Raw genomic sequence first — 144,179 nt, 5'->3', positions numbered from 1 at the left:
TCGCAAGAATCACGCCCAGGAAGAGAGAGGCTCTCTTAAGTAACCGTGCACGAGCATAAGTTGGAAGTTGGAAGTCAGTCCGAGCCTTGCTAGGCAATTCCTGCAGAACGTTCGTCGTGTCTTAAAATCGTTGAGTGGGACAGAAACAGCGGCCGGTAGATACAGCGTTTCAGTACAAATAGAACAGTGATTAGAACTATCGTGAATGGACAGAGACCGCCTACGTAGATATTTCAACTGAGTACTGTCAGTTTGGAACTGTTCTTAGAACAGTACATCAAGACAGAAGATTAGTTTTCTTCCGACTTTAGTTCAGAGAACATTATTTAGTTTGTATTCGTGGAACTGTAGTCAACGCAGGTCAGATAGGCTAAACATGCATTCTACAGTTGCCGCAACCAGCGCTACCAAAGTTTAGTAATATATTTTACTATTCACTATCTGTGTTACTTTCATTTTGTGTGAGCTGAACTAGAAACAACGCATCCGTCCCACCGGGCTACCTTTATTAATCTAGTTCAACGGCAGCTAGATGTTCATCAAAATGGACGCCACCAAACCACAACAATTGTAATTCTGTCACAGACAGTAGAGGTCTTGGAAGAGCAGTGTCTTTAAAGGAGGATGTAGGATGAACATCAACAAAAGCAAAACTAGGATAATGGAATGCACGCGAATTCAATCGGGTGACGCTGATGGAATTAGATTACGAAATGTACCATTAAAAGTAGTAATGAGTGTTTGTATTTGTGCAACAAACTAACAGCTGAGGGCAGAAGTAGAGATGATATTATGTGCAGACTGCGTACATAAAGGAAAGCACTTCTGAAAAAGAGGAATTTGTTAACATCGGATAAAAATTTAAGTGTTAGGAGCTCTTTTGTGAAGGTATTTTTCTGGAGTAGTGTCGACTTGTACAGAAGCAAAACGTGAAAGACAGGCAGTTCATACAAGAAGAGAGTGGAAGATTTCGAAACGTAGTCCTACATTAGACGGGTAGATCGAATAAGTAATTGAGTGGTGTTGAACAGATTGGGGGAGAACAGAAATTTATGGTAGAGTTTGGCTAAAAGAAGGGATCGGTTGATAAGATATGTCTTGAGATATCGGCAGTTTCGTAATGGAGGTAATGGAGGGAGGAGTGGAGTAGGGGTAGGGTGCAAAAATTGTAGACCTAGGCATGAATACAGCAAGAAGTTACAATGACTCCTTAGCCACAAATAATCCTGATCTAATAGAGAGCGTCATGGCGGAGACAGGGATTAGTGAACACAAGGTCATTGTAGCGAGGCTCAAAACCATATCAACCAAAACCATTAAAAATAAACGCAAAATATATCTATTTAAAACAGCAGATAAAAATTCGCTTGATGCCTTCCTAAGAGAGAGTCTCCATTCCTTCCAAGCTAAATACGTATGTAAGTGTAGACCAGATATGGCTCAAATTCAGAGATTCAGAATCGACAGCAATAGATAGATTGATACTGCATAAGTTAATAAGAGACGGGACTGATCCACCATGGTACACAAAACACGTCGGAACACTGTTGCAGAAGCAACGAAAGAAGCATGCCAAATCCAGATGAACACAAAACCCCCAAGACTGGTTACGTTTCACGGAAGCTCGAAATTTCCACAATGAAATATTGTCTCAAAATATGGTAGAAAACCCAAAGAGATTCTGGTCGTATGTAAATAAAGTACACCAGTGACAACAAACAGTCAATACCGTCACTGCACGATAGCGATGGAAATGTTACCGACGATGGTGCCACTAAAGTGGAGTTACTAAATACAGGTTTCCGTAATTCCTTCACGAAAGAAGACAAAGTAAATATTCCAGAATTCGAAAACAGAACAGCTGTTAGCATGAGTGACATAAAAGTAGATATCTTAGGTGTTGCGATACAACTCAAATCCCTTAAGAAAGGCAAGTCTTCCGGTCCAGATGGTATACCAATCAGGTTCCTTTCAGAGTATGCAGGCACAATAGAGCCTTTCTTAGCAATTATATACAACCGCTCACTTGACGAAAGGTCTGTTCCTAAAGACTGGAAAGTAGCACAGGTCACTCCAGTATTCAAGAAAGGTAACAGTAGTAACCCATCAAATTACAAACACATATCACTGAACACAATTTGTAGTAGGATTTTGGAGCATATACTGTACTCAAACATTATGAATCACCTTGAAGAAACTGACTTATTGATACATAACCAACACGGATCCAAAAAACGTTGTTCTTATGCAACACAGCTAGCTCTTTATTCCCATGAAGTAATGAGTGCTGTTGACAAGGGATCTCAGAACGATTCCATATTCCTAGATTTCCAGAAGGCTTTTGATGCCGTTACTCCAAGCGACTATTAATCAAGTTGCATGCATATGGAGTATCGTCTCAGTTGTGGACTGGATTCGTGATTTCCTCTCAGAGAGGTCACAGTTCGTAGTGATGGATGGTAAATCATCGAGTAGAACAGAAGTGTTATCCGGTGTTCCGCAAGGTAGTGTCATAGGCCCTCTGCTGTTCCTGATTTACATAAATGATCTAGGTGATAATCTGGGCAGCCCCCTTAGATTGTTTGCAGATGACACTGTAATTTACGGTCTAGTAAAATCATCGGCTGATCAGTTCCAATTACAAAATGATCTAGAGAGAATTTCTGTATGGTGCGAAAAGTGGCAATTGGCACTAAACAAAGAAAAGTGCAAGGTCATCCACATGGGTACTAAAACAAATCCGATAAATTTTGGGTATAAGATAAATCGCACAAATCTAACGGCTGCCAATTCGACTAAATACCTAGGAATTACAATTACGAGCAACTTATCTTGGAAAGACCACATAGATAATATTGTGGGGAAGGCGAAACAAAGACTGCGCTTTGTTGGCAGAACACTTAGAAGATGCGACAAACCCGCTAAAGAGCCAGCCTACATTACACTTGTCCGTCCTCTGCTGGAATACTGCTGCGCGGTGTGGGATCCTTACCCGGTAGGATTGACGGAGGACATCGAAAAAGTGCGAAGGGCAGCTCGTTTCGTGTTATCGCGCAATAGGGGTGAGAGTGTCTCTGATACGATACGCGAGTTGGGGTGGCAGCCACTGAAACAAAGGCGGTTTTCTTTGCGGCGAGATCTATTTACGAAATTTCAATCACCAACTTTCTCTTCCGAATGCGTATGTATTTTGTTGACACCCACCTACGTGGGGAGCAATGATCATCATAATAAAATAAGAGAAATCAGAGCTCGAACGGAAAGATTTAGGTGTTCCTTTTTCCCACGCGCCATTCGAGAGTGGAGTGGTAGGGAAGTAGTAGGAACATGGTTCGATGAACCCTCTGCCAGGCACTTGAGTGTGAATTGCAGAGTAACCATGTAGATGTAGATGAAGATCTCGGTTGCTGTAGTTACACAGAGATGAAACACGTTGCACAAAATGGACTAGCATGGAGAGCTGCATCAAGCCAGAGATGTAACATCACATGGAGGTCTAAAGGAATCCTTACCTGGTAGGAGTGACAGAAGAGAGAGAAAGAGAGAGAGAGAGAGAGAGAGAGAGAGAGAGAGAAGATCCAACAAAGAGCGGCGCGTTTCGTCCTGGATCGGTTAGTCGGCGCGAGAGCATTACGGAGATGCTCAACAAACTCCACTGGCAGACGTTACACGAGAGGCGTTGTGCATCACGGAGACGTCTGCTATTGAAATTTCGAGAGAGTACTTTGCGGGAAGAGTCGGAAAAATATATTACCTCCTCTCATAGACGACTCGCGAAATCACAACAACGAAGAAACTCGAGAAATTAGAACTGATGGAGAAAGCTACCGACAATCATTCTTCCCACACGAGCCTCGCGGAGTGGCCGCGCGGTTTGAAACGTCATGTCACGGACTACGCGGCCTCTCCTGCCGGCGGTTCGAGTCCTCCCTCGGGCATGGGTGTGTGTATTGTTCTTTGCATGAGTTAGCTTAAGTTAGTTCAAACAGTGTGTAAGTCCAGGGACCGATGACCTAAACAGTTTGGTCCCCTAGGAATTCCCACACATTTGAACATTTTTTTCCCACACGGTGTTCGTGAAGGGAAGAGAAAAGGGAGGATCGATCAGTTGTACCAGAAATACCCTCCGCCACACGCTGTCAGGTGGCTCACAGAGTATTCATGTAAATGTACAATCTATGACATTGGAGGAATTTGTGTTTGTATGTGCCATTACTGAAAACGAACATACGAATAGGCACTCTCACGAAATACTCGAGAACTCGTTACCTCCGCGCATCGCTTCTGCTACGGTACTGATCCTCTGTCCGGAACACACAACATACACGTACAACCGACACTACCTGAAGTAAGCGAAGGTTGTTCCCTTCGCGCCGCTTCTCTCCTTGCATCCTTGCAGCAGTCACTGTGCTCCCCGGGTCCCCCATCAGCCCATCAGCAAACGGCCAGGAAAAGTTCGGCATACAGTAGCAGTAAGTGACTGTCACCAGTGGCATCGGTAAACACTTCTGACAAATCAGGCTTCTCCTGATCGCTGCACTCCCCAGATGTGAACCGGTGTAAGCTGATAGTGGTCGGAAGCTTTCGGGACGCTAGTGTTTTGTGCCAATATAACAAACAGATCTGACAGTAACGGAAGTGTATGTACCATCGGAACGTTATGACAGTCATTACAGTAGGTAGTTGCCGGCCGAAGTGGCCGTGCGGTTAAAGGCGCTGCAGTCTGGAACCGCAAGGCCGCTGCGGTCGCAGGTTCGAATCCTGCCTCGGGCATGGATGTTTGTGATGTCCTTAGGTTAGTTAGGTTTAACTAGTTCTAAGTTCTAGGGGACTAATGACCTCAGCAGTTGAGTCCCATAGTGCTCAGAGCCAAGCAGTAGGTAGTTCTCTGAATTCAGTCACAGCACTCTTGCGAAACGGAATATGTTGACTTTGGAGTTGCACATTACACTCTTTGCCGGCCGGCGTGGCCGAGCGGTTCTAGGCGCTACAGTCTGGAACCGCGCGACCACTACGGTCGCAGGTTCGAATCCTGCGTCGGGCATGGATGTGTGTGATGTCCTTAGGTTAGTTAGGTTTAAGTAGTTCTAAGTTCTAGGGGACTGATGACCTCGGAAGTTAAGTCCCATAGTGCTCACAGCCATTTGAACCATTACACTCTACACAGCGAGGTGTAGCAAAACTATCGGTTTTCCGTGTTATTCAATTCGTGTATTCATCACCATCATCATCTTCTCATGTCTAGGCGTTGTCGCTGCAACCAGCTTTGCCTCTTCTCTGCGCAGCGGTTCAACTCAGTGTGCCCTTTGAATTTAAGTCCATCCATCGCTGAATCCGGGGGCTCTCCCGTGTTCTTCTTCTTCCCCTCTCTCCTAAAAGCTTGCGTTGCGATATAGTGGTCGAGAAATGTCGTTTCGTGAGTGAATTTTGTTTTCCTCTTTTGTATGCTAGTGGTCAATTCCTTTGTTTCATCTGTCTCCTTGAGGACCCACTCGTTCGACATTTTTTCTCTCCCTCGGCTCATTTTCAGCACTTTCCTCCACATCCATATCTCCATTGCTTTCAAAAATTGTATATCCTGTTTCATTACGACACATGTTCTACAGCAATATAACAAAACACTCCAAACAAATATTCTGATAAATTCGTTCCTAGTTTTAATACCTATGTGACTGCTTATCAGAAGCTGTTTTTTGTTACTGAAGGCCCGTTTACCGTGGGAATTCTCTTTCTGATTTCAGCGATGCCCTCATTGTTTTGTGTGGAATAGTGATTGCTAAATGCCATGCAAAACTGATTGAATTGCTGAATACTTCATCATCTGCCTCAGTGTTTCTTTTGTCTCTCCACTGGCCTTTTCGAGGATTATTGCTTTGGTTTTCTGTAATGTTTAGTGTCAATTTTACCTCCTTTAGCGTTGAGGACAAAACTCGCAGCATTTTACGTAGTTCCTTTTCATAATCTGCAGTTAACGTAATGTCATCTGCAAACATTACACAGTAGACTTCTTTTCCGTTGCCTTGTTCATTTGCTGAAATATGGATATGGCCTTGTCAACGAACATATCGAACAAGAACGCAGATACAGCGTAACTTTGTCTCATTCCCCTTGTGATGTGTGCAGCCTTTACATTTCCAGTCACGTCTAGCTCGTGTGTTCAGCGAGAGAAAAGTGATTGTTTGTATATCTGTGTACATGATATAATCTCTCTTATATTATTCTCGTGATCCCATTGCAGTAGAACGACCGTGCAATCATCTTCGTATACAAATTCTCTAAATCCACCCAAGAAGGTTTCTCGAGCACAAATGTAGCGTTTCTTTCAAAGATACCACTTAAGTTTCTCTAGTATATCTGTGTTACACTTTCATATCGGCTGTAACGAGCTGTTACAATCACAGCATTCTATCTGATTCGTCAGATGTTTTTGTGTGTTGCCTGCTCGAGAAGGACGTTTAACACTGGAACATTACTCGGAAATCGATAGCACTAGGGAGTCGATACGGTTTTCTTTACAGATTGTAAAGGGACATCCTCCTCTAGTATTATCTTCCCTCAACAGTAGTTGTCGACACCAGTATTATTTTTCGAATTTTGGACAGCTGAGTATAATCTCAGCTGTTTTTCTGAAAACTTTCATATAATTTTATACACTTTATGTTATATTTCATGCTGAGATTTATCAAAACGAATTACTTTATTTTGAATGTTATAATCGATAAGTACTGGTTCCGAATGAACAGTTAAAATTATTTTTTTTAGAAACATTTGAATTTACGATTTATCTGGCACACTTAAATTTTCTGTTATTAACTACGCAATCTAGTAATGTTTATTTCTGGACTCATTTGTGAAATAATATTCGAAACTAACAGAAATTCATTTTTTCAAGAAAAATTGCAAACCCTTTGGAATATTGTTATTTCCTCTGAGTGAGACAGCAGTATGCATGCCTCTGATGTGATCTGACGTATTTTTGTATTTTGTGCGAACAACGTCATTTCAGCTTTCTTAATGTGAAAAACCAAAAGACTGTATGATATACTAAAATGTGAGAAAATATATTAATGTGACACCAAAAATTCTGCAACAACAATCTTCAAATTCATTTAGATCAGTTCAACCGTGAGGACCTAAAATGTGAGAATTTCAGCTTCAAGAATCGGACCCCTAGACAAGAAGAACTGGAGCCAACTCTGCGTGAAAAGATAAGTAAAATAGAAAGTTTATTGTAATCTTTGCTCCTCTAAAATCTTCATAAAAGACTAATGTGGTCGATAGCTGCAAATAGGAAGGAGCGGACGGATTACAAGATGCACTACAACTTTGCAGAACCCTTCAGTCAAATGTATTATTCACGCAAACAAAGTTGACACTCAGCGCGGTGGCTGATGGGAGCGACTATTAATGGGGAATGCCTTTACTGTCGCTCCCATCAGGCACCGCGCCGAGTGTCAACTTTGTTTGCGCGTGTACTAAGTCTTCCTTCCTCTTATTCCTGATACTCATTTTACGTGTTCACGCTGTTGCATATTGCTTCTTAGTATAACTCTTGGTGTGGGCAGAATAACGCTTGTATTATTGTTGTTGTTGTCACAGTTGTTGTGGCTACAGCTGCTTTCACGGTACCCCTTTCTGGTGAGGGTTCGGTGAACGGGGGCACGTACTAGTGTATAGCGTACATGTGACCTGATGTTGTAGCCGGTCCCCCTGGCGGTAAACAGCCACCGCTCACCAAGAGGCCCTTCACATGACAGGGGGAATGGTCGGCACACACACACACACACACACACACACACACACACACACACACACACACACATACACTTTCAATACTGCCGACGTTACTGTTTACAGAAATAATACCGTCTGTTACCTAGGGCGCGTTCTGTACACAGTATTGCCGGCGACCAACTGAGACTCGTATATATACAAATATGGTCACCGCTTTCTGTTTTCAGTGCTGATATTGAACTTGTGTTTCTATGTTCAACAGTTTTCAGAGGAAATGAAATACAGCCGCTACGTTTGTAACAGTCCTTGTCGACATCATAAAGTTGCCGACAACATTAAGCGATATACCACAATGTCATCACAATACATTTTCTTCTTCTTCTTCGCGGATGGATCACTTAGGACCATGCGTAATCAACATTTGTTGTCCTTCCTTTTCGCCCAGTATTCCTTCATAACCAACTAATGGGCTAGCTTTCCTTGCGTAGACCACGTATGACGGTTAGTTTTTCTCTCTTCTTACTCAAAACCCCGTGTGTTTGTGATTTTTCTGATTTCATTTCTCTCATGTAGATTTGGAGACCTTAATTCTCTCAGGTCTTTTCCCGTCTGTTTGTACCAGTTCGTTCTTGTAATTTTGTTCTTTAAAAATGTATGGACTTTGTGCGTTAACCTGTTTGAGTCTATTCTTTCTAGATGCCCCATGAATTGGATTCTTCTCATGCGCATTATGTCTGTGTATTTCTGCGTTGGGTTTTGGATAATGCACACCATCTTTAGTTCTTGATCCTACAGAGTAGATTTCTAGTCTGCAGAAAAGTCATTATTCTCGAGCATAATACGTGTTCCAAAATTCTACAACTGATCGACGTTAGGGATATAGGTCTGTAGTTCTGCACATCTGTTCGACGTCCTTTCTTGAAAACGGGGGTGACCTGTACCCTTTTCCAATCTTTTGGCACGCTACGCTCTTCTAGAGACCTAGACCTATTGCTGGACTGAAATGATGTTAACAGCAAAGTCCTGTACCAAGTGTGCTTAAAACAAAATATTGAATTCTGTGCGCTGACTCACAAAACCTCTTGGTTCCAAGTGAATCACTACATTGGACTCGCATTCGGTAGGACGACCGCTCAAACCCGCGTCCGGCCATCCTGATTTAGGTTTTCCATGATTTCCCTAAATCGCTTCACCAAATGCCGGGATGGTTCCTTTGAAAGGACACGGCAGACTTCCTTCCCCATCCTTCCCTAATGCGACGGGACCAATGACCACACTGTTTGGTCCCCTCCCCCAAATCAACCAACCAACCAAACAACCAACCAAGTAAACCACTGTCTCGCAATCGAAGAATAAATGCAAGTCCGGACTCCCCACTGCATGACAAAAATAAATGTAAGTCCTAGCAGAAACTAACACAAATAATTAAAAGTACATCTACATCTACATCATACTCCGCAAGCTACTTAATGGTGTCAGACGGTGGTTACTTTCGGTACCGCTATCTGTTCCATTCGCGAATAGTGGGTCGAAAGAATGATTGTCGGTAAGCCTCTGTATTCGCTATAATATCTCGAATTTTCTCCTCGTGGTCAACACGCGAGATGTATAAAATGTGGGGGGAAGTAATATGTTGTCAGACTCCTCTTGAAAAGTGCTGTCCCGAAATTTCAATAGTAACTCTCTCCGTGATGCACAATGCCTCTCTTGTAACGTCTGCCAGTGGAGTTTCTTTAGCATCTCCGTAACGCTCTCTCACCAGCTAAGCGATCTCGTGACAAAACGCGCCGCTCTTCGGCGGATCTTCTCTATCTCCTCTATTAGTTCTAAGCGACAGGGATCCCAGACAGATGAACAATACTCAAGAATTGGGCGAACAAGCGCCTTATGAGCCATTTCTTTCGTGGATGAGTTACATTTCCTAGAGATCCTTTCGATGAATCTGAGTCTGGTATCTGCTTGTGCCAGTATCTGTTATATGTGGTGATTCCACTTAAGGTTACGCCTATATATATTACGGCAGACGCTGTCTCCAGCTGTTTGTCAACAATGTTGTAGCTATACAGTATTGGATTTCTTTTCCTATGTATGCGGAATATGTTAAATTTATTTACACTCAGGGTCAACTGCCAGAGTCTGCACCAGTCATCAATTCTCTGCAGGTCGTTTTGCAAATTCTTACTATCTTCTGGCGTTATTTTTTTTTTTTGGTGTAGACAACTGCATCATCTGCGAATAGCTTTAAAGATCATCCGACGCTTTCTGCTAGATCATTTATACAGGGTGTTTCAAAAATGACCGGTAAATGTGAAACGGCAATAAAAACTAAACGAGCAGCGATAGAAATACACCGTTTGTTGCAATATGCTTGGGACAACAGTACATTTTCAGGCAGACAAACTTTCGAAATTACAGTAGTTACAATTTTCAACAACAGATGGCGCTGCGGTCTGGGAAACTCTATAGTACGATATTTTCCACATATCCACCGTGCGTAGCAATAATATGGCGTAGTCTCTGAATGAAATTACCCGAAACCTTTGACAACGTGTCTGGCGGAATGGCTTCACATGCAGATGAGATGTACTGCTTCAGCCGTTCAATTGTTTCTGGATTCTGGCGGTACACCTGGTCTTTCAAGTGTCCCCACAGAAAGAGGTCACAGGGGTTCATGTCTGGCGAATAGGGAGGCCAATCCACGCCGCCTCCTGTATGTTTCGGATAGCCCAAAGCAATCACACGATCATCGAAACATTCATTCAGGAAATTAAAGACGTCGGCCGTGCGATGTGGCCGGGCAGCATCTTGCATAAACCACGAGGTGTTCGCAGTGTCGTCTAAGGCAGTTTGTACCGCCACAAATTCACGAAGAATGTCCAGATAGCGTGATGCAGTAATCGTTTCGGATCTGAAAAATGGGCCAATGATTCCTTTGGAAGAAATGGCGGCCCAGACCAGTACTTTTTGAGGATGCAGGGACTGCAACATGGGGCTTTTCGGTTCCCCATATGCGCCAGTTCTGTTTATTGACGAAGCCGTCCAGGTAAAAATAAGCTTCGTCAGTAAACCAAATGCTGCCCACATGCATATCGCCGTCATCAATCCTGTGCACTATATCGTTAGCGAATGTCTCTCGTGCAGCAATGGTAGCGGCGCTGAGGGGTTGCCGCGTTTGAATTTTGTATGGATAGAGGTGTAAACTCTGGCGCATGAGACGATACGTGGACGTGGGCGTCATTTGGACCGCAGCTGCAACACGGCGAACGGAAACCCGAGGCCGCTGTTGGATCACCTGCTGCACTAGCTGCGCGTTGCCCTCTGTGGTTGCCGTACGCGGTCGCCCTACCTTTCCAGCACGTTCATCCGTCACGTTCCCAGACCGTTGAAATTTTTCAAACAGATCCTTTATTGTATCGCTTTTCGGTCCTTTGGTTACATTAAACCTCCGTTGAAAACTTCGTCTTGTTGCAACAACACTGTGTTCTAGGCGGTGGAATTCCAACACCAGAAATATCCTCTGTTCTAAGGAATAAACCATGTTGTCTACAGCACACTTGCACGTTGTGAACAGCACACGCTTACAGCAGAAAGACGACGTACAGAATGGCGCACCCACAGACTGCGTTGTCTTCTATATCTTTCACATCACTTGCAGCGCCATCTGTTGTTGAAAATTGTAACTACTGTAATTTCGAAAGTTTGTCCGCCTGAAAATGTACTGTTGTCCCAAGCATATTGCAACAAACGGTGTATTTCTATCGCTGCTCGTTTAGTTTTTATTGCCGTTTCAAATATACCGGTCATTTTTGAAACACCCTGTATGTATTGTGAACAGCAGCGGTCCTATCACACTTCCCCGTGGTACTCCGGCTGTTACCTTTACAGCTGCCGATTTTGTTTCGTGAAGAGCGACGTATTGAGTTCTGTCTGCGAGAAAGTCTTGAATCCAATCGCAGGTCTGCTCCGATACTCCGTAAGCTCGTATTTTTTTTTCATTAAACGGCAATGCGGGACGGCGTCAAACGCCTCACTGAAATCGAGGAACACGGCATCAGCCTGAGCGCCGCTGTCCACTGCGCTGCGGATCTCGTGGAGGAACAGAGCCAGCCGAGTTTCGCAGGATCTCTGTTCGCGAAATTCATGTTGATTCCTATAAAGGAGACGTTCATTTTCCAAAAACGTCATCCGGCCCGAGTGGCCGAGCGGTTCTAGGGGTTTCAGTCCGGAACCGCGCTGTTGCTACTGTCGCAGGTTCGAATCCTGCCTCGGGCATAGACGTATGTGATGTCCTTAGGTAAGTTAGGTTTAAGTTGTTCTAAGTTCTAGGGGACTGATGACCTCAGATGTTAAGTCCCATAGTGCTCAGAGCCATTTGAAACATAAACGTCATAATTCTTCAGCATAAAACATGTTCTATAATTCTACAACAAATTGACGTCAACGATGTAGGTCTATAACTGTGTGGATCTGTGTTACGGCCTATCTTATAAACGGGAATCACCTGCGCCTTTTTCCAGTCGTCAGGTACCTTTCGTTGCTCAAGCGATCTACGATAAATTACTGCCAGAAGGGGAGCAAGTTCTTTCGCGCAGTCTTTATAGAATCTTATAGGTATCTCATCTGGTCCTGACGCCTTTCCACTACTAAGCGATTGTAGCTGTTTTTCAATTCCGCGATCGGTTATCTCAATAACCGACTGACCCACCAGCCGAAAGTAGATTAAAGTTCCGACTGTGGCGAACTTGAAAAATTCAAACACTCGACCAGCATCCACAACTGAAAATATACTAGTTTTCAGGTATGCGCTCGAGAAATTCCCGAAGTCTGTGATGCCTTCAAGTAAAGTCGGTCGGAACGGTGACTTAACAGCGAAATTTTCTCATGTTCTGACAGCACACAAGAAAACAGGTAGTTTTGTGTACACATTGGGATGGGAAGCCGATTCGCCTGTCACAGTGATCCAACTCCTGCTCCTGGTGAGTCCGCACTCCAGAGGCAATATTGGCCCTTAAACAACCTCGGGCAGGACTTTCAGAAATTACCTATCATTAGGTAGACACTGATAATAATTTAGCGAAATTGTGCAAAAGAAGTGACCCATTGTTCTAATGGGAAATTACCTTCCCTGTCTTCTAGTCCTATCAGTTTTATGGTAAGTTCAGTACAATTTGACTTAGGGCGATTTTAGTTGCTAAACGTTTGATTTTGCTGAAAACAACTTAATAAAGCAGATAAATGATACATTATACAAATATAGTGTATATGATAATATCCTAGCAAATGACGCTTTGCTATTACGTTTAGCTGTGTTCTTGGATTTACTAAATAGCTTTTGATTAAAATTGTATGAAACGTATTTTTCAGTGACATACGATTTTTCTGACAAAAGTACGTGCATCAGCATGTGACATGAAGGACTGTTTGGTTGCGAGCGCCGTTTGAATGTCACGCACACCTTGTAGAGGCTGGCCGCGGTGCGTTCTGGGCTCGTGTGTGTGTGTGTGTGTGTGTTGTCTGCGACGGTGGAGCTGGGTCCGTGCGCTAACTTGTGTTGGCCCCGTTTCTGCGCTGACACTATCAGTCGGCTGAGCCAAGTTGAAATTTACGGACGTGACGTCATCGTATAAAAAGCTACAGTATAGAGAAGTTTTCCTGAAATCGCCAATCAGCAAAAATATCATAATTTCTTTTCTAATTAATGTACAATGAAGATCGGCCAGTCATATTGTAACTCTCGGCGAGCCTCTTCGACTGGTACATACACACGATTGATGGCATAACTTAATTCAACTGTGAGACACATTTTAATTGGAATTAATTGAAAACTGATACAAAATCTACCTTAGAGCAAGTACCCATATAGAAAGGCAGTATTGCATTGGTAGAGGTCATAACACACAATTTACTCGTCAGTATTTAAGATTTATAACTTTTATTGATGTTTCTTTTGTTTATTTATAACTTTATCTAGTTTCATCCATAACTAACAAATCATTAAAAATATGTAGTGCAACGAAAAGAGCAGTAAAAATCCGCTTATAAAATGGTGCCAAATTAGTAGTTGTAATAACATTTAACAGCACAAAGAGGGAGAACTCTTTCTGAACATTGCAACAAAGTTTGCAATTATTCAACTAATTATTGGGCGAACTATTACACGTACAGCTTAATTTACCATAATTATAGACTGAAATTTCAGCTCACAGCTAATGACGCTGTCAAATTATTCATAAACACTCTCTATCAAAAGATGTGATGGTGAAATTGCGAATCTCAGTAAGTCACATAAACGGGAATTTCGCTGAGGGAGTGGACCGAAGCCATATAAGGGCGACAGCCATCATTATGTGGGGATAGTTTGGTACGATCTGATTTGGGGCAGGAGTGATGATGGTCGGAGAGTGTTGTGTGAGAGCTAGTTGAAGCAGCATCTGGGTCAGGCTGGGCAGTGATTCCAGCTGCGGACAGTTTAGGAAGAGAAAAAAAGTTTACGGGTAGTGCAGTAGCTAGATTTACAAAAACACAGGGCCTGGTCAGGTGCCTGATTATTTTCTGGCAGGCGACTGTATGGACCTGTGATTTTCGTGTGATATGGTTTTCAGATTGTTTCTGAACACTAAAGTTGGACTCTGTATCAGTTTTACCCACCGAGGGACTCTGATGATTTTTAGCATAAATTGCCACATAGAATTAGCGTCGTGTGTCGGTTTGAGTCTAACTAGATGCGAGTTAGTCTATTGTGTATTCTCGTTTAATGATTGGGAGTGAACATAGTTAATGTTTTCCAGCAGTTTTAAGTTTGTTAAATTTTATATAGCGAGCTTACCTCCCTCTGTATCGGGAGAGTTCGAGTCGTTCTTGCTGAAATAGTTGGTTTCACCAGTCTCCGAGTTTGTGTGAACATTTTAAAGGCAATAAACTTTTACTAGTGAAAATTTAAACATTGAAGTTGCGGGTCGCTATTTGACGTAGTCTTTGCCTGGATAATGCCTGCTCATTGGATTACTGGTTAATAGCACCACGAGTAATTTTATTTCATTATTTCAATTACTAATGCGCGCGGGAAACGGAAGCTGAATTTATCATCCCCAGCGAAGATAACGAGAGCAGTCGTATTTTATTTTACAGCCAAGCAACAAATTTTTCCCCGTTCCTCTCGTTAACCAGTTAATAATTGCCAAGTTTTGTCTGTTGTCGTTTTCTTTACACCAGTGGGTATGGATTAATTTGACATTATGCCGATACAAAAGTGCCACTGAAATGTCCATCGCGTCTTGGTATTGAAAAGGGCGTGTTGTGCTTCTATCTGCTTCATGAGATTGCTCCAACATCTACGAGTACCTACTTGCTCTGCAAACAGCTGTGAAGTGCATGGCAGAGGGTACGTCCCATTGCACCCGTTATTAGGACTTTTTTTTTCTCGTTCTGTTCACAAATGGAGTGTGACAAAAATGACTGTTTATACGCCTCTTTGCCCTCTGTAATGAGTCTATTCTTGTCTACGCGATCCCTGTGGGAGCGATACATCATTTCATCTACATCTACATGTATTTCTATATGGATACTCTGCAAATCATGTTTAAGTGCCTGGCGGAAGGTTCATCGAACCATCTTCACAATAATTCTCTGTTATTTCAATCTCGAACAGAATACAGAAACAAAGAACACCTATACCTTTCCGTACGAGCTCTGATTTCCCTTTTTATCTTGTGATGATCTTTTCTCTATGTGTAGGTCGGCGCCACCAAAATATTTTCGCATTCGGAAGAGAATGTTGGTGATTGAAATTTCGTTAAAAGATTCCGCCGCAACGAAAAGGGCCGTTGTTTTAATGATGTCCACCCCAAATCCTGTATCATTTCAGTGACACTCCCCTATTTCGCGATAATACGAAACGTGCTGCCCTTCTCTGAACTTCCTCGATGTACTCGGTCAATCGTATCTGGTAAGGATAAAAGAGGACGGACAAGTGAAGTGTAGGCTGTCTCTTTAGTAGGTCTGTTACATTTTCTAAGTGTCCTGCCATTAAAATGCAGTCTTTGGTTAGCTTTCCCCACAACATTTTCTGTGTGTTCCTTCCAATTAAAGTTGTTCGTAAACGAATTCCTAGGTGTTTATTTGAACTTCAGATTTGACTGATTTATCGAGGAAACGAAGTTTAACGGATTCCTTTTAGCACTCAATTGGATGACCTCACACTTTTTGTTATTTAGTGTCAATACCAAATTTTTGCTTCATACAGATATCTTTTCTAAATCGTTCTGCAATTTGTTTTGATTTCTGATAACTTTACTAGTCGATAAACGACAGCGTCATCAGCAAACAACCTAAGACGGCTGCTCAGATTGTGTCCAAAATCGTTTATATAGATATGGAACAGCAGAGGGCCTTGAGCAACACCGCAAATCAGTTCTGTTTGACTCGGTGACTTTCCGTCAGTTACTACGAACTGTGACCTCTCTGACAGGAAATCACAGATCCAGTCACATAACTGAGATGATACTCCATAAGCACGCAATTTCACTACGAGCCGCTTGTGTGGTACAGTGTCAAAAGCCTTCCGGAAATCCAGAAATAGGGAATCGATCAGAAATCCCTTGTCAATAGCACTCAGCACTTCATGTGAATAAAGAGCTAGTTGTGTTTCACAAGAAGGACATTTTCTAAATCCGTGTTGACTGCGTGTCAGTAGATCGTTCTCTTCGAGGTAATTCATAATGTTCGAACACAAAACACAATATATATTCCAAAATTATGCAGGATATCGACGTTAATGACATGGTCCTGTAATTTAGTGGGTTACTCCTGCTACCTTTAGTTGAATATTGATGTGACCTGTGCAACATTATAGTCTTTGGGTACGGATGTTTCGTCGAGCGAGCGGTTGTATATGATTAAGTATGGAGCTGTTGCATCAGTATACTCTGAAAGGAACTTAATGGGGATGCAGTCTGGACCGGAAGACTTGCTTTTATTAAATGATATAAACTGCTTCGCTACTCCGATGATATCTACTTTTAAGTTACTCATGTTGGAAGATGTTCTTGATTCAGATTCTGTGCTATTTACTTCGTCTTCTTTGGTGAAGGATTTTCGGAAGGTTGTGTTTCGTAACTTCGCTTTGGCAGCACTGTCGTCGATAGTATTTCCACTGCTATCACACAAAGAAGGCATTGATTGTGTCTTGCCGCTAGCATAGTTCACATACAACCAGAATCTCTTTGAATTTTCTGCCAGGTTTCGAGACAGGTTCGTCGTGAAAACTATTATAAGCGTCTCGCATTGAAGTCCGCGCTAAATTTCGGGCTTCTGTAAAAGATCGCGAATCTTGGAGATTATGCGTCTGTTTAAATTTGGCATGTTTTTTTCGTTGTGTCTGCAACTTAATGTTGATTCTAGAAAAATTACGCTTTCACGGAATAGTTGGCGTCTGTTTTGAAGCTTCTGCTAGTTCAGTTCTTTCAGCGTCTACGTGACACTCTCCCATGGGTCAAACATATTTGTGACCATACGCGCTGCCCCTCTTCATATTCGTTCAATATCCCCCGTTACTTGTACTTGGTACTGATCCCACGTACTTCAGCAACATTCTAACACGAGTCGCACGAGTGTAGTACCCACGACTGTTTTGTATGCAATCTGCTTTGTAAAGTGATTGCATTTGTCTGGTATTCTACCAATGAAGGGCTCTCTGCGAACTGTTTTACCTGCGACAGAGACTATGTGATCCTTCCATTTCATACCCCAACAAATTCTTAGCCCAAGTATTTGTATGCGCTGGCAGGTCGGAAGTGGGAGTCATTGATACTACAGTCAGAGGATGCTATGTTTTTCGTTTCGAGAAGTGCACAATTTTACATTTCTAAAAATTTCGTTTCCATCTTTTGCCTCACGTTGGAATCTTATCAAGATGTGACTGAACTGATAACTACCTAGCTTATGAAACGTCCCCTTAGAAAAATTAGTGAATTATTGTGCTGGTAAACCCCTTACGTTATTTGATTTTCAAACAGCTGAGCAAAACTGAACGTACTCAGACATTTCTCTCTCTACTTATTCTGATTATCACTAAACTGACACACAATATTTTTGGCGCAACGCAATCTGACTTTCAACAATCCATACAAAAGAATGGCCCTGACTAACAATAACCTATACCTTTCATGAATCACTTACCTCACAAAAATCTTCATTACTCTATCTACTGGAATACAGCGAGCGCCAATACTGCCATCTAAATAAAAGATTCTAACTACTGAAGTCACTAACTACTGATAGGCATAGTTAGCAAATGAAAGATTTTGATAAAGAACAAACAATGTATTTACCTTAATAGTGTTCAAAAGTCATTATATATATATATATATATATATATATATATATATATATATATATATATATATATATATATCGATTCATGGCATCAAGTCTTACAAATTTACTGTCTCTGATGGACACACGTCCAGATCATCCGCTCTCAAAACTCCGCCATCTCTCTCCCCACATCCACCACTGCTGGCGGCTCACCTCCAACTGCGCAACGCTACGCTCTGTTAAGAGGCTCCGGAACGCCCTATACTTGCAATGTTAAAATAACGCTTATAAATTACATCTTTCCTCACAAAGTATTTGAGGTAGGAAGTTGAACTTTTTACAGATTATTTATTGGAATATGGGCTACAACTTAACACAGGGATTTTACAAAATTTTAGTTCAGTTTTAAAGATGATTTTTTTTCAATTGTAATGAAAATTCACAAAATTTTTTTGCAATTTTTCATTTATATATTCAAAAATATACAGTTTTTTGGAAAAAGGCTGTGTTAAATTATGCAGAAGGTACTGTGTAACATTTACTGAAAGTTTGAAACAAATATGTTTGGAAGATCCTTAGAAAACATCTAACTAGTATGAGAAAATAAAAGTTTTGGGAATCGAGCGACAAAGATTGGATTAACTTTTTAGTGCATTCCAGGTCCATAGGATGGATTATCTTCATCCTCTGCAAACTCCTCCTCGACCTTCCTCTTGTTCCTCCTCCTGTTTACTCTTGCTTGTATTTCTAGACTCTTTACAGCCCTGTCTGCAGCCCGAAGGCGTTCCTTGTCTAAAGCAAGCATCGCTCGTACCATGTTAGAACCTATCTTCATTCCCATATTTCTAAATACCTTGCACCTTACAATGTTGCCATCATTGAAAGTCGCAACAGCATCATGCATACCAAAGTGAAGTGTTTCTATTCCAACAAATACAGTCTTGGGGATTCTCGAGCACATAACACTATTTACACTTTCATTGGGGTTTTGAGTTTTTCCGTGAATACACTTTTTCAACAGTTCAGGTGCTGCTAAGTCTCTGAAAATAGGTTTTATCACCTCCATTCTTGCATGAGGCAGACTATGCTTATGAGTGTACACTTCACCAGTTAGCAATCCTTTGTTATATTTACACCAACTGTCTTCTTCTTTGGGACACAAGCTATGTTGGGGATTTTCATCGTCTTTATTGTTTACAGTAGTAACACATACCTTTGGCTTTCCAACATTTCTCCTTTTCTTAAAAGCCTTCAGAGGATTTCTAATAACTTTACTTTTACTCATTATTATACTTCAACAAAACAGAGACTCAAGAAACAGAATTAATTACGAATATTTTCGAGATAACGACAGAGTAAATAAACATGAAACAATGGACAATCACACCAGCGATATATATTGAACCATCACAGGTTAGCCACAACACATACTTTATCTCACATCACTAAAATGTACGTGATGAACACGGACGTTAATAATAACACCATTTGACAGCAGTTTAACAGCGCCACAGTGGGTCACGCCCATGTAGAACACATTTCAAAAAAAAATTTAAAAATAGTTGTAGTCTTCGGAATTGAATAAATTATATATCTATTAAAAGGTAATAGTCTGCAGATTCAGAAAACGCAAAAAAGTAAAAATTGAACTTTTCATGATTTTGAGCCTTTCCGGAGCCCCTTAACAGCCAACTGCCCAACAATACAATAGCGACTATTCCACCCAGCCACAGACTGCGCACAGCACAGCCAGTGATTTTCATACAGAGCGCTACGTGGCGTTACCAATATAAGAACCTAAACAGCCTACTTACAAACTACCTAACTTCTGTTACTAGTAATATACGTGGTCAGATGACCAGATGACCAGGACGCCGGGAGTTGTGGTAAGCCAAAGATGACGTCAGCGCAGGGCCCCCTCTCTCCGGCGCTGCACTGACAGCTTCTTCAGGACGCCGAGCCACGCCCCCTACACTGAAGGGCACCCCGTGTCGCTTCTCGGAAGAGTTTGTCGCAAGTGCTGCCATCACTTCTGTTCCTGCACGAAGCGGGACAGGCGGCCCCTGATGCCGGCACACACTCAGGAAGTAACCGAGAATCTTTCGGTGTGCTATGTTAGTAACAGTTCGCGGAGTAGTTACAGATCCAGGAGAGTCACGTGAAACGTGCACGAGTGAGCCCACATCTTCTCCCTCTCCCCCTTTCCTCCCCCTCCCCCCTCACACACGGATACACACAGCATGTAATATACATTCAGCACACTAGAGAACAACAGAAAAGCACCTCATATACCACCATTCCTCTTTCCCCTCCTTCCACCCACCCAAGAAAAATAAAAGAAAATATAAGCACGTAATTTAGATTGTTATGTATTAAAGGATGCGGCAACGGCCTTGCCGCAGTGGAAACACCGGTTACCGGGAGATCACCAAAGTTAAGCGCTATCTAGCGTGGTCGGCACTTGGATGGGTGACCATCCAGGCCGCCATGCGCTGTTGCCATTTTTCGGGGTGCACTCAGCCTCGTGATGCCAATTGAGGAGCTACTCGACCGAATAGTAGCGGCTTCGGTCAAGAATACCATCATAACGACCGGGAGAGCGGTGTGCTGACCCCACGCCCCTCCTATCCGCATCCTCCACTGAGGATGACACGGCGGTCGGGTAGTCCCGGTAGGCTACTCATGGCCTGAAGTCCGAGTGCTTTCTTTTTATGTAATAAAGGATGTCTTCTGCACACAAAGAGCGGGACTTTCGCATCTCATGATGAATATAAGTAAACTCTATGTCTGCCTGCTTAGCTAGGTGGCAACGTGCTTGCCCCCCATGATGCGATTCCCGGCGGGGTTGGAGATTTTCTCCGCTCGTGGACTGGGTGTTGTGTTGTCCTCGTCATCATTTCATCCTCATCACCGGCGCGGAAGTCGCCCAGTGTGGCGTCGAGTGAAATAAGACTTGCACTCGGCGGCCGAACTTCCCCGGATGGGACCTCCCGGCCAACAATACCACACGATCATTTTTTTCCCCCATGAACTCTATAACCTCCCGGCCCCCGCCCCACCCTCCACACACACACCCACACACACACACACACACACACACACACACACACACACACACACACACACATGACACACCACGAAGGAACCATACAAACTGTACGGAAATTAGTAGATGTGATGTACAAGCACAGACAACGAAATGATTACAATTTCATTATAATTGTATAATTTATTCAGAACAAAGAGGTTCAGAAACTGAGGAAGTCAATAACGTGTTGGTCCACCTCTGACCCCTATTACAAGTAGTCATTCCGCTTGGCGTTGATTGACAGATTTTTTGGGTGTCGTCCTGAGGGATGTCGTACCAAATTCTATCCAATTGACGCTTTAGGTCATCAAAATCACGAGCTGGTTGGAAAGAGATTCAGGGACCTTAGTGGCCAAGGTATGGTTTGGTAAGCACGAAGACAAGCGGCAGAAAATCTGCCCGTGTGCGGGCGAGCGTTATCTTGTTGAATTGTAAGCCCAGAATGCCTTGCCATGAAGGGAAACAAAACGGGGCGTACAATATTGCTGGTCATCAGCGCTCAGATCGAAGTGGGACTCATCGCTGAAGGCAATTCTACTCCATTCGATGATATTCCCGACTGAAGACATTTCTGGAGACTCTGCAGACAGAGGTGGTATACCGATCTCTCTGTCGCCGCACTCCATATGGCCAGACAAATACTACAATGGCCGGGGGTGCAATTTCTTTTCGTAGCAGGAGCCCTTCGTTTGTTATCAGCGGCACCCTTACAGCACAGCCGTACGTCGGCGATAATCAACGCCCCACTTTGTTGCCCTTCAAGAAAAGCCACCCTGGACTTAAATTTCAGCAAGATAACGGCAACCCGCAGACGATGAGAGTTTATACTGCTTGTCATCGCCCTGCACAAATGCTACCTTTGCCGACCAAGATCGCTGGTTTTGTCCCCAGCTGAGATTGTTATGGGCAGGGTCCTCCGACCACCTGGGGATTTTGACGATCCAACCCGCCGGTTGGATAGAATTTGGTACGATATTCCTCAGCGGGACACCCAAAAAATCTGTCAAGCAACGCCAAGCTGAACTGCTTGAATAAGGGCCAGAGGTGGACCAACGCGTTACTCAATTCCTCGGTTTGTGAAGCTTTTTCTGTTGAATAAGTCGTTCAATTTTTCAGAAATTTTAAATTTTTCTTGTCTGTACATGTATATCTCATCTACCGATTTCCGTCCCATTCGGATAATTTCTTCATGAAGTGGCCTTATTTTTGTCTCAGGGAATACGATGTCACAAATAACTAAAGATAGCTGATGTAGACTCTTTGACCTGTCAGAGCCATATTTACGCTATATGATAAGTATGTCGGACGTAGTGAAAAATTGTCACTAACTACGGTTTGAATGCAGTAACATACACGACAACCTGTGTACTATGTGCTAGGAAAAGTTTCATATCCTGCCGTGTTAAATTTCTCGCTTGTCATTGCTGTACATTTACATAGTGTAAGTAGACTTATATTTCTGTTGTTATATATGCGAAGTGTGATCAGGAAGTAACGGGAATTTTTGCTTTTCTTAAAGTTTCTTTGTTTATTCATGAACATTAAATTTGTCCCGTTCAAAGTAATCGCCTCAGATATATTACACTTCCAGCCTTGGTAGCACTTCTGGAACTCACTTTTCGTTATAGTATTCAGCTCCTTCAGCGATTCTGTTTTTACCTCATCGGTGGTGGGAATGGTCGTCCTTTCATGGTTCTCCTCAGGCTCAGGAATGGAAAGAAGTCGCAGGGGGTCACGTCCGGCGAATTCGGTGGCTGAGGCAACGTAAGGGTTTTCTTTCTTGCTTAAAAATTACGAACACGCACTGAGGTGTGAGCGGGGGCATTATCGTGATGCTGCAATTTCGTCGAGTGGTTTTTCCACAATTCTGGTCGTTTCCTTCGGACTGCTTCCTGCAGACGGTGCATAACTCCCAGGTATTGACCGTACGACCAAAAGCGGGAACTCATGATGCAGTATCCCACTGTAATCGAAAAAAAGAGTGAAAAAAGTCTTCAAATGTGATCGAACTTGTGGGATTTGTTTCGGTCTTGGCTGTTCGGGCAGTTTCCATTCGGACGATTGGGCCTTGGATTCGACGTCACTCCCGTATACCCATGTTTCGACACCTGTTATAAACTTTTTTTCGAAGTTCTGGATCGTTGTCGACTTCGTTGAGCAATTACTGAGCAATGCCGTTTTTGGTCGAAATTCAAAATATTCTGAACAAAGTAGGCTGCTACACGTTTCACGCACAGAACAACCGAAAAAATTACTTGGCATGAACCAAACGATATGCCGACATATTCAACAACGCTTCTGACGGTGGTCTGGCGACTTTCCAGAACCATTTTGTTTACTTCTTCCACATTACCGTCAGCTACTTTGCTTAGGCGTCCAGGGCTGCCGTCGTCTTCAACGTCTTCTCGATCCCCTATGGAACGTTTTACCACTCGTAAACTCTTATCTTATTCGTAGCAGATTCGCCAAAAGCCACAGTCAACATTTCGAATGCGGTGTTGCATAGTATTCCATTTTTCAATCAAAATTTAATGCAAATTCTTTGAGACATCTTTTTAGTAACTAATGTGTGTCAGCACCTGAAAACACGTATAGCCTTTCCGGCTGTCAACAATAAACTTGGAAAATTACCGTTACTTTTTGATCGCACCTCGTACAGTTGTCCTGTTGTAGAAATTGATGTGTTGTTTGTTCCTCTGTGTCATATGCCACTGACTATGGGTTGTACACCCGATTACCGGTCTGCCAAATAACCATTTCAAGTGCAGCTCATGGTGTTAAGAAAATGTCCTTTAATAAATATCTTAAAGCTGCTTAGCACAAAGCATTTAAGTCTCTTGTGTGTTGACCGTAAGTAGGATGCCAGTGTAATAGGATCGCCAAAGGAACATGTAAGCTCGCGGGTGATCGATTTCCTCTGATACTCGTTATAATTCCTCATGTGACATCTAGAGGACAGGGTGTTCCCACTTTCGATGCCAGCTTCCCGAAACGGGCCGTGGCGCTGAGACTTTGCAGCTTATGAATTGGCTTCCTTGCTCAATATCATTCACTTGGTACTGGTAGGCGAGAGCAGTCGTTTGCAAGCCACACACCACAGTGCTTGGGACCAAGTGGGCCTGTTATCCTCTTAAGAACTAAGTGCTCAATCTGCTACGTCAACGTATACGTCGCAGCTACCATTTAGTATATTCAAACGAGTATACTACACTGGAGTGCCGCTACACCTGCCTAGTATCGTGTAGTGTCCCCGCGAACACTCAGAAGTACCGCAACACGACGTGCCATGAACTCGACTAATGTCTGAAATAGTGTTGGAGGGAAGTGATACCATGAATCCTGCAGGACTGTTCGTAAACTCGTAAGAGAACGAGTGGGTGGAGATCTCTTCTGAGCAGCACGTTGCAAGGCATCCCAGATATGCTCTGTAATGTTCATGTCTGGGGAGTTTGGCGTCCAGCGGAATTTTTAAACTCAGAGGAGTGTTCCTGGAGGCACTCTGTAGCAATTCTGGGCGTGTGAGGTGTCGCATTGTCATGCTGGAATCGCCCAAGTCTGTCGGAATGTACAATGGACATGAATGGATGCAGGTGATCTGACAGGATGCTTACGTACGTGTCACCTGTCAGAGTCGTATCTACACGTATCAGGGGTCCTAAACCACTCCAACTCCACACGCCTCACATCATTACAGGCCCTCCACCAGCTTGAACAGTCCCCTGATGACATGCATAGTCCATGGATTCATGAGATTTTCTCCACACCCGTTCACGTGCATCCCCTCGATACAATTCGAAACGAGACTCGTCCTACCAGGCAACATGTTTCCAGTCATCAACAGTCCAATGTCGGTGTTGACGGGCCCAGGCGAGGCGTAAAGCTTTGTGTCGTGCAGTCATCAAGGCTAGACGAGTGGACCTTCGGCTCCGAAAACCCATGTCGATGATGTTTCGTTGAATGGTTCCCACGCTGACACTTAGTGGTGGCCCAGGACTGAAATCTGCAGCAATATGCGGAAGGGCTGCACTTCTGTCACGCTGAACGATTCTCTTCAGGCGTCGTTGGTCCGTTCTTGTAGGAACTTTTTTCGGCCGCAGCGATTTCGGAGATTTGATGTTTTACCGGATTCCTAATATTCACGGTACTCTCGTGAAATGGTCGTACGGGAAAATCCCCACTTCATCGGTGAGCCGGAGATGTTGTGTCCCTTCGCTCGCGCGCCGACTATAGCACCATGTTCAAATTCACTTAAATCTTGATAACCTGCCATTGCAGCAGCAGTAACGAATCTACCATCTGCGCCAGACACTTGTTGTCTTACACAGGCGTTGCCGACCGCAGGGCCATACTCTGCCTTTTCACATCTCTCTGTATTTGAATACCGATGTCTATACCAGTTTCTTTGGCGCTTCAGTGTAGTTGTTAATAAAAAAACTGCGCTACTTGTACACATTATGTTTCTGACTGCACCTTGGTAAATCAAAACGTATAAGGAAGGCGCAGTGCGTGGATGGGCACTGAGACGTAATTCTGTCGAATCCACTTTCTTTAACAGTGAAGCATAGACGGAAACCATAGATCTTGACATCAGACTAATTTCTGCCTACTGAAAGCTCTTTGTTTGTTTTAGCCCGAACTTCGATGTATTAAAAGTGCTTCCAGTGTCACATAACCGATGGCTCCAACTAGAATATAAAACTACCACAGATTATCTGTGTTTTTTCACACTAATCGTTTGAGTTACATTTGGTCTGCTAGATCCCATCGTGTGACGCAACGTTTCGTTTTCTTCTGCAGATATGATGCCTAGCAGTACTGATAGCAGGGCGAGTCTTTTTTCCGCCACTGAGATGAGAGGTTTCGTACGAGAAAGTTTCCGTGTGATAATCACACCAAGCGTGATACAGGAGCACTGCTCCGTTTCTTTGTTGTTAGCCTATAAAAGCAACCTTTTGAGCTTTAATAATTTTTACATAATGCGGGGCCACAGTCATAATATATTTCTTTAAACTCAGTACCACCATTAGACTGTTGTTTATTTCCAGCACTACATTTACACTTACAAAATCATAATTTCGGCTTCAAAGTGCCATTATCAAATGTTTTAAGTGTTATAAACAGCCTAAGATGGCATACTGTTGTATTAAAACACACTATTAGACACATTGTCTAAGATTTATCAAAACTAGACATCACTGTCTTAATGGGATTTCATTAAATAAAAATATGGCATTTCAGTCTTTTGATCGCTATTTTTTATTTTCAGTGACCGGTTTCAGGCTAGCTGCCCATCTTCAGATCTGTTAGACAAAGTTAAAAATATAATTAACAAGAGAGATACAGTTAGTGATAGAAATATCTTAGTTTACAAAAAGAAATTTTGGAACGTATTAAATGCCAACATAGCATATATTGCAGTTACAGAGTAACTTGTCACTACAGAACTATCGGTTCTCTGTCGTAACTAAAGAAAATTTTAATCTGTTAAAACCTTATATCGCAGTTTTAGAGAAACCTGATTCGTAACAGTAAAAAGTGCCCTCTACCTTCAAGAATTGTGCATATGTTATTATTTCACCGTACATTTTGAAATTCGATACAGGGAACATTGCAGTCATAGCAATCGGACAGCATTTGGAGCACATGTAAAAGACAGTAAACGTGAAGTGAGTAATATAAATGAACAAATGGACGTGCTACATAAAGCTCCAAAAAGTCTCTATCTTAACGGGCTCGAAGAGATTGAAATATACGCTTATCAAAGAAAAACCGCAGGCCTACTACTTAATGAGCAAAACGATTTTATGAACAGGAGTTATTATGAGATTTTTAAAGACCTGTTTTAGGGTTACTCTTGCATGCAACAGCACGCTCCAGTAAGAACCATCTGCAGCGGAACGACCCTCAACGTACTGGCGGCGAGGTGAATTGGGCGCGGCGAAAGAGGACTTGGCGTGGCGTTGTGTACGTTCTGACGTAGGGAAACCCTCTCCACCACCAATCAATACAATGAAGAGGAAACGGACATTTTCGAAAGAATACCTACATCTTAATTATATTTTTAAGTTTCTTTATAAAGAAATTTTAAATTGGTGTAAATTATTTCGGTTCATGGTCCACTCAAAAAAAGATTATTCATATTTTATTACTTTAAAAATTGTTTTATTAAAAAGTATATTCGCCATTACTATGTACGGTGAAATAATAACATATGCACAATTCTTAAAGGTAGAGGGCACTTTTTACTGTTACTAATCAGGTTTCTCTAAAACTGCGATATAAGGTTTTAACAGATTAAAATTTACTTCAGTTATGACAGAGAACCGATAGTTCTGTAGTGACAAGTTACTCTGTAACTGATATATATGGTATGTTGACATTTAATACGTTCCAAAATTTCTTTTTGTAAACTAAGATATTTCTATCACTAACTGTATCTCTCTTGTTAATTATATTTTTAACTTTGTCTAACAGATCTGAAGATGGGCAGCTAGCCTGAAACAGGTCATTGAAAATGAAAAATAGCGATCAAAAGACTGAAATGCCATATTTTTATATTTATATTTTTACATTGTCTAAGAGTCGATATTTCTGGCAGAGCCTACTGGTTTGTTTCATTACTGACTACACCATCTTGACTCAATCTGCCAGAAATATCGGCTCTTAGACAATGTGTCTAATATTGTATTTTAATACGGCAGTATGCCTTCTTAGGCTATTTATAACACTTAAAACATTTGATAATGGCACTTTGAAGCCGAAATCATGCCAAGAACAGTCTAATGGCGGTACTGACTTCAAAGAAGTTTTGAGCATTAGACCGGGTCAGTGTGGAATTGCAAGCCAGCAGCTCCGGTAGTGCTAGGCTAAGCGGCACTCAGCAAGCGACCGTGACAGAAGTACCGCGCAGCACCGCCGACTTCCTGCGGTGACACCCTGCTCGCCGTCTGCTCGCCAGTCACCTCTGCCGGGGTAGTGCCTGCCGCACAACCACCGCACGGCAGGCATCTTGACTCTGAACTGCCAAGTGACGCTGCAGAATGTGACTTCGGTTGTTACCAAAAACTGACATACGTTACTACATCGAGAAGAACATCTTCAGAATCTCGCGGTTCAGTTGCTCTGAAGAGGACAGTTTCTATGGCGTTCGAAACGTCGGTTTTGTACTTGCGTTTAGTGTTTCAAAATAATGCGGCCTAATTCCCAAAAGGAATTTATTCTACTCGACCGCTGCCATGGAAGATTGCGCTCTTGTTGTTTTTATATGTTTTCAGCCCTTCTATCATATGCCGACTCGATTCACTCATAATGCTACCGATGTGATCTGCATGCACACAGACCAACCCTGTGTAACGGATTCTTTGGAACTGAGTAGTGGAGATAGTTGGCCCTCAGCTTAATTCAAAACCGTGTAATTTATAAAGTGACACCCAAACCTCCAGATGTCACACACTCTGATCGGTGCCAAACGTTGTGTATCGGTAGAGTATCAACCAAAACTCTGGTTTAGTTTGTGCTGTGTGCTGTCGTCCAGCAGAACTGGCGTAAACGTTAATTAAAAATAACACCAGAACTACGGAGCGCAGGAAAAGCATAACTGTGAGTAACGTATACATACAGCTTCCGTGGGGAAGTTGGTAGTGTGTTGGATCCTCATTCTGGGTTCATATTCCAATCATGACAATTTTTTTTACTGTATTATGTGTTTAACTGTTATATGGGACTATTAATACTTCTTCACGTGTGATGCAATTGTTTCTTTATAGTACTGTTCCGATTGTTTATGTTTATTCTGTGAAACTACAAATGTACCAGCTGCTTCATGACCAGTTGTGTCTATTGTGTCGCACATGTCGAGACAGAACACCACACCTATCTCTAAAAATGGACTCTATAGGTTTGTCACTTTCAACTAACGAAGCGGAAACAGACTGCCAAAAGAACGTAAAACTCCGAAAAACCCTTTTACATGCCAGGAAAATGGTCTCCCGTATAACAGTTTCACGCGTAGACAGGTGAAGCTAATTGTCATCAGAGATGTTTGAACGCGGGATCTTTGGTACGACGACCTCGACCTCACGCTCTACCAACTTACCCACACGAGATCCACAACACTGTTACTCCCAGATACACTTTCCCTTTGCTTCGTAGTTCTGCTGTTAGTTTTAATTACCGTTTACGCATGTTCTACTGGATGACAGCACATAGCACAAACTAAACTGAAGCGCCAAAGAAACTGGTATTGGAATGCGTATTCAGAGATACAGGGTGTTTCAAAAATGACCGGTATATTTGAAACGGCAATAAAAACTAAACGAGCAGCGATAGAAATACACCGTTTGTTGCAATATGCTTGGGACAACAGTACATTTTCAGGCAGACAAACTTTCGAAATTACAGTAGTTACAATTTTCAACAACAGATGGCGCTGCAAGTGATGTGAAAGATATAGACGACAACGCAGTCTGTGGGTGCGCCATTCTGTACGTCGTCTTTCTGCTGTAAGCGTGTGCTGTTCACAACGTGCAAGTGTGCTGTGGACAACATGGTTTATTCCTTAGAACAGAGGATTTTTCTGGTGTTCGGATTCCACCGCCTAGAACACAGTGTTGTTGCAACAAGACGAAGTTTTCAACGGAGGTTTAATGTAACCAAAGGACCGAAAAGCGATAAAATAAAGGATCTGTTTGCAAAATTTCAACGGACTGGGAACGTGACGGATGAACGTGCTGGAAAGGTAGGGCGACCGCGTACGGCAACCGCAGAGGGCAACGCGCAGCTAGTGCAGCAGGTGATCAACAGCGGCCTCGGGTTTCCGTTCACCGTGTTGCAGCTGCGGTCCAAATGACGCCAACGTCCACGTATCGTCTCATGCGCCAGAGTTTACACCTCTATCCATACAAAATTCAAACGCGGCAACCCCTCAGCGCCGCTACCATTGCTGCACGAGAGACATTCGCTAACGATATAGTGCACAGGATTGATGACGGCGATATGCATGTGGGCAGCATTTGGTTTACTGACGAAGCTTATTTTTACCTGGACGGCTTCGTCAATAAACAGAACTGGCGCATATGGGGAACCGAAAAGCCCCATGTTGCAGTCCCTGCATCCTCAAAAAGTACTGGTCTGGGCCGCCATTCCTTCCAAAGGAATCATTGGCCCATTTTTCAGATCCGAAACGATTACTGCATCACGCTATCTGGACATTCTTCGTGAATTTGTGGCGGTACAAACTGCCTTAGACGACACTGCGAACACCTCGTGGTTTATGCAAGATGCTGCCCGGCCACATCGCACGGCCGACGTCTTTAATTTCCTGAATGAATATTTCGATGATCGTGTGATTGCTTTGGGCTATCCGAAACATACAGGAGGCGGCGTGGATTGGCCTCCCTATTCGCCAGGCATGAACCCCTGTGACCTCTTTCTGTGGGGACACTTGAAAGACCAGGTGTACCGCCAGAATCCAGAAACAATTGAACGGCTGAAGCAGTACATCTCATCTGCATGTGAAGCCATTCCGCCAGACACGTTGTCAAAGGTTTCGGGTAATTTCATTCAGAGACTACGCCATATTATTGCTACGCATGGTGGATATGTGGAAAATATCCTACTATAGAGTTTCCCAGACCGCAGCGCCATCTGTTGTTGAAAATGGTAACTACTGTAATTTCGAAAGTTTGCCTGCCTGAAAATGTACTGTTGTCCCAAGCATATTGCAACAAACGGTGTATTTCTATCGCTGCTCGTTTAGTTTTTATTGCCGTTTCAAATATACCGGTCATTTTTGAAACACCCTGTATGTAAACAGGCGGAGTATAGCGCAGCTCTCGGCAACGCCTATATAAGACAATAGAGTCTGGCGCAGTTGTTACATTGGTTACTTCTGCTACAATGGCTAGTTATCGAGATTTAAGTGAGTTTGAACGTGGTGTTATAGTCGGCGCATAAGAGATTTCCGAAGTAGCGATGAAGTGGATATTTTTCCGTACGACCATTTCACGAGTGTACCGTGAGTATCAGGAATCCAGTAAAACATCAAATCTCCAACATCGCCGCGGCCGGAAAATGATCCTGCAAGAATGGGATGAAAGACAACTGAAGACAATCGTTCAACGTGACAGAAGTGCAACCCTTCAGCAAATTGTTGCAGATTTCAGTTCAGGGCGATGAACAAGTGTCAGCGTGCGAACCATTCAACGAAACATCATCGATGCCACGTATCAGGGCTCTGGCGTTGTTTACACTGACGGTTCGATGGTTGCTGGTCGTGTCGGTTATGCTCTCTCTAGGGGACCATTACGAACAACATTCATTGCCGGCTGGCTGCAGCGTTTTCGCTGCTGAGCTGGTCGCCACCTTTCGTGCCCTATAGCATACCCGCTCCTGCTCAGGTGAGTCCTTCGTTATCTGTAGCGACTCTCTGAGTGGTTTACGAGCTATCGACCAGTGTTTCCCTCGCTCTCGTCTGGTGATGGCTATCCAGGAGTCCCTCCATACTCTTGCCCGTTGCGGCCGCTCTGTAGTCTTTGTGTGGACCATGTTGGGGTACCAGGCAATGAACATGTTGACCGCCTAGCCAAACAGGCCACCAGTAAACCATCTCTGGACGTTGGCCTCCCGGAGACTGATTTGCGAGCCGTCTTACGCCACAAAGTTTTCGAACTTTGGGACACTGAATGGTGCGCCCTGCCTTCACCAAACAAACTTCGGGCCATCAAGGAGGCTACCGGTGTGTGGCGCTCCTCCGTGCGGGTCTCTCGCAAAGAGTCTGTCGTCCTCTGCCGGCTGCGCATTGGGCACACACGGATGACCCACGGCCACTTATTGCGCCGTGAGGACCCACCTCTGTGTCGCTGCGGGTCGGCATTGACAGTGGTCCACATTTTGTTGGCCTGTCCCCTTTTAGCTGTGCTCAGGCAGACGTTCGCTCTACCTGACACGATCCATGCCCTTTTAACAAATGACACTGCCATGGCAGGCTTAGTTTTGCTTTTTATTCGGGCAGGGGTTTTTTATCACTTAATCTGAGTGTTTGTTATGTTTTTTTGTTTTGAGTCTGGCCTTTGGCCTACGGTTTTAGACTGAGTTTTAGTGTGTTTTTCGGTGGTTGGCTTTTCCTTTTTTGTCTCTATGGTCCGCCAACCACTGTCACACTCTATGTGATTTTAATTCGTTTTGTCTGATCTCTATCTGAGTCTTTCTTGTCCTGTCTCGTCTGTTGTCGGCTCTATTGTTCGTTTTTATTCTATGCGGGTGTTTGCAGTTCTCGCAGTCTGGTCCCTTCAATCTCACAAACCAAACATCATCGATATGGGCTTCCGGAGCAGAAGGCCCACTCGTCTACCCTTGATGTCTTCACGACACAAAGCTTTACGCCTCGTCTGGTCCCGTCAACACTAACACTGGACTGTTGATGACTGGAAACATGTTGCCTGGTCGGACAAGGGTCGTTTCAAATTGTATCTAGCGGATGGAATTGCACGGGTATGGAGACAACCTCATACATCCATGGACCTGCATGTCAGCAGGGGACTGTTCAACCTGGTGGACACTCTGTAATGGTGTGGGGCGTGCGCAGTTGGAGTGATATGGGACCCCTGATACGTGTAGATACGACTATGACAGGTGAGAAGTACGTAAGCGTTCTGTATGATCCCCTGCATCCATTTATGTCCATTGTGCATTCCGACGGACTTCAGCAATTCCAGGAGGAAAATGCGACACCTCACACGTCCAGAATTGTTACAGAGTAGCTCCAGGAAATCTCTTTTGAGTTTAAACGCTTCCGCTGGCCACCAAACTCCCCAGACATGAACATTATTGAGCATGTCTGGGATGTCTTGCAACGTACTGTTCAGAAGAGATTCCCCCCCACCTCCACTCCATCGTATACCTATGGACTTATGGACAGGATTCATGGTGTCAGTTCCCTCCAGCACTACTTCACAGATTAGACGAGTCAGCGCCATGTCGTGTTGCGGCATTCCTGCGTGCTCGCGGCTGCCCTACACGAATGTTACGCAGGTGTACCAGTCTCTTTGGCTCTTGAGTGTATTTCGGTGTTTTGGTTGATACTCTATCTACATACAATGATTGGTAGCGATCTAAGTGTCTGCCACCCGGAGGTTTGGGTGTGAGATAAAAGACATGTCATTATTATGATGTAGAGCTCAGTTGATGCTGAAATAACGTATTTTCAGTCTGTCGATAAACTGTTTCTCAGTTTTTTACCTATGGGTTGCTAGTTTCAGGCGCAGTAACCCATTTCTAGATGCTATTCGTAGTTACATATTACAGAAACGCAACCGATGTCACTGCCATACGTACGATCAACAGCTCCTCGCCACAAACACGAGAATTTGTAAACGTCCCGTATACGGTCTGAGATTGTAACACACGACCCAAAACTTTAAGGCTAAGTTTGTACGGGTGGTAGGGAATCCTAATGTGGATACTTCGAGGTAAGTGCGCTCGGATATGAATAAATACTTTTTATTGGCGTAAACAACTTAAATTTCATAGCAACGACAAGAATCCTAAATTTATCGTAAATGATTTCTTTACGAGGGACTTTCCCTGGAAAGACCTCAGGATGGGCGAACTGTGCAATCTGAGGTGGCGCAGAGGCGAGGATAAGTGTTCGACACAAAGGACTTAAAGAGAATGAACATAACACGCGCTTAGCTACTCGTATTAACACGCACACTGTTACATTCAGAACTTGACTCATCTGCAAGCTGTGAAATTATGCGCTGTCGTGCTGGAAGTCAGATCTGGAAGTTGGAGAGATCTGTAGATGTTGAATAAGAGTCCGTAACCGTTCTTTCCACCAACCTGTCGTCCTTTAAAGTTGTGACCGCAGCGCAGAAGACAACTCGTCGGTCGTGGGATCTTCTACGGTGGAGACTGCTGTGGTGTCATCTCGAACTTGAACCTGTGTTTGTGCTTTTTTTGTGGGATGGCACTTGCCCAGGTTAGTCTCTGTAACTACACAGGGCAAAATCATTAGATGAACGTCAGCCGAAGAACCTGAGACAGGAGCCAATATACAGAGGGCAAGTTCTGTAGTGCTGGCAATGATGATAGGCGACACTTCTCATTAATGTATGCTGTTGGTTTATATTCTAAAATATCACTTTTTACGCTGTCTTCTACAACACTCGACATAGCTTTTTTAATATTACGGTAACTTTTCTGACAACTTCCGATATAGAGCACGACATGTCCGTCCGGAGCAGAGGTACACATCCGGCTCTGAAGGACACCCGAAGCAGGGTGACTAGCGCAGCCGAAGTACTTCGTCTTACAGGCGCTCCAGAGCGACCCGATGGAGTACGAAGCACTTCCGTTGTAACATCATTACTCTTATGTTTCTCAAAACTAGTGAAACTTAATAAACAGAAACGGTAGACTCTTAGGGTAACCTTGAGAGATTGTCATACTGAAAACTGGGTTAAATACAAGGAAAAGTTTGTAAATAATTAATAAGAGAAGTTAGGCGTTTTGGTACCTAGCACCCGAATGTGCTGACCAATCAGAAGCAAGTTCAGTACAATTGGCGGACTCTCACACGGGACTGGTACATACTGCACCATCTGCTGCCGGCCAGAGTGGCCGAGCGGCTCTAGGCGCTACAGTCTGGAACCGCGCGACCTCTACGGTCGCAGGTTCGAATCCTGTCTCGGGCATGGATGAGTGTGATGTCCTTAGGTTAGTTAGGTTTAAGTAGTTCTAAGTTATAGGGGACTGATGACCTCAGAAATTAAGTCCCATAGTGCTCAGAGCCATTTGAACCATTTGCACCATCTGCTGCTTGTACCTCACTCCACTTTTGTGCCATATGCTACTTCACATATATCAAGCTGCATCAAGGCGAGCTTCTAGCAAAATAAAATACTGCTGGCCACGAAACTTCCGTACTGAAGCGAACAAACTTCTCCCTCACGAACTTAAAATAACTTTCAGACAATCTAAACAGAAAATGTTTCTTCGATTTTTGATCATAACCATGTTTATAACAGAACTATTTCTGTGATAAAATGTTTTAAGTTTCCTTTTAGGTCTGTGGGCTGTTAATTCGCGCTTATCCTGTTCCCAAGCAGCAGGTGACCGTTCCTTAGGGGTAACTGCGTTCACGAAACATGATTTGTTTCAAAAGATAAAGTTCTCTCATTGTGCCCTGGTGAAATCAGTTTATAAAATAAATAAATAAATAAATAAATAAAATATTAATTATTGTATTTGTATGATAGTGATTGGTTGTAATTAATATTTGCTTATCTGGAACGTGGACGTTTAATTATTTGGTATCAGACGCTTGACAATGGCTTATTCGTAAATGCAATGTTATTAGTAGTTGACCGTGAAATAAGACTCAAATGATCGGACTTCGTATTTAAATCGTTTCCAAAGACTGCTGCGGTAGGTGCGGACTCAAAATCTAAATCTCAATATTAGAATAATTTGCCAGCCATGTCAATACGTCATACAGAGGTGACTGTCTACTAAACATAAAAAAGTTTACACAGTTAGTTAAATCAGATGTATTCAACGAATAAGCCTACAGTTAAATAATTCTACTTACTTTCATAAATATAAATTCTTTACAGAATCGAGTGCCTAGTAAGATTGCAACTCGCAGTATTCTTATCTAACACCACATATGGCGGTGTGCCAGTTAATAAAATATACGTGCTTCCTGCACCAGCTATTCTACTCGACCTCCTTCTTCTTAATGAAACATAAGAGTGTCCTAATTGTATTTTGTTTTATCAGCGGCATAGCGCTGCAGTTCTGTGCCATAGGCTTTATTTATTTGTCAGAGATTAATTATTTAATTAAGATTTCGCGTTTCCGAGGAAATTCACGCACGGCATGCAAATGTGCCTTTATATTGCCCCCTGAATTGCGAGGCGAAAGGACACACCTGCAGGCGAGCAATTCACCTAAAGGCACAAGAAAATCTAAGTTATCCACAACTATTTACATGACATACATTATACAGTGTATTATATACAAAACTTGAATGACGCGCGTGCGCCGTAAAAGTTCTTATGTTGGCAAAATACAGTGCGCACATGCGCAGAAGTGTCTATGTGACTCCGGCACTGCCGTTATATCGTAAATTTAGATCACGCGGCACAGTATTGCAGTTCATATTGTTCGTGTGCGCGCGCGTTTCTTAGTCGTTGCATAAAGAAAATATTCCACCAAGATTACATATGAAGAGTACATTCTATGACAGGTAACTTAATTTTAAAATTACAATATTTGTTATAATACAATACAACTTTAGATTGTTGAATGTTCTTAGTTACATAGTATTGCATTGAAATGCTTCTTTTTGTTTCAGGTGCGTTGACCTATACACATTGTGTCGTTTTACAGTTTATATTCATCTGCTGCACAGTAATGTTTCACAGGTTAGTGTCGTCGAGGTAAAGTTTTTTGATCACAGTAACATCGCTGTATAACAACGTAATTGATACATAAGCATGTCCATTTCCTATTTCCATTATAGTCGTTGTGATGCAGTCCGTTGTGACAACAAGCATTATTTATTACAGATCGGACGTGACCCGTCGAGTAATTGGTCCATATGCAGTTCGTTTTCAATATTCCGTGGAAGCTTGGTTGCAGAACCTCGGACGGCACATAGCTGGCGTCGATCCTTGGATAGTCCAGGTAAGTGTGTCCGTCACATTTCGAGAACATTCCATTCCCTGAAGTTCCAACCAAAATTCTTCCACTCGTTGTGTTGTTTTCTGGACAGGCACGTTGTGACCATTTAATCCAGTTAACATCTTGAAGTTAGATGCTGTAGTAATGTCACTAGACGATGCACCAATTATGCACTTCACATTTTCAGTTTTTCTTTTAAAATATAGCTCACCTAAATGTTCGTAGTTACTTATCAAAGAAATCGTTCATCGCGTTTACAAAGGTACGATGCATGATGAATGTCATTAACAGTTTCTTTCACATAGGTTTCTGCGTAGTTTCAGACTTAGTAATGTACGTTAATGTCCGTGAACAGTCGTTCACTATCCAATTTTTTTTTTAAAAGTTTTTCGCATTTTGGCACTCGTTATCGTTCAAATTTTCACATAGTAACAGTTACATTATACATCATTTTTTTTAAAAAACATAAGCAATCATACATATACACGTCACATATTTTCTTAGCATAAACATAATACAGTTACACATAAACATGTTTGCATCATCATTACATAGCTATAAATTATTACATTATGTCACATTTGATTACATGAATTGCAGATATTTACGTTCTCTTTAACGGTTTTGCTGCGATTTTATCGATGTTTTTTGTGATGTCATCTGAAATTAAGATAGGTTAGACACAACATTCATTACATCAGTAGGCAAGACCAGGCGTTTTCACTACTCAATAAATATTCAAAATAATAAGAGACGGAAAACTGTTGGATTCCTCGCTTTTTGTGCGTGTGTGTATAGCGTCTGTGTGGCCTTGGCTACTGGTAGATGCTTTTCTTGCTGAGAGATGTGCGTCTAATCTATTTCTCGAAGTAAAAGATCGCTTCACAGATGACGTCTGTCGGTTCGTCAGGTGTTGTACCAAGTCAGTGGTACCTACAGTCAAATATGTTCCGTGAAAAATTAATACGAGGGCCGTTCAGAAAGTAACCTCCGGTTGATTTAAAGAAAATACACCAAGTTAAATAAAAATATTTTAATATATACATCTTACAACTACATCTTTGCACTATTTTTCTACATAGTCTCCATAGCGATTGAGGCACTTATCGTATCTCTTCACAAGCTTTGAAATTCCTTCTGCATAAAAATCACCCGCTTGTGCCTGGAGCCAGCCTGTGACCGCATCTTTGAGCTCTTCGTCGTCATCAAACCGCTGTGACCCGAGCCATTTCTTCAAATGCATGAAGAGGTGATAATCACTTGGCGCCAGGTCTGGGCTGTAAGGTGGATGGTTGATAACGTCCCACTTGAAGGACTCAAGAAGGGCCGTTGTTCTGTGAGCAGAGTGAGGACGGGCGTTATCGTGCAAAAAAACGATACCGGAAGTCAGCATACCACGGCGTTTGTTCTGTATAGCCCGTCGTAACTTTTTTATTGTTTCACAGTACACGTCTTGATTAATGGTCGTACCACGTTCCATGAATTCAACCAACAACACCCCTTTGGCATCCCAAAACACCGTTGCCATCAGTTTTCTGGCAGAAAAATCTTGCGAGGCTTTTCTTGGTTTGGTAGGCGAATTTGAATGTGCCCACATCTTTGATTGTTCTTTTGTCTCAGAGTTCACGTAGTTAATCCAGGTTTCGTCACCGGTCACGATTCTGTTTAACAATGGTTCTCCTTCGTCCTCATAACGTGACAGGAAGTTTAATGCAGAGGCCATTCTTTGAGTTTTGTGGTGGTCGGTAAGAATTTTGGGCACCCATCGTGCACAGAACTTACGGTAACCCAATCTTGCTGTCACTATCTCGTACAAGAGTCTTAGAAATCTGTGGAAAACCAGTAGACAACTCCGACATTGAGAAACGTCGATTTTCACGAACTTTTGCATCAACTGTCTGAACGAGTTCGTCAGTCACCAATGATGGTCTACCACTCCTCTCTTCATCATGAACGTTTTCTCGTCCACTTTTAAATAAACGTACCCATTCACGGACAACTCCTTCACTCATAACTCTTGGTCCGTACACGGCACAAAGCTCACGATGAATAGCTGCTGCAGAATATCCTTTGGCTGTAAAAAAAACCTTATGACAGCACGCACTTCACATTTGGCGGGGTTTTCTATTGCAGCACACATTTCAAACTGCCACAAAAACTAAACTAGCGCAGGTACGACGTTCACTCGACCACGGCTTGATGCCGACTGACCTGTTGAGTGCGTGAACGCACAGATGGCGTCGCTACTCCCCCCACAACCCGCACTGTGACCAATCGGAGGTTACTTTCTGAACCGCCCTCGTATATCATTCACTGCTACGTAATCATAAATTTTACCTTAATATTCAATCTTCTTTGTAGTGCCGCGGTGTTGAAAGAGAACTTCTTCTGTCTTCAACTGCGTCACTGGAACAGCTGAAATGAACATTTCTATACTAATTATTATCTATGTTGTAGCAAACAGAGTTTTGCGAGTTGCTTAGCAATGTTTTCATGGCTATGAGTTTGACATTATTTAGCATGAAATGCTCTAAGATCTCGGTGTGCGTATAGCCCAATAATTTTGTTAGTTCTAGATGTTGTTACAGATACGCACCAGGATGCGGTATGTTAACAATAATATAAGGTCCTTCATATAGCAGACGCCACTTAGCATTGCGTCGTTTGAGTGCTACAGATTTCTGATGAGCACGAAGTAGCACAAGCATTCCTGCCTTGAATTTTTATTTCTTTTTATTATGTTTGTGTGATGTTTGTTTCTTATCTGTGCATGATGTGTCAGTGTAGTCAATACTTCTCTTATTTTCTGTTCAGGTGTGATTTCCTTGTCTGACAACTTAGGTAATGGTTCAATGATTTTCCAGTCTAACATTTGTTTTAGTTCTTGCCACACAGCAGGTCGTTGAGATAATGGTACGTTATATGTCTTGTGGTAGAAGATCTTGTGAGGCTTAACTTCAATCTTGTAGACATACGTGTTGATAACACCTAATCGTTTGGTAAAAACTTGTAAATATTTGGATAACACTTCCTGTAGTTTCATACGTTCATGTACACTGAGAGCTGTAGCTTCATTTATCTTATGGTCAATCAATGTTTTCAAGTCCATTAGCTCTGTGTCAGATGAGTGTGTGTGCATGTATTGAATGTCATTGTCAAGTACTAACTGAACCTTGTATCCTGTACAGTGTTTGTCATGCTTTAGAGTTCTCCTGTCCAAATCAATTATAATTACACTGCCTTTATCATTTAAAATACATTTACCTTTGGAGAAGTCTATAATGCAGTCCTTCTCGCTCGTAATATCTAATCAAATGGCTCTGAGCACTATGGGACTCAACTGCTGAGGTCATTAGTCCCCTAGAACTTAGAACTAGTTAAACCTAACTAACCTAAGGACATCACAAACATCCATGCCCGAGGCAGGATTCGAACCAGCGACCGTAGTGTCTCTAATCCTAATATGCAATTTGTCACAAGGTTTTGTACAACCAGGAATGGCCATTGTACGGTTCTATTACCTATTTTAATGTTTACAAAAACTTGCTTCGTAACCCTACATGACTTATTGCCTGGAGCAGTAGTTATTTTACAGTTTTGGGCAGGAAACTCAGGCACAGGCTCCAATTCACACATCTTTTTATAGAAATTAAAAGACAAAACGCTCACAGCTGCACCTGTATCTAAGATAATAGTAGTTGGAATCCCACCTACTACACCAGTAGTAGAGGCTAAAACAATTTCATTTGTGTTTGAACGACATTGTGTACTGTCTTGCAAAAGTTCATCTGATATATTCTCATTGTGGTTGTATCTTATAAATAAAACAGGTAGTTTTTGTTTAAAATTATTAGGCATATCAATATTGTGTTGTTCAATGGTGGTGTCAAATAACTGATTAACATTGAAGTCGTCCCCCCCCCCCCCAAGAATTCTTCAGCCACGACCCGGGGCATAGAAGTGGCTGTTTCTAGTTTGTTGGATTAGCACTTGTATTAGGTACTGACACAGATTGAGGTTGTGTATCAGGTGTCACTTCTATTATATTCACATTCGGATATTGCCTGTTGTGATCTCCAAACTTTTGCGGTTGTTGCAGTTGCGCATTATGATTTACCTGTCGGTCGTAAGGTATGCTCCAATTTTGTCCTGGTGGCTGCTGTGGTATAGCAGTGTTTCAATGAAAGTATTGATCACTACGAGTCCAGCCTTGATGCTGTCTTGGCTCGTAGTTATTATTATTTTTATTTCTGTTTGTGTTTTTGTTGCTATATTTGTATCCGTTGTTACCGTTGTTGTTGTTGTTATTACCGCGGTGCCTTTTGTATGGATTGCCGCATGAAGTGTTATTACTGTTGTAACTGTTGTTTGTATTGGAATATGCATGTTGATTTTGATTTCCGTATTGAGACGGCATGTGAGTTTGCTGTTTTTGCTGTACCGCGTATCCAACTGTGGGCGCGCCAGAATTGAGTTGGCAAGCCTGCATGTTTTGCATACCACTAGTATAAACATTGTGGCTGCTGTTTTGCCGCGCGAAGCGCTGATCTTCTAGTAACATGTCAACCGAATCTAAAGCTGTTAAAAAATAATCTGGATCGTCATCCGGAATATGTAAGAGTTTTTCTTTAATGTTGAAAGGCAATTTGGCCTTCAACGCACGTGTTGCGACTGGTTCGTCCAAAAAATGTCCCATGTTCAAGTATTTTTCAAAATATCTGCGTAAGTTACCATTTTTACTGTTAAAAGATTCAGGTTCTAAAATTTGTCTTCTGAATCGCTCCTGGACGGATTGCGACGAGAATTTGTTCAGAAAGGCACGCTCAAACTCACTGTACGTGGTACATACGTCAGCTTGACTGTATGCCCAGACAGCTGCATCGCCTTGGATGTAACCGACAATATACGAAATCTTTTTCCGGTCACTCCAAGTGCGTGGAAATGCGTTACTAAAAGATTTAAGAAAAATCACCGGATGAATGGTTCGTTTTTCTGGGATAAAAGTCTGAAATTTCCTGTGTTTTATTAAGCTTTCTTCTTCCTTTGCATTATGATATGGATTTGTTCCACTGTAATGACTGTAATGTTCAGATGGCGAGTAATTGCGATAATGTTGCTGTGGTTTACCATGACAATAGCTTGTGTTTGTGTTTGCACGACGTGGTATGTGTTGTTGTCGTGGTGTGTTTTGTTCTTGTGTGTTTGTTGTGTGCGGTATGTGTGCGTCATACTCGTATCTATATTGGTTTCTGAACTGTACATTTTGACTGATATTTTCGTTACATTCAGACTGTGGTTGATCGGTGAATTGTGTCATTGGTGCAGTGACAGACTGTACTGCGTCACTAATCAGCTGTTTGTTATTAGTGATGTATTCCGTTACGGAGTCGTGCACAATTGTTGGTAAATTTTCACGTATGCATCTATCAAAATGTTTGTCTTTGTTCTCTACACAATCATGAAATTCCTTATTAATACTTTGAAAATGAGCTGTGGCATCAGATTGTAATCTGTCAGTCAGGTGTTGTTCAACATCGTCAAATTTGTTCTGCACGTCAGTAATTCGTTTTTCAAGGTAGTCATGTACTGTAGGATATGTTTGAATTTGTCCAGTAAGAGCTTCACACGTGATATTAAAGATTTTTACTTGTGTCTGTAAAAGTGCTACATCACTTGTAGTCTTTTCTTGTATCGTATTAAGCTTGGAAAATTTCGTACTGAGTTCAGTCATCTGTTTGGTCAGTGTAGCGTCTATAAGTTCCACACGTTTACATAAAGTGTCATTATATGTCTTGATTGCTGTGAGATCAGATTTAATTTCGTCATTTTGTGTCTTTAAGGTTGCCATATTTTCTGCGTTTTGTTTCATTAGCATTTGTAACATGTTGGCAATGTTTACTGTTTGCAAGGTCACTGCCCCCGCCGCGTCATTAGACGTGACGTCATGTATTAACATGGGCTCTGACTGAGACTTTGAAATTTTTGTGGTGGACGGCCTATTGTCAACATTTCCGTTACCACTTGCATCAATATTTGATGAATCGTCACTACCGGTTGCTGTCATAAAGTCATTTTCAAACATTTGTCTCGCGTCCGAGACGGATTGCGTCTGAATAGTATGTTTTTGCTGTTCCATATTTGCATATTGTTTTCTAGTTATGACCATGCCACACGTAATATATGTTTCAAGAAAATAAAGTTTGACACTGGTTTTAAAATAAAATGCAGTTGAACATGAATCGCTCGTAGCAACAATGGCTGTTTGTTAATTTAAAAATGTAAACTGAGTATGGGATTATTGTTAATGGCTGCTGGCCATGTTACAACGTATCGTACAGAAGTCGGCCATATTGTGCACTCGTGTATTGGTATTGTTGCAGAAGTTATTGTTTAAGGAAAAGCACTGAGAATGAAATTTATCACTGAAAACTGCTACGAGAGATAGAAATACTACAGAATCTACTGAAGAGCTAATACACTGAATTATGCGTCTGGTCAAGCCTGCCAATGCAAAGATGCTGCGTCTTACCTTATTTTGCTGGAAGCTTCGTTGCGTTTTCCCGCAAAATTTTAGAATTGGCAAATATCTTCAGATTTTTGTTATTTCTCATATATTCATGTCCAGGTCCAGAAAGTTGATTTTTCACATGAAACAAAGTGAACAATGTAACAAATGACAAAATTACAAGTCCGACACGCAGTCGCCAATATAAAATAAATAAATAAATAGAATATAAATATTAATTATTGTATATGTATGATAGTGTTGGTTGTAATTAATTTTTGCTTATCTGGAACGTGGACGTTTAATTATTTGGTATCAGACGCTTGACAATGGCTTTTTCGTAAATGCAATGTTATTAGTAGTTGACCGTGAAATAAGACTCAAATGATCGGACTTGGTATTTAAATCGTTTCCAAAGACTGCTGCGGTAGGTGCGGACTCAAAATCTAAATCTCAATGTTAGAATAATTTGCCAGCCATGTCAATACGTCATACAGAGGTGACTGTCTACTAAACATAAAAAAGTTTACACAGTTAGTTAAATCAGATGTATTCAACGAATAAGCCTACAGTTAAATAATTCTACTTACTTTCATAAATATAAATTCTTTACAGAATCGAGTGCCTAGTAAGATTGCAACTCGCAGTATTCTTATCTAACACCACATATGGCGGTGTGCCAGTTAATAAAATATACATGCTTCCCGCACCAGCTATTCTACTCGACCTCCTTCTTAATGAAACATAAGAGTGTCCTAATTGTATTTTGTTTTATCAGCTGCATAGCGCTGCAGTTCTGTGCCATAGGCTTTATTTATTTGTCAGAGATTAATTATTTAATTAAGATTTCGCGTTTCCGAGGAAACTCACGCACGGCATGCAAATGTGCCTTTATAAGTTGCATTAATTATAATGGCTTCAGTCATAGGAAGAAATTAAAAACAGTCGCTTATGGTTTTAACTGCTTTATTTAAGTATTTTACAGTTTTCCTTTATTGATAATAACATAGTAATAATATACCGTACAAAGTGCTACTAATAAGACGTACAACGTATTAACCACGTCCATCAACAGCCGACAACAAACTTATAGTAAGGAGAAGGTAAGTTCCAAGGCCGTTTTTCATGCTCCATGGTCGCCATTCCGACATTTCAATGCAAGCATATTATGCCCCTTCCAACCAATCATAGTATTTTTTAAATTATGGCACATTTGTATTTGTAATCAGTCAATGATTTCTGTATGACTGACGAAACTTGAAACGACAACCAGCGCTGAAATCTATCACTCGGGAAGACGAAAAGGTAAGTGGAAGTTAGAGACGAATGTGAGCTCATAAAGTCACATTCCTTTTGACTCTACTATCACAATTTATTTGTATTTCAACCTGGGCAGTACACTGCATAGTATCTGAGGCATTGTTCTTTCCACTGTAGCGCAGTGATACAGACAAGTGTTCTGATTAGTTATTGAAGCCGTTCGTTCCCACGAGTCTCCAAGGTAATCCGTGCAGGAGCGTAGTGCTTCCGATACTGGAGAGACTGGAGAAGAGGAGGAATAGAAACAAAGAAAAAGAGAATAGAAGGAAATGAAGAACTGTGGGAAAGATGAGAAGAGAGAAGGGTGGAGGAAGAGAGACTGTTAGATAGAAAAAAAGGGCACACATCTTGCAGTACATCTTACGTGTTTAGCTAGAATTATATACATGTGAGGAGACAGAAATTACGGTGGGATGCTTACTCTTAGTATTCCGAGCAACTATTTTATTATGAAATATCTAAATTATATTTGCGAATCTAAGAAAATCTTTCGACAGTTTCAGTTGACACATGTGTCTGCTTCTTTTGAAAAACAAAAAAGGAATGTAGTACACAGATAAACGAATAGCTCACGTTATCGGCAATAAAGTACCGCATTGTCCTAACAGGAAAGACAAGCGTATGATACAGAAGGTACAAGACGTTGGTTCATTACCACATTGTTTTACTTCCTTGTTAAAGAAGCATTTAAAGGAATTGTCTGAAAAGAAGAAAACAAACTAGAGAAATGGACAGCGTTGTTGCAGTTCACGAAACCATTGTACTACTGAGAGAACTCAGATAATGAGTAGAAAAGTTATAGTAAACATCAGTGAATTTGGCTTAAGAATAAACACAAGAATATTTAGACACGATCAAAAAGAGTCGTAAGTTGTCTGAGAATGGCCTAAAAAGCCGAAAGCCAGTCCACAACGAACGATAAGATAAATATTATTATGAAACGTCAGTGTCGTGTATTTCATTTTTTAAATTAAAACAAGCATAACAACTAACAGAAACTCAAGGGTGTAAAAAGTAAAACGATACAATGAAATATCTGGAGTAATTATTGCCTTTAGGAACGTAAGGAACAATCTAAAGCAACCATGGAAAACTGGTAGTCTCAAACATTAATGTAGATTTTAGAAAGTGTGTTCTGAAGCAGCATATGCAGAGCACAGCATTCTCCAAATATGAGGTAGGGTAAACAGGAGAATGGAATAAACAGCTAAAGCTCAAGTGATTAGCTAATGTGGCAGCGAAGGAACGAGTAGAGTAGAAAAATTACATCGAGATACAAAGAGTGCAAACTGCACTGGATGAAGGTTTAGAAAGCATAATGAGATGATAAGAGGATAACGGGGAAAGAACTTGTGGGAAAGATAATGAACAACAATGCTACATTAGTTCTACACTCGGCGTCCGAGTGACGATAGCATTTTCTAAGCTTTTCCAATATTATGTTGCGACTCATAAGTAGGCGAAAGTATCCTGGTATTCCTCCGAACAACCTGACAAGTTCACTCACCGTGAACTGAAACGTGGAGGCTCTAGACCTGATAAACGTAAGTACGAGTAAAAAAAAAATTATTGTGTGCACCTTCACATGATTCCTTGAATGAAGCATAGCTGCTTTATTGTGTCTGAATGTCAAATTGCCGTGTTTGGTAAGGGGTAAATGCAGTAAGGTGGTATCACCTCCACGGACAAGGCATAAGTTACGCTGAAGAGGAAAAATATGCTTGACAAACTATTTTAACCTGTGGTTGGCATCTTCACTGTACAAAAGCTGAGAGCGGTAACTGTTAAAGCTGGCGTGTTATATGCGCAAGAAATGGTGACTTAAGTATTTGCGAACGACCTCAAGTTTCAATCTACAAATGTTCATACATACAATAGACTGAAATCGTCAGGACTGACGGCAACATACAAGGGGCCGAAGTCGGTAAACATTTGAGGACGGCGGCGAAGCGCATTCTCAGCGCTAACATTTGAATTTTGTATGTTGAAGGAGCAAAGGGAGAAGTAAAGAAGTCTCTTGTTATGGGAGTGCGCTGTCTGCCACAAGGCAGACAAAACCGCATGTTACAGTTCGATGTTGACGCAGTAGTGGCCGTCGAAAATAAAGAGGAACTGCGACGAATGCTTACGAAGTCGAATGTGTACTACGATAAACACATTAACAAAAATAATAACTGAGGTAGTTTTGGTGGCGCAACAAATGGGCATAAGGAATAAAAAGTTTGCGCAAGAGACTCTTGAAGAGGTGGATCAATTATGTTGCTTCGGAAGTGGAATTGATACAGAATGAAAATGCAAAAATAGATACTAGCAAGAGTTCCAAAGAATAAACGGCTACTAACATCGAAAAGCATAAAAATTTAGAGTAGCTAAAGATTAATGAAATGAGGAAGGACCTGCCGGGTCGCCACGTCGGAGGCGATGGTGGTGTTCTTCTATGCGCCTGCATGTTAAACACAAGTCACTTGTTTCCTCAGAGAGTCTCGGTCGCTGGCGAATTCGTCTGCATTGGTGATGCGTCTTTGCATGGCATTTGTCAGTCGCTCGTGAAGCTTTGACCTGTGGACAGCCAATCAGGATACTGGGACAAACCCACTACCCTTGCTTGCTCCAACCTGTGCTCCGGATGCTGGCTGCTACTTCTTTATCGAATGGGTTTAAGGTATTCGAAGATGGTCATTCAACATGTTGTTTGAAAGGATTTGATGAGATACCTGCTTGCGTTTTTCTTTCGATTTGTTGAGGGGAACTTAGCGCCTTTTTACAATTTTCTATTTCACCTACGTACGTGTAAGCCAGTCTCTGGATTTTCTGCAATCCATGGATACAAGGATTTACAGTCTCTCTCTCTCTCGTGTGTGTGTGTGTGTGTGTGTGTGTGTGTGTGTGTGAATACCGTGAGGCAGATGTATTATATTCGTCCACGCCACGAGGACGTAGCAGCTTGTTAACCGTTCGGATCATTATAACGCTTATTCATCACATTTGGTGGCCGTAAATTCATGAGTTTATATACTTTGCGTATGTTTCCGACCTCGAGTCCCTCACCGGATCACATCCACATCAGAATTTCTTTATGGAAATGGACCTCATTTCCCTACATTTTATTATTTGCGTGGGAGACAGCATTTACTTATACAGCGCTTTTGCTATTTTCAAAGTTTTACTGGTAATGCTACGGGATGAGTTTCTCCGATTCAGGCAGACGCAGAAACAGCGTCGCCGAAATTCGGTCTCTCCATCACTCTGACTTATCAAATTTTTCATGCACCGAAAGTTATGAATGGCAAATACGTTATCCCTGCACAAGCTGAGTCCATAAGGCACAGCTTAACACACGATGACAGTTAATTATGCAGTGTTGAAACCTAAATCTTTCAGTGTAACCTCTTGTTGTGCTTGCGGAACTTCTGCAAGATCGAAAGTGTCATTATTGAAATCACATTGCGTTTCCAGGGAACCTTGTTCAATAATTTTGGCTTACATTTCAAGACAAGATATGTCCATAATTTTGCACGGACATCCAAGTGCAAATTTTCTAGATGTGGTAAGCCTTCAACGTTTTGAAGCACGTTCATCATTTACCATAATTACAGTATTGTCTTACTGTGTCTCCTTTATACTAAAGCTCATACATATTAGTGTTCCATTAGTAGACTCTTTGGAAATATGGAACTACAAATCACAAATTACTTGGTTCTTCCTTGAACCACAGGGTGAGCACGAAGTCCTGCCCTGATTATAAAAATTTATAACAGAATAACCGTTTAACATAATAAGTTACATTTGATGCCGTTACATATGTTAGTGTTACTAGTTGTTGTCACCAATAGATGGCGCTAGTGCTCCACAACACCGACGCGGTCTGTTAGGTCACGTTAGTTGCTGGTGAAAAGGCGTCGAAGCAGGAGAAAGCGCAATGTGTGCTTTGGTTTCACGAAACGAAATCGCCCATCAGTGTTCAGCGTAAAGTTCGGGCTTCTTATGGACGCAGCCCTCCTGACGTTAAATCAATAAAGCGATGGTATGCAAAGTTTAACGGAACAGCCAGCGTTGAAGATCGCCCTCGAAGCGGCAGGCCTCGTGTGAGTGGTGCAACTGTTGGTCGTGTTCGGCAATCGTTTCAACGGAGTCCGTCTAAATCAACTCGTCAAGCATCACGTGAGCTTCAACTACCGCAAGCAAGTGTGGTGAAGATTCTTCATGAAAGGCTTAGGTTGCTTGCTTAGAAAGTGCAAACCGTGCAGGCCTTGCAACAGAGTGATTTGCTGACATGTGCTGGATTTTGCAACTGAGATTCTCAACAGAATTGACGGCGCTAACGATTACTTAAATCTCATATGCTTTACCGATGAATCGACCTTTCATGTCAGCGGAATAGTAAACAGGCATAATGTCCGTATATGGGGTTCAGAGTCTCCACATGCTACTGTACAGTTACAGTGAGACAGCGAAAAAGTGAATGTTTGGTGCGGCCACATGCATAACAACTTTTTTGGGCCGTTTTTCTTCGCGGAAAAATGCATTACTACTAACATTTTCTTAGACGTTTTGCAACGGTTCACAGTCCCACAGTTAGAAGAATGTCAACCATGGACAATTTTCCAGCAAGATGGAGCACACCAGCCCCCCTCCCCTCCCTCCCAACTAGGCTTAGATAGTGCGTGATTTACTGGATGAAACATTTCCGGATCGGTGGACTGGAACGAACGGTCCAATACCCTGTCCATCCCACTCTCCAGACATTACGCCCCTTGACTTTTTTTCTGGGACTATATCAGGGACAGAGTCTTCGTCACACCAGTTGCTGACGTCGACGAACTGAAGGATACGATACAAGCTGCTGTGGGTACTGTGACAGAACACATGTTACGGAACACCTTGCGGGAACTGGAATACCGCCTCGACATTCTCCGAGGTACCAATGGAACACACGTTGAGGTTTACTAATGTAAGTGGTCCTAAAAAATCTAGTAATACTAACCTACGTAACGGCATCAAATGTAAATTATTATGTCAAACGGTTAATCTGTAATAAATTGTTACAATCAGGGCAAGACTTTGTGCTCACCCTGTATAATAAATCACACAATACAGAAAAGACGTTTATCGCGGAGTGATTATCGTAGTTTTACCGGTTGGAGGAATATTGTATCATTTTTCTGGTGTGAATTCGTGACAGCAATACTTTGGTATCGATAGCTAGGATGCCACGGCGTAACTACCAGTTAAGTTGGCACTACGACAGACAGCGACGACAGCGACGACAGCGCCCTCTAGCAGATGCTGTTCAGCTTTACGAGCACCACTGTAGACTCAGCCCATTTCATCAAGAGCAGGCGGCCGGGACACTTTGCACCTCATTGCAAAGTTATGTACTCTTCTTGCTAGGGTAAAGGTGATTTAAATTCATACTGCAGTACCGACGTGTATTACCTTAGCCTGCTCGTACTAACTTCCTTTATTCGGCCAACCTTTCATTGTACAGGAGCAGACCCACGCGCCGCCTTCCAGGCGGGATACAAAAAGTAATTCATCTTCCGATGTCTGAGCAATTAACCTTACAGCATCTTTAAGGACAGTCGGTGACAGTTTTGGGAGTCCAAGCGTGATGTTCCGTACCCTGAAGACGACTCCGAGGTGAACGGCTGAAACAGTGGAAGGGGAAGTACTGCTCTCCGGAATGCACGCCTGAAAGGTAGTGGAACGTTTCCGGCTGTGACTGGAGTGGGTAGTGTGAGCAGCGAGGACGACTGGAGGCGAGATGGCGGCGCTGGACGCTGGCGCTGGTCGGCCGCTCGAGCTGGAGGCGCGGAGCCGGCGGTCAGAAGACGTAGAGGGCGTGCGCCGAGCCGTCGGTGAGAGCCAGCTCGCCGGCGCCGCTGGCGGCCACGCCGGACACCCAGCCGATGCCCGAGCTGCGGCCCCCGAGCGAGCACACCAGCCGCCCGTCCTCGCTGAAGACCTGCCGGCACACGGCGCAGCCTCCGTTAGTCTACCGGGCGTCGCTGTTTACACTCAGCTCACCACACTCATGACAAAGAAGTAGTACAAGTATCACTAGCATTAACAGGCGAGGAAAATGACATATCCCATAGTCATACGGGCTCCTACTTTCGTTAAGAAAGAACGGGTCTGAAACTATCTAAGAAATTTCTATCTTTGAGTTGCATCTGTTCGTTTAAAACTGATCCAGCTCGGTGAGTGAAATGTTGAAAAATCTGACACTTCTCCCAGGTCAAGCCTGTAGCTTTTACTTTCTTCATGCAAAAGTTCAAAGTCTTCTAGTCTCCGTTGGATCAGCAAAACTGTACACATTTCCCCCACCTTAACTTAGCTGTTGTTTACATCTTACTTTAGACGGTACCCCTGTCTGTCCTATGTAATACGGGCGGTCACTATGTGTAATTTTATAAACACCACAGTTTGTGAAACGATCTTTATAAACGTCGAAACGACGGCGAAGGGGTTTAACGCTTCCATTTTGTAACCGATTTTCTGTTTTAGTTTTCTACAAAAAGATTTCATCCTATGGTTCTTGCTACAGTCATATAGGTCATCTGTATCAAAACAGAGAACAAACTGTACATAGTGTATACGACAACAGATTATGCCTCATAAAATATTATTCTCACATACACTACATGTGTATTATGCACAGAGAGACACGTAATTATATAAAAATATGCTCACAGAACTGAGTATTCCTGAACTGTAATGCTCACCCTCTCTGAAAATTTTTACTACAGTGTAACATGTATTATACCCAATATTAGATTTGTCTAAGTATCTGAACACTGAAGTGGTAGGAACAGCTCTTAGTACTGTAAGACGTGTATATTTCTATTGTCTATTGTCAAACCACAATTTATGAAAGATGTTTATATTTTATTAATAGGATTAAGTAGAGATAATTAATATTTGTCATGTTGGAAATAATTGTGGTGGCAGGGAATGTGTGCATCAAAGTATTGTTGGCAGGAGAGACCGCGCATTGATATAATTTTAAAAAGGGCGGGAGAGACCGCGTATGGATACATTTTAAGAAGAGTGGGAAAGACTGCGCACTGATACATTTCGTAATGGTAGCAGGGATTGTCTGCACCAGAAAGCATTGTTGGCGGGAGAGACCGCACTTTAGCGATCGTAGGAAGTTAGTAGTAAGCGAGATGTGAAGCGAGTCGGCAGCAGGTCTGAAGCGAGAGGTTGAGAGGAGCGGTGTGCCTGCCAGCCACCAGCTATGATTTACAAGATTATAAACGGATGCACAGAGACATCAGCTAACTATTATCATAAGAGGAACTAATATTATTGAACTATTTTTTTGAGAAACTCAAGACTACAGAAGGTATGTTTGCGCATTGCTAGTTGTAAGATTATTGTAAAAAGTAAGTCCCATTTGAACGTTTGTAAAATCATTTCATTCAGAATATAATTAATTTTTGCCAGCAATGTTGCATTACTGATTATAATCCATCCCAAAAACCATCAACGTAAAACTTTGCAAAATTTTATTGTTGTCAAGAAAAATTTTAACTATGAATTACGTAACTTCAGTCAAATTAATTAAAGAATAACGTCAGCTTTGGTAATAAATACAGCCACTTATTATGACAGCTCACCAGCAGCTAATATAGTAAAACAGTCAGTATATTCATGTCGCAGTTCGATGTAGCAGTCAGATGGCGATCCAGTAACAGTAAAAAAGGTAAGGAACAGTTTTGGGTTATTGCAGGTTACGACTGAGGGCCACGACGACGACCCATTCTATGTTTCGTTGAAATTATCAGAAAATCACTTTTAATAAGCAGCTTTTAAATTTGTATGCGAAGATTGAGAAAGAGAATTAATTTCAAAGGGAAGATTTTATTTGTTATTATTAAGCAAGAGATAGAAATCCTAAGGGAAGGTTTCATAGGTTATTGTAAAAGGGAAGGTTGCGTAACAAGAGAGATGTAGAGGAGACGGGAAGATTTCAGTACCTAGTAATCTGTCCCACTGTGCGATGGTGCACGCAGCAAGCAAGATGGTGCCCACGTAGCAACCAACGAACGTAAAGAATCGTCCTGATCTACAGGGATTACCGATCTCATCTGCATCGGCGACGAGTGGAGATTCGAAGCCGGGATCTCCTGCTTACTTGGCAGGTGCATTAACCAATGCGCCATCCGGGATGCAGCGTCATCGTAACTGCGCACGCTGTCTCGGCACGCCTCACAGCCGCCCCACACTGCCACCGAGCACCACCTATCCGCAGTACCCGTCCATGTCCTCCATGCTCGCTACTCTGAGATTCTAGCAGGAGGTCGGACGTACTTGTGCATGCACGCTGAATGAGGTAGATCCACTGTCCATCTAGCCGAATCGGTTATATGAATGCGTAGTGCCTGTTGTTTCGGACAAGCAGGTGGTGATCCTGTAAAGACTTCCCGGCGTATGAACACCAGGAAGTTGGCCGGAGTCACGTGACCTGCGGCGGCGGGCTAGCGCCGGCTGTGTCCGGTGATCGTAGCGCCCTCGTTACCGCAGCACATGTCGCAGTGAGGATGAGCGGCATCGGCTGTAGGCGTCTGACAGGGCGGCAACCCGCAGGACAACATGGCGTGGTGTGTGGCCGCCTCACCAGGCACTAGCCGTACGCTGCACCTCGTCTATTGCCGCCATTGTCCAGAGTCGAGTTAGGGTACAAACATATTTTAAACAGTTAACTTTCAGAACTAACTCACTGCCTAAACGTAATGACTATAAACGTAATGACAACAACACCACCAAAAATTAAACAATGGAATGACAATTCATTATTGAGGTTTGGTGCAAAATCTAAAGTAAAAATAAATACACTCCTGGAAATTGAAATAAGAACACCGTGAATTCATTGTCCCAGGAAGGGGAAACTTTATTGACACATTCCTGGGGTCAGATACATCACATGATCACACTGACAGAACCACAGGCACATAGACACAGGCAACAGAGCATGCACAATGTCGGCACTAGTACAGTGTATATCCACCTTTCGCAGCAATGCAGGCTGCTATTCTCCCATGGAGACGATCGTAGAGATGCTGGATGTAGTCCTGTGGAACGGCTTGCCATGCCATTTCCACCTGGCGCCTCAGTTGGACCAGCGTTCGTGCTGGACGTGCAGACCGCGTGAGACGACGCTTCATCCAGTCCCAAACATGCTCAATGGGGGACAGATCCGGAGATCTTGCTGGCCAGGGTAGTTGACTTACACCTTCTAGAGCACGTTGGGTGGCACGGGATACATGCGGACGTGCATTGTCCTGTTGGAGCAGCAAGTTCCCTTGCCGGTCTAGGAATGGTAGAACGATGGGTTCGATGACGGTTTGGATGTACCGTGCACTATTCAGTGTCCCCTCGACGATCACCAGTGGTGTACGGCCAGTGTAGGAGATCGCTCCCCACACCATGATGCCGGGTGTTGGCCCTGTGTGCCTCGGTCGTATGCAGTCCTGATTGTGGCGCTCACCTGCACGGCGCCAAACACGCATACGACCATCATTGGCACCAAGGCAGAAGCGACTCTCATCGCTGAAGACGACACGTCTCCATTCGTCCCTCCATTCACGCCTGTCGCGACACCACTGGAGGCGGGCTGCACGATGTTGGGGCGTGAGCGGAAGACGGCCTAACGGTGTGCGGGACCGTAGCCCAGCTTCATGGAGACGGTTGCGAATGGTCCTCGCCGATACCCCAGGAGCAACAGTGTCCCTAATTTGCTGGGAAGTGGCGGTGCGGTCCCCTACGGCACTGCGTAGGATCCTACGGTCTTGGCGTGCATCCGTGCGTCGCTGCGGTCCGGTCCCAGGTCGACGGGCACGTGCACCTTCCGCCGACCACATCGATGTACTGTGGAGACCTCACGCCCCACGTGTTGAGCAATTCGGCGGTACGTCCACCCGGCCTCCCGCATGCCCACTATACGCCCTCGCTCAAAGTCCGTCAACTGCACATACGGTTCACGTCCACGCTGTCGCGGCAAGCTACCAGTGTTAAAGACTGCGATGGAGCTCCGTATGCCACGGCAAACTGGCTGACACTGACGGCGGCGGTGCACAAATGCTGCGCAGCTAGCGCCATTCGACGGCCAACACCGCGGTTCCTGGTGTGTCCGCTGTGCCGTGCGTGTGATCATTGCTTGTACAGCCCTCTCGCAGTGTCCGGAGCAAGTATGGTGGGTCTGACACACCGGTGTCAATGTGTTCTTTTTTCCATTTCCAGGAGTGTATATGTGGTGTCCATTCTTTTGGACATGTGTGAAAGAACGGAGTCTATTTTTTGATCCAGCAGCTAGTGTGAATTAAGACACAGTAATTACAGATCTTGGCCGCAAGCAGGCATTGGTTGAAATCAATGGGGGAAGTTGAAAATTGGTGCGGGAGGGGGATTTGGCGACTGTGTCCAGATAGGTCAGTGGCCAGAGGGTATGCCTAGTGAACAATGAAAATATTCACAGCTGGTGAAGTTCGTATACTACAAGTCTGTAGTTTGATTTGATGAATCCGAGTACAATATGCTTTGTAGGATTAGACTACAGTTACATTTCTAAGTAACTGGATTATGTTTGTGAAACAATTAGATTTTATAACTGGAGTATGATCATATTTTTAATGAGAATGGACTAATTTTGTAAAACGGTTTGATTTTTATAATCGGAATATGTTTGTACTTTCAACATAGTTAGGCTACATGTGTAAAAAAATATAGTAACACGTCTTCACCAGCATTTAAGATGAACGTATTATAAGTACTCGGACTGATTCCACATTCATTTTCAATTATTAGAGATATTCTTGTAATTGCATATAGTTCTGTGTTGTAATTAGACACAATAGGTTTTGAAGCTTAACTTCTACCTATGTGTTTCTGCCCTAAATTAAGGTATTAGGTTAATAGCAGCAATAGACTAGGGACTTTGAGCAGTTCCTGACACTTTCATGTTTACATCCTAAGACAGACCTCATGTTGGATATTGCACATGTTATATTGCTGTAGCACGTTTCAGATTTATAAGCACAGCATTTGAGGAATACACAGCTCAATGTTCTGTGCAAGTGTATTTCTATATAATTACGTGAAATTGTGCGTAATACATGTGTAACGGTTGTATGAGTAATATTTTATGAGGCACTAGACATAGTCATCGCAAACACTTTATGTATACAAACTGCCTATTGGCTTCTGTCTCGGGTTCTTCGGCCGACGTTCATCTAATGATTTTTCTGACGTTTCGCCAGCACGAGTGGCTGGCATTGTCAAAGCTTCGTATATAACGTTCACCACCGGCAATGGAGAGTGAAGCTTTGACAATGCCAGCCACTCGTGCTGGCGAAACGTCAGAAAAATCATTAGATGAACGTCGGCCGAAGAACCCGAGACAGAAGCCAATAGGCAGTTTGTCAACAAGTGGCCACGAAAGCCTCAACAATTTTGTACTTTATGTATAGTCTGTTCTCACCTGATAAAGATAATCTGTGGATGATCTGAAATCTGCAGAACTCGATACTGAGTAATAAGATAACTATACAGCTCAGTTCCGTATGATACATTTCCTAAGACTCCTAAAAGCTGCGCCGGCCGGTGTGGCCGTGCGGTTCTAGGCGCTTCAGCCTGGAGCCACGTGACCGCTACGGTCGCAGGTTCGAATCCTGCCTCGGGCATGGATGTGTGTGATGCCCTTAGGTTAGTTTGGTTTAAGTAGTTCTAAGTTCTAGGGGACTGATGACCACAGATGTTAAGTCCCATAGTGCTCAGAGCCATTTTTGAACCTAAAAGCTGTCCAACGTCAACAACCCAAAATATTTCCTATACGAAAACAGGAGTAAGAACTTCCAAGTAGGCACGAGTCCGCAAATGAACAGTCTGCGAGATAATTGCCATTACGTGGTTAAGAGACGACATCGTCTTCAGTGTGACATACTGTACTAGTTAGTACCAGAGTATTTGAAATGTGACCATTACGACAAAATTCCTATATAATGGGGATTAAATTTCCCCTTTGGCCTTCCTGATAACGAATAAAATACTACATATGCACGTTATATACGATATTCGGGACTGTTAAAGGAGGTGCTCCAGATGAGGTCCTCTCATTTGGATGCAATTCTCCATACTCCTCTGCTGCGAGTTACGAATTCTTTCGAACAACCCCATATTATGTCGTAAGTCTTTACTGTGCAGTTAACTGCCCCAGTTGTTGAACCGCAACTTGGAGTGTTGCAGTACACTTTACGTCTGAGATAACCTCATGCAGACGGCCATGGTCAGCTGATCTTGGAGGTCATGCTCGGTCTATCCGCCTGGGACTGTACTGACCCTCTAGACGCCGTCTGAGTCCTGGGACGCTCTGCTCCACCTGTTCGCCCTGGGCCATATTGGCGCGCCACCTGTCATCTTACACTAGCACCACAATGTTCCGGTGTGGTGCCACGCACGTACCACATTCCTCAATTTTGTGGCCATGCGTGAAATTCTACAGCAATTAGACGGCGACTTAATCGAAAACTTTACATTTCGAATACGTTTGTACTAATGAGGACAGTGGCCAATCCTAGTCACACATTGCCTGTTGCCTCTCAAACGTATTGTTTGCGGATGTACAGGGTTACAATTATTGAACTATATGAAATAAAATCGTCATAACTTGTGAATGGTTTGCGTTAGGGCGCTCAAACTGCACGGTTGGCCGCGGGGCATGGTGGGTATTAGTATGCGCATGGATGGTTTGATTTAGCGACGAAACCCACTTTCATTTGGATGGGTTCTTAAATAATAAAAATTGGCGTATTTGGGGGACTGAGAATCCGCATTTCGAGATCGAGAAGTGTCTTCACCCTCAACGGGTGACTGTGTCGTGTGCAATGTCCAATTACGAAATAATCGGTGCGCTTTCTTGATGGCACGGTGACTATCGAACGGTACGTGAAGGTTTTGGAAGATTATTTCATCCCATGATCCAAAGCAACCCTGATTTCGACAAGATATGGTTCATGGAAGACGGAGCTCGACCCCATCGAAGCAGGAGAGTGTTTGATGTCCTGGAGGAGCCGGGGCCGGATTCTGGTTCTGGGGCACCCAGAGGAAACTGGCATGGGCCTCGATTGGCCGCCATAATCTCCGGATCTGAACAAATGCCACTCCTTTTTGTGGGGCTCTATTAAAGACAAGATGCACAACAATAACCTCAAAACCATTGCTGAACTGAAAACAGCCACTCAGGAAGTCATCGACAGCATCGATGTTCCGACACGTTAGCCGCTCATGTAGAATTTCGCTATTCGTCTGCGCCACACCATCGCGAATGATGGCAGGCATATCGATCATGTCATAACCTAAATCCGAATATCTGTAGTGTGCATAGCGGGTGGTAGACTTCAGGTTGTTGGTACAATACTGGGGCAGATCGATCAGTCTAAAGAGGAGATTGCTCACAAATCAGTTGTGTGGATGGTTCTAGAATATTGCCCAAGTGTGTGGGACCCGTACCATATAGGATACAGATGTATACAGAGAAGAGCAACACGAATGGTCACAGGCTTGTTTAATCTGTGGGAGAGTGCCAAAGAGATACTGAAGGAAGTGAACTGGCAAAGTCTTGAAGACAGACGTAAACTGTCCCGAGAAAGTCTGTTAACGAAGTTTCAAGAACTGGCCTTAAATGATTACTCTAGGGATTTACTACAAATCCCGGCGTATCGGTAACACAGGGATCGTGAGGACAGGATTAGAATAATTATTGCACGCACAAAGACATTCAAACAATCATTCTTCCCGCGCTCCGTGCGTGAATGGAACAGGAAGAAATCCTAAAAACTCGTGCAATGAGATGTACCCTCTGCCATGCAGCTCACGGCGGTTTGCAGAGTACAGATGTAGATGAAGATACACTCCCTTGGGTTGCACGCAAAGTTACGTTTATGTCTGACGATTTCTCTCGATTATGAAAGAAATGTAGTGTTCTGTTTTGCTATGAACTCTGGAATGCAATCACACTGCCGATCCAACATCCGGTACACTCGTATTTTACGCTTATGCGACAGTGTGAAATCGTATCGGAAGCCTTCCGGAAGTTAAGGAGCAATCACGTTGACATAGATTTCCTTAAATCGGCGAAGACGAAAGCTGGTGTTGTTCATTCGAGAAGAACACGGGGGTTTCATTCTCAGTCCCTTTACAAGCGAGATTGTGTCCCCTATCTAATGATCTCGTCGTCGACAGAACGGAGAAACCCCAATATCTTTTCCTGTTTTTATCATTTTCTGCGAGGTTGTTACAGCATCATTCTGTCGCTCTTTGCATGTGCTACACATTGGTCGTTCACGACCCTGAACTGCTATTGCCACAGATCTCTTAGTTGGCCCATTGTAACTGGCCGGCCGTGGGTATCACAGACTGGTAGACAGCGCAGGGGCCGCCGTGTGGCAACCCGTGGCGGCAGAGCCAGCCACCGACCGACCGCCGGCTCACCCACCTGCACGCGCTGGTTGCCGCTGTCGCCCACGATGATCCTGCCGCTACGGTCGATGGCCACGCACTCGGGGCAGTTGAACGGACCGTTCTCACCGGACAGCTCCAGTATCTTCTCGCCCTCCGTGTTGTACACCTGCAAAAGAACAAAGCACTCAGTTGTGGTAGGTTTCGTGTTTGAAACAGGAGCTGGAGGGAAACCAATACTCTAAAAACTTTTTAATAGTGTTTGTGCGTCTTCTAGTAAGAAATGGTTTGTCAGATTCCATATACTGAATTCAAAAATAAAAAGCAAAGAAAGGAAGAAGAAGGACAGACGAAGGACTACACCGTCAAAAGCAACGCCAGACTGTTCGTAACAGATGTTAAACTGCCTAGCATTTTATATGGGTAAGTAAGTGAATATTTCGCTGGAAGATATTTAAAGTTTGCAATAAGAAAGACAGACTTTATTTTATGAAAAGAAATAAAACTAGCTATGAAAGTCACCATAACTTCAGAACAGAAATACACTAAAACTGATGATCAAACATGTAAAGTGTGTGTAATCTACAAAAACTGATATTAAGAATTAAGATGCGAAGTGGAATGTTGTATGCTATGTTGTTGACCAAAAAAAAAAAAGGTTCAAATGGCTCTGAGCACTATGGGACTTAACATCTGATGTCATCAGTCCCCTAAAACTTAGAACTACTTAAACCTAACTAACCTAAGGACATCACACACATCCATGCCCGAGGCAGGATTCGAACCTGCGACCGTAGCGGTCGCGCGATTGCAGACTGAAGCGCCTAGAACCGCTCGGGCACTCAGGCCGGCGGGGCGATTTCCATCATAAGGGGTTAAATAATAGTAATAAGCGCAAAATCAGCTACGGTGAGAGTTTTTCCAAACCGTATCTTATCTGAGAATTGAATAAAATCATTTTCCCGCATCAGAACATTAGTATTCTGAATCCCAATGCAATCTAATATTACATCTTTATTCTGGCTACACATTTTTATGTGAAATGCAACAAACTATTTGCATCTCTTGTAACTGATGTACACCTACGAAATTCAGGAACACTGGGCCTCAACAATACAGGGTGAATCACCTAAATTTTGGCCGCAAATTTTGCGGAGATGTAAAGTACTGTTTATGTGTGGTTTTCACAGAATGCATTGGTAGTCAGGAGTTCGTATTTTTAGGTAAACAACAGACTGTATAATACGCAGAGAGTCTATTTTTGTGCAAACGTACTTTTTAAACGGAACAATACCTGTTGACATCAATAAACTAAAAGTAGGATAAATCGGAATGTCAGCGGTGTTTGTTGCATGATTCTAGTGCGAGTCGTTTACGAAATATCGTATTCTGAAAAGTTACCACACCGACACTAGTACAATATCTGTGACAGCAGACATTAAACAACACCCCAAGTGCACACACTAGTTATGTGGAGTCTGAACATCACAGGTTGTGTTCAAAACGAGCACCGGTAGCGGCAAAGCACGCTTTCAGTCTGGTATGGAACGAGTGCTGCACACGTGCCAGCACACGTCGTTGTATATCATCGGGTGCAGTTGTTATGTCCTTGTAGAGATCGGCTTTCAGCTTTCTCCACCCTCCGGAAAAAAAATCTACACCCTTAAAATCCTGGGAACCTGCCATCCAAGGTATAGGTCCTCTGCGTCCATCCAACGATTTGGAAACCATTCATGAAGACATGCTGTAGTACTTCGTGCACTATGGGCTGGACATCCATCATGTTGGCACCACAGGTTCCTCCTAGTCTGCAGAGGAACGTCTTCTAGTATAAGTGGAGGATGGTCGTTTAGGAGGCTGTGATACTTGTGAGTGTTCAGTGTTCCGTCTATGAAAAACGGGCCTATGATATGACGGTTGAGTATCCCACACTACACGCTTACACTGCATGGACGCTGAGGTTCCACCTGGTGAGACCAACGTGGATTGCCAACAGATCATTTTTCGGCGGTCCACTTGGCCATGATTGGTAAATGGGGCTTCATAACTAAACAAGATACGAAATTCATCTGGAGTATCGGATCTTAATGCCCACGTGCAGAAGTTAATCGTTTCCATGGAGCTCTTGATGAATAGCGATGTGACAGGTATGGGACCTACGTCACTGGAGAAGGCATAGACAGCTAATGTGCGATTCAACTGGAACAACAGCAAGAACATTAATTTCCCCCTCTTCCGCCCTCACTTGTTTCGTTCTGTTACGTTGTGTACACGTTGAAATACCACTTTCACGTAACTTTTTGAAAACATCCATAAATAATTGCCGAGATGGTTGACGTCTATTGGGATATCTTGCTGTATACACCGTACAACAGCGAACTGCGTTCTTCGTACACTCTGTACACACTATGAGGATGTCGGCTTTCCTACGTTGTTAAATCCACTCGGGAGCTCCTGCTTGGTCTGTCACACACTAACTGCCTAGCAAGTCACAGTGCACTCGAGGTAAGCCGGCCGGAGTGGCCGAGCGGTTCTAGGCGCTACAGTCTGGAACCGCGCGACCGCTACGGTCGCAGGTTCGAATCCTGCCTCGGGCATGGATGTGTGTGATGTCCTTAGGTTAGTTAGGTTTAAGTAGTTCTAAGTTCTAGGGGACTGATGACCTCAGAAGTTAAGTCCCATAGTGCTCAGAGCCATTTGAACCATTTTGAACCACTCGAGGTAAAGACAAGCACACTGTAAGCAAATTTAACAACATCGTACTTAGCAACTACGCATGTTGAATGACAGCAACAAATGTCGGTGTGGAAATTATGCACAATATGATATCTCCTAAACGATACGATATCTCCTAAACGACTCGCACTAGACTCCTGCAACAAAGATCTAAACTACTTTTAGTTTGTTGATTTCAATAGGCATTGTTCAATTTATAGAACTGTATATTTGCGCAATGAATACACTTTCTACTCATTATTACAGTCTGTTGGCTGGTTAAGAATAGGAGCCTCTCACTACGAACCCATTCTCTGAAAACTGCACACGAGTAACACTTTCCATTTCCATAACATTTGCCGTGCAAGTTTTAGGTGATTCACCCTGCATATTGAGCTTTTACCAGATTTGTCTGTAGTTTATTTGAAGGGCTTATTTCAATAGTTGTACAAGTCCATTTGTGTTCATCTTGAGATGCAGAGTCCTAAAGTTAAATGAACACTGAAAAGTCTGCAGTTGAGATACCAGAAATATTCAAGCATATGGCTTCCTGCTAGAGATGAACCTATCTTTCTGTTTGTTTGGACCATTAATTTCAGAAGGATTATAGGCAGAAACGTGGAGGTAATGGACTTGTACCAGTATTGAAATAAGCTCTTCATTTATCGGTGTTACTTTCGTAGCACATTCGATCTGACAATTCATACGCTGGTAGGTAGCGTCCCATTAACTATTCTGCACGTAAGATGAGGTAAGTAGTAGTTTTGAATGAACTGCGACAGACATGCGGACAACAGGGAACTGACATGCGTTGATACTATGAGATAGTGCGTTGATAATGGCTAGGGACTAGGAATCTAGATTTGCCGAATAAAACTTGCAAAAAAGGACGACTGGTTGCTGTGCTATATCATTTGTAAATCAGGTAAGTTTGACACATGTGGAGCGCGCGTATGGAATTCGAGAAAGAAGAACCAAAAATGTAAATACATACGGTACGTTGTTGGTTAGAACGTGGTCCGTCGTTATTTCCTCTCGCAGCGTACTGATGTGCTTTATTTTGTTTGAGACGAATAAGGTAATAAAACAGATTGACGTAAGATACGAGAGGGAAGAGCGAATAGGTTTGTGTAGGAGGACGAGCAAATGCATGCAGTTTGGTGCACATGTTTAAACGGGCCCAAATGGCTGGGACAGAGCAATCAAGGCATCAAAGTGCTTCCCTGATCTGCAGGTTTGCTGGATATTAACCTAGGTTTTTTTTTTCCTTTTTGCTATTCTTTCGGCCCACCATGGATCACGAAGATTTCCCTGGTTGTGTTTTCCTCTTTTGCCAGTAGATTTTCATTTTCGCTGACTGTGCTTCTTTCGTCTGTTTTGACCATTTGCAGGCAGGACCTGGAAGTGGCGTAGTAAGCGAAATAAGGTTTTTAGTAATTTTGACTTTTTCTCTGAAAGCTTCTCTATCGTGAATGCCATCAAATGAAATTTAAGCTTCCTGTAAATCCTTTTTAATTTGGCTTGCCCAATTTGAATACGATTTGTTTTTGAAATTGATGAATGTATGCGATGAGTAAGTCTTTGCGAGTTCATTCTTTCCAGATGACCAAAAAACATCATTCTCCGCTCCCTCATGCTGGTAACAATGTCTTCTGTATGTTCGTATGATTCACAGTTGTGTCTTCGGCGGAATTCTCCGTTTTCTTTGATAGGGCCAATAATTTTCCTCAAAATTTTCCGGTCTTTTATTTCAAGTTTTCATAGTGGTCTTTTGTTCGTCATGTTTAAACATTCTGATGCATACAAAGCTGACGATCTAATTACGGTGTTATAATGACAAAGTATTAGGTTTAAAGACAGGCTTTTGCTTTTGTATAAGTTTTTGCACAGATGAAAGTTTAGAACACCTATTTTCTACAGCTGCATTTTCTGAACCATTAGGTGTAATTATTTCTCCAAGATATTTAAATTTCTTCCACTGCTTGATTATCTCTTGTTGTATTTCATTATGAGGAGGAGCGTGTTTGATGTTGAATTCAGTTTTGTTAAATGCCATTTTTAGGCCAGGCTTAGCAGCAATTGATTGTACGCTGGACACTTAAGGGGCTCCGGAAAGGCTCAAAATCATGAAAAGTTCAATTTTTACTTTTTTGCGTTTTCTGAATCTGCAGACTATTACCTTTTAATAGATATATAATTTATTCAATTCCGAAGACTACAACTATTTTTAAATTTTTTTTGAAATGTGTTCTACATGGGCGTGACCCACTGTGGCGCTGTTAAACTGCTGTCAAATGGTGTTATTATTAACGTCCGTGTTCATCAGGTACATTTTAGTGATGTGAGATAAAGTATGTGTTGTGGCTAACCTGTGATGGTTCAATATATATCGCTGGTGTGATTGTCGATTGTTTCATGTTTATTTACTCTGTCGTTATCTTGAAAATATTCGTAATTAATTCTGTTTCTTGAGTCTCTGTTTTTTTGAAGTATAATAATGAGTAAAAGTAAAGTTATTAGAAATCCTCTGAAGGCTTTTAAGAAAAGGAGAAATGTTGGAAAGCCAAAGGTATGTGTTATTACTGTAAACAATAAAGACGATAACCAAGTGAGTGAACCTAATCTCTCAAGTACACCTGCCCATAGCAGTCAAAGTGGGAAAGAAAATACTTCAAAGAAGAAGCTTGGTTCAATGAGTGAAAACTATGAATGTTTTATGGGCGAATCGGATGTGAATGAAATATTTGATATGTCGGTTCTCAAAGGAATTTTTTCAAACTGTGTAAGATGTATTCATTGTAGTGAAGTTGGTCTGGAACTCTCCATAATAAAGCACGTAGGACTTGCTAGTGAAATACAACTGAAATGTGATAAGTGTTCATACATGACCACCTTTTGGAACAGTGTTGTAGTAACTGCAACTGAAGAAAATGGTAGCAAAATCTACGAACACAACATTAGATTTGTTTATTCCTTGCGTTCAGTTGGTAAGGGTGCTACTGCAGGTGAAATTTTCTGTGGCATCATGAATCTTCCAAATCCCCCAACCAGGTTTACGACCTATAATAAATTAATAGGGTCTAAAGTAGAAGATGTCTGTATAGAATCTATGAAGAACGCTGTGTAAGAGGCAGTAATGGAAAATAATGGTAACAGAGATTTGACTGCAGCGTTCGATGGTACCTGGCATAAACGGGGACACACATCTCTTCATGGTGTAGTATCTGCCACCAGTATGTATACAGGGAAAGTTTTAGATGTAGCAGTAATATCAAAGTATTGTAGATGTCCACAAAAATATAAAGGTACACATGAAAATAATTGCAAAGCTAACTATAGTGGCAGTAGTGGAGGAATGGAAGTGGCTGGTGTTGCCAGTATATTCCAGCGTTCTGAGGCGTGTGATAAAGTGCGATATGTTAATTACCTTGGTGACGGTGATTCTAAAAGTTTCAAACATGTTCAAGGACTGAAGCCCTATGGTGATGATGTTGTAGTGCAGAAATTTGAGTGTACTGGACACGTACAGAAGCGAATGGGAACAAGACTTCGGCAACTGAAAGCTTCGTACAAAAAACAAAAACTCAGTGATGGTAAAGGGTTGGATGGGAAGGGAAGGTTAACTGACAGTGTAATTGACAAAATACAGAACTATTATGGAATGGCTATTAGGCAAAATACACAAAGTGTCGACGAAATGAAGAAGGCTGTTTGGGCTCTTTTTTTTCATACTTCTTCAACCGATGAAAATCCCCAACATAGCTTGTGTCCCAAAGAAGAAGACAGTTGGTGTAAATATAACAAAGGATTGCTAACTGGTGAAGTGTACACTCATAAGCATAGTCTGCCTCATGCAATAATGGAGGTGATAAAACCTATTTTCAGAGACTTAGCAGCACCTGAACTGTTGAAAAAGTGTATTCACGGAAAAACTCAAAACCCCAATGAAAGTGTAAATAGTGTTATATGGTCGAGAATCCCCAAGACTGTATTTGTTGGAATAGAAACACTTCACTTTGGTGTGTATGATGCTGTTGCGACTTTCAATGATGGCAACATTGTAAGGTGCAAGGTATTTAGAAATATGGGAATGAAGATAGGTTCTAACATGGTACGAGCGATGCTTGCTTTAGACAAGGAACGCCTTCGGGCTGCAGACAGGGCTGTAAAGAGTCTAGAAATATAAGCAAGAGTAAACAGGAGGAGGAACAAGAGGAAGCTGGAGGAGGAGTTTGCAGAGGATGAAGATAATCCATCCCATGGACCTGGAATGCACTAAAAAGCTAATCCAATCTTTGTCGCTCGATTCCCAAAACTTTTATTTTCTCATACTAATTACATGTTTTCTAAGGATCTTCCAAACATATTTGTTTCAAACTTTCCATAAATGTTACACAGTACCTTCTGCATAATTTAACACAGCCTTTTTCCAAAAAACTGTATATTTTTGAATATATAAATAAAAAATTGCAAAAAAATGTTGTGAATTTTCATTACAATTGAAAAAAAATCATCTTTAATAACTGAACTAAAATTTTGTAAAATCCCTGTGTTAAGTTGTAGCCCATATTCCAATAAATAATCTGTAAAAAGTTCAACTTCCTACCTCAAATACTTTGTGAGGAAAGATGTAATTTATAAGCGTTATTTTAACATTGCAAGTATTGGACGTTCCGGAGCCCCTTAAACCTTAGCTTCGTCAATATTACTTGCAATGAGTGCCAGATCATCAGCAAAAGCCAAACAGTTTCCACTGAGGCCATTTCTTTTGTGTCCAATTTGAATCCCATAACCTGGCGGTACGGTTGTTTTCCACTCTCTGACTATCTTTTTCAGGACACAGTTGAAGAACAACGGAGAGAGCAGGTCACCTTGTCTCACCCCTGTACAGATTTCAAATGGTTCTGTAAGTTCACCTCTGAACTTGACCTTTGACACCGTGTTATTTAAAGTGGCGCTTATCAGATTGATTGTTTTCCTATCTAGACCAAATTCGGCAAGGGTTTTCTTTATTGTTTCTCGATCAGTTGAGTCATACGCTTTTTTAAAGTTGACAAAGGTCACAACAAACGTTTTTGATATTTGATTAACCGAGGTAAATATCTGTAGGCTCATTCACTCTTTATGTATGAATCCTTCTGCTCTCTCCTTTCGCGGATGGAAACACACCAGGAACTGTGGCTACGGACAGTTGCAGGGAACTGTCGTTCACTTCCAGATCGTGCAGTTGGTGAGCGTACAGTAAACGGCGGCTACCTGAGACACTGGCAGGCGATCGCGGTGTTTGACTCAGACATCAGTGGGCAGCCGCTACGCACCTTGACCCTGTTGTTGCCGCTGTCTGCGACGGCGATCCTGTCCCGCGACACCGCCACGCCGGTCGGCTGGTCGAACTCCGTCTGCAGCACGCCGGGCTGGTCCTCCAGCGGTCTGACGCCCACCACGCGCACCACCGCCCCGTCTGGCCGCAGCACCTGCACAACACAGACGGCGGACCTGGCAGCAGGAGTCACACTAAAGAGAACACCAAGTGTCTGAGGGCTTTCGCACCGGAGAAATACGTATACGGCTTGATTGTCACTGAGGTTTGCTTTAATGTATACTGTATCTTCTGAATTTTAGTGACGTGTTGTATAATCTTAGGTTATAATTTAACATAACTGTTGGGAATTAGTGAAGTTCGGTGGCAGGAGGAACAAGACTTTTGGTCAGGCGAATACAGGGTTATAAATACAAAATCAAATAGGGGTAATGCAGGAGTAGGTTTAATAATGAATAAGAAAATAGGATTAAGGGTAAGCTACTACAAACAGCATAGTGAACGCATTATAGTGGCCAAGATAGACACGAAGCCCACGCCTACTACAGTAGTACAAGTTTATATGCCAACTAGCTCTGCAGATGACGAAGAAATTGAAGAAATGTATGATAAAATAAAAGAAATTACTCAGATAGTGAAGGGTGACGAAAATTTAATAGTCATGGGTGACTGGAATTCGATAGTAGGAAAAGGGAGAGAAGGAAACATAGTAGGTGAATATGGATTGGGGCTAAGAAATGAAAGAGGAAGCCGCCTGGTAGAATTTTGCGCAGAGCATAACTTAATCATAGCTAACACTTGGTTCGAGAATCATGAAAGAAGGTTGTATACATGGCAGAACCCTGCAGATACTAAAAGGTATCAGATAGATTATATAATGGTAAGACAGAGATTTAGGAACCAGGTTTTAAATTGTAAGACTTTTCCAGGGGCAGATGTGGACTCTGACCACAATCTATTACTTATGAACTGTAGATCAAAACTTAAGAAACTGCAAAAATGTGGGAATTTAAGGAGATGGGACCTGATTAAACTGAAAGAACCAGAGGTTGTACAGAGTTTTAGGCAGAGCATAAGGGAACAATTGACAGGAATGGGGGAAAGAAATACAGCAGAAGAAGAATGGGTAGCTTTGAGGGATGAAATTGTGAAGGCAGCAGAGGATCAAATAGGTAAAACGACGAGGGCTAGTAGAACCCTTGGGTAACAGAAGAAATATTGAATTTAATTGATGAAAGGAGAAAATATAAAAATGCAGTAAATGAAACAGGCAAAAAGGAATACAAACGTCTCAAAAATGAGATCGACAGGAAGTGCAAAATGGCTAAGCAGGGATTGCTAGAGGACAAATGTAAGGATGTAGAGGCTTATCTCACTAGGGGTAAGATAGATACTGCCTACAGGAAAATTAAAGAAACCATTGGAGAAAGGAAAACCACTTGCATGAATATCAAGACCTTTGATGGAAACCCAGATCTAAGCAAAGAAGGGAAAGCAGAAATGTGGAAGGAGTATATAGAGGGTCTATACAAGGGCGATGAACTTGAGGACAATATTATGGAAATGGAAGAGGATGTAGATGAAGATGAAATGGGAGATACGATACTGCGTGAAGAGTTTTACAGAGCACTGAAAGACTTGAGTCGAAACAAGGCCCCCGGAGTGGACAACATTCCATTGGAACTACTGACGGCCTTGTGAGAGCCAGTCCTGACAAAACTCTACCATCTGGTGAGCAAGATGTATGAGACAGGCGAAATACCCTCAGACTTCAAGAAGAATATAATAATTCCAATCCCAGAGAAAGCAGGTGTTGACAGATATGAAAATTACCGAACTATCAGTTTCATAAGTCACAGGTGGCAGGGGTAAAATACAGGGAGAGAAAACCTATTTACAATTTGTACAGAAAGCAGATGGCAATTATAAGAGTCGAGGGGTATGAAAGGGAAGCAGTGTTTGGGAAGGGAGTGAGACAGGGTTGTAGCCTACCGCGATGTTATTCAATCTGTATATTGAGCAAGCAATAAAGGCAACAAAAGAAAAGTTCGGAGTAGGTATTAAAATCCATGGGAAAGAAATTAAAACTTTGAGGTTCGCCGATGACATTATAATTCTGTTAGAGACAGCAAAGGACTTGGAAGAGCAGTTGAACGGAATGGACAGTGTCTTGAAAGGAGGGTATAAGATGAACATCAACAAAAGCAAAACGAGGATAATGGAATGTAGTCGAATTAAATCAGGTGATGCTGAGTGAATTAGTTTAGGAAACGAGACGCTTAACGTAGTAAAGGAATTTTGTTATTTGGGGAGCAAAATAACTGATGGTCGAAGTAGAGAGGATATAAAATGTAGACTGGCAATGGTAAGGAATGCGTTTCTGAAGAAGAAAAATTTGTTAACATCGAGTACAGATTTAAATGTCAGGAAATCGTTTCTGAAAGTATTTGTATGGAGTGTACAGAAGAATGCTGAAGATTAGATGGGTAGATCACATAACTAATGAGGAGGTATTGAATAGAATTGGGGAGAAGAGGAGCTTGTGGCACAACTTGACTAGAAGAAGGGATCGGTCGGAAGGACATGTTCTGAGACATCGAGGGATCACCAATTTAGTATTGGAGGGCAGCGTGGAGGGTAAAAATCGTAGAGGGAGACCAAGAGATGAATACACTAAGCAGATTCAAAAGGATGTAGGCTGCCTTAGGTACTGGGAGATGAAGAAGCTTGCACAGGATAGAATAGCATGGAGAGCTGCATCAAACCAGTCTCAGAACTGAAGACCACAACAACAACAACAACAACAACTGTTACTCGTAGCCGCATGCTTTGTTGTTCCTTAACAATTAATTCCATAAATCTACCTACGCTACTCCGACACGGTTATGTCGTTAAGTTGCCAACTACGATGCTGTAGTGCCTGTTTTACTCCGAATTACGATGCAGTTCGACTTTCAAGCGACTTTCATGTAAAATATCGCGCCTGTATGGGAATATACATAATGGATGTACGAATACAGATTCTAGACACATGGTTGACGGCAAATGGGAGTTCGGGTCTGGGCATGAGCTGCAATCGCATAACATGATGGTAAGGCGACCGCTCGCGATAAACGAGAAATCCCGGTTCGAGTCCTGGTACGGCGCAAATTTTCATTGTCGTCATTCCATTCTACAGTTAATGTTTGTTATATTCGCAATTGCAAATACATTTCATGTATTTGTCAACTAACAGTCGATTCACATGTACTCTTTTTTAATATTTAAATGTTATACGCTACCTGGAACAAAGCCGGATTACCCACTGAAATGAGCATCCATTCCGAAAACATCGATGACGCAAATCTCATCCTGTATTGATCATACATAAATGAAATCTTCAGTGCCATGGTTACAGAATAGCAGGTTAAATCAGTGTGCCATGACTAGAAAAGTGTTTGACTCAGTGCCTATGTTCCTAAGAGATATTTAACCAGCTATGAGACAAGGTCGAACATGTCCTCCGGTCCCACTCGGAAACTACTGTTTTTCTTTTTATTAGTTTTACTTCTGATTTTTTTGGTTAGAACTAGTTGTTGGAGTAATGGACCCGTAGTACAGTTAGAGGCTTTCCAGTCGTCTACCAGGCGAGCTCGTAGTGGAGTGGGATGGGAGTCACAATTGGGAACCCTTTGGAGACGATTCCCTGACCCGGTGTTTACCTTATAGCCAAGGCAAACCGCGTTAAGTTCTTAGTCAGATTCAGGGGAAAGGGAATTACAGAATATTCAGCTACTAACAAGATGGTTCCACCGATCTTTTCACTAAGGAAGAAGGTACGCCATTTACATGGCCACTCGCCAACCGGACGCAACCAGACATTCATCTGCGTCCAGCCGGTCACCCAGCTTGAGGCGTCATCCGCCAGAACCAGCACAGGGCTCTGCAAGTCAAAACTGTAAACTTTCCAGTAGAATGGAAATGAGCGTTTGGCGTCATGGGCCGGGAGGCCCCTTGCAGGGCAGGTCCGGCCGCCTTGGTGCAGGGCTTATTACATTCGATGCCACACTGGGCGACCTGCGCGCCAGATCCGTATGAAATGATGATGTAGACAACACAACACCCAGTCGCTGAGCGGAGAAAATACCCGACCCAGACGGGAATCGAACCATGGCCTTTTAGGACGGCAGTCCGTCACTCTGACCATTCAGCTATCGGGGCGGACAACTATCCAGTGCGCCTGGTGTTGATGGATCACCGAGCACAAACAGCTTTGAAGGATGGGGCAAATGGAGAAATCGGCAGCGGCCGAGCTGATGTTGTGTGAGACCGAGCACACAACAAAATTCGCCGACAGGGAAGTTCTTACTGTTGGGAAGAGCTACTTCAGGATAGCCACAGAAATCCTCAGAAATGACAACAGACGCAAGAAAAAAAAACGAGAAACCTCAAGCTAAAGGGATCCTGTATTCCTGTGCCGCAGCGAACGACCGTTGCAGGTAGGAAGTGGACAATCACTATGGAAATGACCAGGCAAAAATCGTGAAGGAAATGTCAGCCAAAGAACCCGAGACAGAAGCGAACAGCCATGTCATAGATAATAAGTACAGGGTATCCCAACAAAACAAAGGACAAACTTTAGGGACAGGTTTCTCACACAGAAATGAGTAAAAAAAATGCCTACTAAACAAGAGCTCTTAAAGGTATATCTTAAGAGGTATGAACACTTGTTCATCTTCGATACTGTGAAAGAGATCCCTTCCACTGCAAGGTCTTCGCTTTCCATATTGTGGGAGGAGCAAGTATTGACCAAAACAAGAAAAAGTATGCATTTTAGGGCCCACGTTTACTAGGCATTTTTTAAAAGAGCTAAGAGCACTTGTTCATCTTCGCAAGTGCGAAACAAATCTCTTCTACTGAACAAGTACTCATAGCTCTTAAAATATGCATTTTAGATTTCATGTTTACTGTTCTATACTTTGGTCCATACCACCTTCTCCCAAAATATGAGAAGCAAAGAGCTTTCAGTAGAAGAGATGTCTCAAGGTATGCGCATTAGGGCCCTTGTTTTGTACACATTTTTTCTGGTTTTGATATGGGAAACCTGTCTCTAAAGTAAGTTGGTGTTTTTTGGGGCACCCAGTGTATGAAAATTTAAATATCTACTCTGAGAATTTAGTGTACAATTGTTTTACAATCACTTCAAGATCCTTGCAATTGCCGAATGAATTTTGCGAAGAACAAGAGATCCTTACCAGACAGCAGTGACGGAGGACATCGAAACAGTTCAAAGAACTGCAGTTCGTTTTGCATTGTCGTGAAATAGGGGAGAGAGTGCTACCAATATGATGCACGAATTGGGGTGGCAGTCATTAAAACAAAGGCGTTTTTCGTTACGGCAGGAAGTTCTCACGAAATTTCAATCATCAGCTGGCGCCCCCTCTACGTAAGGAGAAATGATCGTTACAAGATAAGAGAAATCAGAGCTCGTACGGAAAGATTTAAGTGTTCGTTTTTCTCTCGCGCCGTTCGAGAGTGGAACGGTAGAGAAGTGGCTTGAAGAGGGCTGCCAGTCAGTTAATGATGAACTGCAGAGTAATCATGTGGCGGTAGACGTAGAAGGCTACCGATGGACATAACTGACAGGTCAGAAAGTTACAGGATCCGAGTATTTTATGCTGGCTACAGGCAGAGAAATTTTCTGTTAACGTCAGTACCGTTAAACCGGAAATAAAACACACATAAGTCCTGCTAGGGCGCAGTACTGTCCAGAGATGTGCTATCGGATGGAGAAAGAGATGACCAAGTAGAATGAACCTATTTGAGTCAAACGCCCATTATTCTGCACCTCAAGCCTGACTGAGTGAAGTGCCTGAATGTCTAGTCAATTTCGTAAGTTGCTTAGAACTTGCTAAGCGTCCGCCGAAGACAACTCTGGGTGTAGGAAGCGAGAAGTGGGCGCTGTGTCGTGTGAAGAGTGTCAAAGCGTTTCATTTTTCTAAAGTGACGGGCAAAGTTATTTTTCCAGTACGACAAGATCGGAAGTTTCAAGAGCGTTTTCCGGGAGCGAGAGCCGAGTTCTAGACAGGTCTTTCTAGTTTTCTAGGCGAGTTTCAAGACATGAGTGAGTGCTCAATTAAGGGGTAGGTAGAAGCTCTTGTTACATCGTGGAGCTATTTTCTAGGTGAGGATGGCGCTTGGTGGAAGAGACGGACCCAGCTAGGCTTAATTAAAGCTAATAAACGTAATTTGTTCAGTGTGAACTTGAACTATTTGGATTTTAGTGTGACTCTACGGTATACCTACATAGCTTTGATTTGCCTGTGTCGAGTTTCTACGGAAGTAACAAGAAACCAGTTGGAAACCGTTTGAATATTACCGATGTGCGTTTTTCAGTTCAGCGTTCGGATCTTCGATACATTTCTGATGCTGTTAGATCACTACATGCCATTTATCACTGATTTGCAATGGTGATTATTCAACCCTATCTCGTGGTCAAAGTGGGGCTGGCGATCCCTATTAAGCCTGTTTTAAAGTGTGGCAGAGCTGGGAATTGATCCAGGTGTGTCGATAAATGTTTCCTGGCTAATTAGTGATGAAATATCTCGCATAATTTGCCTCACGTGTGACACTAGACCGGTTCCGAGAGGATTCCGGCCACTGGCGCGTATAAGACTTACTGAGACGCTAAAAGGTCTCCAAGGACGAGTTTCGGCATCTGGATGTTCTGCACTGTCAGCATCATAATAACTGACGGCAATTATCAATAACACTACTGAACCAAAAATTTAAAATTAAAAAAAAATCAATATACTGTTGAAGAATGAGGAGTTTTGGCTTGACGTCATTTGAGAGATTTTCTGCATTCAACCAGCGGAAATGATGACTTGACAAGGCACGTTAGTTGATTTTTGGGGGTTAATGTACGCCATAACAAGCCATCATAGCACACGATACGCCACAGTATAGTTTGAGAAGTTCCTCCACGTGGATAGTCCTTTGACACTAACCACAGTCCATAAAATGTTCACTAAGTTGTCCTGTACAGCTTTTATAAAAGATATTTTCATGTACAACGGCCACAACTCTCTAAACTTGTATTGCGTTGCAACTATTTTCGGAAGTACGACATTTTTAATTGTGTATAACACATGCCTACAGTTTTAAAATTGTTAGTTTATTATTTAGCACCGCGAATGTTGGTGACCTTGGAGTATGGGAGGTCATCATTTAGCGTAAATCACAGCTCTCTCAGACGATTACATATTGCTGAAAATAGTTGCACATATACGAAAAAAATTTTACCAGTTTTGTGGTGGTCATGCATCAAAAGGACTATCCACTATGTCATGGAGACGGGAATTATGCACTGATAAAACAAAACATTATGACCTCTACCTACCGCGAGACTGAATTCTGCGTTGTGAAGTTCCTGACATGTAACGCTGAAAGGAATGTTCGAGGGTCGTTCAATAAGTAATGCCCCACATTTTTTTCTCAGAACATATTTGTTGTTAAGAGCCAGGATTTGGTGACAATATGCACCAACATGTCTTGTCCTATTTTTCTACTTAGTCTCCATCAAGTTCTATGGCCGTACGCCAACGTTGTGGAAGAGCATGTATTCCCTGCTGCTAAAAGCTCTTGTTCTGTAGGCGTGGCCAGTTTTTCACTGCATGACTGACACTATCGTCAACTTCAAAGTGTGTTCTCCTCTGAGTTGTGATGCGCCAGTCAGCACGAATAACGGCATCCCCATGTGTTGTGGAGAGGCTGTGACAGGACGTCCCGAGCGTGGCTGATCATGGAGCTCTGTTTCTGCATTTCCTGAGGCTGTATCTTTCTTTACCCATCGACCAACTGTACTGCTATCAACTGCAGCATCGCCATGCACTGCAGACAAACGTTTATGTATGTTCACCAATGTTTCTTTTTCTGCACACAAGAATTCAATAACCGCACGCTGCTTGTAACGGGAGTCGTATGTAGACGCCATTTTGAAGCTGTACTACGGCTCTGCCATATGCCAGAACGGTTCGAAACTTCAACGGGGCAGAAAACGAACATCAGATGTGAAGCACCAACAAGGACGTTTGTCTATTTATGTTAATGGCTTTTTTAAAAATGTGGGGAATCACTTACTGAAAAGATCCTCGTATATTTACTGAGCGGAGACGACTGGGGAATCATTCTGCCGACGATGCTGACCGGCAATAGGGAAATCCACCGACATAAGCAACTTTGAAAAAGGACAGACTGTTTCGGCCCGGCGCCGGTGAATGGGCGATTCTGGTTAGGTGTTCGTGCGCTACTGTCGTGAGCATTTACGGAAACTGGTTGAAGGATGGTTAAACCACAAGTAGCACACAATGTTTTAAACGTCACGCCTCATCAGAGAATGTAGAGGTCGGAGAATTTCGTGCTATGTAAAACAGGTTGGCCACTGTCTGTAGCAGATCTGACGAGAGAGTGCAGTGCTAGTGCGGGCAGAAATGTTTCAGAGCACACTGTTCAGTGCAATTCCTTGAACGTAGAGCCCTGCAGGAGACGACCCCCACTTGCTCCCATGTTGACTCAAGGAGATTGTCAATTACGAGTGCCGTGAGCAATATATTGTCGTGATTGGACCGTGGATCAGTGTAAACATGTTAATTACGAGTGCCATGGGCAATGTATTGTCGAGATTGGACCGTGGATCAGTGTAAACATGTTAATTACGAGTGCCGTGGGCAATGTATTGTCGAGATTGGACCGTGGATCAGTGTAAACATGTCAATTACGAGTGCCGTGGGCAATGTATTGTCGAGATTGGACCGTGGATCAGTGTAAACATGTCAATTACGAGTGCCGTGGGCAACGTATTGTCGAGATTGGACCGTGGATCAGTGTAAACATGTCAATTACGAGTGCCGTGGGCAATGTATTGTCGAGATTGGACCGTGGATCAGTGTAAACATGTCAATTACGAGTGCCGTGGGCAATGTATTGTCGAGATTGGACCGTGGATCAGTGTAAACATGTCAATTACGAGTGCCGTGGGCAATGTATTGTCGAGATTGGACCGTGGATCAGTGTAAACATGTCAATTACGAGTGCCGTGGGCAATGTATTGTCGAGATTGGACCGTGGATCAGTGTAAACATGTCAATTACGAGTGCCGTGGGCAATGTATTGTCGAGATTGGACCGTGGATCAGTGTAAACATGTAAATTACGAGTGCCGTGAGCAATATATTGTCGTGATTGGACCGTGGATCAGTGTAAACATGTCAATTACGAGTGCCGTGGGCAATGTATTGTCGAGATTGGACCGTGGATCAGTGTAAACATGGCGCCTTGTCTAATGTACCACGTTTCTTGTTCCATCAGGTCGATGGTCATGTTTGGATACATCATCAGTGAAGTGAACGGCTGCTCAAAATATGCACCACGCCACGGACACAGGCTGGTTGGGAAAGTATTACGCCGCATTTTTGCTGCAACATCACAGCTTACTGCTCGGTAGCATATCGCAGCGATGAAGAAACAAGCCCACCGAGCCTTACCTGCCCATTTAGCCCACACCGTCGCTAGTCACCCAACTGTGCTCCATGAGATCCTTGACACGCTGATGACATCGAGCCGGTTTGTGTTTTGCGTTGCAGCCACCACTGTATGTTCTGAAACTTGAGCCGTGATTGGCTGGTTCAAGTTCACTCCAGCAGTGACTCTCTAGGCAGTTCTGGTGAGCAGCGAGGCTGCAGGAACAACCTTAGCCGCAGGATACGTTTATGCCAGCAGCCAATCACAGCTCAAGTTTCAGAACGTATGACGATGGTCGCGGCTTGAACCACAAAACAGCTCGATATTCGATATTGTCGCCTGGCGTAGGTCATAGCTAGCAGCAAGGCGAGCAGGCATGGTGCTGGTTAAATGAGCAGTAAGACTCAGTGGGTTTGTCTCACCGATAAATGTCAGTGGGCACATTTCATTATCGTTGGGCCCTGCTGGCTCGCAGCGAACTGTGAGGTGGCAGCGTAAGTGCACCCTTACGCTATGGTGGACATTGACCTGGGCGTCCATGGGACCTATGGTAGTCATGGATACCTGGAGAGTACATGCACATAGCTGCAGACTGCCAGCATTGCTTAGTGCTAGATCTCTTCAACAACAGCTATGGTATCTTCCAGCAGGATAACTCTCCGTGTAGCATGTTCAAATTGTTCAAATGGCTCTGAGCACTATGCGACTTAACTTCTGAGGTTATCAGTCGCCTAGAACTTAGAACTAATGAAACCCAACTAACCTAAGGACATCACACACATCCATGCCCGAGGCAGGATTCGAACCTGCGACCGTAGCGGTCGCCCGGTTCCAGACTGTAGCGCCTAGAACCGCACGGCCACTCCGGCCGGCTAGCATGTTGAGAATCGTGCTGTAGTACTCTCAGTTGCCTTATAACAAACTCACGTCTTGGTCAACAAATTCGCCTGATCTGAAGTCGATGATACACATCTGGGACGCTACTAAGCCCAGAAATCACCGGCTCATAATTGAAGAGTTGAAACAAAAAAAGCTCTAAGTGCCATAATACCGAATTTTGTAGTTTTGTGTGAAGTGGTATCTTCACGCCAAGCCCAGTAATACAAACTACCACGAATGAAAATGTAGTATCAAATGCAGTCAAGAGATGGCATACGGTTTAAATACCGTTGCTGTTAACTCTATGCTTCGCGCGCTTACTCTTGATTGTTAGATAAAATAGCGGAGGCAGCAAATGTTTGTAAGACTCTGAGTGGAGAGAAGCGACGAATTGAAGGAGAATGTACTGTGGCAGCAAAGAGGAAAAATGCGGAAAAATTTGAATATGTAAGTTCAAACAATAAACGTGTTGCTGCAGAAGCTAGTCCAGCAGAGAAGGTAAGTGTCATTACTGGTTGCTAACTTACACAATACCTGGACAGAACGTTTGTTCTTGAGTTGCCAAACGTATTTTTCCAGCAGATGTAAAGGACACAGAAAGTACAGCGATTTTTCGTCGGTAACATGAATGCATCTGGCTTCTTAGCTTTAAAGAAACCGGTAGATCGTATTATGAACACAGCAAATCTAACCGTACGCAACGTACAGAGCCTATGGTTAAACAAACGTAAGCCTCATGCAGTTAAGAGCAGCAGAATCTCAAATGAAATTGAGGCCTGGGAAAGTATGCATACTTTGAGAAAAGGTGTACGAGTACAGGATGTCAAGAAAATGCTGCTACCTGCCCTGGATGCTACAACCCACATGTGTGAAGCAAAGAAGAAACATTTGATTGAAGTCATGCACCGGATGCTGTGACCGAGGGGCTCTAGCCGCTTCAGTCCGGAAGCGCGCTGCTGCTACAGTCGCAGGTTCGATTCCTGGCTCGGGTATGGAAGTGTGTGATGTCCTTAGGTTTAAGCAGTTCTTAGTCTAGGGGACAGATGACCTCAAATGTTAAGTGCCATAGTGCTCAGAGCTGTTTTGAAGTCATGCAGCAGTTGATAAATAATGATCACATACACTGTTAGATAATCGGAATGAACTTTTACTATCTTTTCGCACTGTGGCACTTTGAGCTTCTCATTACATTACCTCTTTCAGTAAGTTTTTCATACACTGCAATGCAATGTTTGTAATTTCCTTTGGAAACTACATTTGTACTATGCTTAACTTTCAAATAAAAGATATTAATAGCGCAATTATGACCATTAATTGCCCAGTATACTTAAAACTCATTTTCCTCAAATTCATGATTTTGGCTCTTAGAGACTTTTTTTTATTTCAAGTGGTCTGTTTACAGGAGTTGTGTGAGCTGCGCATAGCCGTCTGGTGCCATGTATTTCGGGAAATCTCCTGCTTTATTGGGATCCAAAGCTGGACAAACACACAGTTTATACGGCTGGTCATAGTGCTCCAGCACATCAGGGTGCTGGCGTAAGGTGTCGCCAGCACACCAGGCGGCAAAGTGGATGCGGGAAGATCGACAGTAGGCGCAAGCAAAGAGGTTATAAGGACAGGGGCCAACGGCAGACTCGCAGGCGACACGCCGCCAACGACCTCTCGGCCGCCGGTATTTAGATCGCCGCCGCGGATCACAGGGCCCCGTCAGTCAGTCATCCAGTGAGTCAACGAGCCGAGTCATCAGTCGCAGCCCAGTCGGAGTTAGCTCAGCATTCAGCTCGGGGTCGGTCAGCCCCTAGCCACCACAGTAGTGTGCATAGTTGGACAATGTACACTACTGGCCATTAAAATTGCTACACCAAGAAGAAGTGCAGATGATGAATGGCTATTCATTGGACAAATATATCATACTAGAACTGACATGTGATTACATTTTCACGCAATTTGGGTGCGTAGATCCTGAGAAATCAGTACCCAGAACAACCACGTCTGGCCGCAATAACGGCCTTGATACACCTGGGCATTCGATGGCGTGTACAGGTACAGCTGCCCATGCAGCTTCAACACGATACCACAGTTCATCAAGAGTAGTGTGACGAGCCAGTTTCTCGGCCACCATTGACCAGACGTTTTCAATTGAGATCTGGAGAATGTGCTGGCCAAGGCAGCAGTCGAACATTTTCTGTATCCAGAAAGGCCCGTGCAGGACCTGCAACATGCGGTCGTGCATTATCCTGCTGAAATGTAGGGTTTCGCAGGGCTCGAAAACGGGGAGAGCCACGGGTCGTAACACATCTGAAATGTAACGTCCACTGTTCAAAGTGCCGTCAGTGCGAACAAAAGATGACCGAGACGTGTAACCAATATCACCCCATACCATCACGCCGGGTGATACGCCAGTATAGCGATGACGAATACACGCTTTCAATGTGCGTTCACCGCGATGTCGCCAAACACGGATGCGACCATCATGATGCTGTAGACAGAACCTGGATTCATCCGAAAACATGACGTTTTGCCATTCGTGCACACAGGTTCGTCGTTGAGTACACCATCGCAGGTGCCCCTGTCTGTGATACAGCGTCATGGGTAACCGCAGCCACGGTCTCCGAGCTGATAGTCCGTGCTGCTGCAAAAGTAGTCGAACTGTTCGTGCAGATGGTTGTTGTCTTGCAAACGTCCCTATCTGTTGACTCAGGTATCGAGACTTGGCTCCACCATGCGTTACAGCCATGGGGATAAGATGCCTGTCATCTCGACCGCTAGTGATACGAGGTCGTTGGGATCCAGCACGGCGTTCCGTATTACCCTCCTGAACCTACCGATTCCATAGTCTGCTAACAGTCATTGAATGTCGAGCAACGCGAGCAGCGATGTCGCAATACGATAAACCGCAATGGCGATACGCTACAATCCGACCTTTATCGAAGTCCGAAACGTGATGGTACGCATTTTTCCTCCTTACACCATGCATCACAACAACAACGTTTCACCAGGCAACGGCGGCCAACTGCTGTTTGTGTATGAGAAACCGGTTGGAAACTTTCCTCATGTCAGGACGTTGTAGGTGTCGCCACCGGCGCGAAGCTTGTGTGAATGCTCTGAAAAGCTAATCGTTTGCATATCACAGCATCTTCTTCCTCTTGGTTAAATTTTGCGTCTGTACCACGTCATCTTCGTCGTGTAGCAACTTTAATGGCCAGTAGTGTACTTCGCCAGCAATCAGACTAACGTGGACTATCTTAGGTTAAGTAACTTCTTGTTCTTATGAGTAAAGAGCCCTGTTCCTACACGTGTGCTGTTTGTGCTATAGAGGAGGATGCCGACCTCCAAACAGCAGCCTCTCCGGCAGCTCACCTGCAGGCGGTCGTTGCCGGTGTCGCAGACGTAGAGCAGGGTGCCCCCCGCCTCGTCGGTGGAGACGGCGAGGCCCTCGGGGCTGCGGAACTGGCCCGGCGCGCCGCCCTTCCTGCCCAGCGACGCCACCACGCGGCCCTCCGCGTCCACCTCGTGCACGCAGTGCGCGTACTTGTCTGGAACAACGTCAGAACGCAGCTCACTTTGTGCCACGTTGTTGTTGTTGTGGTCTTCAGTCCTGAGACTGGTTTCACGCAGCTCTCCATGCTACTCTATCCTGTGCAAGCTTCTTCATCTCCCAGTACCTACTGCAACCTACAGCCTTCTGAACCTGCTTAGTGTATTCATCTCTTGGTCTCCCTCTACGATTTTTACCCTCCACGCTGCCCTCCAATGCTAAATTTGTGATCCCTTGATGCCTCAAAACATGTCCTACCAACCGATCCCATCTTCTAGTCAAGTTGTGCCACAAATTTCTCTTCTCTCCAATCCTATTCAATGCCTCCTCATCAGTTATGTGATCTACACATCTAATCTTCAGCATTCTTCTGCAGCACCACATTTCGAAAGCTTGTATTCTCTTCTTGTCTAAACTATTTATTGTCGACGTTTCACTTCCTACATGGTTACGCTCCATACAAATACTTTCAGAAACGACTTCCTGACATTTAAATCTATACTCAATGTTAACAAATTTCTCTTCTTCAGAAACGCTTTCCTTGCCATTGCCAGTCTACATTTTATATCCTCTCTACTTCGACCATCATCATTTATTTTGCTCCCCAAATAGCAGAACTCCTTCACTACTTTAAGTGCCTCATTTCCTAAACTAATTCACTCAGCATCACACGACTTAATTTGACTACATTCCATTATCCTCGTTTTGCTTTTGTTGATGTTCATCTTATACCCTCCTTTCAAGACACTGTCCATTCCGTTCAACTGCTCTTCCAAGTCCTTTGCTGTCTCTGGCAGAATTACAATGTCATCTGTGAACCTGAAAGTTTTTATTTCTTCTCCGTGGATTTTAATACCTACTCCGAATTTTTCTTTTGTTTCCCTTACTGCTTGCTCAATATACAGTTTGAGTAACATCTGGGATAAGCTACAACCCTATCTCACTCCCTTCCCAACCACTGCTTCCCTATCATGGCCCTCGACTCTTATAACCGCCATCTAGTTTCTGTACAAATTGTAAATAGCCTTTCGCTCCCTGTATTTTACCACTGCCACCTTCAGAATTTGAAAGAGAGTATTCCAATCAAGATTGTCAAAAGCTTTCTCTAAGTCGACAAATACTGGAAACGTAGGTTTGCCTTTCCTTAATCTTTCTTCTAAGATAAGCCGTGTTGCCTCACGTGTTCCAACATTTCTACGGAATCTAAACTGATCTTCTCCAAGGTCAGCTTCTACTAGTTTTTCCATTCGTCTGTAAAGAATTCCCGTTAGTATTTTGCAGCTGTGAGCTGTGACTTATTAAACTGATAGTTCGGTAATTTTCACATCTGTCAACACCTGCTTTCTTTGGGATTGGAATTATTATATTGTTCTTGACTGCTGAGGGTATTTTGCCTGTCTCATACATCTTGCTCACCAGATGGTAGAGTTTTGTCAGGACTGGCTCTCCCAAGGCTGTCAGTAGTTCTAATGGAATGTTGTCTACTCTACCGAGCGAGGTGGCGCAGTGGTTAGCACACTGGACTCGCATTCGGGAGGACGACGGTTCAATCCCGTCTCCAGCCATCCTGATTTAGGTTTTCCGTGATTTCCCTAAATCGTTTCAGGCAAATGCCGGGATGGTTCCTTTGAAAGGGCACGGCCGATTTCCTTCCCCATCCTTCCCTAACCCGAGCTTGCGCTCCGTCTCTAATGACCTCGTTGTCGACGGGACGTTAAACAACACTAACCTAACCTAACCTGTTGTCTACTCTCGGGGCCTTGTTTCGACTTAGGTCTTTCAGTGCTCTGTCAAACTCTTCACACAGTATCGTATCTCCCATTTCATCTTCATCTACATCCTCTACCATTTCCATAATATTGTCCTCAAGTACATCGCCCTTGTATAGATCCTCTATATACCCCTTCCACCTTTCTGCTTTCCCTTCTTTGCTTAGAACGGCCATGGAAGTACACGTAAAAAAAAAAGAAAAAACAGAAACTCCACCGCAGGTCTCTTTCTGCGGGGTATTATAAGCTAAAAAAGCAGAACTGACGTCTCCACAAACAACTCGATTTTGGGAATTAAAGCACGGCAATGAGAAATTTTTTATGCCTGTCAGTTTTGGTGTCCGGGATTAAACTAAGTTACGAGGGTGTGTCAAATGAAAACCTTAAATATTTTCTTAAATATTATTTATTGTGTAGTCGTGGTACAAAGCTGTATCACTTTTCAACATAATCTCCACCACACTCAATGCAAGTTGTAGCGTCCCCAGCGAAATAATAAGAAAAGACTTAAAAAACAGTATTTATAAAGAAGAGACATTTGATATTTGAATAATAAGTGGACACTAGACGCTCAGGCGAACGTAAATTTTTCTCCGTATTATAATAATTTCTCTGTGTAAGTTTCGAGGGCAAAGAAATATAACAAAATGATCTAAAGAGACGACAAGATACGCTCTTTTGTTAATTTTTTAGTCGTCTTCACTTCTTCTCTTGTCTTGATTGTGTGTAGACGGACATCTTGCAAGTGCTGGCAGATATAAACATATTTGTACTACTTAAGCAGATAATATATTGATTTAATATTATTTTGCACTTTTAATTTGTAAGAGGTGATCCCGATTTCATGTCCGCCTTCCTTAAATTAACCTGCATCCGAGTAATTTACAGTACAACAATCGCAACGGTCGATGCAGCCAACGACGCCATTACGTGACGATATTAACTTATAAAATTTAGCGGAAGCGAAATACTCGCCCGTTATTAACATAATATACATTTTTCTCCACAGCCGCCCGACGTTGCAGAAAATACGTAGCTTTAAGATTCTTATTTTCAGTACAACAGCCGAGAGCCAGAGCCAGGACTCCGACTACGAGCAACGGTTAACGGAGGTAAGAAAAAAAAACTCTCGCGCGCGTGTCGGCCGCAATTGTAATTAATAACTAAAGATTTTTTGCTTTAAAATGAACTGACTAGCCGAGGAAATTAATATGAAAAGTTTATTCCATTGTTCAACTTTTATGCTCATCTTTTAAGATTCAGCGAGTCTAACATTCATTAACGTAACAAATAATTTAAGATTAATATTGTTAAAAAGGAGAACTTCACAAAAGCATTTAATCGTAAATCAAAATTGAATAAGATATCATTTTTATTAAGGACCACCACGTAAGTCGGCAACAATCAAAAAATAATAATAATATATTAAATTACGATGGCCGACGGACGCCAGAAAGTCCTCCAGCGCTTACAAAGTGCATAAATTCCTTTAGAAAAAAACTCTTTTGGCAGTCCGCGCAACCACGAATGCACCGCGTGGCGTACCTCTTCATCAGAACGGATCCTCTTTCCTCCCATTACGTCTTTGAGTGGTCCAAATATATGGAAATCACTTGGGGCATGGTCTGGTGAGTATGGTGGATGAGGAAGACACTCAAAATGCATGTCTGTGATTGTTGCAACTGTTGTACAAGCAGTGTGGGGCCTTGCATTGTCATGTTGCAAAAGGACACCTGCTGACAGCAATCCACGTCGCTTTGATTTGATTGCAGGCCGCAAATGATTTTTTAGGAGATCTGTTTATGATGCTCTGGTGACAGTGGTCCCTCTAGGCATGTAATGCTCCAAAATGACGCCTTTTTCGTCCCAAAAGAGAGGCAGCATAACCTTCCCTGCTGATGGTTCTGATCGAAACGTCTTTGGTTTTGGCGATGAGGAATGGGGCCATTCCTTGCTCGCTCTCTTTGTTTCCGATTGGTGGAAGTGAACCCAGGTTTCGTCCCCAGTAACGATTCTTACAAGGAAGCCATCACCTTCTCGTTCAAAGCGCCGGAGAACTTCTTCACAAGCATCAACACGTCGTTCTCTCATTTCAGGAGTCAGCTGCCGCGGCACCCATTTTGAAGACACTTTCTGAAACTGGAGCACAACATGCACAATGTGGTGTGCTGACCCATGACTAATCTGTAAACATGCTGCAGTGTCATTCAGTGTCACTCGGCGGTTTTCCCTCACTATGGCTTCAAATGCTGCAATGTCTTCTGGAGTCACAACTCGTTGTGCCCGACCTGGACGAGGAGCATCTTCCACTGAAGTCACACCATTTGTGAACTTCCTACTCCATTCGTAGACTCGCTGCGGTGACAAACATGCATCACCGTACTGAACCTTCATTCGTCGATGAATTTCAATATGTTTCACACCTTCGCTACGCAAAAACCGAATAACAGAACGCTGTTCCTCCCTGGTGCAAGTCCCAAGTGGGGCGGCCATCCTGATACTGCGACGGTATGTGTGCATCTGCACTATGCTGCCACCTACACGCCATTCGGCACGCTGTTTATAGCACGCTTACCAACTTACAGGATAACGGCCGAAATTTCGATTTGTTATTACAAATTTAAGTTTTTCATTTGACTCACCCTCGTAATTGCACGATAGAAATGTGCACGATTGTCACAACGGCCGGCCGCGGTGGTCTAGCGGTTCTAGGCGTTCAGTCGGGAACCGCGCGACTGCTACGGTCGCAGGTTCGAATCCTGCCTCGGGCATGGATGTGTGTGATGTCCTTAGGTTAGTTAGGTTTAAGTAGTTCTAAGTTCTAGGGGACTTATGACCACAGATGTTGAGTCCCATAGTGCTCAGAGCCATTTGAATCATTTGATTGTCACAACGGCGTTATGTCAAATCCAAACTCTGGGAACCACTGAGTCATCGTAGACGACAAAACAATCCGTGAAAATCACGAACCAAATAAAGACCGTTACGAGAAGCCAAGTTCGTTGTGAACACACGCAGAATCGTTCCAAGCAAACCGCAAACGGCGGCCTAGTCTGAAGCACAACCATCACTGCGTTTACATCAGCGACACTGGTAAGCTTCACATACTCCTTTTACTGTTCGGACTTCAGAATTGCCACAATATATGGCAATTTATTTCTGCAGTAGAAAATTCAGATTATACCATACATTGAACGCAGTAATTTTGTATGAACATTACGAAATAGTTCGCGGATGATTGGCCGGATTTCGGTATTTAACGGGCACAATATTCAGATCAGGTGTACTGACACACGGTGCTTTTATATCGTTCCACCTTTCCTTTGACCTGTGGGAAGCCAGGGGCATGGGGGGGGGGGGGGAGGGGGGTTGATGACAACGTGGTCACATCCCGAAATATTGTGCATATTGGATACTGACAACCGGACATTCATCCGTGAACTATTGCGTCATGAGTTACGGCGGGAGAAACTGAAGAATCACACTTGTATGAAAGTGTTCAGGTGACTATCATAATTAAATTTAGAGATGTATGACTGCACCTGCATATAGCATCGATGATAATCCTATTAGAAATATTTAATAAATTTTAGTTTACCACTGGAAAGAAAAAAGAAAAAGGAAAAAGGTGTATGGCATTGTTGTCTGGGAGATCCTGAGCAGTAGGTTCAGCCGCCTAATATGAGAGATTTTCTTCCGCAGCGCGCAATGATTATTTTCCTCCAGGTGTGCGATATTTGCGTCTCAGGTGTATCTGTCGAGCGTAGGTTAATAATGGACGTGTCTGTTTAGTGTAGACTCCTCTTTCTATTGTGCAGTGACGCGAGAGAAGCTGCAAGGTGAAACCGCGTGATAGAACATACCGTACTCCTTTCCACCGTGTGAATTGCTGAGTTTAACGTCCCCATCCGATGAACGGATCATGAACAATGTCACATTCCCTCACTTCATGTGAACTGCTATGAATTTTGTAATTTAATCCAGGACACAGATGCTAAATCCGATGATCAAAAATTTCCCTCCTTGGCGGTAAAATAATAGTGGTGAAAATTTCCTCCACCGGCAGTATTCGAACTAGCTACCTTCGAGAAGAGCGCCACTGATGTGCATTAGCCACCTCGGCTAGAGATGACTATTAAATTATGTCACCTTGTGGGACCCACAGAATCATATGTAAAGGATTCGACCCACTTCATGCAATTTATACAGGAGCAGCACACTTACATAATGGTCAGTTCTGACACAAAGTGTCTCTTCTGTGACGTACCAGTGTAGACTATTAGTATCGTTCAAGCAGGTATACCACCTGATATTTGTGCCCCGGTGCAGCTATGCTTCCGTCAACTTATTTCAATTGGAGTGATAACTTTAACGAAGAAACGGACGAAGTAGAAATCGGATCCTGTCCCACCATTCTCTCTCTCTCTCTCCAAAAACAGCAGAAATCTTCGTGCAGTCTTTCACAGGAATCCGCCTGCGCTGTTGGCTGCGAGACGTGGACGACACTTTTGTCATTTGTGTAAATGGAGAAACAGGCCTGCTTAAGATCCGTAAGCACGTTAACATAGGATCATTATAATACTTACTGTGATGTTTAAGCGGAACTGGAACACCTGCAAAAAGTATTTTTGAAGAATGGCTTTTCACCTAGTCAAGTGAACAGAGTGATGAAGACCTACAAACGACGGAACAAGGAAGAGGAAGAGGCCTTCAGATCGACTGTTTATCTACCATTTATTGAGAATATTTCTTCACAGATAGGCAGAATATTGAGAAAGTATCAAGTGAGAGTCATCTTTCGCCCTCCTTCCAAAATTTCATCACTGGTGGGATCCGTTAAAGACGACCTGGGCCTGCGTAAACCAGGTGTTTACAAAATTCCGTGTGAATGCGGCAAATCATATATAGGGCAAACAACACGAACTGTGCAGGAACGCATTGTGGAACACCAACGGCATACTCGCCTTCTCCAACCCACCAAGTCCGCAATCGCCGAACATTGTATTTCCACAGACCATTCCACGAATTACAACGACACAAAAATTTTGGAGCTCGATTATCAATGAATCTGTGGAAATAAGATTGTCTGACAACGAGACTCTCATCAATCGAGATAGCGGTTATCAGCTAAACTCTGCTTGGACTCCTGTTGTAGAGAAACTTCGTAGTCGACGTAGTTATCTGCATAAAGATGGAAATCGACCTGACACCGATACGCCAGGCTTTCACAGTGGAGGGCGCGAGGCGCAGCGCACGGAGCCGTTATGAACGCGCACGCTGACCTGAGCAGCGCATGCGCAATGTCACCTCAGAAGGCTTTAAATAGCGGAGCTCAGCGCGTACTCGCCAGTACTACTACAGTGGCACTCACCTGAAGATGGCCAGAAGACTGTGCGCCGAAATATCGTGGCAGGAAGTTACTGATATCCGGCAGTTCTCCCGTGTTTTTTATGGAATAATACTTACTGTTTGAATTCGTCGAAAAATAAAGAGTTCCTAATTTGTTTTTTCACGTGTTTATTTTTAATCCTTTCTATTGTCTTCAGTACACACTGCGTACTCTTACCCTGGTCGTGCGTACTCTTACGTCACAGCGTCGGGTTAGAATACGCAAAATTACTTTTTAGGAAAACGTTTATTACTCCCCTAATTATAACTGGATGACAATGAAGTTACAAATGTTACCAAGATGTCAAACTTGGTGCTGAATGTGTAACTGCCGACCGGAGTGGCCGAGCGGTTCTAGGGGCTTCAGCCTGGAACCGCACGACCGCTACGGTCGCAGGTTCGAATCCTGCCTCGGGCATGGATGTGTGTGATGTCGTTAGGTTAATTAGGTTTAAGTAGTTCTAAGTTCTAGGGGACTGATGACCTCCGTTTTACGTACCATAGTGCTGAGAGCCATTTGAACCATTTGAACCATGTGTAACTGATATAGACTGAAGCTCCAAATAGATATAGGCCTGCATTTTCTAATACAGAGATATGTAAACAGACAAAATACGGTGCTGCGGTCGGCAACGCCTATATAAGACAAGTGGTTCAAATGGTTCAAATGGTTCTGAGCACTATGGGACTTAACATCTATGTTCATCAGTCCCCTAGAACTTAGAACTACTTAAACCTAACTAACCTAAGGACAGCACACAACACCCAGTCATCACGAGGCAGGGAAGATCCCTGACCCCGCCGGTGATCGAACCCGGGAACCCGGGCGTGGGAAGCGAGAACGCTACCGCACAACCACGAGCTGCGGACACAACAAGTGTGTGGCGCAGTTGTTAGATCGGTTACTGCTGTTACAATGGCAGGTTATTATGATTTAAGTGAGACTGAACGTGGTGTTATAGTCGGCGCACGAGCGATGGGGCACAGCGTGTCGGAGGTAGCGATAAAGTGGGGATTTTCTGGTAAGACCATTTCACGAGTGTATCGTGAATATCGGGAACCCACTAAAACATCAAATCTCCGACATCGCTGCGGCCGGCAAAAGATCTTGCGAGAACGAGACCAACGACGACTGAAGAGAATCGTCCAACGTGACAGAAGCGCAACCCTTCCCCAAATTGCTGCAGATTTCAATGCTGAGCCATCAGCAAGTGTCAGCGTCCGAACCATTCAACGAAACATCATCGATATGGGCTTTCGGAGCCGGAGGCGCACTCGTGTATCCTTGATGACTGCACGACACAAAGCTTTAGCCTCGTCTGGGCCCAACAACAGCGACATTGGACTGTTGGTGAATGGGACGTGGACGGGTATGGAGAAAACCTCACGAATGCTTGGACGCTGCATCTCAGCAGGGCACTGTTGAAGCTGGTGGAGGCTCTGTAATGGTCTGGGGCATGTGCAGTTGTAGTGATATGGGACCCCTGATACGTCTAGATACGGCTCTGACTGGTGACACACACTAAGCGTCCTGTCTGATCACCTCCATCCATTCATGTCCACTGCGCATTGCGACAGACTTCGGCAATTCTAGCAGTACAATGCTACACGCCACACGTCCAGAATTGCTACAGAGTGGCTCCAGCTGTTCTGTCCACTCTTCTGTCCAAACACTTCCGCTGGCCACAAAACTCCCCAGACATAAACATTATGGAGCATATCTGGGTTCCTTTGAGACGTGCTGTTCAGAAGAGATCTCCATCCGCTTGTACTCGCCGGCCGCGGTGGTCTCGCGGTTCTAGGCGCGCAGTCCGGAACCGTGCGACTGCTAGGGTCGCAGGTTCGAATCCTGCCTCGGGCATGGATGTGTGTGATGTCCTTAGGTTAGTTAGGTTTAAGTAGTTCTAAGTTATAGGGGACTGATGACCACAGCAGTTGAGTCCCATAGTGCTCAGAGCCATTTGAACCATTTGAACCCTTGTACTCTTACGGATTTACGGACAGCCCTGCAGGATTCATGGTGTCAGTTCCCTGCAGCAGTACTTGAGACATTAGTCGAGTCCATGCCGCGTTGTGTTGCGGCACTTCCAATCACTATGGGATCAAACTGCTGAGGTCATCGGTCCCTAGGCTGACACACTACGTAATCTAACTTACACTAACTTACGCTAAGGACAAGACGCACACCCATGCCCGAGGGAGGACTCGAACCTCCGACGGGGGCAGCCACGCGGACTGTGGCAAGGTGCCTCAGACCGCCCGGGTAGCCTGCTCGACGTTGAGGTACTTCTGCGTGCTCGCGGGGGCCCTACACGATATAAGGCAGGTATACAAGTTGCTTTGACTCTTCAGCGTAATATTGTTGCAAGTTTTTGAAAAAAAAAATTAGTAAAACGATAAACGCGTACTTTTACCCTGACCTACCCTTGCAGACAGAAGTATGCAGGGTGACAGCTACCGGCTCGAAGGGTAATCTACGCCGCTTTACAAGCCTGCACGGACCAACTGGCCGCTATGCCTGTGCTGTGTCGCTGCCGTCTGCGGCCCGCCCATTCGCACTGAGTGTGATGCTGCTTGTCCAGTGGCCGGCAGCCGGTGGGCCACCTGTGGGCCTGCTTCAGCTGCCGCCAGTATCGTCCGCTGGTGGACAGGCGTTGCTGCCGAGAGCCGCCTCCCCCACACTGGGTGCGCCGGGTTTTACTCTGTGGCTGCCTCCAGCCGGTGGAGCCGCCGTCATTGGCTGCCCCGCCAGCTGCTGGCGTCCGCGTCCTTGCCAAGTCACTGCCGCCATCATTTCAACGGCCGAGAAATGCTGCTGGCGGCTAGAGACCACAAACCGCTCTCCGACACAGTGCCGTATCGCCAACTATGTACAGCTTACGGTTTGGGGGCGTTGGCTTTTCTGAGCGTCGTCACGACGTTTGTAGTTTGTTGAGTAATACGCGAATGCTATAACAAAATTGTTTTCATGGCAGGGCGCCACACGACAACTAGGCGCGCACTCGCCACTTCATCGCTACGGCACCCAGGATGGTGGAGTACTGACTTCCTGACCCCTGACAACCCAATTCCTCCACCCACCGTCGAGGTCTCTACATTTGGTGTCAGAAGCGACTACTGATTTCTGCAGTTGGAGCCAGGACCACGTCTCCAACAGAAACATCCAGTTTCAACCGTACGACTGTCGTGAGTGAGCGTTTTTGTTTTTCTTATCTACATCTACATCTATACTCCGCGAGCCACCTTACGGTGTGTGGCGGAGGGTACTTATTGTACCACTATCTGATCCCCCCTTCCCTGTTCCATTCACGAATTGTGCGTGGGAAGAACGACTGCTTGTAAGTCTCCGTATTTGCTCTAATTTCTCGGATCTTTTCGTTGTGATCATTACGCGAGATATATGTGGGCGGTAGTAATATGTTGCCCATCTCTTCCCGGAATGTGCTCTCTCGTAATTTCGATAGTAAACCTCTCCGTATTGCGTAACGCCTTTCTTGAAGTGTCCGCCACTGGAGCTTGTTCAGCATCTCCGTAACGCTCTCGCGCTGACTAAATGTCCCCATGACGAATCGCGCTGCTTTTCGCTGGATCATGTCTATCTCTTCTATTAATCCAACCTGGTAAGGGTCCCATACTGATGAGCAATACTCAAGAATCGGACGAACAAGCGTTTTGTAAGCTACTTCTTTCGTCGACGAGTCACATTTTCTTAGAATTCTTCCTATGAATCTCAACCTGGCGCCTGCTTTTCCCACTATTTGTTTTATGTGATCATTCCACTTCAGATCGCTCCGGATAGTAACTCCTAAGTATTTTACGGTCGTTACCGCTTCCAATGATTTACCACCTATGGCATAATCGTACTGGAATGGATTTCTGCCCCTATGTATGCGCATTATATTACATTTATCTACGTTTAGGGAAAGCTGCCAGCTGTCGCACCATTCATTAATCCTCTGCAGGTCTTCCTGGAGTACGTACGAGTCTTCTGATGTTGCTACTTTCTTGTAGACAACCGTGTCATCTGCAAATAGCCTCACGGAGCTACCGATGTTGTCAACTAAGTCATTTATGTATATTGTAAACAATAAAGGTCCTATCACGCTTCCTTGCGGTACTCCCGAAATTACCTCTACATCTGCAGATTTTGAACCGTTAAGAATGACATGTTGTGTTCTTTCTTCTAGGAAATCCTGAATCCAATCACAAACCTGGTCCGATATTCCGTAAGCTCGTATTTTTTTCACTAAACGTAAGTGCGGAACCGTATCAAATGCCTTCCGTGTTTTGTACACGGCCATAGCGGGTAGGACTGATGTTAATAGACACGTGAAGATACAGTTTCTGAAACCTGTAGGACCAGCGGAATTCTCGCAGTTCAAGGAAGACTGTAGAGAGTACAATTTATGGCTAGTGAGATGGCAACATTGTAAACTTGCGGGGCACAAACCACCCTGCATGGAGTCAGTATCAGATGCAGCATTTGCCGACGTCATGGGCATGCGGCGCATCAGTATAAATATTCAGAATCTAGATGAACAATGATCCGCGTTAAGAATTAATATAACTGTTTGTGTTTATGTCCGAGTATTACTAGTAGCTGTCCTTGTTTTGTTAATTTGTGGTATACCTTAAGTGTGTTGTGTTTTTCATGATGCTGTATCTCTTCGGGGTACAAGACTCCAAGGAGAAGAGCTGTTTTCCAACCAGGACAGGATCGTGTTAACTGGCCACCACTGGGCACTAAAACTACCTTGTACAGTAGTGGAAATGAGTATCAAGGCACGAATATTTGTAGGAAAATTAACATTGTCGAGTGATCTAGTATACTGCGAAGTGCGCCTCCAGCAGTCAAAGGGTTAAGTTGTTGTCAGGTGGAAAATATAGCAGATAATGATTGAGTTTGGTAATGTTTTAAATAATGTCTTGACATCCTGAAATATCGTTTCCTTCTGAGCAATATTAGAAAAAAGTGATAAACGACTGCGCTATGGTATCTCAAATTTCGTTAGGTAATGTGTATATCAAGAAATTATAAACAAATTCCTCATTCCTTAAAGAGATTTCTTTAGCTCACAGCCTCTGATTGAAAGTTCGAACAAAGGTACTACATGATGCACGTCTCCAACATTCGTTTCACAAATTTATCACTTTTTTCGTAGAGCGTTACCACTTATTAATCTATCCTCATTTGAGTGTCGTTAATGCAATTGCGTGTGTTAGGAGTAGCGAGTCGTTCACAGCATGAAGCGTTAATGGTTATGGGAGAGTTCTCACGAGAAGACATATTTAAAACTTTTGTAGAGGAAGCGTTGCGTCATTTTCTTTAGCGCTGGGGACCGATGACCGTTGCAGTCTGGTCCCTTTAATCCCACAAGCCAACCTTTAGCGCTGGGACAATGTTGTACATTCAGTACACTGTAGTTATATAGTAATTCTGGTTGGAGACGTGAAATTGCCCAAGACTGAAAGTTACTCCTCTGTTTCAAAACCTGTTCTGCGAAGAGATATTTAGGTCTGTCCTACCTTTGTTTACTCTTTTCCGCTGAAATTAACGAGTTTTAGATAGGAACAGAATTGTTTGTCGAGGAAAGAGAAATACTTGAACGCCGTTTCAATCAACAGATACACAGTTGGTTCCAGGAAACGCAAGAGTGCAATGACACATTGCGTTCTCGCTACTTTATTTAATTGATCGAGATATGAGGAAACACGTGGAATGCCGTTATCGTACCAAGAAACCTGCAGATAACTCAACTAGGTTTATGATGGGTATCCGGTGGCGATATCGAGAAGTTGCGTAAAGAAAAGGGCCACCAGATTCTAATCAGGTTACACATCAAAAGAAAGTGTAGAATGTTCCAAACAGTGATAAGCAGGCGAAAGTACGGTGTGATGTAGAAGATTTGCAATGCTTACGAAGAGCTTCCCCCTGCCGCGACGCGTCTCACAGGGATGAAACAGCTCATCTACATCTACGTGATTACTCTGCTATTCACAATAAAGTGCGTGGCGGAGGCTTCAATGAACCACCTTCAAGCTGTTTTCTCTACCGATCCACTCTCGAACGGCGCGTGGGAAAAACGAGCACTAAACTTTTTCTGTGTGAGCCCTGATTTCTCTTATTTTATCATAATGATCATTTCTCCCTATGTAGGTGGGTGCCAGCAGAATGTTTTCGCAATCGGAGGAGAAAACTGGTGATTGAAATTTCATGAGAACATCCCGCTGCAACGAAAAACGCCGTTGTTTTAACGATTGCCACTCAAATTCACGTATCATGTCTGTGGCACTATCTCCCCTATTTCGCGACAATACAAAACGAGCCGCCCTTCTTTGTACTTTTTCGATGTCATCCGTCAGTCCCACCTGATGCGGATCCCACACTGCACAGCAATACTCCAAAAATAGGGCGGACAAGTGTGGTGTAAGCAGTCTCTTTAGTAGACCTGTTGCACCTTCTAAGTGTTCTGCCAATGAATCGCAGTCTTTGGTGTGCTCTACCTATAACATTATCTATGTGATCGTTCCAATTTAGCTTATTTGTAATTGTAATCCGTTAGTATTTACTTGAGTTTACGGCCTTCAGATTTGTGTGATTTATCGCGAATCGAAATTTAGCGGATTTCTTTTAGTACTCAGGTGAATAACTTCACACTTTTCTTTATTCGTGGTCAATTGCCACTCATCGCACGATATAGATATCTTATCTAAATTATTTTTCCATTAGTTTTGGTCATCAGATGACTTTACAAGACGGTAAATGACAGCATCATCTGCAAAGAATCTAAGGTTGTCTACTAAGATTGTCTCCTATGTCGTTAACATAGATCAGGAACAATACAGTGCCTGTAACACTTCCTTGCGGAACGCCGGATATTAATTCTGTTTTACTCGATGACTTTCCGTCTATTACTACAAACTGTGACCTTTCTGACACGAAATCACGAATCCAGTCGCACAACTGAGGCGATACTACGCAGACACGCAGTTTGGCTAGAAGATGCTTGTGAGGGACGGTGTCAAAAGCCTTCTGGAAATCTAAAAATATGGAATCAATTTGACATCCCCTATTGATAGCATTCATTACTCCATGAGTATAAACAGCGAGTTGTGTTTCACAAGAACTATGTTTTCTGAATCCGTGCTGACTATGTGTCAAAATCGTTTTTTCGAGGTAAATCATAATGTCCGAGCACACTATATGTTTCAGCAGATGCAGTTTACTGGAGGGTCGTTATCGCGAAGCATAGTGCCCAGAACCTACTGGCTGAGCATAAGTGAATAAGCGAAATGTCCAAGTAGACCCGTACTCAGGGAATGAGCGTAGAAGGAGTAGATGCAGAAATCCGGCATCGGCCTTCTAGGCAAGCTGGAATTGGTTTGCCGTCGACTTCCTCCGATCTGTAATGAAGCGTCAGTATGTGTGCTTGTGTCATGAGGATCACTGTAATGACTACTTGTACAGTGTTGTGTTAGAGTTGTCCTCTTACGGGATAAGGGAAGGTAGAGGATGGAACCCGACGCCGGCGTATAGCCTGCTCCTCTCGAATAACAAAGAGGATTCCCGCACTTAATGTCCTCCATTCAACGTCGGGATACCGTCGACAATGTCACGTGTGGGAAACTGCTGAGATTTTTGGTAACTCATCCAGGACAATGGTGCAAATAGGGGAGGGGGGGGGGCGTCAGAAACTTTACGTCACACCGCCACTCCCGTGGCAGGCCAAATACTGGCAGTGAAAATTTTTCACCATCACGATACGAACCAGTGTATCTGGGTATCGAACAGGCACACCTCCGTGTTGAGCGCCACCTTAGAAACATGCGTTAGCGACTTCAGCTACTACGACAGGTAATGGCGCGGAGTGGCCGCGCGGTTTGAGGCGCCATGTCACGGATATCGCGAGCCCTCCCGCCAGAGGTTCGAGTCCTCCCTCGGGCATGAATGTGTGTGTGTGTTATTCTTCACATAAGTTAGTTTAAGTAGTGTGTAAGTCTAGGGACCGATGACCTCAGCAGTTTGGTCCCTTAGGAATTCACACACATTTGAACATTTTGACAGGTAATGAGTCAGTAGCTAAATAAAAATGTGTTTCTGTATAATAATCATCGACATACTGTACACACGTGTTACAACATTACCGAATAGTGCGCTACAGTGTTGTCTCGGCCCGCATCTCGTGGTCGTGCGGTAGCGTTCTCGCTTCCCACGCCCGGGTTCCCGGGTTCGATTCCCGGCGGGGTCAGGGACTTTCTCTGCCTCGTGATGGCTGGGTGTTGTGTGTGATGTCCTTAGGTTAGTTACGTTTAAGTAGTTCTAAGTTCTAGGGGACTGATGACCATAGATGTTAAGTCCCATAGTGCTCAGAGCCATTTGAACCATTTTGTTGTCTCGGTAAGAATACAGATGTTTGCGGAGCCAAGATTCGCTACACACCGTCTGATCTAAATTATCTGGACACCTATTACAGGATATCAATGTGGAGCGTGCTCACCCTTCGCATTTATGAGAGCTTCAGATCTGCTGGGAACTCTTTCAGTGGGGTGTCTGAATGTCTGTGGACGAAGGGCAATCAATTCTTCGTCAAGAGCAAAGAACCAAAGAACGTACTGATGTTGGACGCTAGGGCCTGGAGCGAAGTCCACGTTCTAACTCATTCTAAAGGGCTTACAGTGGGTCCAGGTGAGGGCTCTGGGCAGGCCAGTCGATTTCAGGAATATTATCGTCCACAAACCATTGCATCACAGATACTGCATGCTGCCTTATGGCATGGTGCCCTGTCACGCTGATACAGTCATCGTCTCTGAACTGTTCCCCTACTGCACACAGCATACAACGATCTAAAATGTGTTCGCGTCCTTCTGCATTTAGCTTTTGTTTAAACGTAATAAGGGGACTAAAGTATCCGCCACAAGATGTCAAAAGTAAAGGCCCAGGTATACAACGAACACCAAGTTTATTTGAATTAAGAGAGCCAGTTTCATTCCTGGAAACAAGTCTTGAAAAAGTCATGAACAAAATAGACTCCTTTGGTTAAAACACAAATAGTACTTGAGGTAGAGTGCCTATTAACTGTAAATAAACAAAGAGTTCTAGGTTGAAATTAACCCTAATCATTTACCGCCACAGAAGGACTCTGATATCTCATGTAACTGAAGTTTTCAAGATGAACTGCACGCACAAAGTGTCCTAATTAGAGTCCAGAAGGGAGTAGCAAATCTTAGTCCCAAACTACATTCGGTGCAGCTCGAGACAAGGAAGAATTAACGTAAATATAATCCGAAGCAGAATGCCTCTACGACAAAAGGAAATCTCTTGGAAGATTCATTTCTTTACTCGATCAGTATTTACAGGGCGAAATATTAAACTGGGACATTACAGCATTAAAATGAGACATTCAGCATTACTTATTTACATAATATAAAATTTTATACAATATGACTTATTTTTTAAGCCATTCAGTGGCATTGTCCATGAGGTTCTGTGTATCCTACAGTTCACCATTAAAACCATGCACAGTACACTCGATCAACTGGGGCATTGCTTGGTTGAGTCCACATTCGCACTGAGGGTCGTTCGCGAGGCTCCATGTTGTCATCATCTCTCTGCATCTTCGGACACCCGTCCTCACACGGTTCAGCGCAGTCCACACTCTTCTGGAAAGCTTAAGGCCCTCCATTGGTACGCTTGGGGCAGTAACCATTTTTCTGTTCTTTACTGTGCTTTTACTCCAGAATCTTTTCCATTCATTTTCTGGGTCGAAGGGAAACATTTCTTCAGCTGTTTGCCATACAGGTGACCTTGATCTCAGGCAGTTTTTTGGTGTCAGGTCCTGGTGTGTGGGAAGATTGTGGCTTGCCAGTATTTTTCTATATTCTCTTGATAGTAGCTGGTTTCTTCTGATTTCAGGTGGTGCTATGTTGGTCGGTACGCGTAGCCAATCTATAGGTGTAGTTTTAAGAGCACCCGATGTTATTCTCTTTGTTTCTCTTAGCTGGATATCTATTTTTGATATGTGCACTTATTCTTCCAGCTTGCAGTGAAATTACGGAAGACATCTTCCGTAGGGTAATCACTAACTTCAGTGTTCGTTTGAAGGAAGTTAGGAAACGAAATGGTGGACATATTCAGCATGTGCTGAGTTAGAACAAATCTCCATGGACGGCTCTTCATTGTAGTATATGTTCCTTTCAGATTGTATTGACAATAAAGTTTATATTAAAAAACAAAATGGTAACACATTTCGTGCGGCATCCTGTACTGAAATTCACGGAGCAGAGATTAAAAAAATAATTTCTCTCTAAGCCGACAAGAAGGCGACACCAAATTACGCTATGCAGGAAAAAGGAATTCAAAACACGCACCAAGAAGACATGCCAAAGGCGACATTTTGTTGTTGTTGTTGCTGTTGTGGTCTTCAGTCCTGAGACTCGTTTGATGCAGCTCTCCATGCTACTCTATCCTGTGCAAGCTTCTTCATCTCCCAGTACCTACTGCAACTTACATCCTTCTGAATCTGCTTAGTGTATTCATCTCTTGGTCTCTCTCTACAATTTTTACCCTCCACGCTGCCCTCCAATACTAAACTGGTGATCCCTTGATGTCTCAGAACATGTCCTACCAACTCATCCCTTCTTCTAGTCAAGTTGTGCCACAAACTTCTCCCCAATCCTATTCAATACTTCCTCATTAGTTATGTGATGTACCCATCTAATCTTCAGCATTCTTCTGTAGCACCACATTTCGAAAGCTTCTATTCTCTTCTCGTCTAAATTATTTATCGTCCATGTTTCACTACCATACATGGCTACACTCCATACAAATACTTTCAGAAACGACTTCCTGACACTTAAATCTATACTCGATGTTAACAAATTTCTCTTCTTCAGAAACGCTTTCCTTGCCATTGCCAGTCTACATTTTATATCCTCTCTACTTCGACCATCATCGGTTATTTTGCTCCCCAAATAGCGAAACTCATTTACTACTTTAAGTGTCTCATTTCCTAATCTAATTCCCTCAGCATCACCTGATTTAATTCAACTACATTCCATTATCCTCGTTTTGCTTTTGTTGATGTTCATCTTATATCCTCCTTTCAAGACACTGTCCATTCCGTTCAACTGCTCTTCCAGGTCCATTGCTGTCTCTGACAGAATTACAATGTCATCGGCAAACCTCAAAGTTTTTATTTCTTCTCCATGGATTTTAATACCTACTCCGAATTTTTCTTTTGTTTCCTTCACTGCTTGCTCAATATACAGATTGAATAACACCGGGGAGAGGGTACAACCCTGTCTCACTCCCTTCCCAACCACTGCTTCCCTTTGATGGCCCTCGACTCTTATAACTGCCATCTGGTTTCTGTACAAATTGTAAATAGCTTTTCGCTCCCTGTATTTTACCCCTGCCACCTTCAGAATTTGAAAGAGAGTATTCCAGTCAACATTGTCAAAAGCTTTCTCTAAGTCTACAAATGCTAGAAATGAAAGTTTGCCTTTCCTTAATCTAGCTTCTAATATAAGTCGTAGGGTCAGTATTGCCTCGTGTGTTCCGATATTTCTACGGAATCCAAACTGATCTTCCCCGAGGTCGGCTTCTACTAGTTTTTCCATTCGTCTATAAAGAATTCGCGTTAGAATTTTGCAGCCGTGACTTATTAAACTGATAAAGCTGCATGCCCTCGGGAAAAATTACGGCCGTAGTTTCCCCTTGCTTTCAGCCGTTCACAGTACCAGCACAGCGAGGCCGTTTTGGTTAGTGTTACAAGGCCAGATCAGTCAATCATCCAGACTGTTGCCCCTGCAACTACTGAAAAGCCTGCTGTCCCTCTTCAGGAACCACACGTTTGTCTGGCCTCTCAACAGATACCGCTCCGTTGTGGTTGCACCTACGGTACGGCTATGTGTATCGCTGAGGCACGCAAGCCTCCCCACCAACGGCAAGGTCCACGGTTCATGGGGGGATCGCAAACTGCTCTGGACTGAGTGACTGGTCGAACAAGTGGCCGGGGTGTGTTGGTCGCTTCCCGTGCTTGTCCGTGAAGTGTGTGTGGGCGCGCACCTGTGACGTAGCACCTGTCGCCGGAGAAGGCGACGCCGGCGGGGCAGAGCAGGCCGTCGACGGCGAGCCTGGAGGCGAGGCGTCCCGAGGCGGCGTCCACGGCCAGCAGCTCTCCGTCGCGCGCCGCCACGTACAGCAGGTGGCGCGCCGCCGCCCACGGGCACCAGCAGACCGCGCCCGGCCGCCGCAGCCAGTGCTTGCGCAGACACAGCCGCGGCGCGCTCCTGCCGGCAGTCGAAAGTACACACCCACTGCGGCCGTCGCCGGAGCCGTCCACTCACTGTCCTCACGCATGCCACACCACATCTACACTGAACTGCCAAAGACTCTGGTAGAGGCAGGCCTATTCAAGCACAGACTTATGTAAACAAGCGGTCGCTAAAGTGCGCGTCATTTATGACGGCGGCCGAGGTTAGGTTCGTTCGGCGCATCTGACGTCACAAAACACAGTCAGTCAATGAACAGAGAACGACGTTGCCAGAGCTCGACTGCAGTACAGAGCACGGACGAGTGTCTTCAGTTTTAAAAACGGGGTTCCCGGGTTCGATTCCCGGCGGGGTCAGGGATTTTCTCTGCCTCGTGATGGCTGGGTGTTGTGTGCTGTCCTTAGGTTAGTTAGGTTTAAGTAGTTCTAAGTTCTAGGGGACTTATGACCACAGCAGTTGAGTCCCATAGTGCTCAGAGCCATTTGAGCCATTTTAAAAACGTTCAGTCATAAATAAAGTAACTGAACGAAAGCAATGTCTTGATAGCAGAATTTCTTTTATAGAAACTTTGGAAATAGCATTCTTTGTACCAATTGCTTCATATTCTATTAATTAATTAAACCAAACAAGCAATAAGCCTCCTAATTCAGGCTATAGTAAGGAAAGGTGTTGTATCATTCTCACTAACCGCTTTTTCACAATAAAGAACAGCGGCAATTGTTTATTTCCTATTGTACTTCGACGAATCGTGGGTAATTCATAGTCATACCAACAGTGTTTGTCGGTATTTTGCGTCCTTGTTTAAAGTCCTCCAGGAACTGTATTAAATGCTGAGCTGCAGAAGCATAACGGTTAAAGTGTTTGGCTGCTAAGCGAAAGGTTCCTAGTTCAAACCTTGTCCTGAGCTTAATATTTTCTTTAAATAAAATCAACATCGAAGTGTCTTGCTTCATGAATTTTATTCGTTTGAATGTCATTTTTTGAAATTTCTAGTGGCAATTAAAATCTACCATACGCAAAGTATACACTATGCACTTTTACCTCTGCAAACTCTTCAAAATTTCGTGCAGTGGTTTACTACATTTAATGCTGCACAATAACTGCATTGAACATCGAAACAAAATTATGTCATTCATGTGGGGAAGGTATCAGTCAAGAAGATGTGTAAAAATAAAATTTTTAGGCCAAATAGTTTTTGTGAAATCGAATGATAAGTGTGTCAAAGCAGTCGGAACACCATGTGTCTGCACAGGCGAGCAGTGCAGTGATGACAAAATCGCGCACAGCGCGGAATGCAGGCAGCACGTATCTGTAGCAGCGAAAGGGTTAATGCGGCCGTGGTGGCTTTACTTCATAAACTGTGCGCTCCCCCCTAAACTAAGTTTGCTTGGCGCGTGCAACTGGCAACGCAGCAATCTCCCGCGTCTGGGCGGCCATGCACGAACCGCCAAGATAAAAGAATTGAACTATAGCACATATACAGGGTGTTACAAAATGGTACGGCCAAACTTTCAGGAAACATTCCTCACGCACAAATAAAGAAAATATGTTATGTGGACATGTGTCCGGAAACGTTTACTGTCCATGTTAGAGCTCATTTTATTACTTCTCTTCAAATCACATTAATCGTACAGCAACAGAACGTACCAGCGTGACTTCAAACACTTTGTTACAGAAAATGTTCAAAATGTCCTCCGTTAGCGAGGACACATACATCCACCCTCCGTCTCATGGAAACCCTGATGCGCTGATGCAGCCCTGGAGAATGGCGTATTGTATCACAGCCGTCCACAATACGAGCATGAAGAGTCTCTACATTTGGTACCGGGGTTGCGTAGACAAGAGCTTTCAAATGCCCCCATAAATGAAAGTCAAGAGGGTTGTGGTCAAGAGAGCGTGGAGGCCATGGAATTGGTCCACCTCTACCAATCCATCGGTCACCGAATCTGTTGTTGAGAAGCGTACGAACACTTCGACTGAAATGTGCAGGAGCTCCATCGTGCATGAACCACATGTTGTGTCGTACTTGTAAAGGCACATGTTCTAGCAGCACAGGTAGAGTATCCCGTATGAAATCATGATAACGTGCTCCATTTAGCGTAGGTGGAAGGGGCCCAATCAAGACATCACCAACAATGCCTAACCAAACGTTCACAGAAAATCTGTGTTGATGACGTGATTGCACAATTGCGTGCGGATTCTCGTCAGCCCACACATGTTGATTGTGAAAATTTACAATCTGATCACGTTGGAATGAAGCCTCATCCGTAAAGAGAACATTTTCACTGAAATGAGGATTGACACATTGTTGGATGAACCATTCGCAGAAGTGTACCCGTGGAGGCCAATCAGCTGCTGATGGTGCCTGCACACCCTGTACATGGTACGGAAACAACTGGTTCTCCCGTAGCTCTCTCCATACAGTGACGTGGTCAACGTTACCTTGTACAGCAGCAACTTCTCTGACGCTGACATTAGGGTTATCGTCAACTGCACGAAGAATTGCCTCGTCCATTACAGGTGTCCTCGTCGTTCTAGGTCTTCCCCAGTCGCGAGTCATAGGCTCGAATGTTCCGTGCTCCCTAAGACGCCGATCAATTGCTTCGAACGTCTTCCTGTCGGGACACCTTCGTTCTGGAAATCTTTCTCGATACAAACATACCGCGCCACGCCTATTGCCCCGTGCTAATCCATACATCGAATGGGCATCTGCCAACTCCGCATTTGTAAACATTGCACTGACTGCAAAACCACGTTCGTGATGAACACTAACCTGTCGATGCTACGTACTGATGTGCTTGATGCTAGTACTGTAGAGCAATGAGTCGCATGTCAACACAAGCACCGAAGTCAACATTACCTTCCTTCAATTGGGCCAACTGGCGGTGAATCGAGGAAGTACATTACATACTGTCCAAACTAAAATGAGCTCTAACATGGAAATTAAGCGTTTCCGGACATATGTCCACATAACATCTTTTCTTTATTTGTGTGTGAGAAATGTTTGCTGAAAGTTTGGCCGTACCCTTTTGTAACACCCTGTATAACACAACAAGTGTCTGGCGCAATTTTTTGAACGTTTACTGCTGCTACAATGGCAGGAATCAAGATTTATTTGAGTTTGAACGTCATGTTATAGTCGACGCATGAGCGATGGGACACAGCATATCGGAGGTGACGATGAAGTGGGCATTTTCCCGTACGACCATTTCACGAGTGTACCATGAACTTTTGAATATAGTAAGTGGGTAATTTCCCCAACTCCCAAAAATAAAAAAAATAAAAAAAATCAATTAAAAATAAGTGTCATATAATATTTTGTGTAATGTAATATCTTGTATAGACACCTTTTATTAACCTGACACGTTCCATATCATTACGAAGTGTTGTATTCATGATCTATGGAACAAGTACTAATCTAATCTAATCTCCAATCTATCAGGAATCCGGTGAAACATCAAATCTCCGACATAACTGCGGTCAGGAAGAATCCTGGAAGAACGGGACCAACGACGACCGAAGGGAATCGTTCACAGTGACAGAAGTGCAACCTTTCCGCAAATTGCTGCAGATTTCAGTGCTGGGCCTTCAACAAGTGTCAGAGTGCGAAGGATTCAAGGAAACATCGCCGATATGGACTTGCGGAGCCGAACGCCCACTCGTGTACCCTTGATGACTGCACGACAGAAAGCTTTTCGATTCAGCTGGGCCCGTCAACACCGACACTGGACTGTTGATGACTGGAAACGTGTTGCCTGGTCGGACGAGTCTCGTTTCAAATTGTATGGAGCGGATGGACGTGTAAGGGTATGGAGACTGTAAAAGGTCCATGATTAAGGAATTTGTTGCTAGCGCACTCGAACAGATGTAATTTCGATGGATTGCTCATGCGCTGCCTGCGATATGTAAGCTATAAGAGAATCTCAGACGAGAGAGCAGTGTTGTATGCAGTAGGAACTGTGTGGCAGTAGGAGTAAGTAGTAGCGAGCAGTCTGGTGTATCGAGTTGGCTGGGTCGGTCGTGTGGAGCGATGGCGGTGCCTGAGCGTTGTAATATAAGGTAAAAGCAGCCTCGCGCGTATGTAGTATTGTTATATCAAGTCCCATGTAAATGTTTTAAAAAAGAAATATCTTAATAATAATCTTTTTTTAAAAAAATTAGCTCTTGACAATCATTCATCTCAACTTAAAGAATTTACTAATTTCTCCAATCCATGGTCATCCCGATTATTGCAAAGAAAAATCAGTTATTTCTTTTTATACATGACAAATCTATCGGCCAGCATTGCACTGGGCTGAGCCAGAAAAATTTCTTATAGGAGCAGATATATACGCGTTATCCGGCGACCTTATTGAGGTAAGAATTTTTAATTTATTCAGTATGATCTTTCAGGGCCATGACGCAGCACTGCTCACATCCAAATTTAACAGTTTAAATACACAGTCAATTATTGAAAGGTTATGAGTGAGTCACATTTTTTATTAGGAGATTAGTCTCATTGTATTATTGGTAGGTTACGGAATTTATGTGTTGCGAGGTCACACTAAATGTGAATGTGAATGATGTAACTAATTATTTTTTACTTTTGGGAGATATTTTTAACTGGGTTACGCTGAATGTGAATGATATATATAATTATGTTTAACTGTTGGGAGGTTACACTTGGAATGAATGATACAATTGTATCTATTTTATCTGCTGGGAGGTTACACATAATGTGAATGCTATACATAATTATATTTTTTTTGTTGGGAGGTTACAAGACAACCTCATGAATCCATGGACCCTGCGTGTCAGCAGGAGACTGTTCAAGTTGGTGGAGGCTGTGTAATGATGCGAGATGTGTGCAGTCGGAGTGATATGGGACCCTTGATACGTCTAGATACGACTCTGACAGCTGACACGTAGGTAAGCATACCGCCTGATCACCTGCATCCATTCGTGTCCACTGTGCATTCCGACGGGCTTGGGCAGTTCGAGAAGGACAACGAGACACCCCACACAACAAAAATTGCTACAGAGTGGCTCCAGGAACACTCTGTAGCAATTCTGGACGTCTGGGGTATGGCTTAGTCCTACTGGAATTGCGTAAGTCCGTCGGAATGGACAATGGACAGGAATTGATGCAAGTGATCAGGCGGTATGCTTACCTACGTGTCAGCTGTCAGAGTCGTATCTAGACGTATCAAGGGTCCCATATCACTCCGACTGCACACATCTCACATCATTACACAGCCTCCACCAACTTGAACAGTCCCCTGCTGACATGCAGAGTCCATGGATTCATGAGGTTGTCTCCATAACCGTACACGTCCATCCGCACCATACAATTTGGAACGAGACTCGTCCTACCAGGCAACACGTTTCCAGTCATCAACAGTCCAATGTCGGTGTTGACGGGTCCAGCTACCCGAACCGTAAAGCTATGTGTCGTGCAGTCATCAACGGCACTTGAGTGGGCCTTCGGCTCCAGAAGTCCGTACCGATGATGTTTCCTTGAATCCTTCGCACTCTGACACTTGTTGATGGCCCAGCATTGACATCTGCAGCAATTTTGCGGGAAGGTTCTAGTTCTGTCTCTTTGAATTATTCTCTTCAGTCGTCGTTGATCCCCTTCTTGCAGGATCTTTTCCCGGCCGCAGCGATGTCGGAGATACGATGTTTCACCGGATTTCTGATATTCACGGTACACTCGTGGAATGGTCGTACGGGAAAATTAGCACTTCATCGCCACCTCGGAGATGCTGTGTCCCATCGCTCGACTGCCGACTACAGCACCTCCTTCAGACTCACATAAATCTTGATAACCTGCCATTGTAGCAGCAGTAAACGTTCCAACAACTGCGCGCAGACACTTGTTGTCTTGTATAGGCGTTGCCGACTACAGCGCCGTGTTCTGCCTGTTTACATGTCTCTGTATTTCAATACGCATGCCTGTACCAGTTTCTTTGGCGATTCATTTGGTCATTCCACTTAAGATCACTCCGAATAATCACTCCCAAATATCTTATCGTAGACGCTGTTTGCAACAGTTTCTCATCAATAGCGTACTTGTACAGTAGTGGCTTCCTTTTCTTATTTATGCGCAATATGTTACTTTTATTTACGTTCAGGATCAAGTGCCAGAACCTGCACCATTCATCGGTCCTCTGCAGGTCATTCTGCAAATCGATGTTGTCTTCTGGAGTTACTACTTCGTTATAGACGTCCGCATCATCTGCAAACAGTCTTAAAGAGCTTCCGATGCTCTTTACTAGATCGTGTATACAAATTGAAAAAGGTCACGGTCCTATTACATATCCTTGGGGTACTCCTGAAATTAAGCTTACCCTGTCGATTTTGTTCCGTTAAGGGTAACGCAATGAGCTCTATCTGCACCAATTCTGAAATCTGTCAAAAATCTGATCGGATGCTCGATAAACTCGTAATTTGTTCAGTAGCTTGCAGCGTGGGACGGTGTCAAATGCCTTCTTGAAGTCGAGAAACATGGTACCAACCTGATCGCCGTTGTGTATAGCGTTGTATACCTCGCGGAGGAACAGGGCGAGCTGAATTTCGCAAGATACCTGTTTGCGGAATCCATGTTGATTTTTACAGAGGAGATTTTCGTTCTCCAAAATCGTCGTAATTCTTGAGCATAAAGCATGTTCCATAATTGTACATCAGATTGACACCTATAATTATGAGCAATTCTCCTGCGGTCCTTCTTGCGAACGGGAATGACCTGCGCTTTCTTCCAGTCGCTAAGTGTCCTTCGTTGCTCCAGTGATCTACGGTAAACTGCTGCTAGAAGGGCAGCAAGTTCCTTCGCATAATCTCTGTAGAATCTGATAGGTATCTAATCTGGTCTTGATGCCTTTCCGCTACTAAGCGAGTGTACTTGCTTTTCTATTCCGCGTTCGGTTATCTCAATATGTACCATTTCGACGTTCGTAAGACGCCTGAAAAAGGGACAGTGTTACAATCATCCGCGAGGTAACAATTTCGGAAGACCGAATTGAGTATTCCGGCCTACTCTCTGTTACCTTCCGTGTCGGTGCCAGTATGATCACTGAGTGAATGGAGAGAGGATTTTGGGCCGCTTACTGATTTTACATAAGCCTAAAACATCTTCGAGTCGTTACTCAGACCAGTTGACAAAATTTTACTTTCACACTCTTTGAATGCTTCTCTCATTGCACCCCAGTTGTAGGTAACCAACAGCAGTCTTTTGACAACTACTCTCAGCATGGGATATTAAGACCACTCTTCCCTAAAGTTTTCCTCGGTCCCCCAGTTTAGACGAGCATACCAGCCTTACGCGAGTGTGAAAGGCGATGCGATAATCATTAGTGGCGTCTTTTAGAAAGTCCTCCGAACCCTTCTGCCCCCTACAGACACTGCCGGTCGGCGGCTGCCTCACGCCGTACCTGTAGGCGGCGCTGCTGGCCAGGTTCTCGACGGAGCCCCCGCTCCCCTCTGGCGGGGTCTGGCTGCCGGCCGCCTCCTCGCGTATGCTGAGCTCCAGGGTCTGCGCGTTGAAGGCCAGCTGCCCGCCGCTCCAGCTGGACGCTTCTTCCACCAGGTTCACCGCCTCTCCGTGCAGCGTCAAGAAAGCGTCCACCTGCGCCAGGAGACCGAGGAGAACAGGTTTATAGCATAGGGAAACATCGATGCTGGGTGCTGAATGTAGTGAAACGAGATTATTCAGTCTTATGATATGTCTATTATTTATAGTAACGATGACGAAAAAAAACTGCAGTGACAGTTTTAACCAACGAAATCAGGAACGTGTAGGGGAAGGGGAGGAGTAGATGATGGTGGTAGTGGGAGTGTCCATGACTGAAGGCGGTGTCCACCAGCGACTGGAGTCACCGAAGTGGGAAAGGATGTGATTGATGTTTTTTTTTCTTTATTGAGTTTCGATTCCCCCTGAAGGGGGTACGCCGCTCTTCAGCCTACAGACTTTGTTTTAAAAAGATGAAGAGAATAAATAATAAAAACAGGCGATAAAAACGGAGACTTAAATAGTAACATGGCGACAAAATCGTGGAACTTAAAACATAGAACAAAGGGATGATGATGCTAATAAAATAAATACGAAGCAGACAGGTAAAACAATAGACAGAAAATTAAAACACACGGCGACAGTCTGGTTTCTGTTCGCAAAAATAAAATTCGCACCCAGCAACAGCATGGTTTCTGTTCGCAACACTAGAAAGACGAACAACACTGAACATTCACTGGAACACTGCACTAAAAAATTGACAAATGTGACATACCACAGCCGTGAGCAGGTGGGGGCAAAATAAAAAAGGGGGAAGGAGAGGAAAAGAGAAGGGGGGGAGGGGGGAAAGAAGCCAATGGAGGATGAGGACCCATAAGAGGGGTTGGGGGTGCTGGGCAGATGCGACAGGGAGTGGGGAAGGCAGAGGAGGGGAACACAAAAGGACTCGGGGGGAGAGAAGGGAGGTAGGGAGAGGTTTGGCGGGGAGAAAACAGGATGGAAGGGGGGAAGAGGGAGCCCAGCGAATGGACAGAGGAAAGGAGGAGGGGTGAAGATCAGAGATGATAGGAGGGATAGATGGAGGAAGAGACGGCATCATCTGGGAGGGGGAGTTGACGGAAGCCACCTTGGGAAAGGAGATGAAGGGTGTAGAGATGGAGGGTAGGGGGGACACAACAGTGAAGGCATGGCAGGGGGCGGGGACAGGAGAGGAGGGGAGCTACCATGGGGTGAGGGGGATCAAGGCGGTGGGAGGTGTAGAGTATGTGGATATGTTCGAGGAATAGGAGCAGATGGGGGGAAGGAATGAGGTCGTAGAGGATCTGCGTGGGGGACAGGAGGCAAATACAGAAGGTGAGGCGGAGTGCATGACGCTTGGGGATCTGGAGGGACTTATAGAATTTGGGGAGGGGGGGGGGCAGATATCCAGGTGGGACTGGCATAACAGAGGGTGGGACAGATTAAGCATTTGTAGGTGTGGAGGATGGTAGAGGGGTGCAACCTCCAAGTCCGGCCAGAGAGGAGTTTGAGGAATTGAAGGTGGTTGTCGGCTTTGGATTGGATGGGGCGTAGATGAGGGATCCAGGTGAGGTGATGGTCGATGGTAAGGCCAAGGTAGGTGGGCGAGAGGTGGACATGACGGGCACAGACGGTAAGGGAGAAATCCAGGAGCTGGAAGGAGTTAGTGGTACGACCTACGATGATTGCCTGGGTCTTGGAAGGATTGATTTTCAGGAGCCACCGGTTACACCATGTGGCAAAAAGGTCAAGGTGATTCTGGAGAAGGCGTTGGGACCGTTGGGGGGTAGGAGCGAGAGCGAGGAAAGCGGTGTCATCGGCATATTGCAAGAGTTGTACTGGGGGGGGGGGGGGGGGCATATCTGCTGTGTACAGGAGGTAGAGGAGAGGGGAGAGAACAGAGCCCTGGGGCACACCTGCAGAGGGGTGATTGACGCTTTTTATGCGGTTTTTGTCCTAGGGACAGTTAAAAACCGATTTTTCCCACCCCATGTGATATGACCTTGCCGCAGTGGATGGGCTTACGTAAGTAACAGTATCACACCTGTACACCCATGCACACTGAATAGTACAGTTTAAAATCAAACATACACCTTAGGCATTGTATGATTGATTTGTCATTTGTAGTCGACTACTATTAAATTATGATGCTTACAGCGCCATCTACTGCTGCATTTTTTAAATATTTATTTTTCTTCTGCCATACGTTTTCCCCCTTCTCCGATAATATTCCGTTGCAATTTGACGTCATTCCCACAAGCGGTGTTATTTCTACAGCGGTTTGAAAGTTTGATTATAATCACCCAGTACACCTGGGATACAATTTGAGACAAAATATTACCGCCTTTCGTCATTTTTAGCGCAGTCTTTTGCCCGGTGAACAGCTCCTAATCGACCAGTGTGCCCATTTACGGGGCCGCCCCGCCCTCTCTCGCCGCCGCCGCTCACCTTGTCGTGGCGCAGCTGCAGTCCCCGGAAGGCGTCGGCGAGGCGCGCAGCGGCGCCCTGCAGCCGCCCCCGCAGCGCCGCCGCCGCCCCCGCGGCGCCGCCCTGGGCCTCGCTGAGCCGCCGGTCCGCCTCCCGCTGCAGGCGGCGCAGCTCGGCCACGCGGCCGTCCACGGCGGCGGCCAGCTGCGCCCTCGCCCGCTCGCACCGCTCCTGCCGACACACACACACGGGCGGTCCGCAGTCAGCGCCGAGCTCTGCCCGGCACAGTGTTTTAACCCACCGAGATGGTTCCTCTCAGACTGCCAGAACAACAGGCGAAGAGGGGCAGGCAGCATTAAGGTTGGCCGCGCGGGATTAGCCGAGCGCCGGCCGAAGTGGCCGTGCGGTTAAAGGCGCTGCAGTCTGGAACCGCAAGACCGCTACGGTCGCAGGTTCGAATCCTGCCTCGGGCATGGATGTTTGTGATGTCCTTAGGTTAGTTAGGTTTCACTAGTTCTAAGTTCTAGGGGACTAATAACCTCAGCAGTTGAGTCCCATAGTGCTCAGAGCCATTTGATTAGCCGAGCGGTCTAAGGCGCTGGACTCATGGACTGTGCGTCTGGTCCCAGCGGAGGTTCGAGTCCTCCCTCGGGCATGGGTGTGTGTGTTTGTCCTTAGGATAATTTAGGTTAAGTAGTGTGTAAGCTTACGGACTGATGGCCTTAGCAGTTAAGTCCCATAAGTTTTCACACAGATCTGAACATTAAGTGAGTTGGTAACAGATGTGTGCAGTGTTACAAAATTTCTTTCGAACATTTCATAACTAAATAATAATTAAAGAGACAAATTGGCCTGGGGAAATAACTGTTAGTAGGGCAAGTTTGGTACTTTTATGGCTTTAGGTTGGCATCACTGGGATGAGCCCTGTTCAGATGATGTATAAACATTGTTTTGTTTATATCCTCAAAAATACATTTCAAGCTGGTGAGTCCTCTTGAAACGTCCACATTAGTCGAACAACGTTCTGTTATTCGTTTTTTACTTACTGAAGGCGAGAAACCAGTGAATATATACTGTAGAATGTCTAAAGTTCATGGTGAAGGTTGTATGTATCGTGCAATTTTTTACAAGTGGGTAGAGTAGTTCAAAAATGATCCCGACTCAGTGACTGGCGAACAGCTTTCTGGCCGACCAGTTACAGTTTGAACTCCCTCACTTGAAAGTCGAATTTGTGTGTGTGTGTGTGTGTGTGTTGGGGCTTATGGGCGCTCAAGGTCGAGGTCATCAGCGCCCTGACACACATTAATGGGAAAGAATGTGGACAGATATAATAAAACTGAAACACACACGCAAAGAAAGCAGGAAAAGGAGGAAAATGATACATAAGGAAGTAAAACGTAAGGAAAGGGAAAAGGTAGCAACAAGAATGCCACACTAAATTGTCACTGGCTGCCCACTTACATAAAATACGGGCGAGCTTGTCACACAGTGAGCAAATTAAGATCCTCTCCCTAAAATCTTTGTAAAAACATTTGACATGGCATTTGTTGACATTATTCGTGCCGACCGCCTTTTGACTGCGGAAATGATAGATGATGAGGTTCAAGTTGGTACTGGTACAGTTCATAACGTTGTCTGTAACAAGCTGAAGTATCACAAAACTTGGGCAAAACGGGTCCCAAAGGAGTTGACGCGGCTACACAAGGAAACAAGGTTGACAGTGTGCACAAAGCTACAGTAACTTGATGAAAGAGAAGGTGAGCACTTCCTCAACAAAATTTTAACTTGTGATGGAACTTGGGTTCACTATTATGAGCTAGAACCAAAAAGACAAAGCATGAAATGCAAGCACACCAACTCGCCCGTCAAGAAAAATTCGAAACCCAAGCGTCAGCAGGAAAAGTCATGTTGACGATGTTTCGGGATTTTCTGACTATCTCGAAGAGCAGCGTACAATGAACAGCCCAAACTACTCGGATTTGTTTTGAAACGAGGGGGATTCCAGGACAACGAGGAAAGTTTGCGGGGACTTGGTTCAAACATCAAGACAAAGAGTTCTTTGCAGCCGGAATTAAAAAGCTTGTAGCCCGTTGGAACAAGTGCATAAATGTTCTAGGGGATTATGTTGAAAACTAGATAAAGTACTGTCTTGTAAAAATAAACGCTGTTTTCTCCAGACCAGTTTGTCTCTTTAATTATTGATGACCCTCGTAAATAAATTCCTTGACTGCGAATATCTTGGTATCAACTTTATTAGGCGTAGATACACTACCCATTAGTGACATGCATAAATTTGTGCCAGAGTTGGACTCGAAATCGGATTCACTGCTTAACGCGGGCAGTCGCCTCAACCACTTCTGCTATCTGTGCACGCCTCCCGGACTAACCCAAACTTCCCTACATTGCGCTCTACATCTTCATGTAGGGGATAGAATGCAGGGTACTACAGCACAGGGATGTAGACAGTGTGATGTACAGAAGTTTGCGTTGGTGCGGGAGGAGTGCACGGATAGCCGAAGTGGTTAGGGCAACTGCTCACGTTAAGCGGGAGTCCTGGCCGGCACAAATTACACTGTATTACTGATAGGTAGTATATCTACGCCCAGTACAGCCGGTGCCAAAACATTCGCAATCGGCGAATTTATATCGATTTAATTTCGGACGGCTGTCAATCGATATTAACGTTTCTTGATCCACATATGGAAGTAAACATTTCATAAGTGTTACTGAGATAAGGTTGTCAGATTCATAGATGCCGTTACGAAATGTCTCAGTTCGGACATTATAAATACTTTCAGAAAACGAGTATTATCCTCTCTACACAACAGCAGAAATGCAAGTCAATGTTTAAAATCAAAAAAATTGTACTGGTTATGATAATGTAACAACAAATTTATTTAAAGAGTGTTCTTTGAGTCTAGTAACATATTAAGTTATTTATGTAACTAGTCATTTATCAGCGTAACTTTTCGAGAATGGTTGCAACATGCTGAAGTTAAGCGTTTGTTTAAGGAAGGAGATAAAGAAACACCGCCAAATCTCCAGCTTGTTTCACTTTATCCAGCTTCTCGAAAATTTAAGTAAATGTAATATACAGTCGGCTTCTTACCCATCTGACAACAAGTAATACATTTGTGAAATCAAACGTTATCAGGAAAGGATACAGCAGTCTTAACGTAGTTTATTAAAATTAAAAAAAGTTATACAAAATGCTTTTACTACCTGAACAGCATTTACATTAGACAGTTACCACATGATGACAGGTTTCAGTTGAGTATAACAAGTGTAGATAATGATAGTTTACTTACTTTCAGACTGGGAGCGCCTTCCCAGTCTCGCTGGGCTGTTTCCATGTTACTTTTCTCAACACTGAGTGCATATAATGTAATGATGGCTATTTTATATGTTATTATCTACTACTCTTTTGTCAACCAGGATGTGGAACAGTCTTTCAGTTTTGCCGTTACGTAAATCTTTCTCACTGCATTACCTTTCTACAACTGTGTTAATGGATGAGTAACTGACAGCCACTAATGAAAGCATTGGAATGGAACTTGTCGCGTTTTTAACTTGCTTCAGTTAAATTAAAATGTAATGCAAATTATTTCAAAAAATTAATTTACCTTAGATTTTGAAATGGTAGCCACAATACTACTTGCATTAAAGAAATCATTTCAAAACAAAAGAATATTCAGAATTCGTGCGATCAGTACTGGCGACGGATTTATTTATAGTATTTATTCCAGAAGGATGTGCTAACGGTAAGTTAGCTGCTGCTCTAATCCAGACGCCAATCAGTCACTTTTCAGAATGAGATTTTCACTCTGCAGCGGAGTGTGCGTTGATATGAAACTTCCTGGCAGATTAAAACTGTATGCCCGACCGAGACTCGAACTCGGAACCTTTGCCTTTCGCGGGCAAGTGCTCTACCAACTGAGCTACCGAAGCACCAGTCACGCCCGGTACTCACAGGAGACGAGGTACCGGCAGAAGTAAAGCTGTGAGGACATGGCGTGAGTCGTGCTTCGGTAGCTCAGTTGGTAGAGCACTTGCCCGCGAAAGGCAAAGGTCCCGAGTTCGAGTCTCGGTCGGGCACACAGTTTTAATCTGCCAGGAAGTTTCATATCAGCGCACACTCCGCTGCAGAGTGAAAATCTCATTCTGGAAACATCCCCCAGGCTGTGGCTAAGCCATGTCTCCGCAATATCCTTTCTTTCAGGAGTGCTAGTTCTGCAAGGTTCGCAGGAGAGCTTCTATAAAGTTTGGAAGGTAGGAGACGAGGTACTGGCAGAAGTAAAGCTGTGAGTACCGGGCGTGAGTCGTGCTTCGGTAGCTCAGTTGGTAGAGCACTTGCCCGCGAAAGGGAAAGGTTCCGAGTTCGAGTCTCGGTCGGGCACACAGTTTTAATCTGCCAGGAAGTTTCAGTCACTTTTCGTTTGGTGGATATTTCTAAGTATTGCAGGTACGCAGTGCAGTGCTTTCTTCTACGTGTGTCTAGTAGGTAAAATGAGCGAACCCCATTGCTTACGTTCCTTACTATTTGGAATGAAACATTCGCTTTCCTTCAGTAGTAACTCCAGTACATGGTCGATATTGCTAGCTGTGACGTATCTCTCCAGTGCAATAACAATTTTCAATACCAAGACGTTATTACAAACGATGTAAACTTTAAATTAACAGTTCTTTGCGAGTGTAAAATTTGTGATATTCTCGAAAGTGAAACTACGCCGCCAGGCGCACAACAGCTGCGCACCGCTCAGCGTCATAGAGTGAATATGGACAAGATTTGCTACCGTAGAAACGTGGCGGATATGTTACTTAATATTTGACTAGAGAAAAGTGGATGAGATTACAATGAAAACCATGCTGGAGCATGGGAACAAATGAACACATCTACAGGACCACACGTATGGGCTAATAGCACTGGAAAGGGTAAGCAACACCTTACGATAGTGTCATCTCACGAAATTTGTGCTACAAAAGTTGATTCTAATCTGAAAAGCAACAGAAAAACGTGACAAAACATAGAAACATAGTATGTAGTAACATATTGTAACTACTACATAATACTTTTATTGTATGCAGAAAAAGAAACACGTATTACAGGCCACTGAAGATGCTTCACAAATAAATGAAGCGAAAAGCGTATGGTAATAAAAAAATTTCCTAAACAGTAAGTGTTAGCAAAGTCAGGTATAATTTGTAAAAAGGAAACTAGAAGTGAAAATTTTAGTCATGTGTTAGTTTGTTAGTTGAGAGAGTAAACAGACTGTACTTTGCGATCGCTGAATTATAATTCCTATACATGAGAACACAACGTGGAATTGTATGTTCCTTTTGGTTACGATTGTAGCAATTACCGGACGGTATAATGGAGGGAAACTGGACAAAGTTTCAAGGAAGAGCAAGTTTTAATGCTGACGAGGCCGGGGGCAGCCTTTGACAATGGACGCCGTACAGAGAACATTTAGTCATTTGACATCACGTGGAATTGTATAAATAAATAGGAGTTTGGTACTTAGTGATTTATTATTATTCACGTATTGGCCCAATAGGACCACGCGAAGTACTATCAATCAATGTCGCTTCTGATGGTTGGCCTTCCTTTGTGTCCAAATTAGTTTTATCCTTTCAGAATGAAGTCTCTATCTTTCATCAGACCACGGCGTTCCAGTCCGTTTTCTAATTTCCCTCTGACCAACGCTCCAATCAAATATCTTTTGTCTGAATGTTTTTCTGTCTGTAACGTTTGCCTGAGTTATACCGGCTATTTTAAGATCCTCCTTAATCGCAGCGATCCATTTAATTGCCTCAGTTTTGGCCTTACTTCTGTTTTCGTAGAATTCTACTATTTGTTATGTCAATCTAGTGGGTGCGTTTGTTATATTGTGCCCATAAAATTTAAGTCTTCGTTTTCTGATGTCGCCATGTATGTCTGTATATTCTTCTATTTCCTTATTAATTCTTAGCCTATAACTTCTTCATCAGTAATTTTGAGGCCTAATGTTTTCGTAATTATCTTTCTTTCTCTCTCTATGAATTATTTCAATATCCCTCTTTCTATTTAAAATTAAAGTTTCTGCTCCATAAAGACATTCAGGTTTGATTAGAGTGCTGTAATGCCTAAGTTTACTTAATTTAGAAAATGATTTTTAATTATAAATCTTCTTAATGCAGTTGCCATTTTTTGGCAGCGAACTTCCTTTGCAGCTTCTTCCAGACCGTTTCCTTAATAATTTCCCCCCCAGTATTTAAATTGAGAAACACTTTTTATTTTTCCGTATCGCATTTTCAAAACTTTGGTGCTTCTTTGTTGCATGTCATTTATTTCGTTTTCTTGAATGATATTTGTAGTCCTACTTTTTCCGCAACTTCTTTAAGAACTTCAATTTCTTTTTGAGCTGTGGTAACGTCCCTAGTTATAATTGCCAGATCATCTGCAAAGACGAAGCAATCCACTCTTATATTACTTCTATCTAACTTGATTCATTGCTCTATATTTTGACCCGACTTTCTCTCTCGCCGTTCTGTAATTACCTTTTTCAAAACACAGTTAAACAGTAATGGGGAGAGTCCTTATCCCTGCCTAATACCAATTCTTATATGAAATAGTTCAGAAATTTCTCCCATGAATTTAACTTTAGAGCTAGCAGCGGGTAACGTTTCCATAATCAACTCAAGTGAATTATTTATTTTCGAAACGTGAAGTCAATGACGTTAGTGCACTTTCCATTTTACAGAAATCACGTAAGCAAAATGTGGAATGATGCACTTCTGATGTTATGAACCTATCAGCTTAAGTAGATCGATAGTTAGTAATCGATTTACATGCTGTGTTTAGAAAGCAACCATTACGTTTTACTTGGTAAGATGACGCACTGGTAAGTATGATATACCGAAATTAATTAAATGTAACGAAGCATTTTCTGAAACGTTCCAATATCTTCAGGTTACCGTAGCTTGCTTTGTTTGTTGCAGTTATCTGTAAAGTCTGATGATAAGAGCAGCATATTATCATTTGATGCGAATTAAAGTACGCTGGCCACTTCATTAAGAACTCTTCACGGCGATAAGACACATTACCGTGGACAAAAGAAATAAATATAAGCTCCAGGTATCATGAAAGCAGATATGAAATGTTTGCAAAATTGGTACTCAGAAAGCAAATATTTGCAAAAAAGTCTGGAATAATGTCATGGACCTAATACGATGAAAGACAACAAAAAGGAAGCGATTTAGCTGTGTTGCGTTTATCCGATTCACACTACCATCGAATGATACCGGGACGCGTATAAGTAATAATACAGCTACAAAAATTATCCGCTATAAAATCTTTAATATTATGAACAAGAAAAGACGTATCATGTCTTGTGTAAAATTCAGCTCTGTTTCGTACTACTGAATCCACAATGTAAAATGGAGAAGAAATTAGTATTCGCTGCACAACCTGTATTTCTATTTTAGGAGTATCTAATACGAACTGCTTCTCAGTATCTGCTTTGATGGTATTACTCACAGTTGGAAGCTGCTTATAGACAAAAGAATAAAAATATGAAAGAACAATGTTTTAAACTCTGATTTACTGTTTGTCGCTAGTTTAACTAACTACACGTTTTGATCGCAATGTAATTATTATCGGATGGTTTTCATTCTATTTACATCTTGGATTACATCCGTGGTTTGAAGAGAAGACTTTTTATTTTTCTCAGACATCAGGAAGACAGGAAGTTAACGTGTCGTTTTATGTGCGTAGCAGAACGAAAACATTCGCTGTATTCTGCGATAACGCACCACGTATTTGTCACTAAGTATTTGACAACAATATTTTTGCGGACCTTATAATATGTAAACGGAATGAAATCGAAATAATAACGATGCGATGTCATTAAACGCGCTATGGGCTTAAATAAAGAGCAACAGAGACAAAAAGTCGACGTTATTTGTGTGTTATGAAGAACCAGATATAAAACTGGCTAGGTTTAGAAGCATATGAGCCACCTTCCATAACGCGGTGAAACATAAGGACAGACAAAAAAAGTGAGAAGAGTTTTGTAACTCTATGGCTCTTCCCATAGGTCTTCATTCATAGGGCATTGCTATGTGCCTAAGAAAACTATTGGTAAAACAAAAAGTGTTTCATTTATGTAATGACGGCAAAGAGGGCAAAGTAGCCACTTCTGTTGCCACTATGCCTGACCGTGGTCATTTTGCCCGACATAAAGTAAAATGTATTTTCATTGAAAAATAATAATATTGTATGTTGTTTACAAAACTATTGAGGGTTTCAAACAGCCAACCCAGTCCACTGCCTCATTGCAGTACTTCATGTGATTTAATCAGCATCTCCAAGACCAATAGGCCCTATACTTTTGCTGTAAGCCCACAGAATATTGTTCCAATCCCTAAAGCAAATATTATGAAACGAGAAAATAAAGCAAAAAAAGTAACAGCTGCAGTTTTGACCTCAAGCCCTTTCAAGATGGAACTAGAAAATCAGAGTAAGAAGAGGAATGAAAAAAAAAGTTAAAGGAAAGCAGAAAACGAAATCAAAATCAGCGAAGCGTGCTTTGTTTAATGACTCGGACAGTGACTTAAGTGATACTGACTGCTTTTTCTGCGGGGACTTATATTCCAAGTCAAGAGAAAATGAAGGATGGATAAGGTGTTCGGGCTGTTTACGATGGGCACATGAGGCGTGTGCTGGGCGTGAAGAAGAAGACAATAACTTTATTTGTGACGTTTGTAAATAAACTCAGTGTGAAACTTTCTTTTTCTACGAAGGTAATAATGTTTTTGTTTTGAAAATACACTTATATCTAGTATGCAAATTGAGTTTAAATTTTGTATTTTACACTCCTGGAAATGGAAAAAAGAACACATTGACACCGGTGTGTCAGACCCACCATACTTGCTCCGGACACTGCGAGAGGGCTGTACAAGCAATGATCACACGCACGGCACAGCGGACACACCAGGAACCGCGGTGTTGGCCGTCGAATGGCGCTAGCTGCGCAGCATTTGTGCACCGCCGCCGTCAGTGTCAGCCAGTTTGCCGTGGCATACGTAGCTCCATCGCAGTCTTTAACACTGGTAGCATGCCGCGACAGCGTGGACGTGAACCGTATGTGCAGTTGACGGACTTTGAGCGAGGGCGTATAGTGGGCATGCGGGAGGCCGGGTGGACGTACCGCCGAATTGCTCAACACGTGGGGCGTGAGGTCTCCACAGTACATTGATGTTGTCGCCAGTGGTCGGTGGAAGGTGCACGTGCCCGTCGACCTGGGACCGGACCGCAGCGACGCACGGATGCACGCCAAGACCGTAGGAGCCTACGCAGTGCCGTAGGGGACCGCACCGCCACTTCCCAGCAAATTAGGGACACTGTTGCTCCTGGGGTATCGGCGAGGACCATTCGCAACCGTCTCCATGAAGCTGGGCTACGGTCCCGCACACCGTTAGGCCGTCTTCCGCTCACGCCCCAACATCGTGCAGCCCGCCTCCAGTGGTGTCGCGACAGGCGTGAATGGAGGGACGAATGGAGACGTGTCGTCTTCAGCGATGAGAGTCGCTTCTGCCTTGGTGCCAATGATGGTCGTATGCGTGTTTGGCGCCGTGCAGGTGAGCGCCACAATCAGGACTGCATACGACCGAGGCACACAGGGCCAACACCCGGCATCATGGTGTGGGGAGTGATCTCCTACACTGGCCGTACACCACTGGTGATCGTCGAGGGGACACTGAATAGTGCACGGTACATCCAAACCGTCATCGAACCCATCGTTCTACCATTCTTAGACCGGCAAGGGAACTTGCTGTTCCAACAGGACAATGCACGTCCGCATGTATCCCGTGCCACCCAACGTGCTCTAGAAGGTGTAAGTCAACTACCCTGGCCAGCAAGATCTCCGGATCTGTTCCCCATTGAGCATGTTTGGGACTGAATGAAGCGTCGTCTCACGCGGTCTGCACGTCCAGCACGAACGCTGGTCCAACTGAGGCGCCAGGTGGAAATGGCATGGCAAGCCGTTCCACAGGACTACATCCAGCATCTCTACGATCGTCTCCATGGGAGAATAGCAGCCTGCATTGCTGCGAAAGGTGGATATACACTGTACTAGTGCCGACATTGTGCATGCTCTGTTGCCTGTGTCTATGTGCCTGTGGTTCTGTCAGTGTGATCATGTGATGTATCTGACCCCAGGAATGTGTCAATAAAGTTTCCCCTTCCTGGGACAATGAATTCACGGTGTTCTTATTTCAATTTCCAGGAGTGTATATCGGGCAAAGTGGTCACCTCATGGCCACTTTGCCCCACCCCGAAGGGCAAAGTGGCCATTTGGTAGGGACAGAGTAAAAACAATATATATAAAAAATTTACCGAGATAAAGTCAAAATAAAAATTGCCTTATGTAGCTAAATACGTAGGATATCGTAAGTTAACATATGGTATAATTCTTAAATATTTCATTCAAGATAAAAAAAATTGCTTAGCATGGCCACTTTGCCCACCATCCCCCTATAGTTATATTCTTACACTAGTCAGCCAGAAAATTATGAGCACACATCTAATAGTCGGTATGTCCACCTTTGGCAGGAATAACAGCGGCGACGCATCGTGGCCTGCAAGCAATGAGGCCCTGGTAAGTCGCTGGAGGAAGTGGGCACCTTATCTGCATGCCTAATTCCCATAAATTGCGGGGTGGGGGCCGGTGAGTTCTGACGGCACATCCAATCACGTCCGAGATGTGTTCGATCGGATTCAGATGTGGTGAGTTGGCGAGGGGGGGTGGGGGAAGCAGCACTTCAATTGGGACTCGCCACTGTGTTCCTCAAACCACTCCATCTCACTCCTGGCCTTGTGACATGATGCATTATCTTGTTGAAAAACGCCACCGCCGTCTTGAAGCATGATCGTCACAAAGGGGTAAACGTGGTTTGCAACCAGTGTACGATGCTCCTTGGCCGTCATGGTGCTTTGCACGAGATGTACTAGATACATGGATGCCCACGTGAATGTTCCGCAGATCATAAAGGAATCGCCGCCAGCTTGTCTCCGTCCCGCAGTACACGTGTCAAGGAGCTGTTACCCTGGAAGACGACGGATCCGCGCCCTCACATCAGCATGATGAAGAAGGTATCGGGATTCATCAGACCATATAACGCTCTGCCACAGCTCCAACGTCCAGGTTCAATGGTCACGTGCCCATTCAGTCGTAGTTGCCGATGTCGTGGCCTTAACATTGGATCATGCATGGATCGTCGCCTGCAGAGGCCCACCGTTACTAGTGTTTGATGCGCTGTGTGTTCAGACAGACTTGTACTCTGCGCAGTAGTAGAGTCTGATGTTAATTCTCCCACAGTTCGCCACCTGTCCTGTTTCACCAGTCTGCCCAGCCTACGACGTTCGACACCAGTAGTGAGGGGTGGCCGTCCAACCCCGCGTCGTCTCATCTTGGTTTCGCCACGTCTTGAAGACACTCATCACAGCACTGCTAGAACACCCAACAGGTCGTGCAGTTTCCGAAATGCTCGTGTCGAGCCTCCGGGCCATCACAACCTCCCCTTGGTCAAACAGATAGATCGCGCACCTTCCCCATTCTACACACGCACAGCACGCTCACTGATACTACACTGCTGGCCACCGTAAATGCAACACCAAGAAAGACAAGAGGTAGCACAACAAAATTTATTTTGTAGATAACATGTTGACCAAGTATCAACTGATTACGTTTACAGACGTCTGTGACATGTGGTTCCTGCCAGAATCAGTAGCCAGAGTAGCCGCCATTGTTGGAGATCACCGCTGCCACACGTCTCGGCATTGAGTCAAAGAGACGTTGGATGTGTTCCTGGGGTACAGCAGCCCAAGCAGCTTCCACACGTTGCCAAAGATCATCTGGTGTGGCAGCTGGGGATGTAATCTGGGTCACTCGTTGAGCAACCATGGACCACATGTTTTCTATCGGCGAAAGATCCGGAGAGCGAGCCGGCCAGGGAAGCAATTCAATCTGGTTATTGACGAAGAACCTTTGGACAATGCGTGCCACGTGTGGTCGCGCATTATCCTGTTGAAATATGGCTGTGGCCGAGCCCTGAAGGTAAGGAAGGACAACTGGCTCCAGCACCTCGGATATGTAGCGCCGGCTATTTAAAGTACCGGCAATGCGTACTAGAGGCGTGCGAGAGTAATATCCAATACCGCCCCATACCATAATACCCGGTGCAAGACCAGTGTGGCGGTGCATAATGCAGCTGTCCAGCATCCTCTCTCCACGGTGTCTCCACACTCGAATCCGACCATCGTGGTGCTGCAGACAGAAGCGTGCCTCGTCAATAAAGGCAACGTCATTCCATTCTGCCGTCCACATCCGTCTGTCATCACACCATTGGCGACGGAGACGTCTGTGGTTCTGCGTCAATGGTAGACGAAGCAATGGACGTCTTGCGGACAGACCACTCTGCTGTAAACGGCGTCGAATGGTACGCGCAGACACTGGATGATGCGTTACAGACGCAATGTGCTGTGCTATGGTTCGGGATGTCACTGAGCGATCCGTCACTGCCATGCGCACAATTTGCCTATCAGCACGTGCAGTGGTGCACCGAGGTGAATGCGATCGACCACGTCGGTCCGTCGTACCCTCCTGCATCCAACGGTCACATTTCCGCATTACAGTTGTTTGGTTTCGTCCAACACGACTAGCGATTTCTCTGTATGATAATCCACAATCTCGGTAAGCCACTATCCTTCCTCTGTCGAACTCGGATACTTGATCAAATGATGTTCGCTGTTGTGTACGAGGCATAACTGATCGTCTTGTGAAACAACCACAAGGTAAACACACGTGCCGAACGTACACTCGTCGAAATCGCCAAGCCTTAAATGGCGCTATGAGGTGGCGCCACAGGCGCGCGTGATGTGCGTCTGCGCTGAAATTCTAATCAGTTGCATATCTCATCGCTGCAAACTCATGGTGTAAATTTCACTTGATTCGGATGCTTCCTTCAGGGTGTTGCATTTACGATGGCCAGCAGTGTACATTCACACTGTACGTGTGTCTGAGTAGCAGTCATTCCTCGCCAGGTGACGCTGCTATCGCTGGGACGGCTTTATACCGATAGTAGGTCTGTGGTCATAACTCTCTGGCTGATCAGCGTATATACATTTCTGGATAGGAAATATTTATGAAAGTATGAAGATTTAATAATAACTTGTGATGGTAAAATATATGATAGTGATAGGTGTGTAAGTCGATAATTAAGATACTGAGGTAATTAATGGAAATGAATATCATACGAAGTACACGATTTATTTGTGGTTTTCTGGGGTACATAATACAGTCTAGTGCACTATTTCTTCCGTCTCAATACGGACTCGTGAACTTTGAACAGTAATGTCTCGGAAGAGTGCTACGTTCTTGAACAGGAGATGTCTAGGAAGAGTTACACGAGTTGATAAATAACTGCAAATGGCTCAAATGGCTCTGAGCACTATGGGACTCAACATCTTAGGTCATAAGTCCCCTAGAACTTAGAACTACTTAAACCTAACTAGCCTAAAGACATCACACACACCCATGCCCGAGGCAGGATTCGAACCTGCGACCGTAGCAGTCCCGCGGTTCCGGACTGCAGCGCCAGAACCGCTAGACCACCGCGGCCGGCTAACTGCAAATCTCACTACGTGGTGGCAGTGGGGTATTGCGAAAGTGGGGCAAAAAAATAAAGGACGGTTCTTCAGTAAGAAACTTTGGTTATGATTCCAGAATGACGTTTTCACTCTGCAGCGGAATGTACGCTGATATGAAACTACCTGGCACATTAAAACCTTGTGCCGGACAGAGACTCGAACTCGGGACCTTTGCCTTTCGCGGGCAAGTGCTCTACCATCTGAGCTACCCAAGCACGACTCACGCCCCGTCCTCACAGCTTTACTTCTGCCAGTACCTCGTCTCCTACCTTCGAAACTTTACAGAAGCTCTCCCGCGAACCTTGCAGAACTAGCACTCCTGGAAAAAGCTCTCGCAGGAGAGCTTCTCTAAAGTTTGGAAGGTAGGAGACGAGGTACTGGCAGAAGTAAAGCTGTGAGGACGGGGCGTGAGTCGTGCTTGGGTAGCTCAGATGGTAGAGCACTTGCCCGCGAAAGGCAAAGGTCCCGAGTTCGAGTCTCGGTCCGGCACAAAGTTTTAATGTGCCAGCAAGTTTCAATGGCCATGATACTAATTTTAGATACATTTCGCATCCTAGTAGCATTTTCCGAGGCGAAAATGTCCGTTCTTGCCTCACTAACGCTGGAGGAGAGAAATAGAAAATTATCTTGGCAATGATCAAACGGAAAGAGAACTGAAATTCATTGTATTCATACAAATAATAAACAAATTGTACATGATGTAATGGTCTGAAAATATTAAGTGATCGTAGACTCTTAAGATGCAGAGTAAAAATAGATACGAAGTTACCATACTGGAAATAAGAAATGTAGCTTATGAGAATTTGTCTAACAGTTACGAGATGTATCGGATTACGTTAACTAGCGAATTTAGAATATTAGAAAATCGAGGTTGTAGAGGGAAAAAAATCAAAGTAATAATAATGAGTTACAAGAAGAAATTTAAATTAATTAACGAAAATGGAGGGTGTTACTTGAGGCTGTCAGTAATTTGTTGAAACTGGAGGAAGATTAAAGAGGATCTCTCAAGCAGGGACTGCATATAAACTGAAAAAGCAAGAACAGTGCTAGAATTTGAGTCACTGTTTCGTGAAGAAAGTAAGCCGACGGTAATGACAGGAGCGGACCGTATGATGCCTGTTAAAATGAAGAGCGGTTTCAGCAACTTGGCGTTACATCATATGTCTCACGAGTTTCCGCACACATTTCATGAAGATGTTTACTGACCTCGCCATTTCACTTGACTCACTCGTGATACTGATATGTCCACATCAAACAAATGCCAGCTTTCAGTTACAGGTGTACAGGAAGAAGACAACGGTAAATGAATTACAAATCAGAGGAACACATTCTTCCTGAGGTAACAGACTACGATTGACTTGACTAGAGCGTACGTCGTAATACATGCCCACATAGATTAGGTCAACACTTGTTTTTTCGGTATCAGTTAAATATGCATAGTGGATTATAAGTTCTTTTTTATATGAAAATAACTGTTCAAAGCAATCAAATGTTTAAGCATTAGCTGAATGTCTAGGGTGCTGACAGGTACAAGAGGTCTCCGAAAAGTAAGTTGCACATACCGTCCCAAGCTAAGACCTCTTCGCAATAAGAGTGTCGCGTTGTCAGTGTTCGTTTCCCGGGTTTTTCTGCAGACACAGAGCTGCTGCCGTGCGGATGATAGGTGCGGCGCACTGTGTGAACTAAACGGAGCGGTAACTGGAAAAGTACTCCAATGTCGAAGTATGCAGGGCAGTGCGATTCTTGTGGGCAAAACGTTTGAACTGCATAGAGATTCGTCGTGAAATGCTACCTGGTTGTGGATCAATTGCAGTGTCGCGTCCAACCGTCCTGAAACGGTGCCAACAATTTGGCTAAGGCCGCACATACGTGGCTCATGCAGATCGAGAACGAAAGCCATCCACGTGGACGACAGACGACAATATCCGGGAAGTCGAGGAACTGATTCTCAGAAATCTCATCTTTTCCGACGGTGAGGACGCTTATACATCGGTCCTCGAATGGCACCAAAGAGAAACTGAACCTTTGGTAGAAGGCTGCGACCGTTGTTTTTTAAAAAAAAATTGTTACTATGTTGAAAAATAGCGTCAAGTGTGTGTGCTTCTCTTTGAAGTGCAGCGCAGCATTAAACAAAAGTTTCTTTCCCTGCCATAATAATGAGTAGCTTACCTGTATCTCAGTTCTAAATAAAAATGAGTTAACTATACATAATTGTTTCCATATTCGAAGACGAGTTGTTACAGGGATCAGTTTGCTGTAATCGTTTAAGAGAATATTGGTTTTGTAAATAAAAACCACCTTGTTGCACTCTATTTTATTTGTCCCACACGTCTTTTTCACTTTCAGGCATCATTATAAAGTGAAAAAGACAAAACGCATCTGGCAGGAATAAAACACAGTGCAGCAAGAAAAGGAGGTTTTTATTTACAAAACCAATATTTCTGTGCTTGCTGCGGAGGGTGTCCACGCAAACAAACTCGTTTAAGAGAATGCTTATAACGTAGTACATACAGTGTGTAAATAAGAGAGACACATCGGTAAAAAGACCTTTTCTCTCTCTTTTAATTTACCTTTAAGCATAATTTCTATTTAAATTATGTATGTATGAGTCTTACACTTTAATGTTTCTCGCTTTTAGTTCTAATACCACAAACAACAAAATTACAAATATAAATATAATTCTCTGTAGCTTTTTCCCTACGTGCCCAGCGGTAAAAAACCTTTTGTCTCTCTCTTAATTTACCTCTAAGTAAAATTTATATTGATGTTAACTTATGTATATATGACTCTTACACTTTGATGTTTCTGACTTTTAGTTCTAATACTAAAAAACAAGTAAATTGTAAGTATAAATGTAACTGTCTTTCATTTTTTCCCTATGTGCCCTCCCATCTTGCTCATCGCAGGCAGTTAAACAGACGGTGCATGTCTGTCGTGCTCTAAGCACTTCATGTAGCACGAAATGCATTTCGTTTTTATTGTGTGCTTACTCTCCTCCCTCTTGGTTGGTGTTTCTGAGCTGTTATTAACTTCGCTGCGCTATCATAACACACGACTTCTTAAACCTTTTGTAAATTTTCATCGATGACTTGAATCACTTGAGCCATATACAATGAGAGGCAAAGAAAGTGGTACACCTGCCTAATATCACGTAGGGCCCCGCGAGCACTCAGGAGTGCCGCAACACGACGTGGCATGGACTCCACTAATGTCTGAAGTAGTGCTGGAGGGAACTGACACCATGAATCCTGCAGGACTGTCCATAAATCCGTAAGAGTACGAGGGGATTCCCAGGTATGCTTAATATGGGGAGCTTGGTGGCCAGCGGAAGTGTTTAAACTCAGGAGAATGTTCCTGGAGTCACTCTGTAGCAATTCTGGACGTGTGGGGTGTCGCATTGTCCAGCTGGAATCGAATGAACGGATGCAGGTGATCAGACAGGATGCTTACGTTCGTGTCACCTGTCAGAGTCATATCTAGACCTATGAGTGGTCCAATGTCACTCCAACTGCACACGCCCCACACCATTACAGAGCCTCCACCAGCTCCACCCTGCTAACATGCAAAGTCCATGGATTTATGGGGTTGTCTCCATACAGTTTCAAATGGGACTCGTCCGACCAGGCGTCTCCAGTCATGAACAGTCCAATGTGTGTAATGAAGCCGAGCGGTTTAGCCGCGCGGTGTTGGGCGCCTGGTCACGGTTCGCGATGCTCCGCCCCTCGGAGGTTCGAGTCCTCCCTCAGGCATGGGTGTGTGTGTGCGTGTTGTCCTTAGCGTAAGCTAGTTTCAGTTACGTTAAGTAGTTTGCAAGCCTAGGGACCGATGATCTTAGCAGTTTGGCCCCATAGAAACTTACCACAACCATCACCATCTGTGTTGACCGACCCAGGCGGGGCGTAAAGTTTTGTGTCTTGCACTCATCAAAGGTACATGAATGGGCTTAGTCTTCGAAAGCCTATATCGATGACGTTTCGTTGAATGGTTCGCACGCTGACACTTGTTGATGGCCCAGCATTTGCGGAAGGGCTGCACTTCTGTCACTTTGAACGATTCTCTTCAGTCGTCGTTGGTCCCATTCTTGCAGGATCTTTTTCCGGCCGCAGGGATCTCGGAGATTTTATGTTTTCAAACTGCCTATTGGCTTCTGTCTCGGGTTCTTCGGCCGACGTTCATCTAATGATTTTTCTGACGTTTCGCCAGCACGAGTGGCTGGCATTGTCAAAGCTTCACCCTCCATTGCCGGTGGTGAACTGGAGCCGAGCTCGCGGGCGCAGGCTATATGTACCTGGCGCGCCAACGTCCGAGGGCTTCTCCGCGGTCATTTCCGGTGCGGTTCTCCTCTTGCTACCTGCGACGGTCGTTCGCTGCAGTACGGGAAGCCAGGATCCGTTGACCTTAAGGCTTTCCTCTTTAGTTTATGTCGGAATGACTGGACGATCCATTAACACCAGGATCAAAGAGCATAAGCGACATTGCAGGTTGGGGCAGGTGGAGAAATCGGCCGTGGCAGAGCACGCACTGAATGAGACCGACCATGTAATAAAATTCGCCGATACGGAAGTTCTGGCTGTAGAGAAGCACTATCACACGCGCTTGTTCAGAGAAGCTGTAGAAATACAAAAACACGCGAACAGTTTGAACAAGAAAGAGGAAAGCCTTAAGGTCAACGGATCCTGGCTTCCCGTACTGCAGCGAACGACCGTCGCAGGTAGCAAGAGGAGAACCGCACCGGAAATGACCGCGGAGAAGCCCTCGGACGTTGGCGCGCCAGGTACATATAGCCTGCGCCCGCGAGCTCGGCTCCAGTTCACCACCGGCAATGGAGGGTGAAGCTTTGACAATGCCAGCCACTCGTGCTGGCGAAACGTCAGAAAAATCATTAGATGAACGTCGGCCGAAGAACCCGAGACAGAAGCCAATAGGCAGTTTGTCAACAAGTGGCCACGAAAGCCTCAACAATTTTGTATTTTATGTTTTACCGTATTCCTGATATTCACGGTACATTCGTGAAATGGTCGTATGGGAAAATCCCCACTTCATCGCTACCTCGGAGATGCTGTTTCCCATCGCTCGTACGCCGACTATAACACCACGTTCAAACTCACTTAAATCTTGATAACCTGTCATTGTAGCAGCAGTAACCGATCTAACAACTGCGCCAGACACTTGTTGTCTTATATAGGAGTTGCTGATCGCAGCGCCGTATTTAGCCTGTTTACATATCTCTGTATTTGAATATGTATGCCAATACCAGTTTCTTTGGCGTTTCAGTGTATCTTCATCAATAAAAAAGGAATGACGGTCTGCACAGCTTATTCCTCGCGCCGAGTACAGGTGCTACACAGATAGCGTGATGGTCAGCGTGTCCATAAATTATCTTTACAGCTTAAGACATTAATAACGTTAAAACAGTACTACGAACAAATGATTGTCCGCATGTAGTAAGTAACTTTAAAACAATACTATTAACAAATGATTTCCGCACGTATTAAGGTCACTCATAAAGTTTTTTATCTTTCAGGTGACGCAGTTTTGACGCAAAATTGGACTTGTGAACCTGATAAAATATGGACGCCACTGGAGAAAGCTCAACGTGCTACTTGGTTAACACAGACGACATCCGATACCCAAGTCCAACGAAACTTTCGAACATGGTGTGGAAGGCACCAAGTATCCCGACCAACTATGACGTATACCAACTTAGTATACATCATTTATGGAAAAAATTAGCATTTTCTTTTAAAAAAGGGAAACGGTCGCACATCTGTTTCAGCCACCAAAGTGGACAAGATACAATAGACGTTTGCAAGGAGTCCCACGGCGGCCAGAGGGTTGGGAATGAGATGATCAACAGCGTACAATGTCTTAAAACCTCAGCGCGAACGGTTTGTAGTGGATACGCTAGGTAAAACTGACGCAAACAACGACTTTTCGGAAAAGATTTGTTTCTCCGATGAGGCAAGTTTCATGTTACCGGGAAACTGAATCGTCAGAACGTTCGGATATGGGGTTCATAGTATACTCATGTTACATGTGAAATAGAAAGAGACGGTCCCAAGGTCAGTATTTGATGAGGACTGATCCACAGTTGCACCGTCCGTCCCTCATTTTTCATCGAGCCTGCCGTCAATGTTCGTGTTTACGTGGGTCTGTTACAAGAGTTTGCCGCGCCACCATTGGAACACCTGTATTCTGATGACATATTCCAACAAGATGGGGCACTAACCCACTGGTCCCAAACGTCCGTCAATTTCTAGACGAAGAGTTTCCGGATGACTGGATTGGACGAGATGAGCAAAATCGCTGGCCGCCACGATCCCCTGACCTCACACCTCTAGAGTTACTCCTGTGGGGTTTTATAAAGGATCTGGTATGCTGAACCAAGGTCGAAGACCTACAGGAGTTGCATTCGCAATGCATTTGACCATGTCACACTGGAAATCTTGAATCATACGTGGAGAGAAATGGAATTCCGACTGGATATTACCCGTGGCACTAAGGGTGCACGCATTGAGATGTGTAATGAGGAAAGAAGATTTATCAGTTATCACATGTTGAAAACCATTTGTTAATATTTAGTACAGTTTTAAGGCTCCCCCCCATGAACCATGGACCTTGCCGTTGGTGGGGAGGCTTGCGTGCCTCAGCGATACAGATGGCCATACCGTAGGTGCAACCACAACGGAGGGGTATCTGTTGAGAGGCCAGACAAACATGTGGTTCCTGAAGAGGGGCAGCAGCCTTTTCAGTAGTTGCAAGGGCAACAGTCTGGATGATTGACTGATCTGGCCTTGTAACATTAACCAAAACGGCCTTGCTGTGCTGGTACTGCGAACGGCTGAAAGCAAGGGGAAACTACAGCCGTAATTTTTCCCGAGGACATGCAGCTCTACTGTATGATTAAATGATGATGGCGTCCTCTTGGGTAAAATATTCCGGAGGTAAAATAGTCCCCCATTCGGATCTCCGGGCGGGGACTACTCAAGAGGACGTCGTTATCAGGAGAAAGAAAACCGGCGTTCTACGGATCGGAGCGTGGAATGTCAGATCACTTAATCGGGCAGGTAGGTTAGAAAATTTAAAAAGGGAAATGGATAGGTTAAAGTTAGATATAGTGGGAATTAGTGAAGTTCGGTGGCAGGAGAAACAAGACTTTTGGTCAGGTGATTACAGGGTTATAAATACAAAATCAAATAGGGGTAATGCAGGAGTAGGTTTAATAATGAATAAAAAAATAGGAGTGCGGGTTAGCTACTACAAACAGCATAGTGAACGCATTATTGTGGCCAAGATAGACACAAAGCCCATGCCTACTACAGTAGTACAAGTTTATATGCCAACTAGCTCTGCAGATGATGAAGAAATAGATGAAATGTATGACGAGATAAAAGAAATTATTCAGGTAGTGAAGGGAGACGAAAATTTAATAGTCATGGGTGACTGGAATTCGTCAGTAGGAAAAGGGAGAGAAGGAAACATAGTAGGTGAATATGGATTCGGGGGAAGGAATGAAAGAGGAAGCCGCCTTGTAGAATTTTGCACAGAGCATAACTTAATCATAGCTAACACTTGGTTCAAGAATCATGAAAGGAGGCTGTATACATGGAAGAAGCCTGGAGATACTGACAGGTTTCAGATAGATTATATAATGGTAAGACAGAGATTTAGGAACCAGGTTTTAAATTGTAAGACATTTCCTGGGGCAGATGTGGATTCTGACCACAATCTATTGGTTATGAACTGCAGATTGAAACTGAAGAAACTGCAAAAAGGTGGGAATTTAAGGAGATGGGACCTGGATAAACTGAAAGAACCAGAGGTTGTACAGAGTTTCAGGGAGAGCATAAGGGAACAATTGACAGGAATAGGGGAAAGAAATACAGTAGAAGAAGAATGGGTAGCTCTGAGGGATGAAGTGGTGAAGGCAGCAGACGATCAAGTAGGTAAAAAGACGAGGGCTAATAGAAATCCTTGGGTAACAGAAGAAATATTGAATTTAATTGATGAAAGGAGAAAATATAAAAATGCAGTAAATGAAGCAGGCAAAAAGGAATACAAACGTCTCAAAAATGAAATCGACAGGAAGTGCAAAATGGCTAAGCAGGGATGGCTAGAGGACAAATGTAAGGATGTAGAGGCCTGTCTCACTAGGGGTAAGATAGATACTGCCTACAGGAAAATTAAAGAGACCTTTGGAGAGAAGAGAACCACTTGTATGAATATCAAGAGCTCAGATGGCAACCCAGTTCTAAGCAAAGAAGGGAAGGCAGAAAGGTGGAAGGAGTATATAGAGGGTTTATACAAGGGCGATGTACTTGAGGACAATATTATGGAAATGGAAGAGGATGTGGATGAAGACGAAATGGGAGATAAGATACTGCGTGAAGAGTTTGACAGCGCACTGAAAGACCTGAGTCAAAACAAGGCCCCGGGAGTAGACAACATTCCATTAGAACTACTGATGGCCTCGGGAGAGCCAGTCATGACAAAACTCTACCATCTGGTGAGCACGATGTATGAGACAGGCGAAATACCCTCAGACTTCAAGAAGAATATAATAATTCCAACCCCAAAGAAAGCAGGTGTTGACAGATGTGAAAATTACCGAACTATTAGTTTAATAAGTCACAGCTGCAAAATACTAACGCGAATTCTTTACAGACGAGTGGAAAAACTGGTAGAAGCCGACCTCGGGGAAGATCAGTTTGGATTCCGTAGAAATGTTGGAACACGTGAGGCAATACTGACCTTACGACTTATCTTGGAACAAAGATTAAGAAAAGGCAAACCTACGTTTCTAGCATTTGTAGACTTAGAGAAAGCTTTTGACAATGTTGACTGGAATACTCTCTTTCAAATTCTAAAGGTGGCAGGGGTAAAATACAGGGAGCGAAAGGCTATTTACAATTTGTACAGAAACCAGATGGCAGTTATAAGAGTCGAGGGGCATGAAAGGGAAGCAGTGGTTGGGAAGGGAGTGAGACAGGGTTGTAGCCTCTCCCCGATGTTATTCAATCTGTATATTGAGCAAGCAGTAAAGGAAACAAAAGAAAAATTTGGAGTAGGTATTAAAATTCTTGGAGAAGAAGTAAAAACTTTGAGGTTCGCCGATGACATTGTAATTCTGTCAGAGACAGCAAAGGACTTGGAAGAGCTGTTGAACGGAATGGATAGTGTCTTGAAAGGAGGGTATAAGATGAACATCAACAAAAGCAAAACGAGGATAATGGAATGTAGTCGAATTAAGTCGGGTGATGCTGAGGGAATTAGATTAGGAAATGAGACACTGAAAGTAGTAAAGGAGTTTTGCTATTTAGGGAGTAAAATAACTGATGATGGTCGAAGTAGAGAGGATATAAAATGTAGACTGGCAATGGCAAGGAAAGCGTTTCTCAAGAAGAGAAATTTGTTAACATCGAGTATAGATTTAGGTGTCAGGAAGTCGTTTCTGAAAGTATTTGTATGGAGTGTAGCCATGTATGGAAGTGAGACATGGACGATAACTAGTTTGGATGAGAAGAGAATAGAAGCTTTCGAAATGTGGTGCTACAGAAGAATGCTGAAGATAAGGTGGGTAGATCACGTAACTAATGAGGAGGTATTGGATAGGATTGGGGAGAAGAGAAGTTTGTGGCACAACTTGACAAGAAGAAGGGATCGGTTGGTAGGACATGTTTTGAGGCATCAAGGGATAACAAATTTAGCATTGGAGGGCAGCGTGGAGGGTAAAAATCGTAGAGGGAGACCAAGAGATGAATACACTAAGCAGATTCAGAAGGATGTAGGTTGCAGTAGGTACTGGGAGATGAAGAAGCTTGCACAGGATAGAGTAGCATGGAGAGCTGCATCAAACCAGTCTCAGGACTGAAGACCACAACAACAACAACAAGGTGTTAAGTTGTAAAGATACTTCACAGCCATCCTGTATTTTCTTCCTTTTAGCATGGAATCACGATATATGGTAATGACACAATGCGGTGAGAACTTGCAAGTGAATGTTATTGGGTAAACGAGAGGGGTCTCACTACTGAGGTGAAACTCTCGTGGAGAATTCAGTATGCACTGTGAGGGGCGAAAGGGGCCTTACCTTGAAGTCGGTCTCCTTGCGGTCGATGCCCTCGGCGGCCTCCAGCACCTGGGACCGCATGTGGGACAGCTGGTCCTCCAGCGCCGTGGTGTGGCTGGACCAGCAGGTGTCGCAGAAACTCTGTGGAGCAGACGAGCAGTGGTTCCTCTTACTAGCGGCAGGCTTTCACAACGAACAGATTATTGCTATAACGAACAGGCAAAGAGTGCAGTAAAATCAATGAGATACTTACAAGGGAACATCCCCATCGCACCCCCCTCAGATTTAGTTATAAGTTGGCACAGTGGATAGGCCTTGAAAATCTGAATACAGATCAATCGAGAAAACAGGAAGAAGTTGTGTGGAAGTATGAAAAAATAAGCAAAATATAGAAACTGATTAGTCCATGTGTAATATAGGCAATATTAAGGGCAGTATGAGACGAGGAGCGCCGTGGTCCCGTGGTTAGTGTGAACAGCTGCAGAACGAGAGGTCTTCAGTTCAAATCTTCCCTCGACCGAAAATTTTAACTTTTTAATTTCAGTTCATGTGAAAAACTCTTATGCTTTCATCACTTTTTTTGGAGTGATTATTACATCCACAAGAAAACCTAAATCGGGCGAGGTAGAAGAATCTTTTCACCCATTCGCCAAGTGTACTAGTTAGATGGGTCGACAACATATTCCTGTCATGTTACGCACATGCTGTCACCAGTGTCGTATACAAAATATCAGACGTGTTTTCCTGTGGAGGAATCGGTTGACCTATGACCTTGCGATCAAATGTTTTCGGTTCCCATTGGAGAGGCACGTCCTTTCGTAACTAATCACACGGTTTTGCGGTGCGGTCGCAAAACACAGACACTAAACTTATTACAGTGAACAGAGACGTCAATGAACGAACGTACAGATCATAACTTTGCGAAAATAAAGAAAGCAAAATTTTCAGTCGAGGGCAGATTTGAACCAAGGACCTCTCGTTCCGCAGCTGTTCACGCTAACCACGGGACCACGGCACTCCTCGCCTCACATTGCCCTTAATATTGCCTATCTTACGCATGGACGACCCAGTTTGTATATTTTGCTTATTTTTTCATAGTTCCACACAAGTTCTTCCTGTTTTCTCGATTGATCTGTGTTCAGTTTTACAAGGCCTATCCACTGTGCCAACTTATAACTAAATCTGAGGGGGGTGCGATGGGGAGGTTCCCTTGTTAGAAATCTAGGGTCCGACCGATGTGGTCACGAGCCGAGGAGAGGCGCTGCACGCGATGTCGTGCTGTTAGCGATGGAACTCGCCTGCTGCCACGGCGCATTCACGCCGAGTTTCGCCGCGCTGTCCTAATGGATACGTTCGTCGTACGTCCCACATTGATTTCTGCGGTTATTTTAAGCAGAGTTGTCTGTGTATTACGTAACACCTCAAGAAACCCGAAAACCTAAACAAGAATGTCATGATAATTAAAGTAGGGAACAGTGTTATCCTGACAGGTACGACAACTGTGACTATAATACAACACCTTAAAGTTTTGGTGAACACCAATTTCAATAATTACGGAGTCTCTCATGATATAAAGCTGGAAAGAAAGCAAGGTTATTTTTAACTATATATGACGGTAGTATCTGTTTCCGAAAGAACAGTTACCGTGGATGACCATGCAGCTTTGCTAGAAATGAAATGATAATTAAATAGACACGCTAGCTGCAAACAGGCGTTGATGTACTTCATTGGGGACAAGATGAAAATGTCTGCCCCGACCGGGACTCGAACCCGGGATCTCCTGCTTACATGGCAGATGCTCTATCCATCTGAGCCACCGCGGGCATCGAGGACAGTGCGTCTGCAGGGACTTATCCCTTGCACGCTCCCCGTGAGGTCCACATTCCCAACATGTCCACACCACTACATTCGCCTAATAGATATTTGCCCATCATACTCATTACTCGTGGCAGATTAATCTACCAAGTCCCGTACGAGTTCGGGCATAGTGTGTGCATTCGCACAAGAAGGTCAATGGCCGGGAAGCCATATTTTAACTCACGGGGAGCGTGCAAGGGATAAGTCCCTGCAGACGCACTATCCGCTATGCCCGCAATGGCTCAGATGGATAGAGCGTCTGCCAAGTAAGCAGGAGATCCCGGGTTCGAGTCCCGGTCAGGGTACACATTTTCAACATGTCCCCAATGAAGTACATCAACGCCTGTTTGCAGCTAGGGTGTCTATTTAATTATCATTTCAAGGTTATTTTCAACTAGCTATCAAACATCTTAGTAATAACTGCAAATCAGTACGACGAAAATTAAGTCCAAAGCAATATGTCAGTCAGAGATAATATTTATTGTGAAAGAGAGTTGTAAACGCAGCGAAAAGGAAATTCAGTGCGTCTACAATGCTCGATCATGGAAAAGTTAAAAGTTAGTCGCTTCCTAGTTTGCTTGCTATCAAGTCGACAGAGAGAGAGAGCACTGTTTACTATGGTACTACAAACGGAACGCTACGAGATTGCTTTTTTTTTTTTTTTAAAAAAAAGAAGTGATATTGTGTGATAGAGATGAGCGTACTTTGTTCTCAGTCATTCTGACTTGAGAACTTGAACTGAAGTGATACTCTGATAGTGTACGACGAGTTAATGAACTTTAATTATTGGAGAAATTATTGTTGGACTCAACCTTCATCAAAGTGAACAGTTACAACGAAGAATGGACAATAGTATCGAAGACTGCAATACCTGATTAGCTTGGAGTAGGAAACATTAATACGACCACACGAAGATTAATACAAATACGCCGATTGTAAAAGTTGTCGTAATTGTAACGATCACCGAACTGAAAAGAATCGTAATTCATCTGATCCATCGGTGTGTGTGTGTGGTGTGACGATTATACACTAATTGCTAAGAAGGGCCGGCCGAAGTGGCCGTGCGGTTAAAGGCGCTGCAGTCTGGAACCGCAAGACCGCTACGGCCGCAGGTTCGAATCCTGCCTCGGGCATGGATGTTTGTGATGTCCTTAGGTTAGTTAAGTTTAACTAGTTCTAAGTTCTAGGGGACTAATGACCTCAGCAGTTGAGTCCCATAGTGTTCAGAGCCATTTGAACCATTTTTTTGCTAAGAAGGAACAATAAAATTGTTCGTCAGTAATGGAAATCCCACGTGTTGGCTTCATCATTAATAAAACTGTGTGATAGTTGATAATAAAAATTAATTAACTTTGAACATTTTAATTGAAAGAGTGACTTGATGAACATTGCGGATTGAAAGGAGTATTTTGCCGAAATAATATCAAATGGCTCTGAGCACTATGGGACTCAACTGCCGAGGTCATTAGTCCCCTAGAACTTAGAACTAGTTAAACCTAACTAACCTAAGGACATCACAAACATCCATGCCCGAGGCAGGATTCGAACCTGCGACCGTAGCGGTCTTGCGGTTCCAGACTGCAGCGCCTTTAACCGCACGGCCACTTCGGCCGGCGAAATAATATCACGACGCACGAAAGCAAGATAGCATCATAGATTATCTCTGGATGTGCGTCGTGCCGTAGTGAACAATTCTGTCTAGCAACGTAACAACAACTACTGGTACTGAACCGCAAATGAATTTTTCCTCACTTCAGTGGTGTGAAACGACGCCGGTGATGAATGATTCACTCAATACTGCAATAATTAACCGGGCATAGCAAATCATCATAAAACCATAACAGACAAAATCAGCAGTTCGCATCGCTGAGAAGACTGCGCGGACTCGCAAACGGACTTTCATACAATACGCGAGCAACAATTTTCTTTAGAGATTTTCAGGTGCTGTTCCACGTTATCCGACGGGGACAACCATCAGTGCGCGTCGCGTCTCCATTCCACCGACCGAGCTGTAGCAGCAGCGGCTTAACGTCGACAGCGACAACAAAAGGCGAGAGCGGACCTCACAATTAACATTGACTACGCAAACGCCACTGCTCAAGGTTAGTGAAGACAGTCGGCCACAGCATTGCCAGTGGTGAAACGTAATGTCTGAAGTTTGGTATTCTCGGCGCTCTGTTGACACTGTCGATCTCAGAATACTGAATTCGCTTACGATTTCCGTAATGGAATGTTCCACGCGTCTAGCTCCAACTACCAGTCCGCGCTCAAAGTCTGTTAATTGCTGTCGTGCGTCCACAATCACGTCGGACACCTTCTCACAAGAATCACCTGGCTACAAATGACGGCTCCGCCATTGCATCACCCTTCAATACCTTGTGTTCGCGATACTACGACCACCTGTACATGTGCATATCGCTGTCCCGTGCCTTTTGTCACCTCAGTGTAAACTCATTCATTCCTCCAAATCCATATCATTGCCTGGTCCAAATGAAACGACAGAATTAAGATCAAATAGTCTTTTCACTCAAGTCAGAAATTACATAAAACTGTCGTTCAGAAAAATAAGCTGCTTGTCGATGAATTACGTTTTCTAAACAGTTCAGCATCTGAAATTAATGTCGGATGCAGTATTTTCATGTATCATGTTCAAATATCGTCGACAACATAATGTATGACGATGGTCTAGACTAGTGTTTCATTCTGATCCCAGACGATATTCACGTGCAACTGCAGAGATGTGACTCCCTGAGCTGCGAACAAGTCGCTCTAAGGTGAGTTGCAACCGTACGCCGTATACACCTGGTCTCACGTTCGGTAGTTGTGCGTTTCAAACGAGAACTCCGACCACTCGATGTATGACATATATCGGTTCACGCCGAATATCAGCAAACTGCTTGGTCACGTGCAACATGAGCGACTAACAATCTCACTGAAACGCCTTCACACATTGCAGTCTGTTTCTGTCATACAGGGTGTTTCAAAAATGACCGGTATATTTGAAACGGCAATAAAAACTAAACGAGCAGCGATAGAAATACACCGTTTGTTGCAATATGCTTGGGACAACAGTACATTTTCAGGCGGACAAACTTTCGAAATTACAGTAGTTACAATTTTCAACAACAGATGGCGCTACAAGTGATGTGAAAGATATAGAAGACAACGCAGTCTGTGGGTGCGCCATTCTGTACGTCGTCTTTCTGCTGTAAGCGTGTGCTGTTCACAACGTGCAAGTGTGCTGTAGACAACATGGTTTATTCCTTAGAACAGAGGATTTTTCTGGTGTTGGAATTCCACCGCCTAGAACACAGTGTTGTTGTAACAAGACGAAGTTTTCAACGGAGGTTTAATGTAACCAAAGGACCGAAAAGCGATACAATAAAGGATCTGTTTGAAAAATGTCAACGGACTGGGAACGTGACGGATGAACGTGCTGGAAAGGTAGGGCGACCGCGTACGGCAACCACAGAGGGCAACGCGCAGCTAGTGCAGCAGGTGATCCAACAGCGGCCTCGGGTTTCCGTTCGCCGTGTTGCAGCTGCGGTCCAAATGACGCCAACGTCCACGTATCGTCTCATGCGCCAGAGTTTACACCTCTATCCATACAAAATTCAAACGCGGCAACCCCTCAGCGCCGCTACCACTGCTGCACGAGAGACATTCGCTAACGATATAGTGCACAGGATTGATGACGGCGATATGCATGCGGGCAGCATTTGGTTTACTGACGAAGCTTATTTTTACCTGGACGGCTTCGTCAATAAACAGAACTGGCGCATATGGGGAACTGAAAAGCCCCATGTTGCAGTACCATCGTCCCTGCATCCTCAAAAAGTACTGGTCTGGGCCGCCATTTCTTCCAAAGGAATCATTGGCCCATTTTTCAGATCCGAAACGATTACTGCATCACGCTATCTGGACAATCTTCGTGAATTTGTGGCGGTACAAACTGCCTTAGACGACACTGCAAACACCTCGTGGTTTATGCAAGATGGTGCCCGGGCACATCGCACGGCCGACGTCTTTAATTTCCTGAATGAATATTTCGATGATCGTGTGATTGCTTTGGGCTATCCGAAACATACAGGAGGCGGCGTGGATTGGCCTCCCTATTCGCCAGACATGAACCCCTGAGACTTCTTTCTGTGGGGACACTTGAAAGACCAGGTGTACCGCCAGAATCCAGAAACAATTGAACAGCTGAAGCAGTACATCTCATCTGCATGTGAAGCCATTCCGCCAGACACGTTGTCAAAGGTTTCGGGTAATTTCATTCAGAGACTACGCTATATTTTTGCTACGCATGGTGGATATGTGGAAAATATCGTACTATAGAGTTTCCCAGACCGCAGCGCCATCTGTTGTTGAAAATTGTAACTACTGTAATTTCGAAAGTTTGTCTGCCTGAAAATGTACTGTTGTTCCAAGCATATTGCAACAAACGGTGTATTTCTATCGCTGCTCGTTTAGTTTTTATTGCCGTTTCAAATATACCGGTCATTTTTGAAACACCCTGTATGACCTTGTGGAATAGGATGGACGTATCGATAACTACAACTATACATGTGAAGCCAGTTTACTGGCAGTTTATTCCTATTGGTAGACTAGAGACCCTTGTAACCCATCTTTGGTATTGGCGATTTTCGTTCTCTAGGTATTGTTCATAATTATACCAAGAGATGTCGGCAGATCAGTGACAAGCCCATAAGGCATTTTAGAATATTGTGGCTGAAGGGGACTCAGTTGGTTATATTCGACAGTCTATGGTACACGCAGTGTCAAAGCCAGCAGCTGCCATAGAGAAGTTGTCAGGTAGAAAGCCTCCCTTCAGCACAAATCTGGCGTTACAGTGTAATGGGGCAAAGACCAACCCAGTGTTAGTCTGAGTCTCTGAGACTTTCAGCAGCAAGAGATTCTTGTATTGATCCATTGTGCCTTCCAAGATGACATCACCCAGGGAATGCCCCGCAGACTGGACCCATCCGATAATTGTTGCTAGGTGTTTGATTTCAGTCGTTTCACGCCGTTCATGCCAACGGCTGTATGTTCAGTAGAGCATAAAAGGTAATTTATCTGAAAAGGTCACGTGTGGCCAATCAGTGGAGTCACTACCATCACCCTGGCGCCACTTATGGATGGCGCCACTTTGCTAAGCATGGTATGTGGTACTCACGACGGCACGCGAACGGTTTATAAGTCCAGCCAGCCATTTCGGAAATGCTTCCACCCTTGGCCCAGAAGCTAATCATGATGCCCTACTGTAAGTCAGGCAAATCGCTCCGTTTCCACATTACGACGAGTGGACTGTTTCTGCCCCTCCCTGCTGCCTCCCCTCGTCCCCCTGCCTCCGCGCTCCATGACACTGTACAGGGTGTTTCAGGAGTGATGGTCAATATTGAGCAATACGATAGGAATGATCATTCGAAGACAAAAATTGGAGTAAACATAGGCTCTAAAACGCAGACCTTAGGAGCTATGAGCAATTCTTGATCTTCGATTCTGTGCTACAAATCTCTTCTACTGCAAGCTCTTTGCTTTCCATATTTTGGGTAGTGGTAGTATGAACAAAAACAAGAAAAAAATATCCAGTAAACATGTGCTCTAAAATGCACAGCTTAGCAGTTATGAGCACTTGTTAATTAGAAAAGCTGTCTTTCAATGTAGCGAAGGTGAAAACATTCTCATATCTCTTAAGATATACATTTTAGAACACATGTTCACTGGACTTTTTTTCTTGGATTGGTTCATACTGCCAGCTCCCAAAATATGGCAAGCAAAGAGCTTGCAGTAGAAGAGATATGCTTCACAGTATCGAAGATCAAGAATTGCTCGTAGCTCTTAAGCTATGTGCTTTAGATCCTATGTTTACTTGACATTTTTGTTTTAAATGATCATTCATGTCATGTTGTTCTGGTCTTCAGTCCAGAGACTGGTTTGATGCAGCTCCCCATGCTACTCTATCGTGTTCAGGCCTCTTCATCTCCGAATAACTACTGCAACCTACATCCTTCTCAATCTGCTTAGTGTATTCATCTCTTGGTCTCCGTCTACGATTTTTACCCTCCACGCTACCCTACAGTACTAAACTGGTGAGCCGTTATGCCTCAGAACATGTCGTACCAACCCAGCCCTTCTTCTAGTCAAGTTGTGCCACAAATTCCTCTTTTCCCCACTTCTGTTCAGTGCCTCTTCATTAATTACGTGATCGACCCATCTAATCTTCAGCATTCTTTTGTAGCACCACATTTCGAAAGCTTCTATTCTCTTCTTGTCTAAACTAGTTATTGTCCATTTTTCTCTTCCATACATGGCTACACTCCATACAAATGCTTTGTGAAAGGACTTCCTGACACTTAAATCTGTACCCGGTGTTAACAAATTTCTCTTCTGCAGAAACACTTTCCTTGCCACAGCCAGTCTATGTTCTGTATCCTCTCTACTTCGACAGTCATTAGCTATTTTGCTTCCCAAATAGCAAAAGTCATCTACTACTTTAAGTGCCTCATTTCCTAATCTAATTCCCTCAGTATCACCTCATTTAACTACATTCCATTATCCTTGTTTTGCTTTTCTTGATATTCATCTTATCACCTTTCAAGACACTGCCCATTCCGTTCACCTGCTCTTCCAGATCCTATGCTGTCTCTGACAGAATTACAATGTCGTCGGCAAACCTCAGAGTTTTTGTTTCTTCTCCATCGATTTTAATTCCTACTCCAAATTTTTATTTTGTTCCCTTTACTGCTTGCTCAATATACAGGTTGAATAACGTCGGAGATAAGCCACAACCCTGTCTCACTCCCTTCCCAACCGCTGCTTCCCTGTCATGCCCCTCGACTCTTATAACTGCCATCTGGTTTCTGTACAAATTGTAAATAGCCTTTCGCTCCCTGTATTTGACCCCTGCCACATTCAGAATTTGAAAGAGAGTATTCTAGTCAACATTATCAAAAGCTTTCTCCAAGTCTACAAACGCTATAAACGTAGGTTTGCCGTTCCTTAATCTATCTTCTAAGATAAGTCGTAGGGTCAGTATTGCGTCACGTGTTCCAACATTCCTGCGGAATCCAAACTGATCTTCCCCGACGTCGGCTTCTACCAGTTTTTCCATTCATCTATAAAGAATTCGCGTTAGTATTTTGCAGCTGTGACTTATTAAACTGATAGTTCGGTAATTTTCACATATGTGGGCTGTTGGTGATGTGCTGTAGTGGACAACTGATGGATCCCCACACGCGATCGGTCGAGGTTCTCCGCCTCTGAAAAGGGTGCCACGACATCGCTTGGGTTTCCGCACCCAGGAGTTGTAAGGACTGCAAGGCAGGCTTTCTGTGTGTTTGCTCTGTACGGTCTGCGTCGCGGGGTTCGTTTCACCTTACTTCAGCTACTGTTTATATTTTCAGCGTGACTCCGTTTTGGCCGGAGTCTAGTTGTCGAGTTTTGTGCTGGTGTGTATCCGGTCGTCGCCCCCGTTTTCCTGCCCGGGGGGCAGCCGTATCTGTTGGTGGGAATTATTTGGCAGTGTGTGTTTTGCGTGGACCCGGCGTGCTCACGCGCCCTGATTCTGAGTTGAAATTACTGTGGTCAGGCTGGCTCGGTTGCTGGTGTGTGTGTTATTGGTTTTCTGACTTGCTGGGGACTGCGCGCGCGCCTGTTCCGTTTTGTGATGTGGCAGCAGTCTGATATTTTTATGTGTGCTTGTTAAGTTGCTAGTAATTGCTTTTAGCCTTGTGCTTACATATTTTTATTTAAATTACTGGGCATTGTCATTTGCCTGTTGTTTTACCTTTATTTATTTGTAGTGTCAATTAAGCCTAAGACGATGTCCAAGGTGCTAGCAATTGATTTTAGCCCCGTGTGTACTTAATCCTATTTAAATTCTTGGGCATTACCATTTGCTTGTTCCTTTACTCTTATTTATTTATTGTGCCAATTAGCCCTAAGATGATGTCAGACCTTGGTATTTGTCAACCTTATTTTGGCTACTAGCGCTCAGGTGCAATATTGCCGGGCCTATCCCGGATTTTGTCAGTAACTGAGATCCTTTTATACTGTATTTTTAGTAGTTGGTTTGGCAAGTGCACTTGCGTATGGTATTTATTATGTTTCTCTGTTCACCTGTGGCATATAACATTCTTATTA

The 144,179-nt window shown here is 43.8% G+C and overlaps 1 protein-coding gene and 1 non-coding gene across 2 annotated transcripts; both read right to left on the bottom strand.

Annotated features, from left to right (window-relative positions):
- Positions 1 to 50,383: 50,383 nt before the first annotated feature.
- LOC126260762 (E3 ubiquitin-protein ligase TRIM71-like) lies at positions 50,384 to 110,529 on the bottom strand (the record flags this gene model as incomplete). Its single annotated transcript, XM_049958101.1, has 7 exons — positions 50,384 to 50,613; positions 59,143 to 59,274; positions 67,139 to 67,294; positions 80,880 to 81,055; positions 100,282 to 100,505; positions 107,897 to 108,090; positions 110,440 to 110,529. Coding segments are annotated over 7 exons (1,113 nt in total), but the record flags the coding sequence as incomplete, so codon positions are not given.
- Positions 110,530 to 135,926: 25,397 nt separating this feature from the next.
- Positions 135,927 to 136,001, bottom strand: Trnat-ugu (transfer RNA threonine (anticodon UGU)). The gene has a single exon. It is a non-coding gene; the product is annotated as a tRNA-Thr (tRNA).
- Positions 136,002 to 144,179: the final 8,178 nt, after the last annotated feature.

The sequence above is a fragment of the Schistocerca nitens genome, chromosome 5 (genome assembly GCF_023898315.1).
Source record: "Schistocerca nitens isolate TAMUIC-IGC-003100 chromosome 5, iqSchNite1.1, whole genome shotgun sequence".
Lineage (NCBI taxonomy): Eukaryota > Metazoa > Arthropoda > Insecta > Orthoptera > Acrididae > Schistocerca > Schistocerca nitens.
This window is presented reverse-complemented; position numbering and strand designations above follow the sequence as displayed.